Here is a 117,403-nt window from a genome sequence, read left to right on the forward strand (position 1 = left end):
ATGAAGCAAACAGTAAACAAAGGCAGCAGAGCTTGAGATGGGAGGAGAAATAGATGGAACAGAAGGCGGGGCAGAGGTGGAGTGAATTAACAGATTGGAATGTGAAAGATAACATGCAACCAAGATGAACATATGCAAAAGGGTGGATGGTAAAGAAACCTTCAGGCTCTACCCACTGACCAAAAGAAAAGGGTTTGTGGTCTTAGACATATGCTCATGGCAAAATGGCATGTAAATGAATGAAATGCATAGACAATTCCATGTTAATGAAGCAAACAATAAACAAAGGCTGTGGAGCTTGAGATGGGAGGAGAAATGGATGGAACAGAAGGCGGGACAGGTGGAGTGACTTGAGATGACAACTGTAGGTTTCACATAGATACAGGAGAATGGGGATGATGTCTGCATTGTAGAGCTGGACTTGGTGTCTTTCCAGAGATCCGGATCAATAAAAACACTGAAAGCAATTTCCTAAAGGAAGCGCTTGCACACCAGATCCTGTGGTGAATCTCTTCATCAATGTTCACTCTGAGGGAAGTGGCTACTGAGGTAAGGGAAGTACTCAGCTATCTGTGGGTCTTTCCCTCAATACTAATTTGAGAAGGGATCACATTCAAGGCTGATAGAGCACTTCACTTTTCTCAAAGTTGAGAGAGAGACCCAAAGTTTGGTAGGCTGTAGTGCAGGGGTGGGCAAAATTCAGTCCACAGGCCACATCGGGCCTGTGAGGCCATTCTATCCGGCCTGTGGGACCCCTAAAAATTTTTTGAAAATTAAAATTTATCTGTTCTTGGTTCCTATCAAAAATGACAGGAACCAGAGGCAGTTGGACCCAGGGCAAGCCCAGCGGGCTCCTGCAACAGCAGGGCCTGCCCAGCCCTGCCCCTCCAGCTGGAAGCCCTAGCAGGGGCTTCTGGCCTGGGACCAGGTGGCTGCCTCAAGCAGGACCTCAGGTAAGTAGGGGAGGAGCTGGTGCAGATCGCAGGGAAAAGCGGACCCTCCCCCACCCTGTGGGTGGCACTCCCTGCTGCAGCTGCTTGCAGCCCACACGGGGATGTCCCGAGCACACACAGGCAGCCCCACGCAAGTTGCGAGTGGCTGCAGCGTGGAGTGCTAGCCACAGGGCAGGTGAGGGGCCATTTTTCCCTGTGCTCAGCTCCAGCTTGTAATCTGGTCCTGCACTGGCTTTCGGCTTGCCCAGTGGGGCTGCACTGCAGCAGCTGCACCCCTCCCCCCACGAGCACGCACGCACACACACACACGGCAGAGTTTGCTCCAGAGCTCATGCCGTGGTAGGCTGTAGTGAGGCTGCCACCGCCACCTCTCTGCTGCCTAGTGTGTGAGCTCCGGGCAGGCAGCAGCAAACACTGCCCTGTGCGGCTAGTGGGGTGGGGGGGCCACAGCTGATGATGCCATGGCATAGCCCCGACAGATGAGCCCAGGGTGGCGCTGGGCTGAGCCTGGCAGCAGGGGCAGGTTACAAGCTGGTGCTGAGTGTGGGGAAAAGCGGCACCTTGCCCGCCCTGTGGCCGGTGCCCTGTGCTGCAGTCACTCACAGCCTGCCTGGGGCTGCCTGTGCCTGTTCAGGACAGCCTTGCACAGGCTGTGAGCGCCTGCAGCAGCAGTGTGCCAGCCATGGGGTGGGTGAGGGGCCACTTTTCGCTGCACTCAGTACTAGCCCCTTCCCTGCCGGCGAGCAGGGGCTCAGGCCTGTGCACTGCTCCCCATCTGTACTGTAGGGCTGGGGGGCACGGAGCGATGGGCGTGGGAGCACAGGGCCTGCACCAGTGTCCAAGGGCCAGCATAAGCAGGGCGACAGGGATACAGGGTCCCAGCTGGCAGAGGCTCTATGGAGCTGGGCCAGATCCCCTCCCTCTCCCTGCTGGTGCAGCCGGGCTTCACAGACCCCTGCCAGCCTGTGCCCTGCTCTGGGCCCCACCGGTGCTGACCCTGGGACATTAGTCCCAAGATGGTGACCGGGGGTGGGGCACCCATCAAGGGGTGATCTACCCACGCAGCCCTCGACAGCTTGCCAAAACCGGGTAAGCGGTCCTCTGCCCGAAATAATTGCTCACTCCCACCATAGAGAGATCCAGAAAGGTCTGGAGGATTTCCTCAGCCCATGCAAGGATGGTGCAGTTGTCAGCATATTGAAGGTCAAGTGTGCCTGTTTTGCATACTTTGATCATCAAGCAAAAATGGCTCAGATTGAAGAGTGCTCCATATGTTTGATATTTAATATCAGTTCCAGAAGGGAGGTGGTCCTTAATGACAGTAAAAAAAAAAAAGAGAGAGAGAGAGAACAGAATTGGGGTGATGATGCATCTTTGCTTGACCCCAGTTCAAAAGACAAGTGGATCTGTCTCCAACCTGCTACAAAGAATGGTCACAGTCATCTGGTCATGGAGAAGCCTCAGGACCTGATGTGTTTTTCAGGTCATCTAACTCTAGCCAATACTTTCTTCCACAAGTCTTGACAGCCAAAGGCATTTAGTAAAGTCAATGAAGGCCATATACAAGTCCTGATGTTGTTCCTAATGCTTCTTGGACCAGCTGGGCAACAAAGATCATGTCAGCTGTCCTACACGATGGTCTGAAACCATACAGTTTCCAACAGGACTTCCTCAGCAAGAGGTAGAAGATGGTTCAGGAGGATGCAAACAAGGATTTTCCCTGCTGTGGAAAGAAGGCAGTATCTCGATAGTTCCTGCACACACTTATCTCCTTTCTTGAAGATAGTAATGATATTGGCATTCCTGAGATCCATAGTTTCATAGTTGGAAGGGACCTGGGCAGATCAACAAGTACAACCCAGGAGGCGCTACTTCACTGTAAGGGTGGCTAGGCTCTGGAACCAACTTCCAAGCGAAGTGGTGCTGGCTCCTACCCTGGGGGTCTTTAAGAGGAGGCTAGATGAACGTCTTGCCGGGGTCATTTGACCCTAGTACTTTTTGCTGCCAAGGCAGGGGGTCGGACTTGATGATCTGCTCGGGTCCCTTCCAACCCTACAAACTATGACCCCCTGCAATAGCAGGAAAGAATGCTTGTAGTCAAATGACACTGGCTCGGTGATTATCTAGCCCCTGGGTTTTCCTCTTTTTTTCATATTTGAAGGATAAATTTGTGGAGACTCCAGCAGTTCCTTGCCACTAGCCTTGAAGATTTCAGTAGGTATGCCATCTGGTCCAGTAGCCTTCTTGTTGTTGGTTTCCCTGATGGTATGCCAGACTTTTGAGTTGGGATGTTTGGTGAGGGATCCCTTTTCAGGGTGTTGGAGATGGACTTGATGGTGGGATGTGAAAAGGATGGGAAGAGGAATGTGGATAACCTTGAGAAGGGTCACTCATATGGTTAAGTACCCGCATGTAAGGTCCTACAACGAGAGACTGCGATACCTGGACCTCTTCATCCTCCACAAGAAAAGGCTGAGAAGTGATCTTGTGGTCATCTATAAATTCACACTGGGAGGGCCAGTAAGGAATAGGAGATACACAAAGGGGTGCTCTGGTAAAACAGCAACTAAAAACAACGGCCACAAACTGACACAGATCAGATTTAGATTAGACATGAAGAAGAACCTCTTTACGGTAAGAGTAACCAGAATCTGGAATGGGCTTCCAAGGGAGGTGGTGCTCTCCCCTACCCTGGGGGTCTTTAAGAGGAGACTGGACATGCACCTGGCTGGGGTCATCTGACCTCAGTGCTTTTCCCTGCCTACAGCAGGGGGTCAGACTCTGTGATCTACTGAAGTCCCTTCCAACAAAATTTATGAAATCTATGAACTTGCTTACCTCCTCACACTTCAATCCAGCCTTCTAAGCATCTTGAGGTAGTCCATGGTTCCATAGGACCCTGGTTGAATTGCTCCCATATTTAGATAATGGGGGGAGTGGGGAATAGCTCCTAGAACAAGTATTTTTAAAACAATTTTTGGAAATCAGTCAACAAGTAGTTTGTCATTGGATCCTATCAGGATTCTGTAACGCTAAGGATTAATACAATAGTGAAATGTCTTGCTTCTGGATACCATGCAGGTGAGACCAATACTGTATACAGTTCTGGTAGGAATATGGTTTTTAATTTTTGTTTTGCTTTTATTCTGCAAAAATTAGAGGACTGGAGAGAAGATGCCCAAAAATTATTTGAGGTTTGGGAAAAAGATGCCTTACCCTGATACACAGTGCTTGACCTACATATGTTATTATCAAAAGACAAGTGACTTGCTTGGGTCCTAAATGCCTTCACAAAGAGGAAAATATTGTGTACTGAAGGGCTCCTTAATCTAGCAAATAAAGTAATTTTATGAATGTTGCATATGATCTTGTCAGTGAAGTAAAATTATATTTTGGATTGTGCACATCTAAGACCCTTTTCTTTGCTTTTTCTTTCTAATGTCTTTGTTCTAACTGTGATGAAGCATGACCCTTGATTCAGCCAAATGTGCCTTTGAGATGCTCCTTTGGTGTTCTCATAATTTTAGGGATGCCATTCTGTTCCAAGCCCCTCTACTACTTGGCTGCTGAAAGCGGACTGAGATGCTCTGAAGGTCATCTCTGACTGATGGCACCTCGGCTTTAACCCGTCAAATCTAGGTCTTGCCAGCTCTTAGAAGAGGGGATTTTACCAGCTAGAAGAATCAAACTCTTGTCCTGTCATGTGCTCAGAAGTTTTAGATCCCCCTTCCAATAGAAGGCCAGCCTGCATGGTCAAATGCTTTGGAATCACACACCACTGACACAAAGTTACAAAAGATAACAAGAAGATTGATTATAAGAACAAAAGCTATTGTAAGGTAGCCAGATGTTGAGATCAGAGGCAGAAACATAAGAATAAAAACATACACAAGAAAACAAAAACAATCACTTTACCTTGTCCCTGCATCTCAGTCCTAAGCTCTAAGAATGCAATATGGTGGTCTGTGGATTTCTTGTATATGGTGATTTGAATTTTACCATCCTGAATATTGATCATGGTGTCCACAAAGGAAATGCTGGAAACAGTCACCCCAAAACACACCAAGGAAGCTGTGATATACAGCCAAGCTCTCCGATACCACTGAATTTGCAAAGAGAATGCCCGTGACCTCCACCTCACAATCTCAAAAGGGCCTTCAGACAAGGACACTGAGAGAGAGAGAGATCGCACTTTCGAAAGAGTCACCTGGATACCACATGGAGATTTACTGCAGTATACACAGAAAATCCCCACAAATCGCACACTATTAGTTATGACATATCACCTTTCCCTGGAATCTACGTGGAAAATCCTCAAACTATTCAAACCATACTAGAAGATGACCCAATGCTTAAAGACATCTTTCCAGAACCACCTTCAAACAAGCACTAAACCTTGCTAACCATCACCAGAAGCAAACTTCCTATGACCCAAACCACATTGACAAGTGGATCCAGACCATGCCAGGACTAGAAATGCAAAACCTGCCAACATATATCCACCACCCCAACTCTAACAGCACTCCACAACAGAACCATCACCATCCCTGGATCTTATAGCTGCACCTCCAGAAATGTTATACATCTCATCCAGTACAACAAATGCCTTGAGGGAAAATGTATTAGAGAGACCAAACAACAACTGCACACCAGAATGAATGCTATCAATGACAAGAATACCTAACTACCGGTGGGGACATATTTCTCACAAGACGATCACTCCCTCTCCGCTCTCTCAGTTCTAATCCTCAAAGGGAACTTACAAAACACCTTTCATAGATGAGCCAACGAACTTCACTTCATGGTTTTTTGTATCCAGTAGATTTATAGACTCAATATAGACATTGGTTTTATGACACATTACAGCCTGCCTAGCATCTGATTCATCAGGTGCCTGCCCGACAGCCTCTTTTCTACCTTGTACTCTATCACTGCACTGTCTCCCTTCAGCCTTTTTTTCTCTGCTCTCTTCCCCCTCCCTTCTCTGCTTCACCCCTATGCCTGACCTTTTGTCATTGCTATCTATTTACATTTTTACTTACATCCTGCTATGCTTTTAGCCTCTTTCATTTCTTTTCTTGGAATCTCAGAACAGCAGAGACTCCCTATGCCTGAAGAAGGGTGATTGCACTTGAAAGCTTGCCAAGAACTTTTTTCCAACTACCCAGTTGGTCTAATAAAAAATATCACATCTAGTCAGAGAACCTTGCCTATCATTTAATGGCCAGCCAAAGACAAGGGGGTCTTTGGTGGCCATTAAACATACCCTTGTTGGATGTTAATGCTCAATGATTGCTTTTCTCAAGAGTAAGTAATGGAAGAACAATTAAGTTAATTATAGCCCTACTAAGCAGTCCTGACAAAAATATAAAGCATAAAAATAACATTCATATCAAATACTACAACTTATACAGATGTAATAAAGATAATGCTAAACACAGCTTAATGCCACCTATCCATAGAGACTACACATGCTATATCAGCAAAATAAATCCAGGGAAACATGCATGACATTCCACAAACACCTCAAATATTGTGGATTCATGACACTAATATGGAAGAAGCAGGGGGAGGTTTAGTGGGGGAATGGTTTTTTTATTGGATCAGCTGTGTAGTTCGGAGAGATGTTAGACAGACTTTTGGCCACAGTGCACTTCCTCAGGTTTGGGAAAGAGTACAACATAAGCTAAATACCAGATAAAACAATAGATTGTGTCCCATTCTGTATGTTGAAGAAGATAAACTCTTGGGAAGTGAAGAAAGGTAGCTACTTATGTCAGGCCAAAGTGGAACAGGGTGGCACCTTATGGAAAGAAGCTAGTTCAGAGAGGCCTGAGCTTTGACAGGCAACAACCTACTTCAGTAGACTGTCACATATGAAAGCATATGTTTTTCTGAATCAGTCTCTAAGGTGCCATCCTGCCCTGCTTTCTGCCTTAAGGGAGTGGAAGAGGATAGTAAACTTAAAGAGCAAAGAAAAGTTGGCAGAAGTCAAGGCAAGATAAGAGAAAGGCAGTTAAAACAGATAAGCTAGTTGTGTAAAACAGGGCTGTCCAATTTGTAAGCAGCTGAGGGCCTCAAGCCAGCTACAGCATTGCAACACTCCTCCCCCAGCACCATCCTATGTGGGCACTTCCCTGCTCCCCCTGCTGTGTGATGGGACTCCTGGTCCTCTCCCCAGCTCCGAGCTGCAGGCTGTGCTGCCATGGCCCAGGCTACTCAGAGGAAGGGGCAGGGAGCAGCAGCCTGTGGGCCTTGGCTGCTGCTGCTTTTGCAGCCAGAGAATGGGGAGTGGCAGCTGGGCAGGAGCTGAAGGCTGCACATTTACCCCTTGTGAGCCACATGGAGCCCATGAAATGTAAGCTAGACAGCCCTGGTATAAGAGTGCATAACCATTCAGTAGAGAAAGGAATCATTATTCTCTGTGGAGTACAAAAAGATTAGAGGCACCAGTCAGTGCATAACTAGTTACAAAATCCTTATCTGTGTTTGGCCAGTGGTCTCTACAGTCTAGTAAATTTATGAATTTTTATTCTCAAGACCAACTTCTGAAGGTGTTTTGTAGATTACCCCTGAGCATAAAAAAAAGTGAGAGAGCGGAAACAGAGGAATTAGTCTCCGAAAACCATTTTTATTATTTTGTGAGAGTTCATTTTGAAGCATAGCTGTTGTATAGCTTCATCCACGTAGTTTCTGGTGATGAGTATGGTAGGATCTATGGGTTCAGTTGCTTTCATTGTAGAGAGCGTTGATTGTGGTGGTGGTAGTGGATGCATGTTGAAAGGTTTTGCATTTATTCTTAAGGCAGGGTTGCCTACGCCCTGGTATGTGCTGCTCCAATAAAAGAAATTACCAACAATTCTGAGAAGCAAGGTTATTTCCCAGACCATCAACACTCCAGTCTTGTTCCAATACATTTTTATTTTAAACAAGCCACCTAGTTGCTGGGTACCGTCATAACTTCTGGAGAGCATGGAATTGCTGGGTTTAGACAAGAATCTGATCTATGCTGTGAGCCCAAGGAGCTGAAGCCCAAGCTTTGGTCTGTATGTGGAAGAATCAAATAAAATCTCACCCCCTCTTAGGCTTATTATCTGGAGGAGGGAGCAGAGCTGAGACTTATGTTTTAAGGACTTAGAGCAGCCCTTTACAAAAACAAAACAAAACAAAAAAAACCCAACAAAACACCCAAGAGAAGACTAGGCTAAGCCCTATTAGCTCCATGACTCTGGACCATAAATCTCTTCCATTTGAAGTAACTGGGCTATACCCTGCCCTCTGCAAATCACAATTGAGTTACATCTAGGGTGTCATGCCCTGTTGCCCCAATTCAGACGCTGTGTCTCCTATACAACAACTGGAACATCAATACAAACACTCACCTCAAGTGACAATCCTTGCTTTTGCTATTAACAATCAACACTGTGGGGTTAGGGCACTGGAAGCCACTATAAGAATTCTGGGTGTAGCCAGAGGACTATGTCCAGGGTGGATTTTGGTGCTGAGGCAGCAATGGATGAAGCAGTTATTAGGATGAGAGCAAGAACAGATCCAGGGGCATGCTTACATCCCTTTTTTAGACCGTACCACAGAAGCAGCAACTTCAGACATTTTTAAGTCCCCAAATCAGGTAAGAATCTCTCCCCTTCTTTCTAGTCTGTGCTCAGTGATGTCCCCTTCCTCCCCCAATGCTGTCCCCAGCTGACCCAGGGCAGGGGATCTCCAGCGTTGTTTCTGCCCTGCAGGTTGTAAGAGAATAAAACCTAGACATCATTCCCCTTCTTCCCACCCCTCTTCCCTCAGAAGCAAGCTCAGGGAGAAGGTATGTGCCTGTTACTACAGCCATCCCTGGCTGAACCTAGCTCCCAACTGCCCCACTGGAGCAGGGCAGAAGCAGCTTTGGAGATTCCCCCACCCTAGTGCAGCCAAGGACACTGGCAGCAGTAGGCGAGGAAGTAGGTGAATGAGAAGGGAGGACTCTGCAGAGTATTCTGGCCATCCACCTGGGCCACTGTGATGGGTTCAAGTTCTAGGTGTGACTCAGCTCTAACTATAGGGTCCCTCACCTCCTTACTCACCCACCATGTCTTTCATGCTATTATTTTATTGGGAGGGAGGCTGCCTGAGGGTCTTGGAGCAAGCCTGCCATTGTTCCCATCTCAGGCCTCTCTCCACCCCAGCCCTCTTGGGCTCCAGGCCCTTTGATCCATCTCCCCTCCCCCTCCCCCAATCTGTGCCTCCCTTGGCCGCCTCTGCCTTTTTCCACCCCCTCTTGCTGACTCCAGGTCTAGTGTACTCTCCCTCTGCCTCATCCCTCAGAGCTCTTCTCTATTCAGCTTCCATGCCAGACTGCCTGACCTGCCTCAAGGGTTGCCTTGCATCTCACTGCCCCTGCCCCTTTTTGCCTGCGAGTGTCTCCTAATTAAATTTTGTTTATTACCTAGTCTCCAGGACAACCCAGCTCCAGCTGTGCCCTGCCTCCCTTGCAGGGTTCTCTCTAGGCTCTTCCTTTCAAAGTTACAGAAAGCCCCAGGCTCTGTTAGGTCACTCATGCCCCGTCACTCTCCCCTTGAGCTACACCTTTGCTGCTCCCAGTGGGAAAGTAGTGCCACACTCCTTGCTCAGAGCTGGAGGTCTCAATTTCACCCTCCTGACAGAGTGTTAGACTTAAGGCCCTACTTCCCAATAGATCTTGTTCACCGGTGAAGCATAAAAAAGGGACTTCCACCTTTAACTACAGGTTAAGCACATGGCACAGACCATCAGTTTCCAGTTTATGAATGAAACCCACTGCCCCTTCTTTCTCACTCATACCAAGGCCACTGCAAAAATAAGCATTCAAACAGGTTTTTTTTCCCACCTCCCTGTGGGGAGCACTTTCAGGGCAGGCATCTCTGCATCAGTTTAGGTTGGAGACAGATGTTCTGAGAGCTTCTTTGGAAGCAGAGCAGCCTGCTGATGGAAACAAGTTCTAGGGAGCAACTGGAGGCCTATCCACATTTTCTCCTTCCTACTACCCTGTTGGGACTAAAGGAACATGATTTTAGTAGCTACAGATTCATACACATGCACACAAAGCAGTATTTCGCAACTAAGAAAAAGTGTGTGTGGGGGAAGGAGCAAGGTTGGAACCGGCCCACCCCCACCAGCCAATTTCAGTAGTGAACATTTGATTTTAAGGGCTACTGAAGTAGGGCTGAACTAACAACTTCATATCCAGCCACAGTGCCAGAACCACATTATTTATTTTCATCATTTCAACATACCATTTATTCATAATTGTGATTAATAATACATATATAAAAACTTACTGTACTATAAAGTATTCAGGTACAAGTAGTTGCATGCTTCTTAGCAAGGCCAGCTTCTTAAACGTGTAAGAGAACAATATTTGTAGATGGCACACCAAGAAATTGTGCTATCTAGAATTTCCACATGCACACTCGACTCTCCATGTGCTTCCCTTTATCAGGCTTCCAGTTCAAAGTTAACAAGAACTTTCATGCCAGGTAAATCTGACTCCATCACCAGGACTCAGGAGATTCCAGCATTATGTTGCCACTTGAAACATTTCATCTACCCAGTTCGCAAAAAGAGCATTATATCTTGCAGATCTGCAACAAAGCTGGAAGTTCTTCGCGCGTCAGAACTGTGTTAGATGAAGAGTCAGAGGTCAAATGTTTCAAATGACATCCAAGAATTTGTGTTTCTTTTGCTGGTGCTGGGGATTCTCATTTATGCAGCACTATCAAAGGTGGGACTCTTTGGGTAAAGATCAGCAGGGGAAAGGTTCAAGATCTCATCGAATGAAAGGCCTTCATCTTCCGAAGGTATCTCTGCTTCAAACATACGCTGAAGCAATGCATCAACTGTCCTATACCCTAAGAACATAAAGGCATATGGGTTTCTTTACTGGCAGATACAAATCACCTCCATCCCCTTGATATACATTCAGGGCCCAAATAAGTGAGGTCCTTCTGCAACATGTTCACCACTTTGGGTAATGTCACGGGGTGTTCATTCCAGCTGCCTGCGTTCTTACTCCCCAACAAGTGAGGAGTAGGACAGCTCTTCTATTTTGCTCATGTTAAGTCCTGCAAGAGCCCATGAATATAAAGAACTATTTTCCACAGGCTTTACTTCCATGGCATATTTCGTACTTCTCTCTCCCCTCCCCCACTTACTATCAAGCACCCTGAATACACATGGTAAAGATCAATCTGTTTAAATTAAGTGCTTCTGTTTCATAAGACTTCTGAAGGAAGTTTTGACAGGTTGGGGAGGAGGGGACAGGAAAGCAGGCAACATATGAAGCCTCAGAACTCAGGATTTCACTCATTTTTGTAACAGTGATATTTAATAGGAAACAGCAAAGCTACAGAAAGAACACCTTAGTGGGAGGAAAGAGATATTACATTAAGTAGTATGGGAGATTCAGAGTTACCAAAGAATCTCAGTCAGGATGAAAATGGAGTGGATATGAGAAGAGTTCAACAGAAGAGAGGCTTCCTAACATCGGGAGGAGAAGCTGAACCACTGAGAGTGTTCCTTAAATCAAGTAGCTATTTCAGGAGGTGGAGTGTGTGCTGCAAGGCCCAGGAACGAGAGAGACAAGCTGCTACAAGACACATAAACACAGACACTATTAGAACAGCATTTCTGGCTTTGCCAGCCACAACTTGCATTCTGATTGACCATTGGGCCTGACAGTGCCACAGGGCAACCTGGCCAGCCCAGCTGGCACCACGCTGAGCCCATTGTGCTTAATGGATAAGGAAGATTAACAGAAGAGAAATCCCTTGGGCCACCCACCTGCTCTGAAAGGGGTTTTCTGAAGAGTCACCAAGTGGTTCCAGCAACAGAGTGCCATGCAACCATAAGCAACTTTCCCACTCATCTCATTATGACTTGAGGCAGGAAGAGGAGCCATTTTAGGTTCAGACTTTACGTGGTGGGACTGGAGGAAATGGGGAAAGGGGGAGGCAGGGGAACTTAGGCTTTAAGCATTTCATCATCAGTTTACTGGGAGCAGCAGAGGGAACTTCCACCAAAGCCAAATTTACATGGTGAGGACACATTGCAGTAGTGACAGTTAGCAACAGCAGATCATCTTGGCTGAGTGGAGGCATGTGGTACCCAGTCAGGGTGGCCCCTGGAGGTACCTCAAGAACAAAGGAGTTACATTTAGTGCAACTGTCCCCACCACCATGAATGTCGCGATTCACAGCTAAATCAGACAGGACTCTCCATCTACAAGCCAGTGGGCCTTTGCACTACAGCTTACAGCTTTGACTCTACAAAGACATTTGATCAATGAGCAAAAAGTTGCTAGTGGGTTCATGCTCTAGAGAACAGCCTGTGGGAACAACCACTTACTTTTAGAAGCAATTTTAAAGACAAGCCCTCTAGATGTCTTTATTCCATCCCCTTCAAGGTTGTTCTCAGTAGTCTCCATGTTGTCTATTAGCTTACCATCCAGTAGGTCTTCCCTTAAAAAAAAACAAAAAGAGGGGGATATAAATTCTCTTTTCCACCCCCCCTGAAGCCACTCACCAGTCCAGTCCCACACCCTCAGCCTGCTTGCTCACTGGCCTTACTGACACTTGTAACTTAAGAGTCATGGCAGATACTTGCTCATCTGCACTGGCTCCTCCCCATGCAGAGCAGAGCTCTGGTCAGTCAGGCCCTTCCTCCAGTAGGAAAGCAGGACTCCAACCACTCTAGGAGGAAGGAAAGGGGAAATGCCATTTGGGGTAGGGAGAGCACAAGAGCCATCCCAGGTATAAGAGTGTTGATAAGCATGTCACCTGACAGCCACAGACTTCCTGTTAAAAGAAAAAAACTCCAGCCTCAGATAGCAAGCATGCACTGGTCTGCCATTCCCTCTCACAACCCAAAATGTCTGTCACTTAAGTCCTGATGCTTTCCTGCTCCCCTCCCCGACACTCTAGCCCCAAACTTGCTAGCCATCCACGAGAACAACAATCTAGCCCATCTTGTAATGCTCTGGAGAACTTCCAATTAGAGGTCATGCTTCTTCCTAGCTTGTGCCCGACCCTGTGCTGTGTTCAACACTCAAACTCTGATCACCAGCAGCAATCCCATAAGTTTCTGGATTCCAAGCCTTTCTGAACAGAATATAAAAGTGGGGTAGAGAGAGAGAGAGAGAGAATGTCAAGCCCAACAGAAGCAAATACTGGATGCCAATTCATAGAAGAGGTCCACCTGAGGACTAGAAAGCTTCATTATGCAGAGTGCCTCTATAAATTAGTCCATCTGCGACCTGCCTCAGTGCCTCTCCTCTGCAGGTGTAGCTAGAGCCATGCAATATCAGTGGAGAAGGACAGCTTATATGGCTCATCTAGGTGAGGGTAACATGCAAAAATAGGTGTAAGAATACTACTTCCTAGGTCTTGTTCTAGACTAGGGTTTAAACAATTCACACCTCACTGCCTCAGAGTCCAGACAAGGCCCCAAATGCTTGCAACAGAGCAAGAAAAAATGGCTGTGGCAGAAGAGCAATTTGGGGCACAGAGATCTGGGCTAAAGAAATTAATCCAGTTTTGTGGTAGCTATCCTATTCTTGGAAATAACTGAGCTCTCCCCTAGACATTTTCTATTGCACTTTTTTGGGTGATTGAGAAACTGTTGAATTAAACCTGCTCTCAAAGACCTAAACCCCTCTGTCAAAGACAGGTTGTGAAGAGGCAGAGAGATGGAGGAGTTTAGGGATATAAATTAGAGAGGTTCTTCAGCAAACAAGGAGAAGCAAACAGGACAGTTTGCAAGCAGTCCACTGGGAGCAAGAGGAGGAAGGGGAAGAGGCACCAGATCCTGCTTTGGGAAGGTAAGCGAGCCAAGACTCCGTGTGTTTGGCTTTCTGAGGCTTGTTTGGTGGGTTTGTGCACTCAGAGTAGCTGGATGCCAATTGATCACTGCCTGGAAAAAAGACCCCAACAAAGGGGCCTAGTCAATCCAGGCCCAGGAGAGGTATATAAAAGGAAGCAGTTCAAGCAACCAGGGGAGCAGTGAACAGGACAGTTTGCATGTCAGTTTGCTACCCCTGCTACACCAAGACTTAAGCCTGTTGTTCAACTAGAATCCAAAGCAAGGAAGAATTTGCTTGGAAACTCGCATTCTTTTAGTTTAAGCTTCCTGAGAGGAGAGAGGTTTGCAGGGACAAGGGAACCCTTCAGGATCGAGGAACAGCAAACGGGCCACCTACAGAGGAGTTTGCAAGGGAAGGTCTGCTTGCAGATTAGGAGACCCAGAGAGATGGCAGATTCTGAAGCATCCCTTGGCCAGGAAGACTTCATCAACTCCATATTGGAGAAAACCTTTGGGACTGTGGAGGAAGAAAGAGGGCATGAACTCCCAGGAAGCTGGAAGCTTGCAACCTCTGGCAGCAAGAAGTCATCATTATCCCCATCTGCAGTAGTTTGCCTGGAGAACAGATATGGAGCGCTAGCAACAGAGGGGGAGCACAATCCATTGGTGGAAGAGGCCAGGGCAGCAATCCCCAAGGTGTGGAGGATTGAAACTACTCCCGTGAAGAAGTGATGGGTGGTAATGGTTATCAACTCCCTTCTGCAGGGGACAGAGGGATCCATCTGCCAGCCCGACCTGTTGTCCTGGGATGTCTGCTGCTTGTCTGGAGCCCAGATCTAGGATGTGATGGAAGGATTACTGACACTCATCTGACCCTCTGACTACAGCCCCATGCTGCTTATCCACATGGGCACCAATGATACCATCAGGAGTAACTCTGAGAAGATCAAGTGCGACTACAGGGCTCCAGGTGCAAAGGTAAAGGGGACAGGGGCTCAGGTGGCATTCTTGTCAATCCTTCTGGTCAAAGGGAAGGGCCTGGGCAAAAGCAGATGCATCCTACAGATCAATTCATGGCTGCGCAGGTGGCATTGCCAGCAGGGATTCAGCTTCTTCAGCTATGGGATGTTATTCCAAGAAGGACTGCTAGGAAGAGATGGGATGCACCTGATGAAGAGAGAGAAGAGCATTTTTGCAGACAGGCTCACTAACCCAGTAAGGAGAGCTTTAAACTAGGTTTGCCGGGGAACAGAGAACAAACCCCGTGGTAAGTGGGGAAGTGGAAGACCTGGAGCAAGAGCAAGCAGGAAGGGGCAACAGGGGAGAGGCCTCATTCTTCCTGAGAAAGTAGGGCAAATCAGCTAGTCACCTCAGGTACCAGTACACAAATGTGCGGAGACTGGTAAACAAAACAGGAAAAACTGGAAGTCCTTGCAGAGTCACGAAATTATGATGCAATTGGAATAACAGATACTTGGTTGGATAGCTCACATAAGTGAAGCACCATCATGAATGGGTACAAACTGTTCAGGAAGGACAGGCAGGGGGAGAAAGGGAGGAGGAGTTGCACTTTATGCAAGAGAGCCATATGAGAGCCAGAGCTCCAGTATGAAGCTGGAGATAGGCCTGTTGAAATTCTCTGGGTTAGGGTCAGAGGAGAGAACAAGGGTGATGCCATGGTGAGGATCTGCTAAAGACCACCAGAATGAGGTAGACAAGACTTTCTTCAGACAACTAGCAGGAGTTTCCAGATCACAGACCCTGGTTCTCAGGGGGGACTCCAAAAAAAAAAAAAAAAAAAAGTCACCTTAACATCTGCTGGGGAGGCCAACACAGCAGTGCACAGGCAATCCACGAAGGTTTTGGAGAGTGCTGGAGACAACTTCCTGGTGCAAGAGCTGGAACAGCCAACTAAGGGCCATGCTCTTCTTGACCTACTGCTTACAAACAGGGAAGAATTGGTGGGAGATGCAGAAGTGGATGGCAAGTTGGGCACCAGTGACCACGAGATGACCAAGTTCAGGATCCTAACAAAAGGAAGATAGGAGAGCAGAGTAAGGACCCTGGACTTCAGAAAGGCAGACTCTGACTTACTCAAGTAACTGATGGGCAGGATCCCTTAGGAGGCCAGTCTGAGGGAGAAAGGAGTCCAGGAGAGCCAATTGTATTTTGAAAGAAATCTTACTGAGAGGACAGGAATAAACCATCCCAGTGTGCAGGAAGAACAGCACACATGATAGGAGAACAGCTTGGCTTAGCAGAGAACTCCATGAGTGTAACACACAAAAAGGAAGTTTACAAGAAGTTGAAGCTTGGACAAATGACTAAGGAAGAGGATAAGAGTATTGCTCAGGTATGCAGGGATGAAAACATGATGGCTAAAGTGCAACTGGAGTTGCAGCTAGCAAGGGATGTGAAGGGTAACCAGAAGGGTTTCTACAAATATGTTAGCAACAAGAGGGAGATCAGGGAAAGTGTCAGTTCCTTACTGAATGGAGGAGGCAACCTAGTGACAGATGATGTGGAAAAGGCTTAAGTACCCAATGCCTGTTTTACCTTGATCTTCACAGGCAAGATCAGTTCCCAGACTGCAGTGGACAGCACAGTTTGGGGAGAAGGTGAGCAGCCCTCATTGGTGAAAGGACAGGTTAGGAACTATTTAGAAAAGCTTGATGCATCACATCCAGTCCCATGGACTTGTACACATCTGAGTGTACTAAGGGAATTGGCCAATGTGGTTACAGAGCTGCTGGTTATCATCTCTGAAAATTCAGTGATTGGGGGAGGCCCTGGACAGTTGGAAAATGGTAAATATAGTGTCCATCTTTAAGAAAGGGAAGAAGGAGGATCTAGAGAACTACATACTAGTCAGCCTCACTTCACTTCCTGGAAAGATCAAGGAGCAGGTTCAAGGAATCCATTCCTAAGCACTTGGGAGGAAAAGAATAATCAGGAACAGTTGGCATGGATTTTCCAAGGGCAAGTCATGCCTGACCAACCCAATTGCCTTCTATGATATGACTGGCTCTGTAGATGCAGGGAAAGCAGCAGGCATGAAGCACCTTGACTTTAGCAAGGCTTCTGATGTGGACTCCCACAGCATTCTTGCAAGCAAGCTAAGGAAGTATGGGTTGGATGAACAGACTGGAAGGTGGACAAAGCTGACTAGATAGTCAGGCTCAATGGGCAGTGATCAATGACTCAAGGTCTAGTTAGCAGCTGGTATCAAGGGGAGTGCCCCAGGGGTGAGTCCTGAGGCTGGTTTTATTCAATATCTTCCTTAATGATTTGGAAAATGGGATGGATTGTACCCTATGCCAGATTGTGGATGGCACCAAGTGGGGGCGGGCAGGGGGGTAGTAGATACGCTGGAGGGTAGGGCTAGGATTCAGAGAGGCCTGGACAAATTGGATGGATTAGGTCAAAAGAAATATCATGATGTTCAACAAGGACATGTGCAAAGTCCGGCACTTGGGCTGGAATAAATTCCATGTGCTGCTACAGGCTTGGGACCAACTTCTGCAGAGCTGCTGCTTAGCTGGAAGACCTGGGGGTTACATTGGACAATAAGAGTCAGTGTGCCATTGTTGCCAGGAACAGCAGTATACTGGGCTGCATTAGAAGGAACGCTGCCAGGAGATCAAGGGAAGTGATTATTCCCCTCTATTCAGCACTGGTAAGGCCACATCTGGAGTACCACGTTCAGTTTTGGGCCCCCACTATAGAAAATATATGGACAAGCTGCAGAGAGTCCAGTAGAGGGCAACAAAAATGGTTTGGGGGGCTGGGGGCACATGATTTCTAAAGGAGCTGGGCTGCTTTAGTGCAGAGAAGACTGAGGGGGCATTTGATTGCAGCCTTTTAAGCTATCTGAAGGGTGATTCCAGAGAGAATGGAGCTAGATTGTCCTCAATGGTGGAGCAATAGTTTCAAGTTACAGCAAGGGAAGTTTAGGTTGTTATTAGGAAAGATGCTGTCACTAAGAGGATGGTGAATCACTGGAATGCATTACCTAGAGAGGTATCAGAATCTCCATCCTTGTAGGTTAAGGCCCAGATTGACAAAGCCCGGTCTGGAATGATCTAGTAGGGAATGGTTCTGCTTTGAGCAGGGGACTGGACTAGATGACCTCCTGAGGTCCCTTCCAACCCTAGGTTTCTATGAATCTTATAGAAGTACCTTACAAAAAGAAACAGGGTTGCTCCCCAAAGTGAGAGATGCAATTTAAAAACAAAAGAAAGAAAACCACCACCAACCCCCCAAATGGTTGCAGGAGTTCCTGGAATCCTGGGTCAGATGCTTGAACAATTGCATTTCTGAGTTAGGCACCATAGAAACAACAGCATCCTTATTTTTCCCACCATAAGCCATACATGTTGAGACACACTGATAAAAACTAGTTCCAGTCCTAGACTACTTACTCTTGGACTCCTACTCCCAGCTCCTGAATTTTCTTCTCAATGGCCGTTTCTACTTCACTCTTTTCAAGTGAATACTCAACGAAGAAAGCTTCAAGAATAAATGCTATGAAGATGCTGGGGGAAACAATGAGCAAAAAGACATAAGCAGCGTATTAAGTGTCCCTGTGTTTCTGCAGTGCCCATCACCACAGGTGTAATTAGTGTATGCCATGGGGCACTGAAGGATTCCTTGCCCATAAGCACCATCAGTAGAAGTCTCAGTCAGTCAGTGGCTGGTTTCCTTGCACATGCCTGGGACCAACAGATGTTGCAATGTACCAATACCACAGAGAGATGGAGGAACTGGCCAAGTCCCTTTCCAGAGCCCTGCTATAAAACTCATGGAGCAACACTTTTCTTCTTCCAGCTCCCATCCCCAGTGCAGCACATTTAGTTTTTTGCCTGACCCCCAAAGTGATATGCTCATTTATAGCCAGAGTCCCACCTGCCTCTAGAGCATCCAAGCCATCTGCAAGATGACAACTGCTACTTCCTGTCTGGTCTCATTCAAGGAAGAGACTGGTCATTCCCACCCCTAAACCCTCTGCTAGCTCAATACCATCAGTCAACAGGGGGTATTTGTAGGGTAGACCAATACAGCCTACGCTTTCAGGGCTCAACTATATCCTCTTCACAGCACAGCAGGGCTCCAGGGACTGACTGGACTTTAATCATGGCCTTGTCAGTTGTGCAGAAGCCTCCACCTCAAACTCTCCCCTTCCCCCTTCAAGCAGATGAGCACTCTGCAAAAACGTACTTAACAATCATAATAACCACCACAATGTGGAAGGCTATGAAGTACAGCTTTGCAGCCTGATGAGTTACACGTGCAAATCCACCGGCAAGAAGTATAAATAAAAGTTAAGGACTAAAACCAGGAGGAAACATATCTAGGTGACAAAGGCACCCTGCTGGAGCAGTCAAAGCAGCCAGACTCATTATACCTTGTGACAAGCGAGCTCTCCTTAGGATACCAAGATCTTTCTCCATTCTGACTACACTGAAGTCAAGTGTGTACGGCAGGAAGCCTTTCCACTGGCTTCAGTGGGCTGTACTTACAAATCCGTTTTGAGTATTGAAAGGATATCATGCCACTGATTAACGACTGTTAGCTCCATCAGAACAATGAATGAAGATGCAATATCATTGAAGTTGTTCTTGCAGTATTTCGCTCTAGCAAACGTAGAATCTTTTAAGGCCACGTTTCCACATTCCAAGGCATGAGGGTCAGTGGATCCTGCTGCAAAGAACTGGATTTTTCCTTGGAACACTTCCATACCAATGATAGCAAACATGTAGTATACCACCTGTGAGAGGAGGAAGAGTCACTGGCTTTCTCTGCAGAGGAAGACGTGGCAATTTTGCCAAGCACCGTAATAAAGGGTCTACAATTCTATCATGACCACTGCAAGCTAAACATCCTTTCCATGCATGTCCCAGCTTTGTGTTTAAATACTGAAACACTGGAGCCAACTATAGTCCAAACAGTAATGCTGTTTGAAGAAAAACTAAGGCTAGCACCAATAGAGACCTAGTCCATAGAGAAGCAAAATCCATGCGAAAAACGAGGACTAGGAGTTGAACATGCAAGGAAGAGACTTTCCAATAAAATCTTAAGTTAAGGGACCCCAGGATATTCTTCATTCTTATCAACAGTGTACTTTTTCTAGAGACATTCTTGGGAGGTGAAGGAGGGGTTTCTACTCGGCCAGACTGACGTTCTGGATTCCGTTCTGGTCTTACACACTTGCCATCACTCCCAGACCCCACACTGATCTCTACTTCTGGTGGCTAGGCAGAATCTCATCCTATCTGATATTATTTACACCTAAACTAACTCTGAAGACTTGAGTATATGTACACTGTTGTGATTCCGCCCTTCCTTTAAACAACGGCATGCTGCTACTGGATGTGCCAACCCTTTACATTTTAGAGATACAATGACAAGAAGACTCACCAAAGCCAGCCCGCCAAATGTCAGCATTGTAGGCACAATGTTTATTAGCGTGTTCATGATAACCCGGAACCTAGAGCACAAGGATTCGTGAGAACATAGGAAGACTGCACTGCATGAAGATGTTTACTTAGGAAACTATTCCAAGAATCAGCCCCTCTGAACAGAAAGGCAGCACTTTGTTTTGCAGGTGGTTGAGTACATTCTTGGCTAGATTGCTTCTGTTAGTTCCCATTTTCTGTCCTCCTCCACTACTGAGATAGGGTGGAAGCAAGCAGGTTTTGCCAAAGTCTGTTAGCAGCAGCCCCCTGAGGACACCTAGAACATGCAAGTGCCCTTATTGTGCAGGTATGCAGTGTCAGAGGGTCACGCTTATTCCTGTTGGGGCAGGAAACTCCATGCCTCAGAATGATTTTTTTTAAAAACGGTGGCTCTCAAACTTTTTTGTACCAGGACCTATTTGTAAATATTAATGGCCAGTCCCAACCCAGTGCTCCTCAATCCTGACCTGCTGCCTCCTGCTCCTTACAGGTTGTGTGGGGCATGGGGATCCCTAAGCAGCCCCTTGCAGGCTGGAAGTCTGACAGTCTGTGAGGGGAAGCCAGTTTCCCACATTTTTCTCCTTTACAAGAGAATCCACTTTTGGGTCACAACCAAATGCTGTTTTAAAAAAGGAACAGATTGGCGATGGGGTGAAATCACAAGATCAGTTTAACTGGCATGGCCTCGCCTTTGTGAGGATCAGCTTTACTCCAACATGAACCAGACTGGTAGGGATGGCTGCTCAGACCAACAGCTGGGTCTACACTTGTGTGCCACTTCTAAAACAGGCAGCTGCAGGGGAGATTTAGGCTGGAGATTAGGAGGAACTTTCTGACTATGAGGGTTGTCAAACAGTGGAACAGGCTACTTTAGAGAAGCTGTAGCATCTCTGTCCCTGGAACCTTTTGAAAGCAGTTGAACAGACACTTGCCTGGGATGGGTTAGTCACAAATGATCCTGAATTGAGCAGGATGTTGGACTAGATAACCTCATGTGGCCCTTTCCAGCCCTAGTTTCCTCCGATCCTAAATGTAACTTGTGAAACCTGTAGTGTGGTTTATCTAAAGCCTAAAACACAGACTCTGCTCGCCACAAATTGGTCAAAGCTGATAGCCAACAGGCTCAGAATCACTGTCAGGCCACCCTCCAGATCAGCTCACTCTTAAGAAAAGGCTGCAAGCCCTCTTGCTTCTATACCTTTGAATGCTATCAACAATCCTTATGAGCCTGAGGACTCGCAGTATGAAGACAATATCCAACACCTGCTGACCGTTGTATTTACTTGCTGAGTAAGAAAATAAACAGGTTTTAATATACTCTTAAATTGATAAAGCTTCTTTGTCTGCTTAAGACAGAAATGTAAAAACTCTGGCATTCGGAGCTGTGCCAGGTGGCTAAAAACATTGTTCAGACCTTCCTACTGTGAACAACCCAGCATCACAAGGAAGTTTGCTCATTTCTAGCACTCCCCCCATCCCCACCCCCCCACAGAACCTCTATTAGAAACATGTATACTTATGGGTCTGGAGGTAAAATGAAGGTTCTCTCCTCAGTGGTCCATGCAACATAAGAGGTAGGATTTACATTAAATGGATACCTTTCATTGTTGATGTGTAGCTAGCTTATATCTGTTATAGTACTTTTGGTCTAAAAATATGAACTCCATTATTTACTGTACTTAATACCCCCCCCACTTCCTTCACACATCACAAACCCACAACAAATCTTGTTACCAAAATAAGTATTGTGCGCTTACAGACATGTTGAAAGCCTCTGAATTTCAGACATCTGTCAACTAGATATAACCTACTCAAATCAGACAAATAGGAAAGCAATGCTGAGCTTACTTGATTTGAACGCAGCATTGAGTATTGTAGCTACCAGAGCAGCAATGATGATTAAGGTGTCAAACCTAGTAGAGAAAAGTATGATTCTATTAAAAATCGTCATCACAGTCCTTTTGCTACCATACATGGTAGGCTAGTGATACACACAACACTTGGAATCCTGAAAAACGTTTAGACATGGACTTATAAATGCTAATGTGCACTTGCATGTGGAGCTGGACCAAAAATGCAAGCATAGATTTTGCCAGACTAGATCCATGAAACTTTTGCAAGAGGATTCCAAATGAAAACTAGTTGTTTTCTGTTGCACATTACCTTTCAGATGTGTTAAGTGCTCTTAAGAACAGGAACATCAGCACATTAGGGTGGGAAAACAAACTAAATGCCCTCTGAGCATCTCAGAGTTCTCTTACAGCAAGAATTCTCCCTAGCTCATCTTGAACAGCTCGTTTTGCAGACAGGTCAGACTACTATACAGGGGCAAAAGGTGAGTGGGAAGTGGTCCTCCAGCATCCCAGGAGGAACTGCTCCCAGCCTTCCCCACTTGGGCACTCTATTCTGTCCCCAAGTGACAGTGCAGAGCCAGCAGCCAGAGAAACCCTAAAAAGTAAGGATCCCTACCCCTCGCCACACACACGAGTCCTTTCCCCTTCGCTTCTATTCTGGACTTCCTCCTTTCCCCTCCGCTTACCTGGCTTGTTGGCATGATACTGGGGGAGCAGTTGGGGAAGGGGAATCCACTCATCCACCAATACTCTCTGGGTTGAGCTCAGCTCAAACAGTGGCAGCAGCAGGTGGGCATATTCCCCTTCCTTGCTTGCTTGTTCCTCTGAGACAATGCCAGCAACCACAGGTGAGCAGAGTGCAGGTGGGATGGGAGAAAGGTAAGAGGGGGGAGCAACAAGTGGAGTAGAGACTTGATCCACGCTGGCAGGGGATGATGCAAACCCAGTCCAGGCTGGTGCACACTTAAGCTTGGAACATATCCTGTCCTAGACAGCAAGCAAACTGGGCAGGCATGGAGCAGACTTGGCAGCTCTTCACCACATACCTGCTCACCAGCCCGCTAGGGGCAGGTCAGAGCAGCGCATGTTAGAGAGGGTATTAAAAAAACCTCTGTAGTCTGCAACTGCTCACAACATGTGCTCTCTTTAAACACAACTTAGTATTCCTTAGACTACCATATGCTAACTGTAACATGTAACTGCACCTTAAGTCTTTTCAAAAACACCCCCCCACCCCCGAGTCATTTCCATTGCACTCCACATTCCTAATGCAGCTAAGAAAGCCACACACCACAACTAAGAACCCTACTTACCAGTTCCAAAACTGGTTCTTTGCAAAGAATGTCCTGGGTTCATAAGTATACAGCTTCAAGAGTATCTCAGTGATATACAGAGAAAGGAAAGCCCACTCTGCGTATGAAATCAGTGGGTTTTCCTCATCCAAGGCAATGAATATAGCATTTATTAAAATGATCACATCGTAAGTCCAAACAAATCTCCTGCAAGAAAAAAAAAAAGCCAACCTTTTATATGCAATGACAGAAGAAGTCATAGTTCAAAGAACACTTTTCTCCCTCACCGACAACTACTCCCCACGCACTTACTCATTAAGGCAGCTTTGCCAACCAGTCATTTTTTCAATTTCAGTATTTTCTACAACTGTGTATTTAGGAGAGTTCTTATGACCATCTTGCACTTGAGCACATATTTCAGTAGAAGATTTCAAGTCACAGTGAACAACAGTGTATTTTCCCATGGTCAGAAGTGAGCATTTCTCAGATACTAGTAATAATTCAGCTGGCATCAAATCAAAGCCAGCTGGCAGTACTGATAAGAAGGTGAGAGTAGAAAGTAGAAGAGAAAAAAGAAACCAGAAACCAGTGAAATGGTGGGTTATAAAGAATACCAAGCCCTAAATTAGCTCTTAGCACCAGCTGAATGAGTCAGTGAAATGGAAGAAACTGCCTATTGCTATAGACATTACTGAGTTACTGTAAGTTTCACATAGCACTTAAGTCCAAGGATGGAAAGGAACAGCCAGGTTTTTGCGGGTCTAAATATTCAGTTTATCTGAAAACTCATGTACCAGCCACCTCTAACAAACATCTGCTCAGTTGTCCCCCATGCAGTGAAAGAACCGAATGGTGCTTTTTGGGAAATTTCTGGTGGGCTCAGGATTGTGCAGCCTCTTCTATTCATGTTAGAGGCAACACTCCCAGCAATTTGAGGAGGAGCAAAAATCTAGGCCAAGACTTTTGAAACAGCATACGCAGCACATTCACTTGTGCAGTGTTGGACTATTCCAGTCTGTTGCCAAAAGGAACACTTGCCTGGAAAGAATTACCAGTTTGCAACATATTTAAATATTGGAGGCTGCCTGTTGAGAGAGCAGAGACACCTACTTGTGTCTAACCATGCTGCGCAGAAATCTGCTTGCTGCAGAGTTATAGACATGGGGCAACCAGTGCTCCAGGGGATGGCTTCGGATTTTCATTGTGATCACCTGGATGTTCAGAAGGTCTGCCAGACGCACAAATGACTTTTTGTCTGCAACAGTCAAGGATGCTACATGTTAGGAGTTCACATTAGCAGAAATTTGCACAAGCAGCCTGGATAACAGCAGATCCAGTTCTGCAAGGGCAAGGGACCAGCCAAGTAGATGCTTAGGATTCAATTTCCTTAGTAGTACTTCAGAAACAAAATATAGCAATGCTATTGTTTAAGTAAGAAGAGCTACCCTGTCCTGTCCCCTCACCCCCAGAACCTTCCACACACCAAGTGTGATTTCACGAAGTTTTCAGTTTGTTCCTACTCACCCACATAACCTTTCTGCTCATCATCTGAGATTCTCAGCAAGAGCTCTCGATGGGAAGTGCTGATCTCTGGGGCCACTAGCTTGACTACCTGCTTCCACTGGGATTCTTTAACAACAAATTCTGAGCCTTCCTTGACCTTCAGGATGTTGAAGGCTTCTACCATCTTGTGACGCTTCATGTAGGCAAGTTTACGAATCTCATTCTGGAGAGGACAAAGGAGTTTAAGAGGTCTCACTTCTTAATTCCCCTCTATCCATCACTTTTGTCCATCTTAAAGTTCATATCTACAATTCTTTGCCATGGAATCTAGAACAGAACCTACAGGGAAAATGCACTAAAAAAAAAATAAAACAAATGGTCAAGAAGGTCACCATGCAACCAGAGGAGCAGAGAAGGACTTGTCTAATGTGACCCACCTGCTCTGCTGCAACTGCAGATAGAAGGTCACCAGGTGCCTCCTGCCTTACTCTCCACTAATGAATTGCACCTGACCCCAATTTCTGCTCAGTCTATCCAGGCAGGATGCACTGGCAGCAATTCTATCCTACAGATCAGATCTTGCAAGACTGAAAAAAGAGGTGGCTTCCCCTGGGCCTTGGATCACAATGCATGATAAAGACAAGGCAAACTGATGCATAAAGAACTGTATGGAGGGATGAGTTGCATGGTTTTGCCACACACTAGGAGGGCTCTCATACTAGAATACTGAAGAGCAGGAATCAGTTTAAATATCACAAATGGTAACAACTTCCTCAATTTCAATGGCACAGAATGGAGTTAGCGATCCCCAAGAAGCTGAACCCTATGATCAGAAAAGGCAACCACAGCTTTCATGATAAATCTTGTGTCCTGCTTCCATTAGGAGGTTGTCTCCCAGAGCTCCAAACAGGGTCAGCTTTATGTAATAGCACTTCTAGTTTAAGTCTGCACCATCTGGCGTCATGTGGACACTTAGAATTGTAGAAAATGAGGGTTGGAAGGGACCTCAGGAGGTCATTTAGTCCAACCCCCTGCTCAAAGCAGGGCCATCCCCCACTAGGTCATCCCAGCCAAAGCTTTGTTTAGTCAGGTCTTAAAAACCTTCAAGGATGGAGACTCTACAGCCTCTCTGGGTAACTTGTGGTAGTGTTTACTACCCTCTTAGTTAGAAAGTTTTTCCTAATATCTAAACTAAACTTTGCTTGCTGTAACTTGAGACCACTGTTCCTTGTTCTGTCATTTGCTACCACTAAGAGCAGTCTAGCTCCATCTTTAGGTAATTGAAGGCTACAATTAAATCTGCACTCAGTCTTCTCTTCTCTTCTCCAGAAGAAGTAAGCCTCGTTCCCTCAGCAGCTCCTCATAAGACATGTGCCTCAGTCCCCTAACCATTTTGAACAGCAGAGAACCATTAAAAATGTGAAGAGGTCAATAAAATCCAATGTTTTCCAATCCTACATGGACAAGCCGTAGCTTGTTGTTGTTTCTGGATCAGATGATGCGCTTCCCTAGCCTTTACCTTTAAGTGTTTTCTGTAATTGTTGTACACAACAGCCAGGAAGACAGACATGAAGATGTAGGTGTTGATTATAACATAGGTGATGAAAAACAGGGAGTACCACCAACTGAAGTCAAATGCTGGCATCCTAGAGAAAAAGGGGGAGAGTGCCTTTAAATCACTTTTGCAGCAGACAACAAGCACACAGACATCATCTTAACTGCTGTAATCCTGTTTCAAACAGGCTTTGAGAAGTCACATTCCCCTCTAGACAGCTGAGAGCAGACAAATGAAACAATTATAGAGATAAGATACGCACACTTGGAAAGAGAAGCCACAGTCTGTTTGCCCTATAAACAGTCTGTAGCACTGAGAGGCAACCTCTGCTAGTCATGGACCAGAAAGACCCATCTCAGGTCGGAAGCAGATCAGTACTTCTCCCCAGAGAGAGTCCAGAGGAGAGCCACGCGCATGATCAGAGGTCAGGAAAACAGATCTTACGATGACAGGCTGAGAGCCATGGGACTCTTTAGCCTGGAAAAGCGTAGGCTCAGGGGTAATCTGATGGCCACCTATAAGTTTATTAGGGGTGACCACCAGGATCTGGGGGAACGTTTGTTCACCAGAGCGTCCCAAAGGATGACGAGGTCGAACGGTCACAAACTCCTGCAAGACCGTTTCAGGCTGGACATAAGGAAGAATTTCTTTACTGTCCAAGCCCCCAAGGTCTGGAACAGTCTGCCAGCGGAGGTGGTTCAAGCACCTACATTGAACACCTTCAAGAGTAAATTGGATGCTTATCTTGCTGGGATCCTATGACCCCAGCTGACTTCCTGCCCTTTGGGCGGGGGGGCTGGACTCAATCTCCCGAGGTCCCTTCCAGCCCTGATGTCTATGAAATCTATGAAATCCTTTTAGTTGTTTACTACAAGGTGTGCCTGAACCATTTGATATATGCAGCTCTGGCATACAAATAAGTTCAAAAGTTGACATCAGATCACCCAGCTGAGTGAATCACAGTGCAACTGAAAACCCTATCAGGATACACAACAGGCAGCACTGCGTGGCCAAGAAAGTATTCAAGTGGCATTTCCTAAGGTGTGGTGGTTTAAACTGACCAATTTAAAATGTTGCATTAAGAGATCTTTCCACAGGCTGCAACTGTACCTACAAAGCACAAGACTGAACACGGTTTTAAAGCATGCCAGCATCGTCTGTAACATCATTGCATGAGAAGCCTCAGAGAGAATACTCTTGGAGTCAAATTGCTCTTAATGTGCCACTGCCTCCTCCCTTCACTGAAAATGAAGATAAGTTATGCAACCCAGCACACACTAGTACTTTACCATGTGTACTATATGAACAGAGAGGTACTGGTTTCCTAGCTTTTACAATCTCCAAGTTAAAGAAGCCTAAAAGGAAGGCAGGGGAAAGGGGTAGAGGGAGAAGACCAATATGCTGCTTTAAGGTAATCTTTCCATCAACTGCAGAAAGGCTTTGGATCCTACACCAGGCTGCTCATACTGTTTTATGCCCATGGTGATGTCTTATTTATTTTTTTACTGCCATTAAGTGCATCAGTGCAGTGGGATATTCTAGTTCAGGCCTCAGAAGTACTGTGAAGGATGGGTCACTGCCAGAGTGCAGGGTACGTACATGACATCAGGGCTGTTAGCTGTGGTTACCAGCACATACAGGTCAAACACAATTTCTAGGTAGTTTGTGAAATACGGGGATCCTTCCACCGTCTGGAGATTCCTAAAGAGAAAGAAGCAGCAGGAAGTTACATATTGACATCAGGTGACTGATACACAGGCTGTGCAAAGGCTGGTGGGGCTGCTGTTCATTTCAGACTACAGGCACTTAGCTTTGATTTTTTTAAGAGCATCAAGCCCCCACTGACTTGAGGAATGAGCAGTCAGGCAGTAGCTGAGCACTGTTCCCCATTCTCACACATTTGATCTGCTGGATTTGGGGCTGCTGTGTTTCAAACCCATACTGAACTGCAACAAGGAGAGTACTCTCACCTGTCACCAAACAACTTCAGAGCCATGAGAGAAAACATGAGGACGCTGAACATGAAGAGCAGGAAGACATACGTGATCTCTGGCAGCGTGTTTCGGATGCTGCGGAACGCTCTCCGCATCTGCCAAGACAAAGCCACAAGAAGCATAACGCCGGGCGAGTTAGCGGGACATGAACCTTGGGCACCGCCTTACATGGCACATCAGAACGGTGGCAGGGTACAGGGACACTACTGCTGCTATAGCAGTAGAAGCAGACTGTGCTGTGGCAGCAGTAGCCAGGGACTTCAAGTCCCCAGGGCAGGTAAGACCCCTCTCCCTACCCGACGCCACCAGCAAGGTTTTGCTCAGGATGCAGATCTTGCTAGTTATGCTTCTGCAAGCCACCCTGAGGAACAAAACAATACAAGCTTCCCCTTCCCTTCCACTCCATGCCAGGGTCAGCCACCACATAGTGATAGACAGACAGCACAGAACCCAGGAGCTACCATTGCTGGTCCATGCTAACAGAAATTAACCAAGATTGCCCAACTGACTGAGCATTACTTGTCATCAGCCTGACATTTTACCCTCAAAAGGCACCACCTCACTACTAGATTCTCTGTACTCTGTATTTTCTTTGTTACCTCTTACACTGAGTTTTTCTGTGCCCGTGATGGATTTCCACAACTACAATGACCCTAGTCTGAAGACAGGCTGAGATAACTCCAAGAAGCACACACCATCTCATTCATTTCAGCAGGCTGATTACCCAGAGACAGGAATTTAGACTCAACAGCAAAAGAAACAGTGAACAAATCAAAGCATTCTAGAAAGGAGAGGCAGCCATGCTACAAAGACTTGCAGTCTGTTGTGAGGGTGTCTCTATAGCCAGAAAGATGCAAGGTCAGACAAGTTTCAGATTGTGAACTTCAGCAGCACAGAAGCCTGAGCTCATTCATCTAGTTTAAAAAGCATTCTTCCTCCCTCTCCTCCTGTTTTCTATCTTTATCCAGAAGCCAGTACTCAGGCAGAATGGAGTCCAAGCATCCTGAGTATGCTTCATCAGCGTGGAGTATTTAGCAAGCCTCCCTCCCTCAGTCCCCTCCCCCAACACATAGCAAGTGTTCTTCACCAAACACTGAATGGTAGCATTTGAATTATCATGACCTACTTAAACTCATTTGTTGCAGTCAGTCCAGAACAGGCCGACCCAGATCATGGATTCCAGTCAGCCCAAGACAAATGGGATGAAAGATTACAGGGTTAAGCAAGACACTGCTACAAATTGTCCATAGGGAAACAAGGGACCACACATAGAGGATTCCAATCTTGTTGCTTGCCACTTGCTAACAGGTACCTTGAAGCATGGAGAAGGCTCCAGGTCAAGAACACAAGCAGAAGAAAGGGAATGCCAACCCAACACTTCCAAGGGGACCATGGACTGGGCTGTGCTGCAGTGTTACCCATCCAAGTTCCAAAACCCCATAACACCACAGCAGGTAAGCACAGATGCTCTGTGGCTGAAGCAGGAGCTAACAGGTCAACAAGCCACTTGTTCTGCTTTGTGAGGAGATGACACATGTGCCCTCCCCCATTCTGTCAGAGGTCACCCCCAGTGCATCATCTTGGCAACTGCCTCCACAGCTATGTACTCCTTACTTTGCAACTTGGGAGTTGCAGTCAGGGTTAAGCCTTAGCAACCCTCCATCCCCTGGCAGGCATGGCCTGAATACCTCCCACTGATGAAACCCCCGCCAAGGGAATGCTTGGATTCCATTCTCCCCCAGTTACATATATACACAGGCTGATCATAGGGAATTTGAGAAGAGGCAAAACTGAGACGATAAACAGCTGCTCCAGAAGCTTCAATGAAGCTGAAAACCACTGGAGCCAGTTTTCTCCTCACAGTAAAGGAGGCCAATGAATTCGCACAGAGACAGGGTTGCCTTGGGCAGCAGATGCAATGATTCAGACTTCTGCTTACAGAGATAAGAGGCCAAAGTCCCGGTTGTGTCTGAGGAGAGTACAATTATAGATTGAGCTGTCCTCATCTTCCTCGAAGGAGTCTAGGACAGTTTGGCAAGCAAGTGAGGCTGCAGAACAGGTAAGAGCCACAGGATGATGCTTGCACAGGGTTTGGAGAGAATAGCTGGGGTGTGAACTTCATTAAGAATCAGGACCAACAAGAAGAATGATCCAAAAGTGTCTAGATTCTATCCTGAATCTTGTTGATCCCATTCCCAAAAGCCAGCAAGAATTCAGTATGTGACCACATGGATGGCAAAACAAGCAGAGAAGGATTTTCACTACTGATAATCCAATGAAGCAAACAAAGGCATTGACTTCAGAGACTCACTGGACTCTAGACAACATTGCACCCAGATAATTCATTGTATTGTAGAGTTTAATAAATAAATAAAAATCTCCCCATGAAATTCTATAGAAAGTTACACTGGTGTATCATTTGTCTGTAGGGTTGACTTGCATTTAATTCCAGGGTAGCCCTTTGATCAGAGCAAACAGGCTCCCCCATCCCCAGTGTGGCAAGGCTCTGTAGGAAGCCCCAACTGCATAGAGCCACCTACGGAAAGCTGGCTGTGTGTTTGGTGTGGATACACAACACCTTTTTATCCCAGGATAATATACCTCATTTTACTCTGAGTGAAATTACACTGCTGTATGGAACAGAGAGGGTATTGTGGCTCATTTTTTGTGATCTGGACACAAAGAAAGATACTAGCCGTGCCCGATGGCTTCTGTTATTCCAAAGCCTTACCATTTACTTCCTGCAGGACTGAGTCAGCTTCTCCAGACATGGCTGGCCATACATCTCCACTCACTTAGCAGGAAAGAAATCCTATTGATGAGATGCACTAGTCTGCACTGTCACAGCCCAGAACATGTAGGTTTATTCTATACTATGTGCATGCTCTGCCTAAGCCGGGCAGCGAGAGCTACATCTTATGAAAAGAATAATTTCAACATGACAGCAAAGCTCTAGGAGTACTTCAAATCTGCACCAAGGGAAAGAGTGCTACATGCTTGCACACACTGGGGAAGTCTTACTCTGAACAACCAAGAGAGCATATCTGGTTCAAAGGGAAAGGTATTGATAGCTGCAATATGAGCTCACATATCTGTACCCCATTTTGTCAAATGCTCCAATTCAGAGAGAACAATTTTCAGCTTACAAAAATCCAATACAGGTACATTTGTATGATGACAAAGTACTGCTTACCTGGCGACTCTCTGTAAAGTTTACTAAGAAGATGGGTCTCATGATCCTTGAGTACCTGACACTGGTTATGTTGCAGATTTTAAGAGCCCCATGGATAATCAGGTCAGTTAAGGACACCTGTGGAAAAAGGTACAATTAACAGAAAATTACTTAGGGCTTGTATAGCTGGGGAAACTGACTGAAACTGTTCTAAAAAGTATCCATGCAAGGAGGTATTCCAGAAAAGCTGTAGCTACTTGAAGTCTACAGCTGACCCTGATCTGAGATAGCTTTCCTGTATAGACAGCCTTAAGCACTTAAGGCTTAACACCAACTCATAAAAAGCATCTCTTGTAGGGGGTGGGGTTTCAGTAAGTTAAACTGTGTTATTACAGGAAATATTTCAAATCACTTCTAAGAGAACAATGCAAACAAGGCCACCCTATCTTGCTACATTTTCTTATCCTGAGTTTCAACAACTAGGCCCAGTTTGTCATGCTATGACCCAAAATTTAACCTTGAAAAGGAAGGGGCATGTCAGTGCCATTCAGATAATAGCTATGTACAGTCAAAGCCAGCCCCACCATTTTCATGCTGCCATGAACTCTTTGTGCCCATGAAAACAGAAATAGGAAAAGGCTCAAATTTAAAAGCTTTCCACCCAAAGCATTGTGCCTGCAACTAAGCAAAAGGGAACTCACCAGTATTGCCATCATAAGGCAGATATTCTTTGCATCCTTCCAGAATGTATTGCGTGGAGTGACTTTTGCAAAGTGCAACAGTCGACTAAAGAATACTAAAAGACATAAGACCTCAACCAGTGAAGTGGCCTGGAAACAGAAGGAAAGTTAAGAAAACTAACTGACTTTGCTGAATTGTCCTATTTTTCCCCCCCCCTAAACACTGCAGGTATCAGCAAAGCCCCTCATAAACGTATGTTGACAGAAAAGGTTTCTCTGCTTGTATAGCTATACCATATTGCCAACCACCATGTTGGAAATCAACAAAAAGCTCTCCTATTGGAAGAGCTGCATCCAAAACAGATGTTTTGTCCACAAACCTGCATCAGCAGGAGCATGGATTTTTCATATTTAGAGTTATGTGGGCACAGCTGTGTTGGCTGTCATGAAAACCTGCACTCCGGCCATAAGACCAAGGTAGGAAGGAATGCGTCAGATGGGTTCTCTGTTGGAAATCTGCTGTTGACTCATCTTATTTCAAGCCCTCCCTCACCCACCTTGTATCTATACTTGCAGCTCACAGTTAAAGGGTCATATCTCTAGGTTGTATAAAAAAAAAGCCAGAGATAATTGATATTATTTATTGTTATTCTTATAGTAATAAACAGCTCAACAGCCTTCTCCACCAAATGCAGGCAGAGAAATACTGATTATTTATTTGTGCAGCAAAGCTATCATAGGTGGCTTCCCATCTGTTCTCCACAATCTGCATAACAAAATTGCAATACTGTTTCCATTTTATCCCAATGGTTACCAAGAATGGAAGTGGGTACACAGCAGGGTCTTCAAACACAGCAAGGGAAAGGTTTACAAAAACGAAGAAGTAGGTGGCTGCTTGCATAGTCCAGTGGTTGTAGAGATAATAAAGTCTGGGAAGGCAAAACCACAGTCATTTTAAATTAGGGTATTAGTACATATATGCATTAATGTAAGTGTACAACAGAAGAGATAAAAGGTCCTTCCACACTATTCGAGGCAGATTGATTTTAAGTGCTGGTAGGCAACAAGAAACTGTCCTGAGCATTAGCTGTTTAAAGATCACCATAACACACATTATTTCTTAGAAGACCTCAGGTGGACTCAGCAGGTACCACAAGCAGCTGTTTCCTGAGGTTTTGCAAGTTACCCCTGTCTAATTGCTGTTCCCAAGGAAACCAATTCATTTACACAGGTTTTTGCTTCTGATTACGTGGATTGGATGTTTCTCAACTGTTCAAGACAGCGGACTATAACCACACTTTATCTAACCTCACAGAGCAATATAAAGGGGAATCCAAATATTGTGAACTCGTTTTAAACTTAACTCTTAGAATGAATCAATCTGGATTAAAAAAAACAAAACAAATACAAAGTTACCCACCCTTCATAATTGCCCCTTTTCTTAAAATGGGAATACCACATAAGGTTGTTAATTTAGATGTGCATCATAGAAAATTAGGATTGGAAAGGGCCTCAGGAGGTTATCTAGTACACCCCCTGCTCAAAGTGGGACCCCCAGTTAGATCATGCCAGCCAAAGGGCCATAAAAACTTCCAAGGATGGAGATTCCACCACCTCTCTGGGAAACCTGCTCTAGTGTTTTACTACCCTCTTAGTGAGAAAAATTCTTCCCAATATCTAACCTAAACTTCCCTTGCTGCTGCTTGAGCCCATTGCTCTTTATTCTGTCATCTGCCACCACTGAGACCAATCTACCTCCATCCTCTTTTGAACCCCCTGCTTCAGGTGGTTAAAGGTTGCTATTAAGTCCCCTCTTCTCTAGACTAAATAAACCTAGTTCCTTCAGCCTCTCCTTACAAAACATGTCCCCTAACCCCCTCACCATTTTTGTCACCCTCCACTGGACTGTCTCCAATTTGTCCACATCCTTTCTGTAGTGGGGGGCCCCAAAACTGAACACAGTACTCCAGATGTGGCCTCACTAGTGCTGAATAGAGGGGAATAATCACTTCCCTTGACCTGCTGGCAACGCACCTACCAATCCAACCCAGTATGTCATTAGCCTTTGAGCCAACAGTGTGCCCTTGTTGTAATTCAGCTTACTGTCCACCATAGCCCCCAGGTCCTTTTCTACAGAGCTGCTGCCCAGCCAGTCTGTCCCCAGCCCGTCTTGGTACATGGGGTTGTTCTGTCCTACACGCAGGACTTTGCACTTGTCCTTGCTGAACTTCCCGAGATTCTTTTTGGCCCAATCCTCCAATTTTAGGTCACCGAATCCTATGGCCCTACCCTCCAGCATGAAAGAAGTCTGATGAGCTTTCAGGTATTTTACTTAACCCAGGAGTGAGTAATTATTTGGGCCAGTGGGCAATGTAGGGAATTTTGGCAAGCTGGGTCAGCACCATTCCCACCTCCCCCAACAGCTCATCAAAACTCCCTAAGCAGTCTCACCCCATCCATCTGCCCATGTGGGTCCTGGCCAGTCTCCATGGAGATCCCAGGATTTCAGGGTAGTGTCATAATGGGGCTGGGGCCCATGGCAGAGCCACAATCTGTGTCCATATGCCCCTCCCTGAAGAACCAAGGCCTGTTGCAGGGGTGTGCCGGCAGCGAGTCATGGCTCTGCACTCAGCTAAGAAGAAACATCTGGGAGTGGGATGGGCAGGGCCCAGCCTGTCTGCCCTGCTCCTGGATGCCACTCCTGGCCCACCCACAGTCCCATCCTGACCAAGCGTGGAGCAGAACTGTGACCTTCTGCCCACATGCCCCTGCAATGAGCACCAGTTCTGCGGGCAGGGGCATGCGAAGAGCAGATCCCGGCTCTGCTCAGGACCTCAGCCCTGCTTTGTCACCACCAAGCCATCTTGGGCTCTCCAGAGACCAGCTGGGACCTGCATGGGCAGGGTGTGCAGCCAGCTGGACAGGAAGGGTCCCTGGGCAAAAGGGTAGCTGTGTCTGGGGCCAGGCCCAGGATCTTGGGGCAGTGATAATGAGGTGCTCAGGCCTGGGCAGAGCTGCAATCTGTTTTCCACATGCCCCTGCATGTGGGACCCATGCCTGTAGCAGGGGCATTCAGGGGGCAGATCGCAGCTCTGCCCTGGTCCCAGTCCCATACTGTCACCACTCAAGATCCTGGCCTCACCTACCTGTCCTGTTCCCCACCCACCTGGAGTTCCATAACATCCAACTGGCTGCACATGCCACAGCCAGGGCAAGACTAAAGGACCTGCCACGGGCTGGACAAAATCCAGTGGGCCGGATGTGGTCCACACACCAGATTTTGCCCAAACCTGACTTAATTTATGTGTCTGTTTCTTCCCCAAACCTGAAAAGGAGTGCTTTATGCCCCCAAGTTTATCAAATTTCTCTTCCAGCCATTCATTTAGTCCAAGATGGCACAAACGCACAACTCTCAGTGGGAAACAGTGTCAATGGATATTCAACAGGACAGGCTTTACTTACACATAATAGTAAATTAGAGAAGGGGAGGGAATTTGTTTGAAAAGCTGTTTGTGAGCAGCTCAAACACCTGACATAAGGTATTCTGGGAGAGTTTGAGTTCCATTGGTCCTGCTCCCCTCAGCCCTCCCCTGCACTGTACAAGAGTTAGGAAGCAGCTCCTTCACCCAGGGAGAGCTCAAAGCTTACTATTCGGTAGCAGAACTGCAGAAGGTGCATGTACATTTTGGTGGGCAGAGGGAAGGGATGCTAGAGCTGCTGGCAAGTGCCATGAAGCTTATGTCATGTAGCTTGATGGAAATATCTGCCAAGGATCTTAGCCCAAGGCTGGCCAACCTGCAACATGGATACCACAAGCAGTATAGGCAACCTCTGTGTGCACCACAAGGCAGGCTAGGGAGGGGACTGGCAGTACAGTAGCAGATAAGGTGGAAAGTAGAAAGCAAAGCAGAAAAAGAAATATTGGGAAGGGGGCACAGGGAAGGAAGCAGGAAGCAGAGCAAAAGATCAGGCATGGAAAGGTGATCACAGTGGAACTTGGCAAAAGTGTGGAGATAATTTGTAACATGCTTGCCATGCCAAAAAGGCTGGCCTCCAATGCTTTTGTGTATCCATGTTTAGGCAGAATGGAAGATTTGAAGGAAATGAAATGTTTATCGCTTGGGTGTCTGGTCCAAGCAATCTGATAGCAGAGAAACCACAGAGCACTAACAGATCTGAAAGCTTGGGGGGGGGGGACACACGACACATGGCTGAATTAATCACAAAAAACTTGATTCAATTCTATCTTTTACCCCACACCCTCTATGGCAGTGTTTCTCAACCCATGGGTCGCATCCAGAAGTGGGTCACAAGAGTCATGAACAAACTTCAAAGTTGATTATCCTTTAAAGTAGGAAAAGTGTGGGAAACTGAGGCTTTTCCCTTGCAGGCTGGCAGAATTCCAGCCTGCAAGGGGCTGTGTGCCCCTCCCCCCAGCTCCCGATGCATGGGGGGGCTGGGCAGCAGCAGGTCAGGAGTGAGGGGCACTGGGTCAGGACTAGCCATTGATGTTTACAAACAGGTAATGGTACAAAAAAGGTTAAGAGCTGCTGCCCTATAGGACTCTTTTACACTCCTTCCCTTTTGCACTACCTTCTCTTTTAATGCTTTATTACTAAGGAGTTCATTTGTATAGTCAAAAGTTCTGTTCAGTCTGAATAGGCCTAGTCACCAAAAGGGAATAAATCAGTCAGTCAGAATTGTTTTGGTTAAAGTCTGAGTGACTTCTGACAAAAAGCACAAGAGGATAGATTCCTAAACATTTCTACCAGAGGCAGCCAGCCAACAGCTCAGATTTCAGTTTAGTATGGTGTTGCCATACCATGCCAAGTTTCTGAAGAGTTCTCCAAAAAAGAATAGGAAAACAGCATTCAAGACTTAACATTATTGGCAAGATGACAAAGCAAGGATCCCACTTCCTGTATTCACACATCACACAACTCCCTCACCACATTCTCTTCATTTCCCCACCACACACACAAATTTATATAAAAGGAGAGTACAAACACAGGAAAAAGGCTTTATTCCGTTTGCTGCTATTCTTTTATTCCTCAACCCTGCAAAAATTTGAATATACTATATATACTCTTAACTTCAAGCATACAAATTATTTCTTTTAAGCTGCTGAGGATCTGCATACGAACAGAGCAGCGGCTGTACGTAACATTTCATAGAATCATAGAAAAGTTGCTCTGGAAGGACCTTTGGGAGGTCATCTAATCCAACTCTCAACTTGAGGCAGCAACATCCTTAACAAACCATCTTAGACAGATGTCTAAGATAGTCTAAATGTATGTCTAAACATTTAGGGCTCGTGGACAGAGGTGACGTCTTTTATTAGACCAACAAGATTTTTGCAAAAAAGTGTCTTTAATTGCAAGCTTCTGGGCACAAACACTCTTTGTCAGGCATCAGAGAAAAGATTGTAAATGTTCTCCTAGGTAGAAATGAAAGATCATATTTCACAGTATTTCACAGAGGAGTCAATAGATAGAAATTTTTTTTTGCAAAAATCTTGTTGGTCTAATAAAAGATACCACGTCTGCCCACAGGACCCGACTGCTTTTTCCTCTAGACCAATACAGCTACAACCTGGATACCTGTCTAAACATTTGTAAGACCAGAGCCTTGGTCGCCAAGTTAGTTTCCATTTCCCCTTGCATCAAGCAAGACTCCTTTAATAGTTGGGGGATGTTGAGTAAAAATATTTTCCAGTCAAGCACTTGAACACTTTGCATGGTAGACCATGGTGGATTTCAGGTCATTTTATTACCTGACTGCTTGCGGCGAGGTTTCAAATGGAATATTCCTGTTATACTGAGCATCGCAAACAAAAGCTGCCGCCAGCAGAAGATCCTGTAGGTGGGGGTGGGAGGGGTAGCGGGGGGGAGGCAGAGCAGACACAAACAAGAAAGTCTTTAGTACTTTAACAATCTAAAACTCTTACTTTATTTCATTTCACACATGCTTCCAAAGATACCTTTCAAGGAAGCATAATTTTAACTTTTGATATTTCACAAAACAAGAGATTAATCTGGAAGATCAAAATAATGCTGACCATGTTTCAACAAAGAGACTTTGTTTGTGATATGCAGCTTTGGAAATTATGCATTAATTAATTAACAGCACTTGTGTATTCTCCTGCTCGTGGCACTCTACTTCAATTTAGTTGGGGGTTAAAAAAAACAAAAACAAAACAAAAACCAAAAAACTTATTTAGCATTTAAATCCTGAGGAGTATTGCAGTTCTATTACAGGCTTGCCTGACTAAAAACATGCAGAGATAGGAATAGTTCAGCTAATCACCAGATGATATTGGCAACTGGCTAAACATCAGGAGCACTGAGTTGGGGAGACCTGGCAGGGAGGAAGAATTTTTGCAAGCTTCTTCACTGTGCCAAGACAACAATGTTCATTTGAAAAGTATTCCTGGAAGCAGTTTTCACTAAAGCTACGGGAGGGGTCACAACCATGGCCACAGCAGTGCAGGTGTGGTGCTAATTGGGCCAGGACGGGCTGCCTTCTTGCAATTCTGAGACAAACTGCAGGCAAGCCCGTGAAGTCCATTTCTTAGCAATTTACAGCTTCTCCCCTTAAGATCTCACTGAGATGGTACCAGACCAAAAACAACAGTCCCTCCAACATCTGCTAATACTGTAAGGGCATTCCTTTAACAACTTGCAACAGGAACGGATCTATTTGACCTGGAAGTTCATTAGGAATGTTACATGTATGCACACACCCCGCTGCTCGCCTCTTTTCTAGCTTAGTATCTCTATGCTGTGTTTCAGCACTTAGCATTACTTCAGTTTACGTTTTAACAAAAAGGCTGAGGTAGGCATTTCACACTTCAGCAACTGAGCCAAGAGTTTAGTTATTGGCTTTAGAAACACAGGATGGAGTAGCACAGACAGCTTCTCTGGTTCAGAGGACACAGGATACTCTGACTACGTAAGCCAGTCCATACCAGGGCAGACCTATTGCTGAACAAGTCTGCATTGAGATTAATGGATTAACTATTCAAATGCAGGCATTCACTACAGGGGCCTTCTGGCTTAACCTAGTGACCTGCAAAGCTTTTCCTCCAGCACTGCTGCAGTACCCTGCTCTCAGACACCTGAGTCCTTCTAGCTACAGGTACTCCTGCTGTCATGCCTACACCCTGTCATGGTGGGGCAGCTCCTAACTATGTCCACACACTATCTTTCAGCCTGGCCGAAGAGGGGGACTGGGGCACCATTGCCAGGTCATAGGCAGAGTCCCAGGCCATCTCAGCATGCAGACAGGATCACAGTGGCAGCGTGACAAGGATTGTCGCCACCTAGCCATTCTGCCTACGCCTGTGCTGGATGCTGATCCAAAACACCTACACACCTGATGCCTAGGGCAAACCTATGGGATACGTTTAACTGTGCTGACCAGCAGACATGCTGACCACCACAGGCGTGTCTGAAAAAGCCCTGCCACCCAGCCCTGCTCAATGGCAACAGCCCCAACCAAGACAAGGACTCAAGGTTCGAAGGGCACTTGGAAGAGCCAGGGCCTTGCAAAAAAGTGGGGCTTCCCACCCCAACGCGCCAATGAAACTACAGCCCCTCTCCCAGGTTATGGTTTTCAGGTGTTACAGGGGGCTCTCGTCTCTTTTGGGGAGGGGGGCTCAACTCCCTCGTCGTTCCAGTCCTGGTAGGAGTCGCCGTGCGAGCCAAGGCGCAGCTGCAGCCGGGAAGAAGGCCCCCCCGCCCGCTCCCAGCCGGGGCCCCGGTACCTGTTGCGCGGGCAGCGCCTCGCCGGGCGCGGCCATGGCAGCGCGAGCGGGACGGGGCGCACGGACCAAGCCGCTCCTCCCGGACTGCCCGCCGCCCGGCTTTAACTCCGCACGTGACTGCGGGCGGCGGAAGCCGCGGGCCGCCGGACAGACTGGGCCGAGCTGGGGCGGAGCGGGGCCCAGGCGGCGGCGGTAATGCGGGCTGCTCCGCCGCGCGCATGCAGGGCTTTGCGGAGGCGGCCGGGCAGCACGACACGGCGCCCGCTTGTCTTCCCTCCCAACACTGGTGCTGCGGGTAAATCCGAGATCTTTTACTAGACCCGCTCAAAAGTCTTCCTTGCCAGCTTTGAGGTAAGACAGATACCCGGCGTCAGGCTGAGAAGCGCCTGCCGTTGGTTTGGCTGGGGATCCAAACTCGGGGAAGAGGTGATGCCTTTTATGAGGGTGTTTCTCCACGTCCCAAAAGCGGGCTGCAAGGATGTATGAAATGGTCGTGAAGCAACTTTAAAAATGGATCAACAAACTTGACAAGTGGATTCTCCTTTAAAGGAGACAAAACAATGGAAACGGTGGCCTTTCCCCTGCAGGCTGGCAGAGTTTCAGCCTGCGAGGGGCTGCTTGGGGCCCTCCCCACACAGATGGGTTGGGACCTGGAGGGCAGCAGGTCCGGAGTGTGGGGCACTGCCCAGCCCAGGGCAGGGGGTTAGACTCAATGATCTACTAAGGTCCCTTCCAACACTAAACATCTATGAAATCTATCAGTGTTTACAAATGGATCGTAGTACAAAAAAAAAGTTGAGAACCACTGTTTTATTAGACCAGACAAGTTTTGCCTGTTAGCAGCTAGAGGTGCAGGGCCCCAGAAGCCCCTGCACCGATCTTCTCGACAGCTGGCAGGCTTTGTGGCTTCAGCAGGGGCTACCATCCCTGCAGCTGTCATCCTGCTGTGCCTTAACACACACAGTGTCAACCCATATCATGAGTTTTGCTTGTCTGCAGCTTGAGGTGCAGTTCCCCCCAAACCCCTGCACCTATCTCCTTGAATCTTGGCACACGTCAGCTCTCAGCCGAGGCTACTATCCCTGCAAGTTTCCTCTGAATCAGCCAAAAAACAACAAAGTTATAGATATTTCATTGATTCCCCATTATACCCTACAGCCAAATCTCTGAATCTTTTCTGAATCCATTTGGAAGCTCCGAATCAATTTGGAAAGCCTAAAGCTTCCCGCAATTCAATTCAGATTAGTAGATTTGGCCTCTGAATCATCTGAATCATCTCCGAATTCGAATCATGATCTGAAGCTTTGCACAGCCCTAAGGCTTAGGTGTCTCTTTTGTGGCTTCTCTTGTGACATCAGTTTCCAACATGCTTAAGAACAGTTGCTGAGAGCAACTCTCATGTGGCCCTCCCCTGTTTGCTTCCAGGTTAGCGCATGCCTGTGGGGATATGCTCAGGAATGATTTTGCAAAGACACACTGCCACTACAGTGTAGACCAAGAGTGCCAACCCTTGGCACATATGGCATGAGTGGCACACACAGCCACTTTGTTTGGTTTACATTTCCAGCAAGGAGCATACAGAACAGTGCAGATTAGAAAGAAAGCAGAGCAATGGATCCGGCAGGAAAGAGAGAGCAGAGCAAAAGGACCAGGCAGGGGAAGGGGAGCAGAATAGCATTTAGCAAGGGGGCAGGACTTACTTTGTGGTATGTTGGCCAAAGAGGTTAGCCCCCTGGTGCCCGCCTTCCTGTGATCAGAGACCTGACAAATAATGCCTTGCATTCAAAAGCTTGTCTAATTTTATCCCAATGACATGCTGGTCCAATCAAATTTACCGCCTTAAAAAGTCCTTGGCTTTCTCTGCCTTCTGAAACAATATTGCTACACTTTTACATTACCATAAAAGCAAAAGAAATATTTCATTCCATTTTCTTACTGAAATACAGCAGCTCTCTCTAATCAGGGAACTGCCAAACTCTAGTTAGAATTTTCCTGCAATCAGCTTCTGCCAGCTGGGGGAGTAGACCATTCTAATGCTAGGGATCTGTAGACCTCATTTGCCTCAACCAGCATTTCTTAAGTACCATCACCTTATCTACCCATCTATATTTTTCTACTGTATTCTCAGGGAGCACATGTACATTATGCAGATGAGTCCCTCCCCCCCATATTCATCTGTTTGTCATTTTAGGTGATATCCATGACTTACAATTATATCTAAGAAATATAGAAATATATACAACCTTTCAGATCTATAGTCTGCCAATTCAATTTCCTTAGCTATCACTTATTCAAGAGAGATATAGTCTCTCTCGCATTCTATTTAAGGGGTGAAAAATAATAATCTCTGTATAAAATTCCAGGTGTTTATCTCCTGATTCCCGCTATGAGTTTTCCCTTTGAAATGTACAGTTGTTTGGGATTGGTAGATCACCTTAAATACACATTAAGAGACATACCGGCATTTGGGCTGATATATATGCAAATACAGACTCTCAGGGTGGAAACAGATGTTGTCTATCATTTGTGCCACCTTAATTTTTTTTTTTAAGGTGGCACAAATGCAAACAGATGTCCTTACCCTTTGTTGCACCACATGACCTGAAAATCAGAGGCATAACAATAGGTAGTAATAGACTCTGCCGCTTTATTGAGGCAGACGTCTGTTTCCTTGTGGTGCTTTCCCTGCTCAGCTTTCCCCACTATGGGTTTGGCTGGATAGGAGAAAACCCCTCTTTTCCTGCTGCCCCAAACCTGTGCTGTGGGGTGGCACAGTGAGGGAAAAGTGCTTCCATGTTCAGCCAGCCCCAAAGGACCAGGCAAGGAAAGGAGAGTAGAATGGCATTTGGCAAGGGGACAGGGCTTACTTTGTGGTATGCTGGCCACAGGGCTGGCTGGGTGGGGGAATAGCTGGCATTTCCTGGCTGTCCCAAACCTACACTAAGCGGGGTAACCTTCAGTGTTTTTTGCTGCTCCAAACTTGTGGGTCCATCATCAAGGGCAGGACAAAGGGTGACGACGTGTTATACCCTGTGCAGTGATCAGCATTGCCACGACACAAAGCAGCACATCTGAATCACTCCATTCGGCAACATCTGTTTCTAGCCTCAGCTGTTATCTTCTGCTGCCAGGGTTTCTCTGAAGTGTGAAGAGCTATTGTCTGGTGCAAGTCGTACTTCATTTATCCATCACTCCCCTGCTTGTTATCAGTCATGTTATGAAAATACAAAAATGCATTCATACCCAAAACTAGGGTTCATACGAATAAAAAAATTGTAAAACTGAGTATAGTTTAACATTAGTTATAAATAGAGACCAAACACTACATTAGTAAATCTAATTTGGAAAAATATCTATGCATGATACATGCAGATCAACCCTGCTTTAGATGGCTTTATGACATACACACCCTGGCATGGTAAGTGACCTCCATGTGGCTCTCAGCCTCCCTTTAATCCTGCCTGTGTCTGTGAGACTGACAGCCCAAGACCTGTCACTCAAACAATGGGCATCTACAGGTGATGCCATGTTGCCATAGCAATGCACTATGGCGACATAGCAACCACATGTATCTACATGTGACCAGCAGCTACTTCACTGAAGCGACATGCTCTCTCATTATAATGCGATGCTAGGGCGAAGTAGAGGCTAAAAATAACCATGTGCCCAGCATATGGCGCTGTATGGGCTGCTACTGTACTGTGCTTTAGTATTTCCAAAAGGAAAAAGTAAAGCACAGCACAGTAGCAATGTCACCATACAGGCATGTGTAGATGCGCTGGTGTGACATACTTTCTTCCTTCATTGCATTATGGGCCCCTTGTCCTCTTAGAGAAATTCTGACAGTGCTCAGGCCAGATCAGTTGTTTGAGTAAGAACAAGTTTTATAATGGAATTTGGTTACAACCTTCATTAGTAGGAGCGTTGCCAGCAGATGGAGGGGAGTGATTGTTCCCCTCTGTTCAGCACTGATGAGGCCACATCTGGAGTACTGTGTTCAGTTTTGGGCCTCCCACTACAGAAACCATGTGGACAAAATGGAGAGTCCAGCAGAGGGCAACGAAAATGGTTAGGTGACTGGGGGACATGACTTACGGGAAGGGGTTGAGGGAACTGGACTTATTTAGTCTGGAGAAGAGAAGACTGAGAGGAGATTTAATAGCAGCTTTCAGCTACCTGAAGGGTTGTGCCAAAGAGGATGGAGCTAGACTGTTCTCAGTGGTGGCAGATGACAGAACAAGGAGCAATGGTCTCAAATTGCAGCAGGGGAAGTTTAGCTTAGATAATAGGAAAAACTTTCTCACTCAGAGGGTAGTAAGGCACTGGAACAAGTTACCCACAGAGGCTGTGGAATCTCTGTCCTTAAGAGGTTTTTACGACCCAGGTAGGCAAAGCTTTGGCTGGGATTGTATAGTTCGGGGTGGTCCTGCGCTGACAATTTCTCCACCATTATTTTCCACTCCACCAATTTCTGTCACTCTTATCATCAGCAATTTCATATTTTCTTCCAAATTATTGGTCATAATATTGAATAGCACTGAGCCAACCACAGATCCCTGCAGAAACACCCACAGTAGATAATGATTCTCCACTTAATACTATTTTTGTGGTATATGAGAGTCCATTTTAATTCATTTAATATGTGCTGCATTTATCATGGATGGTGATAATTTTTTAATTAGGTTAGCATATAGGACTGAGAAAAAAATTCTTACAGGAAGCTGAGGTATGCTACCTATTATTAATTATTCTACCATGCATTAATTCTTCACTGATTGCATTGCAATCTTTTTGTGGTTTTAGTGGGGATTTGAACCATAACTAGCCTGTAGTCATTCAGATAATCACATTTGCCCTTTAGATTACTGACATAAAATTGGGTCTTTTTCAGTCTTCTGAAACTCCTCTCAAGTTCCAAGATTTGTTAAAAATCAATGAGTGGTTGAGTCAGATTGTTGTCCAACTCTTTCAAAATTCTTAGATACAAATTACCTGGTCCTGCAGATATAAAATAGAATCTACAGATTATATGAGGGACCTTTGTTAACATCTAGTGTAATCTCCTTTATAACAGAAGGTACGAGTCTTCCCTGAATTAATCTCTTTGGAATGACCACATCTTTCAGGGAAAACATCAAATCTCGACTTGAAAATTTCAAGTGATGGAAAATCCACTACAGTTCTTCATAAATTAGTACATTGGCTAAGTATCATCACCGTTAAAAAAAACTGTGCCTTGTTTCTAGCCTGATGTTTAGCTTCAACTTCCAGCATTGAACCTGGTTATATATTTGTCTGATAAAATGAAGAACCCTCTTTTCACACTTCTGCTCCTTCTTAGATATTTGTAGGCTCTGATCACAACAGCCTTAATCTTAGTATTGATAAAATAAATAGAGCTCCAGGACTTTCTTCCTAAACAGATTTTGTGATCGTTTACTCATACTTGTGGCTCTTCTCCAAACCATTGCTGAACATCCTTCCTGAGTTGTGCAGTCCCAAACAAGGCACTTCCAGCAGCAGTTGTTCCCCTTCTGTCCAGTAAAGACTTAATAATCTCCATGCTTCTGTCCAGTATTCCCATTTATATATCCAAAAGTCCCTGCTTCCTAGGACTGAGTTACCCATCCTATATGTATGTTCTTTGTTTCCAGATGGATGGTTGCACATTGAGGTGCCAGTTTACCAAGTGACTCACAGTGCTCTCAGTAATAACCTGATGGTTATTTGCAGAGGCTATCAGGAATGATTTGTTTTCTTCCAGGTCCTTGTTAAAAACTGACCCTGCAGAATATCCTTGGAAACAATCTACTCACTGCCAATTCTCTCATTTAACTTTAGGAGCTGCTATTGAATAGTCTATCTGTTGTTCAGATAAAACTGTGTCATTATTACTTTCAGCTGTGAATATCATCCAGCTGTTTTCCAAAATACAAAACGTTTATGTTTATTGAATTTTTTTGCATTATTGAAGATTTACCATAGTAATGCCCCCACCCTTTGCTTGTATTTCTTATATTTACGTTTCCTTCTTACTGTCCTTAATTGAACTGCCCACAGGTTTCCAATACCTTTAGCCTCCCCTATCAATGCTTACAAGTCAGAACTGCAAAGTGATGACCCTGTCAAGTTCCCTTTCTTTCCATTTTAGATGTAAAATATCGATTTCAGGTTTGCCTTTCCTTTTTATTGCCTGGGAGGTTCCCTGTTATAGCCCAGGGCTGAGAAAGCTGGATTGCCCGGGGGCTGCTCTACCTCACCTCCCCGCAGGAGTCAGCCAGCGCTGCAAGAAGGGCAGAGATGAGAAGTCACAGCTCTGTCTAAACGGATCAGAGGAGGGAAAGTTTCCTAGTATTAGCAGGGGCAGATGGGCCCCCGGTTGGCCTCTGGTCCCACGGTTGAAGCCAACTGCCCGGCGATGGCAGCTCCAACTCCAGCCATGCAGCGCGGGTTGCCATCCCCTCAGCCCCCGTGACTGGGGCGGGCAGGGAAGCTCCGCCCACGCCCGGCGGGAGGCGGGCGATTATGGCGCTGGGCTCGGAGGCGCTGTCGGAGCGGCCGGTGCAGCTGGCGCTGGTGCTGGCCTTCGCTTCAGGCGTGCTGGTGGGCTGGCAGGCCAACCGCATGCGCCGCCGCTTCCTCGACTGGCGCAAACGGCGCCTGCAGGCCCAGTTGGTGGCCACGCAGAAGAAGCTGGATCTGTCCTGACCGGTGAGCGGGGCTCGGGGGGGCGGCCCCGCGCCAAGTGCTCGCCCTGCGCATGCGTGTCCCGCGGGGCGGGGCGGGGCCTTCGGCATCGGGACAAACCCCCATCTCGCTCCTATAGCTAGAGATGTGTGTGCATACATGTCATAGCTGTGTGAGTATACATGCATACATATACCTATATATGTGTGTGTATATGTCCAAGGGGACTGGACCCGATAAGATCCCTTCCAGCCTCTATCTATTATAGACACACACACACACACTTATTTATATATTTATTTATATAATATACACACATATATATGTATATATGCATGTATGTGTATATATGTGTGTGCATATGTCTATATACATCTATAGATATGGTCAGGACCCCTTTCAGGGCATGGGGAGGAGTGAATCAGGGTGACTGCCTTTGGCCCTGTGCTTTGGGGGGCCCTGCGGAGCCAGATGGAAGCTGGGTGGCGTACCTGCAGCCCTGCCTCACACAGTGTTAAAGGGGCCTCACACAGGCTGATTTGCCCCGGACCCTGCACCCCCCCCCCCATGGTCATCTCTGGATAGGGTGCATGTGTATATAGATGTAGACAGATACATTTGGTGCCGAGAGGGGAGAGTAGTATATAAAATGTGGCAAGATTGCTGCCTGGTTCAGACTGGCTTTGTGTCAGCATCCAAACTTCAAAATTTTGTACCCTCCCAGGAAAGTCCCAAAACAATATTAGCAATGATAATGTGTAAACTTCTAATAAGGGATGCATTATATGTTTGTGAGGGGGTAGTAAGGGGATCCTGAGCTAGGACTTGATATGGCAGAGCTCCAACTTACAATAGCAGGGCTCCCACTCCTAGTTTGGTTTGGCAGCAGCACAGCACAGTAATGGTATTGTCTAGAAATGCCAAGTGATTTGTTGTTAGTAAAGTTTGGTTTTTAGGGATTGATGGGCCGTTAAGTTTTGGGCTGTCTGGCTGTCTTTTCTAAATTGCTGAAAACTTCATGTCTTACATCAGGGGTGTCAAACATGGACCCAGGCTGGATCTAGCCAGGTCATCCAGCCTGCCGGTTTTGCCTCTCTTGGCTGCCAGACTCTCAAGTGAAAGCAGTGGTGCTGGAGCCCCACAGGAAGAAGCCCAGCACTGCGGCTTATTCCAGCAGCAGTAGTCAAGTGCCAGCCATGCCAGGCTTCTTCCCAGCAGGTCTTCCCATTTAGACTGGCCAAAGTGGGTGTTGTGTGTGCTGGATCCAGCATGCAGGGGTCCCTGACTGTTATCTGGCCTGCTAACTGGTTGATTACTTCCTACAAGGTTTGATTTGATGCGGACATTACACATCCTGGAACTATCACATTTGAGAGCTCTGGCATGTTTGAATGCTTGCAGGGAAGGAACATGAGCAGCAGGGGAACAGAGGGTTGCATGTGACAAGTGTTCAAAGAACAACAAAGTACACATTTTCTAGTGCCCGTATGGCATGATATGGTTATCATAAGTAGTGCTGACACTGTGGCATCTCCTGGACATGTATCACCATTATATAAGCCAGATACTATGCTGTCATTTTTTAAGTTTAATTTTAAGATTTTCCATTCCAAAGGACAAATTGTAGACAGCTGTAAACAGACTGTTACATTCTACATCATTTTATAGCCTGCTCTAAATTCCTGACATTTCAAGTTTGCTTTATTGTAGCTTATCAGTCTCAATGCTGTCTGTGCTTTGAGTATTTCCAGACCTGTTTATTTTTTTGTTTTGTGGTTTTTTTTAAATATAGTATTCTAAAACCTATATTTGAGATTATTTTTCTCTCTTGCTGGAGTATTGTAACTATGGTTTAACATGAGTGAACATTGTTTTGACTGTATTTTTTATTTACAATTTAAATTACTTCAGGTTTGCAATGTAGCATTCACATTTATATTTCACTTTCTTTAACAGCCTGACTGGGATGGAAGCCGACAATTGAATGAACATAAACAGACTCCTGCTCCCTTTTTATCTAAATATATTTGAAGAAATGAGGTTTTATACCATACAAATATCTTCACACACTTCATCACTTGAAAAAGATGGCATCTGTGGTATAATAGTCTTGCTTGCCCAAACTGACATCTCCAAAAATGATCTTCATGTGTATTAAAATAACCTCTGTATGGCTACGATGAGTTAAATTGGTACTATGACTGCATATCTGTTGCCTTGTATTTTTGAGGATTGTTCTAAGGACAGTTTGACACCCCTGTTATCAGAGACGACCCGAGCAGGGTGAGGGGCCTGGGGCAAATCAGCCTGTGCGGGACCTCACCCCAGGACATGAGGAACTTGGCGGCAGATTCAGTGGTGAGGGGCCGGGGGGGGTGCCGAGCGGCCAGACATGAAGCTGGCAGCAGCATGGAATTGCCGTGACCACTCTGCCTGGCTCCACAGGGCCCCCCAAAACACCGGGCCTGGGGCAGTTGCTCTGATTTGCCCCCCACAGACGGTCCTGTTCTATTTCTTTACTTTTCTATTTGTTTGTCCCTGTGTCTTTTGACTCTAAACCTGCTTCTGTACAGTATATGACTCTTGCCACCAAAACTGTCAATATTTAAAGCTAATAAAATGTAATTTAGGTTGCTTGTTAAGTACAAACTTTAGTTAAGTAAAAATATAGCTTATGAAACATGTTAGGAGCCTAATGTTAAAGCCCAGAGAGGAGGTGGGAACAAGCACGTGAGCAAAAGGTCAGTGAAAATTATAGAATGGCACACAGCATATATGGGTAAGATAAAATCATGAATTCATGATTTCATGTTAGGCATAAAATTCAGAGTCTCTATCAGTCCTTTAGACTTACTCTTTATATCAGGAATATGTCCAGCAAAGATGCCTGTTATTCAGTAGAAGTCCTTGGGACTGTTTGACATCTTTGGAGGGATGGGGGGGACAAGGCTTAGCCTCGTGCTTCAGCTGTCTTGTCTATTGCTATTTTTCTATCTCCCTGCACTTGTATTCACAACTGTTTTCCTCCAAAATTTTCTTTCATGAATTTCAAAGGAAGTCTGTACTCATTTTAAAACACCTTGAGCTGACGATGCAAAGTATACTCCATGGAGATTCAGAACTTGGTTGGCACTTTATTCTCAAGCTAATGTAATGCTTTCCTACTACCTCTCCTGTCATTTTGCTTTTCTAGCATTCCTTACATTTGAATAGGTAACATTAGATGCTTTGGGTTGTGTGACTGGCACCTGCCACAGTGAACAACAGGCTTATGCAACATTTTCTTCAAGAGTGCTAAAGATAGGTCAAGAAAATGCAGTTACGCTTTTACAACTAATGCTATATTAAGTTATCTGAAAGTGATTTGGCATACATTTTATGAGCAGGCTGTACCAAAAGGGGCTGAGATCAGTATTTAATAGGTACCCATATTATTTATTGGGCAACATGATTCATGTGATAGCTCAAACTGCACATGCTGTCAAATTATGCCTGTACATTTTTTTTTAATGAATAAATATCAGGTATTTTCATAAGCTCTTTTTGCCATGTATTGTCATCTTAATGTGTATCCCATATTTCTTAAAAATAAGTGATGGGAGTGACAAAGATTTCTATGCAAAACCTCAAATAATTTTTTGAACATTCTGCGTTTAAGCCCTATCTGATAGTGAATTTTACCATTTTAATATGGGAACAGTGTAGCCTTAGCCTGCCTGTCAGCTGCCTGTGTCTAAAATGGCACAATTCTTCTGGGGGGGTTGCAGTGGTGCTATTACACCACTCTGATTCCTGGCCCACCCAGTCTCTAGCTAAAAACCTTAATTCAGGTGCAGAAGTAACTGAACAGTGAAATATCAGAGGCACTGTCAAGATGCTCAAGAAAGCTAGATTTAGTTTTGTGAATATGAATTAGAAATGTACATTTCATTATAAAATCTACAAGACTAATGACAGTCTTTTTTGCCTATTTTGGTGTTTTCTTAAATTTTATGTATACAACCAAGCAAATAAGTGCACATTCCAATACTTATGTTTGTTTTTTGCTTTGGCTGTGAACTGAATAATATAGTACTAGCCCTCTAACATATTGGTAGAGCATCTAGTTGTTCTCTAACTGGAATTAAATACAAGTTGTATTTTATGGCCATGTCCAGACAAGCATGGATGTTTGGTTTCCCAGGGACAATTAGCAGTGGTACACCTTGTGTCACTGCTTCTTGTTCCCAGGGAATGCCTGTGCCAGGTGTGGTCTGTTGTGTGGCAGGTTACCCCGGGTGGGGTAGGAGAGGCTGGGGCAGCAACTGTGCTGGCTCCAGCAGCCTTACTTGGGGGCTTGGGGAGGTGTAGCCACAGCATTCCTGCAGCAGGGAGCCTAGCTGGCAACTGGAGTACGGATCTAGCCAGCCAGGCTCTGGTTTTGGTGGCACATGCTGCCACCACTTACGCTGCCCTTTTTTTTTTGGCTTGGATTTTTTTGACCAAAAACACCCTCTCATGCTGCAAGGCAGCGGCACAGGGAACACCCACATGTGCAGTGTGGCACAGCAGATGGGTCTACAGAGCCGCATACCCCACATACCACATGTCCACACCTGTCTGGACCCAGCCTGTGTGATAACTAGTGCACCGTCTGCACCCAGCTCCCCTTTTTCAAAACCCTAGATGTGCCCAGGAATTGCTCTGTCAGAGCCCGTTTATAAGATTATCTCCTTTCCCTTAAACGCCCCTTATGGTGGGTGTCTCTGCAGGCTGGGGTCCTCCCTGCAGGCTTGGGCGCTATTAACTAAGGCAGCAGCTTCATCTTCTTTTTATTCCGGCTCGAAACACGGCTTCCTGTAAGAAGTCCAGCTTGCAGAGCAGGAATCGGCCTGGTCAAGGCTCTTCCATCCCGCCCATAGCCTCATCTATCGTCACCGCTTGCACGCGGCCTGAGCTTTTTCGGGGGACTGCAGCTCCCATGATGCACTGCGGCTGCGTGGGCTGCGGCCCGCTGTTTCCTGCCCCCCTCTCGTTGCATGTTGGGTCTCTGCGTTCCCGAGCGGAGAGCCTGGCTCCGTGCCCTCGTTGCATGCCGGGAATGTTAGCACTTCTGTTGCAGCCGGGCTCCGCAGCAGCCAGGTCTCGGGGCGCCATGGGATGACGTCACCGGGGAGCGCCCGGGCGTTCGTTGCCGTGGCGACGATGGCCGGGCTGGGCCGGGGGAGTCGGGGCCGGGGCCGGGGCCCGCTGCAGCGCGTGCAGCGCCGGAGCCGCGAACTGCGGGAGCAGGTGCCGCCCCTGCGGGGTGGGAGTGAGGGGGAACCGGGGGAGGCAGGGAGGGCTCCCGCCGTTCCCCGGCCCGCTGACCGGCTCATCTGCTGCAGGTGGACGCGTTGCTGGCAGAGAGCAGGCAGCGCGGGGCTCTCGGCCCCGCGGACAGCAGGGGACTGTACCCGAGGTAAGGACCCGCTCTCCCAGCCTGCTCCGCTGCAGGGCAGCAGCCAAAGCTGCTAGGGTTCCACCCAGGTTGGGGGACAAGACGCACAGCCCACTCATGCCTGTGGCTCCTATCCAGTCTGTTGCTTAGACCGGGATGGGTTTAAACAGCATCGTGTAGTGGAGAGTGTGCTCCTGCCCAATGCACTGCCAACAGGATGCCCTACAAGTCTTGCAATTAGCTTCCCACTGGTCAGTTTCCAGTGGGAGGATCTCGGCTACACACTGATTTTGTGGAAATGGAGGAAACCTACCTAGCTTGCTCCTGCAGCCATACGGCTGAGGGCAAACAAAACCTGTGGGCATCCAAACTCCAAGTCTCTGGGCTTGGGCCTGCACATAGGATGATGGATTTGGGAGTATCTGAAGCCCTGGGCTGAAAAGTCTGGGGTGAAGGATACTTGCCAGTTGTAGCACCACATATAGTGTTTAAACTGTTGAATGTTGCCCAGTTGAGAGGATTTGGCTAAGCTGACCTTGAATACGAAAAATTTTCCAAAAAAGAAAAAAAAAGGGGGTTGCTGCTGACAGGGAGCTGTATTGCTTTTGTGGAAGTCCTGTTGAGCCATCTCTCCAGCGAAGCCACTTTCAGTACCATGTCTAAATGACTGCCTGGGTGACAGCTGACAGCGGGCTAGGAAGCCTGGATGCTGCCTTTGGTCTGGCACTCAGCCTTGCATCAGGCATCTCGCCTCCTTGCGTCACATTCCCACCATGATATGCACTTTGTGTCTCTGTGTGTTTGTTATCTGCTGGTCTGAAACTCAGGGAGACAAGCCATTATGTTACAATGTGCTGATTGCTGGTATGTGAACTACAGTATAAACATCTATGATGAAATCCTTGTGCCTGGAAATTGTCTAAGGGTTGCTCCCAAAGTTTGTAAGAATAAGTTTTTAAGAACAAGTTAGATAAACACTTGTCTAAGATGCTTTAGAATAAGAAAAGCAGGCCTAGGAGAGCCCTCAAGAGAGGACCTAGTCCAGTGATGCTCAGCCTTTTGATCTCATGGGCCAGATGAATGGCATGGGGCCAGCCTGTGGGCTGGATTAGCCCTACGCACCAGGCTTTGTCCCCGTGCCACCTCCGGCTGGTCCCACATGCCAGGCTCAGGTTCTGCACTACTATGCTTACCCAGTCTGTTGTGCAGGGCCACGCTGTCTGGCTCATTGGGCTCCCCTCAGGTCTGGAAATTAGTGACAACTACTCCCTTGCCACCATTTTTTTGGACTTGCAGGGATCTCCACGGGCTCCCCTTTTTCGAGGCAGGGCCATCCCTATCCTCTGATTTGTTGAACATATTTAACGATTACTTCTTGTCCCTGCAGTGGCAGGATACTGGCAGTTCCCTCACGCTTCTGCTTTACCTGGAGCAAATAAAGGAGACTTTTAATGTTTTGGGCCTTATTCCTAGTAACTGTGTGAGAAGATTGTTCTTGAATCTTTTAAGAATACGTTAAATAAACACTTGCCTACACCTAAATCATCTCTACTTATTCTGCCTCCTCTTGAAAACTTCAACAGAGGAGGTTCCACAACTTCTTCAAGCAGTCTCTTCACTGTTTTGCTAATCTAACATCTTGTCTTTTCTCTGCACTGAGTCAGGATCAAGTATGTCTAGACTGGTGATGCTCAGCCTCTGATTCATGGGCCAGATCTGGCCCCAGGAAGTCATGTTATCATGCCTGTGGGGCTCTGCCTGGGTCTGGAAATTTGGCAGGTGGGGAGTGGTGGTACCATTAAGTGCTGCTCCCCTGCTTCCAAATTTCTGAACCTGGGGGGAGCTCTGCAGGCCAGTAATGTACCTCTGTGTGCTAGACTTGACTGATGCACAGGGTCTACCCACAGCTAGATCAGGGCCTTCAAAATTGCTCTGTTGCCAGATCAAGGCGTGTGAGAATGTGTGGACATGCTGCCAAATCAGGGTGCAGGGGATGGTCCAGTGGACCAGCCTCATATGCTGACTCCACATGGGATCCACCCAGCAAAATTACCCTGTGCCAGTCATTTGGCCCATGGGGCTGGAAGTCTGGGTGTCCCTGATCTAAACCAATAGTTTTCAACATTTTTGGACTCGAGGCATTCTTCAGGAAATGCTAACTCTTAGCTTCCACTCATATTTTTTTGTTACTAAAGAAAAAGAATAATTTTCTTTTTGCAAAGAACTTAGACTACAATAGGTCAGAATATTTTTGACATTCGATTTCTATTTGAAATCTCTGGGTTCATGTTGTGAATCTTGTGAATAGTGTAGGCATTTGCACACCTAACAGTACTGATATGGTACATCACCCTTAAAAGGATATCACAGTACTGTGGTTGAAAATCACTGATTTAGATAATTCCCTGGCAAATTTTTGCCTAACTTATTAACCACTTGTTAAAGGAGATTTCATTTCTCTTTCTAAGTAGCCTGTTCCAGCATTAAGATTTCATTGTCGTTAATTTAAATCTAGCCTAAATTTTTGCATCAAATAAAACCAAATTCCTTTTGTCCTTCTCTCAGTAGTCATTCTGAAGAGTTGATCACCATTATTTTTTTTAAACAACTGATTAAATATTGGTAGAAAGTTATAATAATCTCAGTTCCTTTAACCTTTCCTTATAGATTGTTTTCTAAACCTCTTATTCTCGTTCTTACCCTCTGGAGTCTCTTGAGGTTGTCTATATCTTTTTCAAATTACATGTTTGAACTCCCAATAGTTGAGAAATGGGAAGTGATAAGGGGGAGGGATCAATGTTAGTTCTCTTGTATGTACCAGCAGGTAGAGTAGAACCTGGATACTACACAAAGTTAGCTTCCTTAACATCCTCCTCTTCTCATAAAGAGGAGGGTTTGCAATGTAACACAGATTGTACTGGGCTGCAGCAGACTGCTGTGTGAGACTGTTGTGGTGTTACAGCAGAGAAGGGGCACCTTTGAAGTAAAACCTCCAATAAGCAGCTGAGCACCGTATCCTTATTTTGGCAATCCACTGTGACTCATGATTTTATATATAAATATTATACACATTGAGGCCTTAATTTTATAAACACGTATGCACTTACACATTTCAGTAATTATGCTTGGTTTTGGTCATTTCTTTGTCAGAAATGAGAAAATGCAACTTTGTTTGATTTCAATATAGATGTGTGGAACTGAAGAAACTGGTGGATGAAAATATGCATACCCTTAAAAACTTGAAAAAAGTAAGTACTGGGGCTAAAGCATTTTGTGTTCCTCAGAGTAGCTTGGACCATGCCTAACTGTGGCTATATAGCAGCTATTCTGGCTGGATCAAGACCTTGATGGGAGTCTGTGGGGGTTAATTTATTATAATCACTACATGATTACATATTTCTGAGTGCTTTGGAATATGAAGTTCTGGACAAGAATTATTTATCATCAGTACTTAAGAGTATACTGGTATTTTAAAATGGGAACAAAATCACAGAGATGAGATTAAAAATATCCATGTTTACCTTTCTCTTGGCTAGATGAAAAATGAAACCCCTAAGCCAGTGGTTGCCAGACTGTGGGTTGTGACCCCAAATGGGGTCATAACATCAGTGGGTGAGGTCACAGGGGTGGGGGGCTGTGATTCAGGAGTGAGGCATCATGCTGAGGAAATAGGGCCATAAATGGGGTCATGCTGAGGAAAAGCTTGTGGAGCAGTTCTCCAACTGGGGGTCACAGATTCCAAATGGGCCCCCAGTAGTTATGAATGCTATTTTGAGCTCAACAGGCATGTGCTTATATTGACAGACATGGGGCTTATAACCAGAGGTGGGATCTGAACTGGAAATGGTTTGGGAATCTCTGAGCTAGAAAAATCTCAAGGAGACTCGACAATAACAGATTTCAAGGTGGATCTCTCACAAACAGGGCTGGCAGGGAAAAGGGCCCCTCTGAACTCAGTTACTTAAATAACATCCACACAGAATGTATATCTTAGGCAGAGAAGCAGGAATTAGCTGGGAGCATAAAGTAATTATAAAACCATATACAATGAGGGTTTAGCTTCTTTTGACTCTTTGACCAATTGTATGTGGGGGGGCGGGGGTTTCCTCAGGCTGATGAACCTGCCCCTGTAGGAAATTATAACCAGCGGAAAGAAGAGGAAGAAAAAGAATTGTTAAAACTCACTCAACAGCTGCAAAAACTTGCTGCGGTCTTCAGTCATGAAAGTATATCTAAGGATTACACTATGTAAGTAGTACAATTAAGCAAATATACCAGAAACTTTCATATTACATTTTTATTAACATGGTTAAAGAACAAGAAATGAGTGTTTTCACTGTGTACCAGACCTTCCTTACCTATTGTACTTGCTTAGGCAGCTGAAACTGACACTGTCTAATTAATGTGAGAGAAAGATAAAGTACCAAGAAATTCTATTTCAAATGTTCTGGAATCACCATTTCCTTTCCTGTCATCTTCTAACACACCCATTCAAGATGTTGATACGTAGGTGTTCCTTTAGAGCAGTAGGCAACATTTTTTGGCCAGAGTGCCAAAAACCCCCACAATGCCTACCTTGGAAGGTGCCCGCATGCCAGAAAAACAACATGAGGGCAGGGAGTACATGGCAGGATGCCCTGCTTGTGCCCCCCTGGGCTGCTCCCATGGAAGCCCTGCTGCAAGCAGCCTGGGCTCCGTGTCTGTCAGCAGCTTCCCAGAACCTGGGCCAGCTGCAAACATCTGCTGCCTCTTGCAGCCCCAGCTGCCTCCCAGCCCCAGACCTGGCCCTGGGCTCCAGGGAGGCAGCGCATACAGGCAGTGTTCCCCGCAGCGCTGCCCTCAAGGCTTCTGCAAAGCAGTGTTGGAACCCGGCGCGGCAGGGCACAGCAGGGAGGCGCAGACAGCTGCCTGCTTCCAGCTCCTCGCTGCCCTGCCACACGTCCCCTGTGTGCATGGGAGCACCGTGACCAGCAGCGCAGGGTTGTGCCCCTCGCTGTTGTCCCCACCTGCAGGGAAGTGGCATGGCAGCTTTTTGCGCTCCACGCTGTGCCCTGCCGGGCCGGGTTCCAACGAAGCAGCAAGGGCAGCACAGCAGGAAGTACTGCCAGTATGTGCTGCCTCCCCAGAGTCTGGGGCCGGGACGGAGAGGCAGCAGATGTTGGTTGGCACGTGGCCCAGGTTCTGGGAAGCTGTTGAGAGCCACAGAGCCCAGGCTGCTTGCAGCAGGGCTTCCATGGGAGCAGCCCGGGCTCCGTGACTATCAGCAGCTACCCAGAGCCAGGGCCGGCTGCAGGTGGGAGGCTACAAACAGTTGCTGCCCTCCCACCCTGGTCCCTGCCAGCTGTCTTCCGGCCCCGAGCTCCAGAAAGGCAGCAGGCACCGGCACTGCACCTTTTGGGGCTGGGGAGACAGCAGCTGTTTGTAGTCTGGTAGCTGCTGAGAGCTACTGGTCCTGGGCTGCTCCCAGCAGGGCTTACAGCATCCCAGCTGCCTGCTGGGGGCAGCCCGGGCTCCGTACCGGCGCGTGCAAGCGCACCTCGGAACCGGCAGTGGGGGAGAGGCTTGAGGCAGCGCAACCCCGGTCCCTCCCCTGCTCCCAGCACGGAGCTCATGTCTGGGCTGCAGAGCCCGGCACAGCTAGTTGTAACCAGCCTGGGCTCTGGGCAGCTGCAGCAGGCAGGCTGCAAACAGCTGGGCCGAGCTCTGCAGCTCTGGCATCAGCTCCATGCTGGTGGCAACTATGCGCGCACCTCGGGGCGGGCTGTGCTGCACTGCTGTCTGCCCCAAGGTGCACGCGCAGTTACTACCAGCATTAAGCTGGTGCCGGAGCTGTGGAGCTCGGCACAGCTGTTTGCAGCCTGCTTGCTGGAGCTGCACACAGCCTAGGCTGGCTACAAACAGCTACACGGGCGTCTGGAGCCCAATCACCAGCTCTGTGCTGGGAACGGGTTGCGCTGCCTCAGGCCTCTCGCCCACCGCTGGCAGCCTCCAGGCTGCAGCTGGCCGCGGCTATCTGTAGCTGCTGCCAATCATGGAGCCCGGGCTGCTTGCAGCCTCCCAGCCGCTTTCTGGGAGCAGCCCAGACTCCGTCGCTGGTAGCAGCTACCCAGAGTGGGCTGGCTGTGGCGTGCCAAGCAAAATGGCCTTGCGTGCACATGTGCCGGGAGTTGCCGACTCCTGCTTTAGAGAAACCCTTTCTTTTCTGTGACCCTTTTGAATTGCTGCTTCTTGCATTTGCTAGATGGTGAAACAGTGAAGGTGCTGCTACCATAAACACAAAGGCAGCAGCACAGCAGCAAAAGATGCTGAAGAAAGTTTCTAAGGTCCCTGGAAGCTGGAGCCCTTTGGGCATTCAGGTGGGAATTTAGGTCCAAGAGTTGTAAGGTAATAAAACACACAAAAGGTCAGACCTATCTGAAACATGAGGAGGGTCATAGGCATAGATATTATAAGCTGGTAGGTGTTTTGCAGGTGAATGGGCAACAATGGTTGCTGAAGAAGCACAATTCTTGTAAGGGAAATGCTTTGTTGACTGCAACTAACTGAAAGGTTAATGTGACTGAAGGTTGATGTCCAAAGTTGAATGTTACCATCTGAAGCTGGGAAAAAGTATACAGGCTGCAGTCCACAAAATGAAGGGTTCAAATGTGTTCATGGTTTGGGAATTTCTTCCTAGCCTACTTGGAGTGTTGAGACTTAGGAATGAGAATCCTGCTTTGATGTAACTTCCCTTCAGAGAAGCAAAGTTACAGAGAAGATTGTTCCCATTGCTATGCGCTGTAGACAGTTCTGGAAAGAAGCCATTAAAATAAGCAGTTAAAATAAATATGATGTATCGTTCTTGTTTAGCGATAGAGAATGTCAAAGTGGTCATCACATAGAACAGGAAAATGAGGAAGAGGAAGAGGATGATGAAGAAGAAAGTAGTGAGGAGGAAGATGAGGTGGAAGATGATGAATTCGAAAATCAGCCAACTATTGAAGAATGTATTACTGTTGGTGATTTTGATGCTCAACAGGAAGGAGATCTCTCATTTAAGGTAAACGTATGTTTGCAAGTATTACAAAACAGGTTCCAGGCTGTTTCTCACACTTGCAGCACTGCACTAAGATGATGACTAATCACCTCTCAAGCCACAAGCCATGTTCCCTGCAGGAGTCAGAAAACAATTCTTTTTTCAATAATTGGAGGGTGTTGCTTTTCTTTTTGAGTTAGGGTGGAACATCTGGGCATCTCGTATCTAATCCATTCTCTGCCATGGTAGGGCCATGGCATGTAGGATGCAAATAGGCACTAGCTTATTTTAATTAATGTTAAAGCGTCACAAAACACTGCTCTTTAGCTAATGTGCATTAAAATAAGCTAATGCTCATTTCTCTAGTACTGTACAATGGAGGTACTAGGTTTAATGCGCATTACCTAAAGGGCAATTATAAACATGTAGATGCACCCACTGCCTGTGGAAAACAACAGTTTAGTGTCTTCAAAACAAAAATACTTAAGTTAAGTCATTGGGCTCAATTAGGGGTGTCTGGATAAAGTGTGATGCTCTGTATGTTATACAGGAGGTCAGATTAATTGGTGTAATATCCCCTTTAGTGTTAATACATTTTTCAAAAAATGCCTTTATAGTGTTTAGTACTCAGAATGGTCATAAAGCACAGTTTGGCTGGATGCCCCAGACCTTTCTTTAAAGAGATCCAGGAAATCACTGCCTTCTACTAAGGGGGGAGCATGTCCTATCTTCTCAGTTTGTGTTCTTTATATGAAATATAACCTCAGAAAAATTTCTCCTCTTGAGCTGCTTTGATGTTGGGCTACCTCTAATCACTTCTTTGCACCTATAATTTTTTTACATCAGATTCAAGTTTCATGTCTTCATCTTTGCATAAATATTGACTCTTTCCACACCTCTTAATTGTTTGTCCTTGGTACTGCTTTTATTTCCATTAACAGCTCTTGTCATTGTGCCTTTCATGTTGCCATTATGCCCAGGGTCACTCATTCTTATCTTGTGATGATTCTTTCATCTTGCTTTAATTGTCAGTATTCCCCACATTCTTTCTATAGGTCTCTTTAATAAAGTTCTGTATAACCTCCCTTACCTGGATTGCCGCACTTTGTTTTATCTTACTTTGGAAGCTACTTGTGTGCTCCAGTGTTCTAAAAATGATTAATATCTCATTGCAAATGTTGTGATGGAGCTCTTTCACCCCTACCATGAGAAGAATTTGGCCAATAGCTGTTTCAGGAGTAATTGTTAAATATTTATGTATTAATGTATTCGTGTCTTTTCTCTGTCTCTTCCACCCCGCCTCCAATCTCCAATGCTGAAGAAAAGTGAAGTTTTGCTCATTCTTGACAAAAATCCTGATGGTTGGTGGATGGCAGAAAACTCCAAAGGAGAGAGAGGCCTTGTTCCTAAAACCTATCTCGCTGTTAGTATGCTGCTACCTTCTTTCATTCATTTACACAACCATTATGTAATGGGTGTGTATATGTCTGTACCTGTCTGCAGATAGTCACTAAAACATTTCTCTCTTGTTATACAAAAATGAGCTGTACTGATGTTACATTCTTTTGTAAATAAAAGCAGCATCTTGAATACTTGAAATATGTTCTTGGACATAAAGGGGCATCTGTGAACGCTTGGTAGTGCTAATGCATATTTCATATAATGAACCTAAGGAACACTTGCAAAGGCTACTTTTAAACTTATATTGTAAAATTTTGGTCCATCTGAAGTCTGACCTAGATGCATTCATGGCATACATATACATATGCTGGCCAAATTAATGATGTGCAATCATGATGCAAAAGTATGAGTGTATAGTTCAGATGATGGGGAGCTGCTGCCCTCCCTCTCTACCTACCCCCAGCCCTGCTGGGAGGCAGTGGCATGGGGTGGTGGGTGATGGTGCTCTGTCTCCACTTGCCCACCCATGTGTACCCCCTAGCCCCTTTTCAAGTACCCCTGAGGGTACATGTACTCCTGGTTGACAACCACTGCTCTACACACATCCAGCAATATAAGGCACATCCAGCGATATAAGGCACCATTACAGCTTAGGGAGTCCCAAGTGTATGTCTTATGGCTGTTCTCAGCATCTCTGGGGTGTGCTGTCAGGACCTCTGTGAGTTTTCTATCCAGTTGCTGGACTTGGGCAGTTGTAGACCAGGAGCTGGTGAGTAGGCAGGTCTTGTTTTTCACGCACACATGGCAGGAGGCACCATAGACATGGTCTGACTTTTGTACCCTGTTGCATTATACTGGTGGTTCTGTCCTGTAAAAAAAACCCTGCAGTGCATGGCAAAGAGCTAAGGTTACTTTTTGCCTGAGGAACAGGTGAATTTTCCCTTCCCAAGATGTCTATTTTGTATATGATCTCTTTTGCTCACATGATAAGTGGGAGAATTTTGCCGCTGTAAGAATTTTAATATTCCTATATGTAGCAGCTGAGATATTTTAGTATCCATATCTATGTCCCATAGATGTCTGTGTTTCTACTCACTGAGCAGAAAATATCCGCTTCTAGGTATTAGCAAACGCTGTGATGAGAGTACAGACTATTCTTAAAAAATGAACTAGGAAGTATATGAAATGCTTGACAATCTGCATGTTCATTACAGGTCTACAAGAAAGAGGGACTAGGGCAAGAGCCAAGTGAAGAGGAAACTGATGATGACATCGAGGTAGTAGATGAAACAGCAGATGGAACCAAAATTAAAGAAAGGTAATGTGGGACAGCCCTGGAGAAGATGAAACAAAACAATCTCCGTCTCCCTAAATTAGGTGATAAATTATTTAAAATTCGAATGCCCTTGGTTGATCTGAGCCAATTGCTTTTTTTCATACAGGAACCAGATAAGCTTGTTATGTGGGTTTCCATTTTGAACTTGCATGATTTTACTTTTCAGTCATTTCTTCCCTTTTTTTTCACCTCATAAAACCAAAGAGCTCATATAACATCATAATGAATACTCCATGAACTGTATTAGTTATGTGTTTCCAGGTGGATTTGTCAAAAGCATATTGTGTCAATATAGGGGTGGGCAATTATTTTGGGCGGAGGGCCGCTTACCCAGTTTGGGCAGGCTGTCAAGGGCCGTATCCCTGGGTAGCCCTGCCGTGTGATGGGTACCCCACCCCTTGAGAGGTGCCCTGCCTACTGGTCACCATCTTGGGACTGATGTCCCAGGGCCAGCACTGGTGGGGCCCAGAGTGGGGCACAGGCTGGCAAGGGTCTGTGGAGCTGGGCTGGGCTGCACCAGCAGGGAGAGGGGGGAGCTGGCCTGGTTCCATAGAGCCCCTGCCAGCCGGGACCCCGTGCTCCTGCTACCCTGTTCTGGGTCCCATCAGCACTGGCCCCAGACACTGATGCTCCCACTGGCTCCCCACCTGCTCACACCCAGCCCCATAGTACAGGTGGGGGGCAGTGCTCAGCCCCAACCCCTGCTCACCATCAGGGAAAAAGCTAGTGCTGAGCATGGGGAAAAGTGGCCCCTCGCCTGCCCCATGGCCGGTGCTCCCTGCTGTAGCCTCTCGCAGCCCACACAGGGCTGTCTGGAACAGGCATAAGCAGCCTCATGCAGGCTGCAGGTGGCTGCAGTGCAGGGTACAGGTCATGGGGTGGATGAGGGGCCACTTTTCCCCATGCTCAGCACCAGCTTGTAACCTGCCCCACTGCCAGCCTGGCAGTGGGGCAGGTTACAAGGTGGTGCTGAGTGCTCTGGGGGCAGAAACCAGCCCCTCCCCACCGCATGCCTGGCGCCCTGTGCTGCAGCCTCTCTCAGTCTGCCTGGGGCCGCGTATTCCTGCTCTGGACAGCCCTGCGTGGGCTGCAAGCGCCTGCAGCGTGGGGCGCCGTCCATGGGTTAGGCGAGGGGCTGCTTTTCTCTGCACAGGGAAGGAGCCCGGGGAAAAGCTGAGTGTGGGGGCAGGGGCATTGGGCATGGTGGGGGAGGGGCCGTTTCCCTGCTTCTTCCTTGCCTGGGGTCCCCCCGACTTACCTGAGCTTCCAGCTCCAGGGCAGCCACATGCTCCCAGCTGAGAAACCCCGGCTGGGGCTTCCGGCTGGGGGACAGCCCCACAGTTGTTGGAGCCCACTGGGCTTCCCCTGGGTCCTACTGCCCTTGGTTCCTGCATTTTTGACAGGAACCAAGGGCAGAGAAATATTAATTTTTTACATTTTTTTAGGGGCCTCATGGGCCGGAAAGAATAGCGTCGCGAACCATATTTTGCCCACCCCTGTGCTAATATGATCCTGATTTTCTGTTCCAACAGAATAATGGGTCCTGTTGGTGGGGGAAGCAGTGAATGTGGTGGGAAAACAGTGGATGTCATATTGAACTTTATTACATATTTTGACACCGTCTTCAACTGCATTTGTATAAGTAAACCAAGGAAAATACAATGGGGTGGGTGCATAATTGTTTGGATAGTTAGCCCAGAGAGGTCATCAACAGTTCAATGTCAAACTGGGAAGAGGGATCAAGTGAGGATTCCCATGGGTCTGTCATGGGTCTGATGCTGTTCAGCATCTTCACTAATTACTCGGAGGTTAGAGTTGAGAGTAATCTTACTAAATTGGTAGATGACACCAATGTGGGAGGAGTAGTTAGGGTAGGCTTAAGGTTCAAAATAACCTTGATAAATTGTAAAACAAATAAAATACAATTCAAGAAAGGAAAGTACGACCTACTGCCCTTGGAAAGAAACAAGCAAGATTCATGAAATGCAAAATGGTAAATGAGTGGCTAGGTTGCAGCACTAGAAAAGCTTCTGGGGGTCATGATGGATCACAGGCTGTATATAAGTTCACATAATATCATTGCAAAAAAAAGACAAATAAATCCAAGTGTGCTAGTAAAGGGAGTGTCGTATGCAAATCACATAAAGTGATTATTATTCATTTTATTTAGGAGAGGTGCAGTCTCATTGGGTGTGCTATAACTTGTTTTGGGTACAGTACATCTAGAACCTAGCCAAGTTGGAAAGCAGACAGCAACAAAATGATTAACAATCTAGAAAACATGACACAGAAAAATTGGAACAAGGGGGATTGTTTAATCTAGAGGTCAGAATACTGAAGGGAGACTTTCTCAATTTTCACATACAAAAAGGGTAGCAAACATTTTGTTTTACTGCCAGTAGACATAGGTAACAAGAATTAAAAGGTTTAAATTGCAATAAGGGAGAATTAAATTGGATATTAGGGAGAACTGTCTTAGGGTCATTAAACATTTGAACAGATTATTGAGAGAGGTTGTGCAATCTCTGTCCTTGGAAATTTTAAAGCACAATTTAGAGAGGCACTTGTCTGAAATGGTTTATGCCAAGATGATCATACCATGAGGTTGGACTGGATGACCTGAGATCCCCTCCAACCTTATTTTTCTGTGATTCTTTGTTAATGAACGTACCTGCTCAGTGTGCTAGAGCCCACCATTTAGAGATAAATTATTGTTTTACCTATAACAACTATTTTGACTGTTAATTCTGTATCATTTGGTATTATTTTACTTTCTGATATTCTCTGATTTTTCCATCCTACTTCCAGAACTGATTCTCACTGGAGTGCTCTTAGAAAAGCTATCAGAGAGGTAGGTATATTTTGTGTGATATTGCCTTAATGAATCATTATATTCACTAATTACTATTTGGATTTGATATTATGGTACAGTATAGTACTTTTTGTTAGCAAGGAAGGGACTTGGAAGTTCGTTGTTTTTAGTGAAGCAAAGTGAGCGAGCGCTTTGGGGATTAGCACTAGGACACATGCTAAATAAATGCATAATAAATTAGTGTATCTAGTTTTTTTCCATTAGTGCTACTCAGTCAACTCTTGTTCCAAGAATGTGGTTAATTTGCTATTGTACTGTGCTATGTTGATTTTCTCTAACATGAACTCTGTTCTGATAGTGAAGTATGAGCTTGTGTGAGGTGAGTCTTACGATGCTAAGGGGCCAAAATAGCTCCTAGGATAAATTTAGGGAGGGGAGAAGTAAGTGAAGCTCAAGATCTGTGTTCACGTTTGTGACTGATTCCTCAGACAGTTGAAAATTAGGATAGTTGGTAGTTAATGGAAATAGCAGCTGCTAAAAATTCTGTTTTGAATAGAACGATGCCATTGATGTATTGGCAACCATCGGGGCTGTTCCTTCAGGGTTCCGACCATCAACACTATCCCAGTTGTTTGAAGAAGGTAAGATTTTCTTACAGTAATTGCATTGGAAGATTCATGAAAATTAGCGATGAGTATATGATCTGTTTAGAACAGTCTAGGTTTCCTATTGTTGAATTGTTTTTGGAACAGTAGAGTGTGCTACATTTTCTTGGTTAATCTCTTCATTCAACTGGATGAATGCTGCCCCTATGAAGTCAGTGGCAAAACTTGCATTGACTTCAATGATTTCACCCCTAAAAGGGGAGAAATCTCGTAGACAGTTCCTACAGATCACAGGTATCAAACATACACTGTGCACAGGCTAGATCTGACCCATGGAGCTGCCCTTTCTGGCCTGCCAGTCTACCACTGAGCCACCAGAAGCTGGGGGCATAGCCAGGGGGAGCAGCCTGCCACAGAATCCAGGCCCCTTGGACCCCAGTGGATGTGACAGTTGGCAGGAGGAGGGTGCGTGAGAGCTCTCTAGCCACTGAGCCTGTTGCTACTGCCATGGCACCACCTGCTGCCTTGTGCTGGAGCTGGTGCTATGTGCATCATGCCCTATGCCAGAGCTAGAGCTGTTGCCACAGCAGCACAGGGCACATAGGAGCTCCAGCATGGGACACAAAACCAGAGCTGCACCAGACGTTCCTTGCCAGAGCTATCACTGCATAGGCCAGAGCTCCTTATTCCCAAGTCTAGATCTAGCTTGCAAAGAGCCTTGTGGTCTAGATCCAGCCCAGAGCACAAAATGAGTTTGACATACCTTAAAACTACATCCAGTCAATAACTTTGCACTGATGTAATGATATGCTAGTGACATGTTGTGCAGTATTTATGCTTTCTAAACAAACACTGGAGGCCGTGTGCTCTTTTTCTTCTTACTTTTCATCCCTAATTTCTCATTACCATTCCAAAAAAAAATGGATGTCCAAATATTTGTCCAAAGAGAACCAGTTGCAAAGGGAGCTTCCAGGATGTTGATAGCAATATTTTCTTAGTTTCCTTTTTAATTTATTTTGTACTAAGTAATAAATGTTCTCCACCCATAGCACCTGTATTGACTAACTGGTTGTTTCCATTGGAAAAAAATCCAATACCAAATTTATTCATGGATGGAGAGTGGAGAAAGAAGGGCAAATAATAAGTCATTGCCTTCTTTTAGGGAATGAGTTTCGAGCCAGTTACTTCCTACAGCCTGAACTTACTACTTCCCAACTGGCTTTCAAAGACTTAGTGTGGAACACTGAAAAAGGCACAGTAAGTAATTAATACTAATTGATACTATTAGCTCTATAAATAGTGTCCCCTTTTCAGGTTATAGTTTTTGGATTATAGCAGAGGTGTTACACCGTGCAGGCAGCAGCAATGATGGCAGCAGCTCTAGCTGGTACTCAAATCCAAGATGAGCATTTTTTTTTCCCCATTTCCCTATAAAATATGGTACTTTCCCCAAATCTTTGCTTACTCCTGACCAGTGGGAGAGTCTTCAGCTTCCTGCATTAAATTAGCTTGCATCTTCCTCATTATAGATATGAAGTATGATGACATGTTATGCTTGTTATATAATAATACGAACTGCACCAACCCTTCCAGCATATGCTTGACGCAGGGTATTCTCATTCCTGCCTTATGTGAGGATATGCAGGAGGCCATAGGCCCCTAGTTACATATTCAAGATGGAAAATCCATGGAAAGTCATTAAGTTTTGGCCCGAATTTTGTGTGGCTCCCTGCAGAATTCTGGAAAGGTGAGTGGGGTGGAATGGGTGCATCCAGCCCAGTACAGAATAGTGGATAAGACTTTGGGTGTTAGTAGTTATTAAAAACATGTATACATTGTATGAATAAACAGCCTATCTACACCAATAACTGTCACTTGATAGCACATTTTGTTGGGCCTGTTTAGATCACTTTTTATAACCATATTCCAACTAAATTGAGGGAGGTAAAATATAGCTGTTTTTAGGCCAGATCCTTGTAGATCCTACCCATCCTTCAAACTGTTCCCATGTTTAGTATTAATTGTCATCTTTGTTGTGGACTGCTACTTATTAAGCAGTCTGAGCAGAAAGGCCAAGAAAAAAATAGCATAGCATGAAGATTAAAATATATTCTTGTCTCCTCCTGGGGGTTCCTTAAAGTAGAGATGAGGTGTTCTGGGGGAGCTTCAGAACTGGTACTCATGCTGTATCTATAGATAGAAGAATCTGGTTTCTAAGGCTTCCACTATGGTGCTTTTCATCTTTTACTCATTAAATTATAAAATGGAAAATTATACCATTGTCAAGAACAACATGTAATTTAGCTTTTGGTTTTTTCTTTTGTTTTGTTTATGATTTAGATTCAACCAAGACCAACTCGAATATCATTGATTATAACTTTATGGAGCTGTAAAATGATTCCTCTTCCTGGAGTGAGCATACAGGTTCTCAGTAGACATGTCCGACTCTGTCTTTTTGATGGTAATAGGGTGAGTTTCTTTACTTAAAAAAAAGAAAGATACTAATTTCCCCAAAAGAGAGGTATTGAAACACGATTGCCCAAATCTTATTTTGCCTCTAAGAAATACTGCTTGGGTGCCCAAAAACTACCTAAGTCACTAAACTAATCCTGTTCCAACCTGTGCTGTAGTCTGTAACCCCCTCACCTTCTCTCCACAAGCCCTCAATGCAAATCTGAAAAAAAAAAGAAAACCCTAGAAAAGCAAGCCCACACCAGGCTCTCAAAACAGTACATGATCCTCAGGGTACCCAGCATTTTTGGACCCCTCTGGTGTCACCATGACCAGTTCTTCGTCTGTTTGGGCATACTTACCACCCCCTTTTGGGGCTTCTCCAGGGTGAGCATAAAATCACCCTCCAATTTTTGTATCCCCTTCCCAGGGCCCTCCAAGGTGCAAAAAAAAGTGACCAAGGAAAAGGAGAAAAAAAAAGAGGAGGTTCTAAGTACTTCCTTGGCACTTGCTTCCTCATTCTGGGTCGATAGAAGTCCCTCCTTTCAGGCATCAGTTTTCCTGGCTGGAGGGGCTTCTGCCCCTGCCTCCCTGCAAGACTGTGTTTCCCTCCATCACCTCAGCAAGTTTCTCCACTGTAGCCTGGGGAGAGTTCATATTTCACTCATCCATGGCTGCCTGCTCAGCTGACCTGGCTTCCCACTCCCTGATTGCTGGTCTGCTCAATCTCTTGCTCTTCTCTCCCTGCTGGATCCTGAAGCTGACTGTGCTTTGGAAGTCTAAGCCCCTGACCCAGGGCCTGGCCTCATCCCTTATCTGGGTGCCTGCTCCCCCTCTCTAGTGCCAGCTTTTTACCCCACTCCTGTCCAACTGGGGCTGCCCTCAACAGCTGGGGTCTTCTCTGCCCCCTGTGTGATGGTCGAGTCCCTCCTTACAGGTAATTACCCCCCTTTTCTGGGCTACAAGGCCTTAAAGGGACCCCCACTGCCTTTCTTTCCTTGGCCTCCCTCTTTGTAACAGGGCTAGGATCTCCTGTTACACTTTGTGATCCCTGTAACTAGTTGGGTATATGAAAGGGATTTTTAAACGTAAAGTGATCACATTTTGCAAACTGAGGCCTATCTTGATAAGTAATACTATTTCAAAAGTGTTCAAGTAGTGTTGGAAGTTAAGTTTCATTTTCAAAAGTTCCTCAAACACTTAGGAGCCCAAGTTCCACTGAAAGTCAGATACTTTTGAAATTATCTGGTATCCCTCATTTCCTAATCTGTGCAACCCATTTTATAAGTCTGAATGTACCCCAGATAGAAGTGTAATGAGAAGCATGTATCATTTTTACAGGTGCTGTTTAGAATGAAACAGTGTAAACAACTTTTAAAAAATAATATTGAAAAAAGTGTTAGGCATAAATAGGTTCTTTTCTTAAAAATGGAGCTTTCTGAAAACTTGGGCTGATGGTAGTAACAATATAATTCAGTGACATTCACCATATTTTCTCACATACAACACACCTTTCTCCCCAAAACCCCCTCCCCCCTGCCAAAATTAGTGTGTTTTAAGCAGGGAAGCAGAACAGGATATACTGTGCATACCATGCAGCTGCAGAGATGATTGCCAAGATGGCAGAGTCCTGTGTTAACCCTCTCACAGTCACAGCTATTGGCTGGGTAGTATAACTGATGTCTGAAGCAGCAAATGAACTGTTGGCAGTATCTTGATGAGGCTTGTGATGTGGAAACAACAGTTTATTTATAGAACTTATGTAAAGAACTACTTACAGTAATGAAATGCTACTGCCCTTCCGGGGGGTCTTTTCCTCTTGGACAGGTCCTTTTGGAAACATAGTGTGGCATCCCAGGAGACAGTCTGGATGAGGTAGCTAGTATCAGGAACTTCCTTGTGCCACACTTCCTAGATGCCCTGAGTTCCCAGGAGGGCCTATTCAGTGTCTCACAGTCTACCCTGACTTTGGAAAAATCTTTTTTTCTATGTTCTGCCTTCCATTAAGATTCATAGAAAATTAGTGTTGGAAGGGACCTCAGGAGGTCATCTAGGAAATCTTCAAGAGGAGACTGGACAGTCACCTCATTGGGGTTGCCTGATCCTCAGTTGTCTTTCCTGCCTAGTGTAGGGGGGGCTGGACCCAATGATCTTGCGAAGTCCCTTCCAGCCCCTTACAATCTATGAATCTAATCCGGTGGTTCTCAGCCCTTTTTCTACTGGGACCTATTTGCAAATATCCATTGCCTATCCTGACCCACACCCCTCCGGCCCTGCCCCCAGTTCCCTGCCCCCCCCAGCTGCCCCTCTCTCATTTGGGTGGGAGCATGGTGGCTGCAACAGCTCTGTCTCATACGGGGGACAGTGGAGTGAGTCCAGCACTAGCATGGGCTGGAGGGAGGAGGAGAGACCTGGGGCACCCTCTCTGCCCTGGGCTGGGGATGCTGCACCACACCAGGAAGCCTCGTCATGGCCCCTCCCAACCCCCGAGGAGTGTCTCCTGGCTGCCCCACCCCTGTAAGCACAGGCATTGGCCCTGGCCTCTTCCCCTGCCGGAAGGTGCCTTCCTGCTGCCCATCTGTCGTGCCACAGCTCACAACCCTTTGAAATATTCTAGCAGCCCACTTTTGGGTCTTGACACACAGGCTGAGAAATACTGATCTAGTCCAACCACCTGCTCAAAGCAGGACCATCCCCAGCTAGATCATCCTAGTCAAGGCTTTGTCTACCCAAGTGTTAAAAACCTCCAACGATGGAGAGTCCACAGCCTATCTGGGTAACCTGTTCTAGTGTTTTACTACCCTTCTACTGAGAAAATTCTTCCTAATATCTAACCTAAACTTCCCTTGCTGAAACTCAACACAGTTGCTCCTTGTTCTGTCATCTGCCACCAATGAGAACAGTTTAGCTCTGTTCTTGTAACCATCCTTCAGGTAGCTGAAGGCTGGTTTTAACTCGCCTCTCAAGTCTTCTCTTCTCTAGACTAAATAAGCCCAGTTCTCACAGCCTGTCCTCATAAGCCATGTGCATATAAGTTACGTGCCCCCAGCCCCCTCACCGATTTTGTTGCCCTCCGCCGGACTTTCTCCAATTTGTCCACATCCTTTCTGTAGTGGGGAGCCCAAAACTGAACACAGGACTCCAGATGTGGCCTCACCAGTGCTGGTTAGAGGGAATAATCATTTCCCTTGACATGCTGGCAACACTTCTACCAATGCAGCCCAGTATGCTGTTAGCCTTCTTGGCAACAACAGCACACTTGTTGGCTCATATTCAGCTTATTGTCCACTGTAACCTCCAGGTCCTTTTCTACAGAGCTGCTGCCCAACCAGTCAGCCGCCAGCATGTATTGGTGCATGGGATTGTTCTATCCTAAGTGCAGGACTTTGCACTTGCACTTGAACCTTATGAAATTTCTTTTGGCCCAATCCTCCAATTAGTCTAGGTCACTCTGAATCCTAGCCCTACCATCCAGCCTATCTACTACTTCCCCCAGCTTGGTGTCATCTGCAAACTTGCTGAGGGTGCAGTCTATGCTGTCTTCCAGGTCAATGAAGATATTAAACAAAGCTGGCCCCAGGACCGATGCCTGGGGCACTCCACTTGGTACTGGCTGCGGACTAGACTTCAAGCCATTGGTTAATACCCTCTGAGCCTGATGCTGCAGTCAGTTTTCTATCCACCTGAGAGTCCATTCATCCAGCCCGTGCTTCCTTAGCTTGCCTGCAAGAATGTTGTGGGAGACTGTATCAATAGCCTTGCTAAAATCATTGTACACCATGTCCTCCAGTCTTCTCATTGTAGAAGGCAATCAGGTTGGCTGGGCATGACTTGCCCTTGGTGAATCCATGCTGACTGTTCTGAATCCCCTTCTTCTCCTTAAAATGCTTAGAAATAGATTCCTTGAAGCTCTGCTCCATGATTTTTCCAGGGACTGAGGTGAGGCTCACTGGTCTATAGTTTCCTGAATCCTCCTGTTTCCCTTTTTTAAATATGGGCACTATGTTTTCCTTTTTCCAGTCATTTGGGATCTCTCCTGATCACCATGAGTTTCCAAAGATGATGGCCAGCGGCTCTGCAATCTGATCAGCTAACTCTCTCAGCACCCTTGGATGTATCCTGTCTGGCCCCGTGGACTTGTATATGTCCAGATTTTCTAAATAGTCCCTAACCTGTTCTTTCGCCACTGTTGGCTGCTCACCTTCTCCCCAATGGTGCTGCCTGGTGCACCAGTCTGGGACCTTGCCTGTGAAGATGGAGGTGAAAAAGGTATTGATGCCTTTTCTGCATCATCTCTCACTAGGTTGTCTCCCTCATTCAGTAAGGGACCCACATGTTCCCTGATTTTCCTCTTGTTACTGACATACTTGTAGAAACCCGTCTTTTAACCCTTCACGTCCCTTACTAGCTGCAACTCCAATTGTGCTTTGGCCTTCCTGACTTCATCCCTGCATGCTTGAGCTATACTCTTATACTCCTCCCTAGTTATTTTCCAGGTTTCCACTTCTTATAAGCTTCCTTTTTGTGATTCGGTTTACTGAAGCGTTCCCTGCTAGGCCAAGCTGGTCTTCTGCCATATTTGCTTGTCTTCCTGCACTTTGGGATTATTTGTTCCTATGCCCTCAGTAAGTCTTCTTTAAAGTACAGCCAGCTCTTTTGGACTCCTCTCCCTATCAGACTCCCTATCAAAGTCTGCTTTTCTGAAGTCTGGGGCCCTTACTCTGCTGTTCTCCATCCTTCCTTTCCTCAGGATCCTGAACTCAGTCAACCCGTGGTTGCTGCTGCCACAGTTGCTATCTACTACTACATTCCCCACCTGTTTGTGAGCAGCAGGTCAAGAAGAGCATGGCACCTACTTGGCCGCTCCAGCACTTGTACCAGAAAGTTGTCCCCAACACTCTCCAAAACCTTCCTGGATTGCCTGTGTACTGCTATATTGCCCTCCCAGCAGATGTCAGGGTGATTGAAGTCCCCCATGAGAACCAGGGCCTGTGATCAGGAAACTTCCACCAGCTGTTTGAAGAAAGCCTCATCCACCACTTCCTTCTGGTCTGGTAGTCTATAGCAGACTCACCACAACATCACCCTTGCTGCTTTCCCTTCTGATCCTAACCCAGAGACTTTTGACAGGCCTAGCTCCAGTTTAATACTGGAGTTCTGAGCAATCATATGGCTCTTTATGTAAAAGTACAGCTCCTCCTTTTCTCCCCTGCTTGTCCTTCCTGGTTAGTTTATGCACATCAGTGACAGTGTTCCAGTCATGTGAGCTATCCCACCAAGTCTCTGTTATTGCAGTCACATCATAATGCCGTTACTGTGCAAGGACATCCAGTTCTTCCTGCTTGTTTCCCAGGCTCTGTGCATTCATGTACAGGCACCTGAGGTAACTAGTAGATTGTCCTGGTTTCTCAGGAAGAATGAGAACACCTCTCCTGCTGCCCCTTCCTGCTTGCTCTTCCTCCAGGTCACCCGCTTCCCCATGTGTCTCAGGGCTTTGGTCTCCATCTCCCAGTGAACCTAGTTTTAATGCCCTCCTCACTAGGTTAGCCAGCATGTCTGCAAAGATGCTCTTCCTTCTCTTCATCAGGTGAATCCCATCTCTTCCTCACAGTCCTCCTTGGAATATCATCTTGTGGTCAAAGAAGCCAAAGCCCTGCTGCCAACACTACCTGCACAGCCATGGAATTGATCTTCAGGATGCACCTGCTCCTGCCCAGGCCTTTTCCCTTGACTGGAAGGATCAAAGAGAACACCACCTGAACCCCCATCCCTTTCACCCTTGCACCCAGACCCCTGTAGTCCTTTTTCATCTGCTCAGGGTCTCCCCTGGCAGTATGATCGGTGCCCACATGAGGTAGTAGTCAGGGGGCCACATGAGTCTCTGTAATCTCTCTGTGGCATCTTGGATTCAGGCTCTGGGCAAGTAGCAGACTTCCCTAGACAACAAGTGAGGCCAGCAGATGGATCCCTCTAACCCCTGCAGAAGGGAGTCTCCAACCACTACCACCCATCGCTTCTTGGTGACAATGATCTCAGTTCTTTCCAACTCGAGGAGGCCTGGCCTGTCCCCCTCCTCTAATAGAACATGCTCCTTGTCCTCTGTTGCTAGAACTTCATATCTATTCTCCAGACGAACTGTTGCAGGTGGAGATGAAGGTTTTTGCTTGCTGACAGAGGTCACAAGCTCCCAGCTTCCACCTTCCTGAGAGTCCATGTCCTCTCCCTTCTGTAGTGCTGCTTTTGGCAGTTTTTCCTCCACAGCCCTGGAGGTCTCCTCCAACATCGAATCAATTAACTCCCCATGGCAGAAGATGCTTCAGAACCTCCCCACCTCCTCCTGTAGCTCTCTTACCTGTTCCCTGAGAGACACCATCTGGAGGCACTGCTCACACCACAGGCACTCCCTCACTTGGCCATCACTGGAAATAACATGCAAGCCACAGTCTCCACAGCGCCCAACCTGGACCTGGGTGGAAGCCTCAATGGTGGGCAGTCCTTCCTGGACAGAAACCTCACAGGTACAAGCAGAGGCAACGGCAGTGGCTTTGACATTATGATGTCCTCCAGCCATTTCCCTGGGACTCCTAATCTGCCTCTTTTCTCTTACAGCCCTTCTTCCGAGCATATTCCTTAGCAAACTTGCCTGGAAGCTGGCCTGTTTACTGTTCCTTGGTCCCAAAGGGTTCCTTTTCCCTAGTTCCTCACACCAAGATAAAAGGCTATCCCCTCAAAGGGTGGGGGGCAAACTGTTCTGCAAACCAAGCAGCAAACTGCTTTCCCTGTTTGCTGCCCCTGTTTGCTGGCTGCCTGGTTGCTTGGAGAGTCTCCTTTCTATACCTTGCTGGGTCTGGACTGGGTCCAGCTCCTTGTTAGAGCTTCTGTCAGGCCCAGGCTGCAATCACTCAGCTAGCAACACTCTCAGCTTTTTAGAGCATATGCACCAAACACCCACAGCCCACAAAACAAGCACTCAGCAAGCCAAAGCCACAGGCAGCTCACTTCCCTTCCCTGTGCAGGATCTGATACCTGGTGCTTGGCTTTTCTCCCCCTTTTTCTTCTTGCTCCCAGCAAACAGCCTACAAGCTGCATGCCCTGTTTGCTGCCCCTGTTTGTTGGCCTCCCTCTGAAGGTTCGTGTTTATTGGCCTCCTCCTGAAGGTTCATGTTTTATTTGGTGGTGTGTTATATGCAAGAAAATACAGTATTTAAAGAACTGGGAAAACTTACACCATTGTATCTATAACTGTAGTAGAAGTTTCCTAAATCCAGATTAATAAAAAACATACAACCCAGAATTTAAAAAAAATTAAAGATCTGTTATAATCTGCCACCTCTGCAAAGTCTTTAGGCTTCAGAGGGCCTTTTTTCTCAGTACTCAGACTTTTAGAAAAGTTCTTTCTGAAGCTACTGCTAGATATGCCAGAGGATTGCTAGAGAATGCTGTGCTTTGTGGGCTATTCTTCCTTCGTGGTCCGTGTAGGGTATCCCAGCAGTAATCTTCAACCATGCTGTGAGGAAAGGGCAGCCATGCTGTGATCATAGTGCAGAATGTTGAGTTGACCTCACATAATGTGTTTGTAAGAGCTAAGTGATTTTCTAAGAAACCTTGTTTTTTAACATAATTTCCTATCTTGTTTTAGGTACTGAGTAACATTCATACGGTTAGAGCAATGTGGCAACCTAAAAATCCTAAATCATGGACTTTTTCCCCACGGGTAGGTATATAAATTGGAGACGGGGTATGTATATGTATCGGCTTCATTTAATATAGCATGCTTAGAAGTTGTCAGCTAATAGGGTCATCTGATGTTTAGTGTTCTAACATAAAGTAATGTGTGAAAATGGTAAAACTTGGGTGAATTTATAGAGGAGTTACCTAAGCATTTAGCCCTCAAAAGGAGAGTTCCTCAACTAAGAAGGGCTTTATCTTGCAATTGCTGGCTATTGAGTATATACCTATAGTAATCCCAGAGTGCCTGTAGTAATCCTAAAGGCTGCGTTCAGCTGTGCAGGGGTGTGCACTTGCAGCAGGAAAAATAGCAACACAAATTTGTGCCACTACTTTTTGCTGCAGCACACACCCTTTCCCATGCATTTTGGCGAGGGACAAATTGTCCCACTTCAGGCAAACTGCCCTTGCCCATGTCCTCCCAGCTTCCAGCATGCTGGAGGAGCTGGGACATATCTGCAAGAGTGGAGACACTCTGGACAGAAGCCAGAGCATCTCCCTGGACGCCTGAGCCTGTGTCTTCTGGTGCACAGTCCTGTTGTGTACACTGTACTGCTGTTTTTGTGGCACTTCTTTTGCTCCCCGGACATCCTTGTAGCATATTTTGGCCTTGCGCTGCTAACTTTGAGTGCAGGGCACATTTTAACATTCCCTGCATGTAATTTGTGATGCCAGAAAGAGGTTTGCAGCACCACAAACCATATGTGCTAGCATATCTGGACATGGCCAAAGAGTTCATTTTGACAAAACACTATGGGTGTTTATAGAGGCAGGGGGAGGGGGCTTTAATTAGCAAGCTGTGCTATTTAAAAGCACCTGATTGTCATATGTATCAGTGTTCTTGCATTGAAAAAATGACAGCAGGGCACTTTGAACTAAAGCTTGTTCGACAAGGTTTAGTTCAAAGTGCCCCACCGCTATTTTTCGGCACGGGGACACTGATACACATGATGCTGGAGGCTGTTGGAGTGCATTAATTTGCACACTTAGCAAACCTGATTAATCGAATCTGCTCTGACATGCTGGATTTACAGCATGTCGAAACAGCCTCCCTGCAGTTGTGTATGTGCCCTGTTAAGGTCGCTTTGCAGGCCTGGACTGCAGAACAATCTCTCCATTGGCTCAGTTAAATCATGATTGTGACCACACCCTTTGGTTAACAGATTTGACACAGGGAACTTTATGTTGAATTTGGGGAATTAGGGATGTGGTGATGACATGTGTAACACTCTGCCCCATAGGTTTCAAAACCTTTTCAGAGGTAGATAAACAATGTAATTCCTAGTAAAGTGGCAGGTAAAGAAATAGATCCAGAGAAGAAACAGTCCTAGGTGAGTCACAAGTTCAGTAAATTACATTCAGTAAAGGCCTGCGATTTTATCATCTCAGATTTTAATTTATTAACTGAACAGGACTGGGTTATGTCAGTATGTAGAAGGGAAAGCATCAAGAAGCTCAGGTGAGACAGCGTTGGTCATACAAGCGCTGGTGGTACTCTTAGATTTGATTCCATATTGAACTGGTAATGGAAGGAAAAAACTGCTTCTGGCTTTATTCTGTCATTGCAATTGTGAACTTTCTCTGGGGTTTCATTCTCCCTGGCTTAGGCTTTGCTTCTCCCTTAGACCAGATCTGGCCCACAAAGGGATTGGATCTGTCTCAGGAATATCTGATCTGATCTTCATTTTTACTAGGGGCATACCAGTTCCTAGCCATTTGATCCACTCTGCATTTTGCTAATGCAATAACAGTTGCCTGAAGCACCTTCAGCCAGCTGCTACAGCCCACAAGGAGGGCTGCTCTTCCTTGTTGTAGCATCTGCTCACGGTTGCTGGAGTGGACAGAGGGGAGTGGTGGCCCACGGCACTGACCAGATTGCAACCTTACAGCCCATGTTTGTAGAAGGTTGCTGACCCCTGCCTTAGATCAATATACATTGCTAAAGGGCTGTCATTTTAACCCAGGGAGGGCTATGTCTACATTATGAAAGATGTTCTGTCATTTGAAAAAATGATATAAGATTTTTATGATAGGATTTACATTTTCAAGATAGCTGCGTTTTATGGAAAGCTAGAGAATGAGGGCATATTTTTGTCTTTAAATGGATGGTTCATAGTTAAAGGAAAGTGCTGAATAATTATATTGGGTCTAGGGTTTTATTTAGAAGGCATACCCTGTTTAGACACCTTTAAAAATGAGAAGTTTGAAGAACGTTATTTGCTGCTTATTTTAATTTTAATTTTTTAGGTAACTGGCATTTTACCCGGTTTGCTTGATGGTGATTGTTTTGTCAGGTCCAACTCTTCGTCTCCAGACATCGGTATATTATTTGAACTTGGCATCACTTATATACGCAATGTAAGCATATGGTTTCAAAACTAACTGTTATATAGAAGGTCCTTTATATATGTATTTATACCATATAAATATGGCAACTACCATAAATCCTAAGTCATTATTCTCAGAATCTCGGCTTCAAGCTATAGCACCAGAACTGGAATTGCTTACTTGCTTAATTTTCTTTTACTTACCTCAAGGATGATTAGATTTTGTTTTGGGAGGAGAAGGTGATTTTTGTTGTGTGTTTGGTGACTTTAGGAATAATCAAGCATTTAGAAATCAAAACTGTTTGTTTGTTTTTATGACAGGCCATCAGAAAGGTTTACCAGTGCTGGAAGCATTTTGATTGGTTTGCCAAAGGTCTGATATATTTGGTAATTATTAAGGGCCAATTTCCCACAATTCTGGGTACCAGGTTACTTTCCTCATTGCTGGCACAACCAGTAGTCTATTAGTTGATCTATTTGAGTTTAATCTTTTATGTGGTTTGAAAGATGGAATTCCAGTCTGTTTCAGATGTTACAAAGTATTAGTTTCAAGCTCCATTTTGTCATATTTGACTGAGTAGAATAACAATTGATATGCAGAAAGCCAGTTATCAGAAGGCCTGAGAGCTCGTGAGCTGTGAAATATAGATATCATAACACTACTGGTAAGCTAAGATTTCTAGATTTCATTTATTGTGCTTTATGAAATCATGGTTTTTAACAATCACTTGTCTCTTTGTCTACCTTTAGTGTCTGACATTAGGTCAAGATTCAATATTCTGAGTTCCAAATGAATACTGTACTCCATCTGTTGAGTCACTACATTAATCTTGAATTTTTTTCTTACGAGAGGTATAACTTCATTCCCTAGGTCTAAAAGAATTGTATATCTAAATACATTAGCTCTGTTTCTTTTGGTAATTGATCAAGGAGTGTTTAGCAAAGAATGGGGAACAACAGCCTTTATGTTGTTTGTCTTGTGAGGATTCCACAAAGCGTAACTTTTTTGCGGACTGTATGTGGTTTGTTAATAACAAAGTACCTAGCTTTTCTTGTACGTTGCTTTTTTCACCTGTCAGTTTCAAGCTACCTATGAAGGTCTTTATTTGCATTATACATGTGGAGCAACTAAGGCACAAGTCAGTGAAGTGATGTCCTCAAGGTCATCCAGCATGTTTGTGCTGATCTGGAATCCTCATCCATTGCTCTATCCACTAAGAAATACTGTCCCATTACTACAAGTAAAGCATCCTAAAACTTATTGTCACTGATGACATGAAACTGCTATGCACTGATAGGAGGGTTCAGGTTGTTTTCTTTCCTCTCAGAACATAACTAAAGGTTTTTTGGAGGCATTTTATTTATGCTTTCCCTTATTTGCAAATGCCTGGGTTTTTTTACGATTAATCTTAAATTTGCATTCTTGGCTTCTAAATCTTTATTAATTTGGAACATGTTTTCTAAGGGTTTTCAATTTCAGTTCTGGGTTTTTTTTATTATTTCTTGTTTGTTTTTTTGGTTTGGTAATATTGAAAGACTGTTGGAAGTGATTTAAAGAGCAGCGTAGAGCTTTAGTTTGGGGCACAAAATTGACCAGGTTTTCATGTGCAGTTGTGATGATAGGCCCACAGACTTCTAATTCCAATTTATTTTTTGTTTTATTGGACTTACTGTATTGTTGTGATGTTAGATCGTGTGCGCACACAGCGCTTACAGGTGTGTACTCAGAATGCTCGGACAAAAAACTCTCCAAAAATATTGTTTGCAGTATCAAATCTGTTGATATTAGCAAAATGTGTTTGTGTGTTTCTAGAGAAGAGGTTGGTGACCCAAGGAGCCATTTCATTTGGATGTGGGGCTTCAAGGGCATTTGGTAGGGAAGGGGGGGAGGAGGCCTTCAACAGCTGTTGCTTTGCCATGCCCCTAGGGGAAGAAGCACTGGCTATGGATACTCCCTGTGTTGTTGTGGGGAGAAGCACCATCAGTGGCTGGGTCCTAGCACCCACCCATCTGCCTGCCTCTGACCCAAAATGGGTCACTCTGGCCTGCAGCCAAAAAAACCTGCTGACCACCATTCTAATCTTTAAAGTTTTAAGGGAAATCTTTTACTTGTGCTTCCATAAAATGCCACTCATAAGTTTTCTTGTTTTACCTGGCTTGAGTGAGTTTTTTTTATTTTTCACTTTCTAGTCAACTGGTGAAAGAGGAGAGTTAAGCTGTGGTTGGACATTTTTAAAACTATTTGACTCGAGTGGAATTCCAGTTTCTTCCAAGTAAGTTGGCTGTATTTTCTTTTTGATCCGAGTATGATTAATGTTTTGCTTTTATCTTTTTTTTTAGTCCCATACCTTCACTGACATTTTATGTAAAATTCCTGCTGCAGGGTTATTATGAACACTGAAATCTGAAATGTAGCTATTGGGATTCCAATAGTCGAGTGTCATGAAACTTCTTTTCAGAATGTTCTTATCCTCATTTCCCAGTCCCTCAAATGCCAAGGTTATGCATTCAGATATTGGAAATGTAGGTTTAGTTTGCCCATGAATAACACTGTTTTAAATGTTCATTTCCAAGATGAAGTTTCTTCCTTACATTGCTAAGAATACATTAGATTCAGTGGGAAAATATGAAAAGACAATTTATGAGACACTGATTATGCTTTTTTGATTTGTTTTTTGCATTTCTCACCTGACTCTGAACAGTGAAAATCAGTTAGTTCAATGCAGTATGTAGTTTCTTAATGCATTTGTGCTTGGACTTGAATGTGGCAGGGTAGTACTATTATTATTTTTTAAAATCTTGTTTTCATTAGCATGTTAAAGTATAGAAATTATATCTTTTATTAAACCACCTGCATGATATCACCCACACGAATATTTGCCTTTTGTGTATTTCCTGGACAATCACAGCAACAACATCACCTGAACACTACCAAAGTTTGGAAACACAAAAAGGAATGAAGTATGGGTTAGATGAACGGACTATAAGATGGATAGAAAACTGCCTGGATCGTCAGGTTCAAAGGGCAGTAATCAGTGTCTTGATGTCTAATTGGCAGCTGGTATCAAGTGGAGTGCCCCAGGGTTAGTCCTGGAGCTGGTTGTATTCAGTATCTTCACCAGTATCTGGATGGAAGGTAGATCATCTAGTCCGACCCCCTGCCTTAGCAGGAAAGAGCACCGGGGTCAGATGACCCCGGCAAGGTGCTCATCTAACTTCCTTTTAAAAATCCCCAGGCTCGGAGCCTGCACCACTTCCCCTGGAAGCTGGTTCCAGGCCCTAGCCACCCTGACTGTGAAGTAGCGCCTCCTAATATCTAATCTAAACTTACCCTCCGCCAGTTTGTGACCGTTATTCCTGGTCACTCCTGGCAGCGCACGGGGGAACAGACTCCCCCAATACCTGCTGATCCCCCCTGACCAGTTTGTAGCAGGCCACAAGGTCCCCCCTTAGCCTTCTCTTGGGGGAGTAGTAGATTCTAGTGCACCCACATCCCCCCACATCTTAGTGTCATCAGCAAACTTGAACAGGGTGCTTTCTACCCCCTCATCCAAGTCACTGATGAAGATGTTGAACAGTGCAGGCCCGAGGACCGAGCCCTGCGGAACCCCACTGCCCACATCCTTCCAGGTCGAGAAGAACCCATCCACTACCACCCTCTGGGTGCGGCCCTCCAACCAGTTGGCGACCCATTTGACCGTGTGGGCATCGACACCACAGTCTCTCAGCTTTTTGATGAGGACAGGGTGAGAGACAGTGTCGAAAGCCTTCCGGAAGTCCAAAAAGACTACATCCACAGCAACCCCTGCGTCTAATGATTTGGTGACCTGATCGTAAAAGGCCACCAGGTTGGTCTGACAAGACCTGCCACTGATAAACCCATGTTGGTTGCCCCTGAGCATGCATTCCCCCGCAAGGCCCTCCTGGATGTGTGCCAGGATAATTTTTTCAAAGAGCTTACCCGGGATTGAGGTCAGACTAACTGGCCTGTAATTTCCCGGGTCCTCTTTTTTTCCCTTTTTGAAGATAGGGACCACATTGGCCCTCTTCCAGTCCTCCGGCACCTCGCCAGAGCACCACGAGTGCTCATAGAGCCGTGCCAGGGGTCCCGCAATGACCTCAGCCAGTTCCTGTAGAACCCTAGGGTGAAGATCGTCCGGACCAGCGGACTTGAACACGTCCAGCTTCTCCAGAAGTACCCTAACTAACTCCTCGCTAACCCTTGGCCCAGGCGTGTCTCTCTCGGGGCCCGAGGGGGGCCCAGCAGGGAGGTGGCTGAACTGGTCCCTACTTAGGAAGACAGAGGCAAAGAAATCGTTAAATATGTTAGCTTTGTCATCTGGCGTGATGACTAAGTTGCCCATCGTGTCCTGCAGGGGCCCCACATTACCCGGGACCCTCTTTTTACCCCCTATGTATTTGAAGAAGGACTTCTTATTGTCCTTAATCCGGGAAGCTAGTCCTATCTCCAACTCTGCCTTGGCCCTCCTGACTGCCCCCCTACATCCTCGGGCGACTATAACATAGTCCTTCTTGGCGATGACCCCATCTCTCCATTGGGTATATGCCTCCCTTTTAGCAAGGAGACATTCCCGGATGCTCTTAGTGAGCCATGGGGGTTTATGTGCCCTCCTGCTCCCTTTGACCCTTGTTGGGATTACCTCCCTTTGGGCATGGAGGATCGTCTCCTTAAGGAGCAACCACTCACCTTCGACATCTGATTCCCTTCCCCTCTGGGTCCTCAGCGCTTCCCCAACTATCCTCCTTAGCTTGTTGAAGTCAGCCCTCCTAAAGTCTAGGGCTGTTGCCTTGCTGCAGCCCTTTGCCACCTTACGCTGGATGGTGAATTCCAGCAAGCGATGATCACTGTCTCCCAGGTGGCCCATCACCCGCAGCCCCCTCACCAGGTCATCACCCGTGGCCAGCACTAGGTCCAACAAGGCGTCTCCCCTGGTGGGGCTGTGCACCTCCTGGGTTAGATGGAGGTCCTGCAGTCTGGCTAAGAACCGACGTGAGCGATCAGACTTGGCTGACTGCTCCTCCCAGCAGATGTCTGGGAAGTTTAGGTCCCCCATGATGACCACATCCTTAGCCCTCACTGCCTCTGTAAGCTGACCTAAGAATTCCAGGTCGAGCTCTTCTCCCTGGTTGGGAGGTCTATAGTAGACTCCCACCGTTAAGTCTCTCTCCCCTGGACTGCCTTTTACTCTAACCCAGAGCACCTCAGAGTGCCCCCCCTCTACCCCCATGCTAATTAACGAGGAAGTATATTCCTCCTTGATGTAGAGTGCTACTCCTCCACCTTTCCTTCCTATCCTGTCCTTCCTGTATAGCCTATAGCCCTTGACACTCACCGCCCAGTCATGCGATGAGTCCCACCACGTTTCTGTGATCCCTACTATGTCAGGGCTGGTGACAGCTAGGAGGAGGGCGAGTTCCTCCTGCTTCTTCCCCATACTTCGAGCATTCGTGTAGAGGCATTTGAGGCCTTCAGCGGTTGTGCCCACTGACCCCCTAGTCTCAGCAATGCCCCGTCCCCTATCGCTTACCTGTTTCTCCGTTTTGACCATTGGTCTGGGCTCGCTGGCTGTTGCTGGGCCTGGTATGTCATCGTCTCCTCCGCCCTCATCTTCCCCCTCCCCCGACGAGCCTAGTTTAAAGCCCGCCGAAGGAGGTTCACCAACCTGGAAGAGAACACACGCTTACCTTTATGCTGGAGGGGATGGAAGGGTTAGAATTCAGAGAGACCCAGAGAAATTGGAGAATTGGACCAAAAGAAATCTCATGAGGTTCAATAAGGACAAGTTCAAAGTCCAGCACTTAGGCTGAAATAATCCCATGCACTGGTACAACCTGGGGACCGACTGGCTAAGCAGCACCTCTGCAGAAGAGGGCCTGGGGGTTACAGTGAACAATAAGCTGAATATGAGCCAGCAGTGTGCCTTGTTGCCAGGAAGGCTAACAGCGTACCGGGCTGCATTAATAGAAGCATTGCCAGCAGATTGAGGGAAGTGATTCTTTCCCTTTGTTTGGCACTGGTGAGGCCACATCTGGAGTATTGTGTCCGGTTTTGGGCTCCCCACTACAGAAAGGATGTGGACGAAGTGGAGAGAGCCCAATTGAGGGCAACAAAAATGGTTAGGGGTCTGGGGGACATGATTTATGAGGAGAGGCTGACAGAAGTAGAGGTTCAAACTGACTAACTCCATGAATGAAAGGGACCTGGGGGTAATAATTACCCACTGGATGAATATGAGCCGGCAGTGCAACACTGAAGCCGTCAGGGCAAATAATACTCCGGCATGTATCAATCGATGCATCTTCAGCAAAACCAAGGAAGTGATTCTTCTGCTGTACTCCGCAGCTGGAGTACTGCGTCCAGTTCTGGGCACCGTACTTCAACAAGGATGTGGTAAAGCTTGAGAAAATCCAGAGGAGGGCCACCTGTATGAACAGAGACTTGCAAGGCAAGCCATATGAAGAAAGGCTAAGGGACTTGGGACTCTTCAGCCTAAAACAGAGAAAGCTGAGAGGGGACTTGGTAGCAGCCTACTGCTACATCAGGGGACTACATCAAGGGCTTGGTGAACAAGTGTTCACCAGAGCACCCTTGGGGAAAACCAGAAGTAATGGCCACAAACTCCTGGAAGACCATTTCAAGCTCAACATTAGGAAAAACTTCTTCACAGTTAGGGTGTCCAGACTGTGAAATAAGCTTCCCTCCAGAGGTGGTGCAGTCGCCTACCCTGGAAATCTTCAAGAGGAGCCTGACCAGTCACCTCGCTGTGGTCACCTGACCCCAGTTGTCTTTCCTGCCTGGTGCAGGGGGCCAGACATGATGATCTTTCAAGGTCCCTTCCAACCCCTTAAAATCTATGAATCTATGAACTGGACTTATTTAATCTGGAGAAGAGAAGACAAAGAGGAGACTTAAGTGCAGCCTTCAACTATCTGAAGGGAGGTTTGAAAGAGGATGGAGCTAAACTATTTTCAGTGGTGGCAGATGAGAGAGCAAGGAACAATGGTCTCAAGTTATAGCATGGGAAGTTTAGGTTAGATATTAGAAAAAACTTTCTCACCAGGAGGGTAGTAAAGCCACCCAGATCGGTGGTGGAATCTTTTGGTCGCTTTACTAGCCGCAGCATCGCATTGGAGGCTCATGTTCATCTTGTGGTCAATGACGACCCCCAAGTCTTTTTCTTCTGTAGTGCTAACCAACGTAGCACTGCCGAGCCTATAAGGGTGCTGCAGGTTTTTCCTCCCAAGGTGGAGAACCTTGCATTTTTCGGTGTTAAACACCATGAGGTTCTCGTCTGCCCATTTGCTGAGCTTGTCCAGGTCAGCCTGGATCACCCGCCTATCTTCTGGCGTGGATGCTTTGCCCCAAAGTTTGGTGTCATCGGCGAACTTGGCCAGTCCACTCCTAACTCCAATGTCCACATCGTTAATGAAGATGTTGAACAGTATGGGTCCCAGGACAGAGCCTTGAGGGACCCCACTGGTCACAGGGCACTACGATGAGTGACTGCCATCAATCACAATCCTCTGGGTCCGACCACGAAGCCAATTTCCCAGCCAGCGGATCGTGGTGGAGCCAAGGCCACAACTGGTCAGTTTGGCCAAGAGGTGATCATGGGATACCAGATCAAAAGCTTTTTTGAAGTCAAGATATATGACATCAATCTCTTCTCCCTGGTCCAGGTGATAGGTCACCTGGTCATAGAAGGAAATGAGATTGGTCAAACAAGACCTACCCGCAACAAACCCGTGCTGGCTGTCCCTTAGAATGTTAGCCTGGGCCAGTCCCTCAAGGATGGCCTCCTTAATAAACTTTTCTAAGATCTTCCCCAGGATAGAAGTCAGGCTAATGGGCCTGTAGTTAGCCGGATCCACTCTCCTCCCTTTCTTGAAGATCGGCACCACATTGGCCTTCTTCCAGTCTTCGGGCACTACACCAGAGCGCCAGGAGTTTTCAACGATCCGTGCCAGGGGCTGGGCTATGACGCTCGCCAGCTCCTTGAGTACCCTGGGGTGCAGGTTGTCAGGGCTGGCTGACTTGAAGGTATCCAGCTTCTCAAGGTGTTCCTTCACGAGGTCAGCATTGACGGAGGGTAGGGGATCCCCTTCACCCAGATTTCCCTGTCCCATAGCAGGCATGGGCATCCCGTGTGACTGATGAAAGACTGACGCAAAGTACCTATTTAATAGGTTGGCTTTTTCCTGGGCGTCAGTTGCCAGTTACCCCATCTGGTTTAGCAGGGGTCCAACATTGCCCTTGCTTTTCCTCCGGCTCCCCACATATCTGAAAAAGGACTTTTTGTTGTCCTTGATGCCTGAAGCTAGTTGGAGTTCAGTTGCAGCCTTGGCTTTCCTGGTTTGCTCCCTGCAGGACCGGACCAGTGCGGAGTAATCCTCCTTGGAGGTGAATCCCGTCCTCCATCCTTTGTAGGCTTTCCTTTTTAGCCACAGTAGGTCTGCTAGGTCTCTGGAGAGCCAGGGGGGCTGCTGTGCCTTCTTGCTGCCTTTCCTCCGTGTTGGAATAGATTTAGCTTGTGCACTGAGGATCGCTTCCTTGAGAAGCAACCACTCTTCTTGAACTCCCATCTCCCTGGGGTCATGGTCCCTGAGGCCCTGACCGACTAGCCTCTTGAGCTTGTCAGACTTTTAGCTAGCAGTGTCCATTTTATTCTGCTGTCCCTCTAGCTATATGATCATAGACCAGTCCCAAGATTTCTACAGAACCCTTGTCTCATTCTATACCACATGTATTGTCAGAGGAGCTAGCTATGGTGCTACTATGCCCCTGTGTATATGCATCACTGTGGATTTTTGGGCGTGATCACCTATGGTATTTTTCCACAGGACCTTATCCTTATTCAAGATGGATGAGCTGTTCTTCAGGTTTTTATTACTAATATAGATGGGGCACTGACATTCTGACCTCACTGCTTGCTTGCTTACTCTGGCATTTTGATCTCTGTGCTTACTCTGAGCAGCGTTAGACAACATGGTGGTAAAAAGTTGGATACTCTTTTGGCACTGTGGGACATCAGAAGAGGCCAGAAGAGACTGTATCCATGTTTTTTACTCTGACCAGGTCACAATGACCATGCATTGCTGACTTCTAAGATAGATTGATTGCAACTCATTTTCTTTACTAGTTGTGAAACCAAGCTCTGTGAAAAGGTAACTAGTTAAGAACGCTGCAGTCTGTTGGTTGTGACATGTTGGTCTCTCTGAACACATCTCTCCCATGCACTGGTTTCTGCCTTATGCTTCCTGACTATAAATTCAGATCTGAGATAAGACTTAATACTCAAGAAGCCTTTGCGAGGCTGGCCCTGGATGCTGAGAGATGACGGCTCATCTCATGACTGTGTATTTGCTTATGCTGTATGTTCACTAGACCAGTAGGCTGCTGAATGGTAGGAAATTCACTGTATGCACAGCAACTGGCCAAGACTAGAACTCACTGCTGCAAGAAAAGTGTGACACGGGGCCTTACCTATTACAGAATGAAATGGAATGTTTTGTCCATCTAGTTAGCCTTCCAATGCAGCTCCTAATTTTAAAATAACAAGAAAATATTTATCAAAATGCCATGTTCTGTGCACTCAGGGTAAGTGAACTTCTTAACCACCACTTGGTGAGAGCTAATATAGCTCATTACATGAACAAATTGAATCAAGACAGAGGGTTAACTTTGGATGTAAGCCTCTATGATTCCAGGCACATGATTGCTTCAAATTGAGAATAAAATTATCATTGGTTGTCTGAGTAACCTGGCCATTTTAATGCCTAACTGCTCTGTAATCTGTTGTAATGTATTTATCTTGGTTTTAATGTATGTGTAAAGTGTTTTGGTTCCAATAACATATGCAGCTGTACTCCAGTGCTGTAAATTCACTAGTCTCTCTGAGAGAAGGTGGTATATCTACATTGCATATATCTACTGGTTCAGGGGGTATGAGCTTTTGTAGGCAACAACTTAATTTATCAGGTTGCAAATAGGTTGTTGCCTATGAAACTCATGTCTCTCTGAACCAGCTAGGGCAGCATGATACCTTAGAAATTACCATTAGTTTTTCTGAGAAGCAGAGCCATTAGCCTAGATAGGGTGCTGTGCTACCTTAGAAATTACCATTAGTTTTTCTGAGAAGCAGAGCCATTAGCCTAGATAGGGTGCTGTGCTAAAGAAAACCCTAATGCTGCTTCTGGGACCCAGCTAATGCTGCTTTTGGGATGTAGATTACCTCTAAATGATTATGTCATGTCCACTTGCTCTCAATTGCATTGATTTAAAATGCTGTTTCCAAATGAAGGAGTCACTAGAAGTTTCTAAGAGTAGAACAGTACAAACAAAACACATCTGTAGATGGCATTACCAACAGTGGCATCCTTTCACTTTCACATTAATACACGTACCTTGTCTTTCTTTTCCAAAATTGCAGGAAGCCTAAAAGGATGGGTGAGATATGAAACCATTTTGAATTAAGGCCCCATTCTAATATAAATGGTGTTGCCCAGCAGCTACTGCTATAAATATTGAATATTGCCTCTATGAAAAAAGGATGCAAGACAAAAATGACTATCAAATTTAGTGATAACTTTCTGACATTCTCTCTTCTGTTTTTATATTTAGTGGGCTCAGCCCATGGATATTGCCTGTCATTGAATTCCTTTCTCACTATATCACATCTTTTTAAGTTTGTCAGATTTTTTCAAAGGACATGCTAATGGAATAGTTAAGTGGAATGGTGTTAGAACTGAAAACTAGTAATTTATTATGTGTTCCTTCTATAGGCGGTTTGAGAAGTCACACTAACTAAAAAAGGGCTATAAAATATAGGGAGCTTTGTTGACCTGGCACAAACTAGCCAGACTACAGTTCTAATTGGTTTGAAGTATTTTTTTAGAAAAAAGTCTTTATCTTTAGATGTTCATTTTCCATCTGTGCACAAGGAATGCATCATTAATGATCAATTTCATTTCTACTTCCTCTGATAAATATTATACCCGGGCTTGATAAATGGTATAAAATAGGGTAATGATGGAGTAACTTTGGGTTTTTATTTATTTTTTACTATTGAGTCAGTGTCTGCTCCATCACTGTTCTTTATTGATAAAAAGATAGCACATTATGAAGAAAAAAGTTCTCTCTTGCCACATTGCCCATCTTTCTGTCACGGGTTACAATTCTGAGGTAGATGTCAGAATTGCTGAGTTATTGATTCAGTCTCAGAGCAAGCCACTCTTCAGAGGTCTCATGTATTGAGCAGCCCTGTCCTCTGCTGCTGCTTCTAGAGAAGTTATTCCAAAGCGATACATGTGACTGCATCCAGCGTGCATATTATTAAATAATGGTAATAAATGGCCTGATGTAGAGGAATTGGAATACAAATATACCTCCAGTAATTGTAAAATGAGGAGGGGTAGAATGTAAGTCATACTAGTTAAGAAAAAAATGAATGGTTGTGTAAGAACATTCATCAAAGGAGAGTACTAAGTTTTGAGTTCTGGACTGAGGTGTGTCCAGTTGGTCTGTTAAAATCTTGAACACATGGGGTGCTTATACACGTGGTCCAGGTGGGGGGGTGGGCAGCGGTTTAATTAGAGCAGCTCCAAGAACCACTCTAACTAAAGCACCTGGAGCATCTAGTGTATCAGCATCCCTGCGCTTAAGAATGGCAGTAAGGGCACTTTATCTAAAGCTCATTTGATGAGCAGCCCCAGTGCCATTTTTAAGTGTGGGGATGGTGATGCATGAGATGCTGAAGGCTGCTGGAGCATGGTAATTACAACACATTGCTGCTCATGTATAGGTGCCCAAGGTAATTTCTTTTGCAGTAATTTTTTTTTTATGTGCCACAGTATCGATGACCCTTCTAACAAACATGGGCTCTAATCCATCTAGTGACAGTAGCTTCTGAAACTGATATAGTATCTAGTAGAGCTGTGCAAAGCTTCGGTCCCTGATTCGATTTGGTGGAGATCCAGCCCAATTCGGTGGCCGAATCTCCGAATCTGTATTGAATCAGGAAACCCTTTAATCTCTCCGAATCAAATCAGAACCCTCTGAATTGATTTGGAAAGATTCAGCGATTTGGACATGGACGCAGCTTTAAATGTTTTTTCTACATACCTCAAGGTACCAGGCAGCTCGTGAATGCTGTGATGGTGGGGCAGATGGAGTGTCCCACAGGAGCATGAGGGTGTTCCCCAGCATGCTTGGCAGCAGACCCGTAAGTGAACCAGAAGCACTTCCAGTCCATTTCTGGCTCAGCAACTGGTGCCGCCTGTGTCTGAGATGGGCACCTGGGGTCCCCCCATGGCCAATTGCTGAGCCGGGGGGATTTGAGGGGGGCCCACATGCACACCCTGGCGGATCCTGAAGTGGACCGAAAGTACTTCTGGTCCACTTCCCAGTTTGCCACCAAGCACATGGGGGCGAGCCTGCGCTCCTGTGGGGTGCTCCATCCACCCCACCATTGCAGTACCTCGAGGTATGTAGAAAAAACATTTAAAGCTGTGTCTATGGCTGAATAGCTAATTCTTTGAATCAGTACTAAGTTTTCAGATTCGGCTGAACCGAATTGGGGGCAGTGACCTGAATCCACTAATCCAGTCACTGTCCCTGATTCGAGCCAAAGTGGAATAGGAATCAAATACAGCCCATTTCGCACACCCCTAGTATCTATACAGTTGAAGCTATGGGTCTAGCTTCAGGATGAAATATTCTTTGTAAATCGAGAAATATAAACAGTGGAATTTTCAAGTTTGAATGGGTAGAAGTTTTGGAAAGACATGATCTAATTTTAAATGAAATATGTGCTGTTTTTCATTGTAAACAGTTATTGGAATTACATTTGTGAATCACTGCTAGTAAGTATTTCAAAATGTGATTAATTGCCTGATAAAAGAGGAATTTCAGACTTGCTTCTTGAGTTTCAAAGGTTGAGTGATTAAGCAAAACAAGATCTTTAAATTTATTAGTCATAAGACCTGGAGTATCTGTCAAAAAAAAAATCTTTGCTTCTTTTTCCTTTTTTTTGAGAAAACTGCTGCTACTGTTTTTCCTTTCTCCTAGTATGATGTTAAAATGTATCCTTTTTTAACAGAACTTTAGAGCTACTTTTGAACGGTGGTACTCCCTATGAGAGAGGTGTTGAGGTGGACCCTTCCATATCAAGAAGAGGTATGAGTTCATACATGTTTTATAACATTTTATTTATCTAATACAAGTAGGTAATACATGGGACCTTGTAGGACTACAAATAGTTTTTGATTTGAACGGAACCTGGAACTCTTCTGGACTTTCAGCTCCCTTGTGGTAAACTGCAGTTGGATAAGTTGTTGTACATTCATAAACATTAAATAGATTGATATTATTACAACTTGTTATTAACCCTAATTTATGCCAATATACTATTACTGTTTCCTATAGCATCTATAGTACTGTGTTTCAGAGAGAAATGTAGTACTTTCTCTATTTCAAATAGAACAAATGTGGCAAGAGGATAATAAAAGGTAAAACTGCCACTTTATTTGATGATAATCTGCATTATCCATACATGGCTTCAGCTCTCAAAATATGATCACCTCAGTAAGTGGCATACTTTTTTATACCAAGTATCACAAATCAGCTTTCACAGACCAATCATTTTAAATAGTCTTTAGGAGTAGAAGGCACAACCCAATCTGCATCACTTTATTCCTAGAAGTAGTAACACAAACAAAGGACTGGGAAAGATTGTTTGCATGCCAGTTAAGAGTGAGTTTCTATTTCAGTTATGTGCATGTATTGGCATGAGAGAATTGGTTCTTAATTCTGACTGACACCAGACTTGCTTATCAATGTTAATCTTACTCTGATTTAAGATTTCCATCTTTTCTAATGTTTGAGGCTTAAGGATATTTTTCAAGACTCAATTGTTCATGCTCATTTCAATGTTTATGTAGTCTTTCTTGATTTTAATTTAGCAATACTGGGTACCTATACATGTGATGGAGCTCTGTGTCAGAGCAGACTCAATTAGTTTAGCAGCCTCCACATTGTGTGGTTAGCGTCCCCACGTTTTAAAATGGCAATGGGAGTGCTTTAACTAAAGCTTGTCAAAACTTTAGTTAAAGCACCCCTGTGCTGTGGGCGCTTTGATTAGAGTGGCTTTCAGAGCCACTCTAATTAAAATGTCTTTCCCCTCCTCCCTGGAGCACCTGTATAGATGCCCATTAAAAATAATTTTAGGTTACTTATCATGGATTTTACAGTGTTCATGTGTACATGCAGGTGGGTGTTTGAGCACTACAGTGTGCTATTAGGGATTTTCATCACTTGTTTCTGTAAATAAAATTTCACCCTAAATTGGTCTAAGTTATTTGCTGCCTGTATTTTAAGCAAAAGGTGCCTACTGTGATCTTCCTCAGCCTGAGAAAAACCCCATTTTTTAGGGATGTACATTTTTGTGGACTGTGGACAGGTTTTACTTCCCTTGACTCCTCCAAAATAATAGCATACTCTTCTTTGCCTCAGTTTGTTCTGTCTCGTTTTCTGTTTCCCCTCTCATCTGTTAAGGGTTATGAGTCATAGATTCATAGACATTAGGGCTGAAAGGGACCTCAGAAGATCGAGTCCAGCCCCCCACCCAAAGGGCAGGAAGTTGTTGGGGTCATAGGATCCCAGCAAGATAAGCATTTAATTTACTCTTGAAGGTGTTCAATGTAGGTGCCTGAACCACCTCCAATGGCAGGCTATTCCAGACCTTAACAGTCTTAAAAATAAATGTCCACTTCTACTGAAAAGTTTCATTGGTCAGTACAGGGTTTTACTTCTTAGATGATCACAAACCCTGCAACATCTCACTCATGAGAGATGCACATCCTAAGGAGGGCTGCACTTGTATTAAAAATGAACTGGAAGAATAATTTGGTACATGATGGCCTAATCTCAAAATTATGCAGATGCCCTTGTGAGATGGTAGATTTGGAGTGATATTGTAGTTGTGATGGTGCAGGAAAAATGAGAGAGTTTTTTATGGGTCATATCTTTTATTGAATCAACTGTAGTGTTGGGAATAATATAAACAAGTTTTGAATACAAAGTACCTTTCATCAGGTCTGATGACCTGACTTGAGAAAAGGTACTTTGTACCTGAAACCTTGTCTATATCCCTTCCAATTTGGTACAATAAAAGATGTCACCACAAAAATCCTTGCCTCTCCTATGAGATGGTAATTTAAGAGGTTCCTAACTTTAAACAAATTTTAATTGAAATAAAATAGCAGTCAGTTTTTACTCGTTTCAAAGTCTTAAAATTATTCCTAAAGAGCAAAGCTGGAAACTTTGCACATTTAAATATGCATGTGGCAAAACAAAGTTTTGTTATTGAATAATAGTCTCCCTTCAAAATGTCATATTTCATACTCTTGTATCTGTTTCTTTAGCAAGTGATAGTATATTTCATCAGATGATAACACTGAAGAAACAGCCTCAACTTTTTGTGAAACTGCGGTCACTAAGCACACAATCTAAAGATATCCTCAAGTAAGTATTTCATATGTGCTAAAATAAAGTGATAATTTTGACTGTGATAATTTGTACAGTAGCTCCATTTTAAATTTTGCTCAAATGTTGATCTTTGTTTTTATTTTTCTGTTCCTAATCACTGTTCCTAATTGCTCCTTTTCCTCCAAGTGCTTAGGAATGGATTCCTTGATGAACTGCTGCTTGATCTTTCTAGGGACTGAGGTTAGGCTGACAGGTCTGTGGTCTTCCAGATCTTCTTCCATCTTTAAGAAAGAGAAGAAGGGTACTATATTTGCCTGTTTCCAGTCATCCGGGACCTCTCCGTATTGCTACAGTTTTTCCAAGATGATGGCCAGTGGTCCTGCAGTCACATCTCCCAACTCTCTCAGCGCTCTTGGGTGCATTGAATTTGGCCCTGTGGATTTGTACACGTCCTGTTTTTCTGCATCGTCCCATACCTGTTCTTTCAGCACTGTTGGCTGCTCGCCTCCTCCCCAAACTTTTGCTTGTGAAGACTGAGGATAAAAAAGCATTGAGTACTTCAGCCTTTTCTGCATCCTCTGTCGCTATATTGCCTCCCCCATTCAGTAAGGGACCCACACATTCCCTGATCTTCCTCTTGTTGATACAGGCAGTGAGCAGACTTATGACGTAATTGGTTCCTGAATACAGTGTCTTAAGTCAAAATGTCATAACTCGGAACCAATTTTCCCATAGTAACAATGTTATAAAAGGGGGGTCGGTTCCTTTACAATGCTCAACACAGCTGACTTCAGCTGGTAAGTCTGTTGTGGTGAGGAGAGGGGGAGGGAAGGGGCGTGGGGGAGCAGATCAACACCCCCGCAGTGAGGGAGGGATTGGGGCTGGGAGGGATTGGGGCAAGTGTTGCCCAGCTGGGGTGGAGGGGTACAGGGAGGGGGTAGGATGGCTCCTGCCACTGGGCAACAACGGTCTAGGAGCGGGTCATCCAGCGGCATTCACTTCTGCTCCCACGACTCCTTTGGGAGGGCATGGGAAGGGAGGGAGGGGTGTGTGCCCTTGGATCTGTGCAGGGCAGGTGGGGCCAGGGCTGTACTGTGCTGTGTTCTGTGCAGGCAGCAGAAGGTGCTGGGAGCGGGGGCTATGCTCTCCTGCCACTCGCCCAGCTGGGGCAGGGCAGAGCCGCTGCACTGCCTCTGGACAAATGGTGAGCAGCAGCAGGAGCCGCTCCGGCCTCCCTGCACCTTCCGGACCAGCAGCAGTTTTGTCCCGTACCCCCCCTGCCCTGCCCCAGCTGGATGAGCGGTGGCGGGGCATGGGGAAGCGTGTGCCTCAGGATTGGGGTGGGTGGGGCTGGGGCTGCACTGGGTTGTGTTCCAGGTGGGTGGTGGAGGCTCTGGGGGGCCTGTGGCAAATTTTAGGGTGGCTGCAGCCCCTCCATAGCCCCCACTCTGCTGCCCACCCCATTCTGGAGGCACACCCCCCCCCTTGCCCTGCCGCTGTTCGCCCAGCTGGGGTGGGGCAGGAAGGTGTGGGACAAAACAGCTGCTTGTCTGGGAGCAGTGGGGAGGCCTGGGCAGCTCTCACTGCTGCATGCCACTTTTCCAGAGGCAGCGCAGCGGCTCTGCCCCGCCCCAGCTGGGTGAACGGGAGGAGAGCATAGCCCCCACTCCCAGCACCTTCCACTGCCTGCCCAAAGTGCAGCGCTGGGCCTGCCCCCCTCCTCCCTCAATCCAGGGACGCATACCCCACCCTTTTCCTGCGCCCCCTCACCCCGGCTGGGCAATGCTTGCCCCAACCCCAATCCTTCCCTCACTGCGGGGGCATTTATTTGCTCCCCCATGCCCCTTTCTTCCCCCCTCCCCCCCCCCCCACAAGGGACTTAACAGCTGGAGGCAGCTGTGTCAACCGTTGTAAAGTCGAAACCGGCATCAGAACTTTGAAACAGTATAAATTTATAAAGGTTGCAAGTGCCATTTGTCATAACTCAAAGTCCTAAGTCAAGGACTGCCTGTATACTTATAGAAACCCTTCTTGTTACTCTTCATGTTCCTTGGTAGCTGCAACTCTAGTTGCACTTTGGCCTTCCTGATTTCATTCCATGTTCAAGCAGTGCTCTTATACTCCTCCCTAGTCATTTGTCCAAGTTTCCATTTTTTGTAAGCTTCCATTTTCTGCGTTAGCTCACTGAAGCATTCCCTGCTAAGCCAGGCTGGTCACCTGCCATTCTTCCTAGTCTTCCTGCATATCAGGATGATTCATTCCTGAGCCCTCAGTAAGGTTTCTTTAAAATACAGCCAGCATCCCTGGACTCCTTTTCCCCTCAGATGGGCCTCCCAGGAAATCCTGCTCATCAGTACCCCAAGCGTATTGAAGTCTGCTTTTCTAAAGTCCCGGATCCTTTCTCTGCTGCTCTTCTTCCTTCATTTCGTCAGGACCCTGAAGTCAGTCATCTCATGGTTGCTGCTGCCCAAGTTGCCATCCGCGTCTACATTCCCCACAATTCTTCCCTGTTTATGAGCAGCAGGTCAAGAGCATGGCTCCTAGGTAGCCTCTCCAGCACTTGCACCAGGAAGTTGTCCCCAACACTCTCCAAAAACTTCCTGGATTGCCTGCTCACTGCTGTATTGCCCTCCCAGCACATCAGGGTGATTGAAGTTCCCCACGTGAACCAGGGCCTGTAATTGGGAAACTTCCACTAGCTGTTTGAACCAAGCCTCATCCACCTCATCCTCCTCTATAGCAGACCCCCACCACAGCATCCCCCTTATTGTTCTCCCCTGTAAACTTAACCCAGAGACTTTCAACAGGCCTGTCTCCAATTCCAAACTGGAGCTCTGAGCAATCATACAGCTCTTTTACATACAGCGCAACTCCTCCCCTTCTTCTCCCCTACCTGTCCTTCCTGAACAGTTTATACCTATCCATGACAGCGCTCCAGTCATGTGAGCTATCCCACCACATCTCTATTCCAATCGCATCATAGTTTTGGAACTGTGAGGACTTCCAATTTCTCCTGCTTATTTCACAGGTTCTGTGCATTTGTGTGCAGACACTTCAGGTAACTAGCCAATTGCCCTATTTTCTCAAGAAGAATGATAAGGCCCCCCCTGTTGCCCCCTCCTGCTTATGCTTTCTCCAGGTCGCTCACTTTCCCACTTACCCCAAGACTTGGTCTCCCTCCCCCAGCAAACTTAGATTAGACTTGTTAACTTAGGGAGAAGGCTTTATCTCCAAAGATGCTCTGCCATGGTCACTGTCACCTCTGGGCTGCCCAGTGGCTACTCTGCACTGTTACCGTTGCCCTGCTGGGCAGCCAAGAGGTGGCAGAGACACAGGGCAGCCCAGTGTGACATGGGCTCTGGGCAGCTGGAGCAAGGAGTGCTGGCAGCTATGAGGGGGAGGGGCTGCTTTTACCCACACCAGGTAACAGTTTCTGCCCCGCCACTGCCCTGCTGCTACTGCTAAGCTCAGGTGAGCGAGTCCAGAGCAGGTACGGGGCTGCGCATGTGGGTCCCCAGCTGTACTGTGGGGCTGGCGCCAGCGGCAGTGGCACCTGGAAGGAGCTGCCACTGTCTGGGCTGCCTAGAAAGGCAGTCCAGCTGCAGAGGTGCCCCAGCCCCCACTGTGTGCCCAGGGGCAGCAGGATGTGCCACGGCTACACAGTACAGAGCAGGCACAGGTAGGGCTGGGGCGGTGCCAGGGCTCATTGGCTCTGGGCTTTTGTGGGGTGGGGGTGGATGCTGGGGCTCCCAGGCAAACCCCACAATACCCACAAACCATCCCCCTGAAGCCTTACAACTGCACCCTCCCCTACACACAATCACACCCCCAACAAACAACGCATCCACCTACACACACCTGCCTCTGGGGGAAGCCCCTCTTACTGCTATGCGCACATACCCCACACCCCCAGCCACCTTCCACATAGCTCCCCACAAACCCCATACCCACCCACCTACCTCCATACATACCCCCACATCCACACACACAAACCCCATGCCCCCATCCCCCACAATACACAAGAGTAAGACTTCATTTTGAGCTTATCATGCAATCATTTATATATATATAAAAATTTCCAGTTCCAAGCTGGCAAACCACCTTCCCAAAAAGAGCATACTTCCAGGGGCAAGGGGAGGGTCTTCTGGAAGCAAATGTCGAAGGTGAGGGTGTGGGACTTCCAGTCCCAAGATGGTGGCCGTCGGGGTGCCTGTCAAGGGGCAGGGCTACCCTTGCAGCCTTCGACAGCTTATCAAAACTCATTAAGTGGCCCTCCAGCCAAAACAGTTGCCTGTCCCTGACCTATAGTATTAGATGAGTTTAGAATTCATTTCTTTAGCTAATAGTCAGTTATCACATGTGATTTCTATCTCAAGATGAGATCCCCTCTCCTAGTACAGTTTCTGTGGAGGTATATAGGGCTACATCTGCTACAATCAGAGGTATAACTGCATTTCATTTAAATATACCCGTGCTAGGTTTAATCTGACCACATTGGATACTAATAGCAGCGACAGCATGGGTCAGCTGCCTTGACCAAGGGTCCGAGGTTGGTTGAAACAACGTGTGTTGCTGCCACTCCAGTACCTGCTACTGGTACCTAGTGTAGTTACATTAAACCATATGAGGCAGTTGCACTTCCAGTTTGTAGTGTAGACCTACCCTCAAGAATAGGAATGACTTGAATGAAGAAAGAGTGGCAAAATGTAAACCATCAGATGTGGCTGCCTTAGGATGTCTGCACTGCATTCTTCATACACCTGCAACCATCACTGTTGAGCCCACCCCAACCTTCTGCTTGCCGATGCCATACCTGGGAATGAGGTAATGAAGCCACCCTGAGGAGCTCTCTGCTCTGCTGGAGACTGGGAGTGGGCAGACAGAGCGTGTTTGAAGACAACATTCCCTGGGAATGCCAGGGCATGATATAAACATACCCGTAGAGGTACCTCTGCTAATAGTATAGAGATCATTTCCCTTTGCATTGGGCACATCTACATGAGATATTTACTGCGCAGTTGACTAATTTTTTTGTGCACAGTTGGCTGGAGCACAGGTTGCTTCAGTGTGGAGCTGGCCAGAAGGCAACCCTTGTGCCTCAGCCAGCTGCTCCACAGTATACATGGTTGCTTTTAATATTTGCAAATAATTTATGCCTTATTTCACTGATTAAACATCTTTAAAAACTTTAAAGACAGGATCTGAATTTAGATGGGCAGTATTGCTGTAGTTGCTACATAAACTAACTTGGTCATGAATGTTTGATCCCATCTTGTTGTAATCATTGGGATTTTTGCCAATGACTTCCTGTCCCAGGGGGACGGGGCGGGGCTCGCCCGCGGAGGCGGCGGAGCCCGAGCGGGACATCCGCCGCTTGTTTACGCCGGAAGCCGGCGCCCGTGCCGGTGGCCGGGAGCCGGCAATAAAATCAGCCGGCCGGGACGCACCCGGGAGGAGGAGCCCGAAGGGGGGATTCCCTGCCGCGGAGACAGGGAGCCCAGAAGAGGAGACGGCAAGGGGACCTGCACCCGGCGGGAGCGCAGACGCCGACGGGGAGGGGCTACTTACCCCATTGGGGGGTAGGGCAGCGGCGGCAGCCGGACCCCGAACCCAGTGCGGGGAGTGGCGGACCGGCCCGGACGCCGAAGGTTCCAGCGACGGGGAGTACTGGGACTGCGACCCGACGGCGCCCGGAGTTTGCGGATCGGGAGTCGGCGCTGGGACCTGGGAGGACCCCGACGGGGCACCGTGAGCGCCTGGACCAACGCCGGACACCAGCGGGCCAGTACCGAAAGGGGGAACCCAGAAGGACCCAGGCCGGAAGCGGGGTGCCCGCCGGCTAGGTTTTTACCCTGGACAGGGGACCCGGTGAGAAGCATCACCGGGGCACCCCAGGCGAGGGCCGGGGACTTGCCCACGGGAAATCCCAGGAGGCGTAAGGCCGGGGTGTTAAGGGGTGGCGGAGCCCCGCAACGTGACCGTCGGGGACCCCGGGCTACGGAGAATCAGGAGCCGTCCCACTGAACCTTACAACAAGTCGTGGCGGGCGAGAACCAGGGCGGGGACCTGATTATCTTACATCTGCTCCGGACCCAGGGGGATAGCACCACCCTTCCCCCCGGGACGCTGTTCCGAAGGGGGTGCTCCCTCCCCCTCCGCTAGCCCGACGGTCACACTTCCTTTGAAGAAGTTTCATGTTCTTTAAGTGTAAATGGCACTCCAAGGGCCTTCCTAGGATTTAAATTCTGTTCCTCTCTGGAAAATATCTAACACTAAATTGATATTTTAATGACTGTTCTGCTGTTTAGTTGCTCGGATTAAGAACACCTTTGGTTAGCTTCATTTTCTGTCTTCTAAATGTCTTTTTCATCAGTAACACAGAAGTACTTCACACACTCTTTATGAAAGAGAGTATATCTACACACTTCTGGCTTATTGCATCTGTTATTACTTCCAATAGATATTTATTCATGTACATTGATGTGGTTGTAATACCTATTCAGGTTCACAGGATTGCTTTCCATGAGCTGTTTTGAATAGATACACAACCTTGTATTTCTCTTATAGTCTGCTACCAGAAACATTGATTGGCAGCATGTGCTACATTCACCTCTTGATACTTTATCGACAAATTCTTGGTGATGTGCTCCTGAAGGACAGAATAAGCGCGCAGAGTGCTGGTAAGAATTGTTATTGTGGCAAATTATGAGAAGTCAATATTGTGAGTTATTCTGGTTAATTATTTCTCAAAGGCATATTCTACTTGCTACTTGCAAAGAAAGCATACTGGGTTAGATAGACCTTTCATCTTAACCAGTGTGGCAGTTCTTATGTTTGTATGAATAATAGTGCCAGGGGAAAAATGGGAGTGTTTTTGTCCTTTGCTTCCAAGTACTTGAAAGTACTTGTGGCAGAAATAAGTGGTTAGCCATGTTGGTCTGAAGTCAGGTAGAAGATATGGGAGGGTAACACCTTAGAAGCTAGCTAACTGGTTCAGAAAGGCATGAGCTTTTGTAGAAAACAACCGACTTTGTTAGATGCTACTAAATCCATTCATAGCATCTGACAAAATACCATGTTTCCTATAGAAGCTCTGAGCCACTTAATTTCTAAGGGCATTTATGCATGTGCTCTGGGAGTTGGGTGGGGGAAGTGCTTTAATTAGACCACCTGGAGCATCTCATGTATCAGTGTGTGTCCCTGCACTTCAAAATGGTGGTGGGGCGCTTTATCTAAAGCTCATAGAAAGCACCCCCCATCACCATTCTGAAGCACAGGGATGCTGATACATAAGACTCAGTCAAGTCTGCTCTGGCACACTGTAATTACAGTGCACTGGAGCACCCTCCCTGCTTGTGTATAGGCATCCCATGGTGCCACCCTGTAGTTTATTCAGTAAGAAAATGCTTCCAGAATTTCCAGGTGTTTTGCCTTAGCAGAAAACAATACACTCTTATGTCCTGAGTTATAGCAAGTAATTTTCTCTCCTAAAAAGAGGTAATATATATTCACAACACAACATAGCCCAGCCAGCTAGGATGACATTATAAAAATTAAACCTAGCCAAGGCTCTAAATCTGACTAGCAACAATTGCTATATAAACTAACTTAGTAAGAAGGGTTTGATCAAGCCCCATTGTAATCAATGTGTGTTTTGTTGTTGCCTACATTAGGAGAAGAATCAGACCTTTAAAGCACATTTATTTCATTCTCTCCAATTTCTCCCATAAGTAGGGTTTAAATCAGGTTCTTGCCTTGGAAAAAATCTGTCCCTGATCGGCACTTTCTCCCCAGTCTAAGACAACTTTCATGAGTTCCAGTTTAAGAAAGATCTGTGTTCCATTTCTTTCTGTTTGATGTAATACTACATATGTTGTCTCATATCTATGGACTGCATACATATTATATGCATTCAGTTTGAAGAAATATTATTTGCATTTTTTCCATGGAAGTTAAATGAAACCCATTCTGCTCAAGTCACTCTGTAAGAGTCCCTAATTGTCATTCTCATCTGCTCAAGATTAGCTTTATATTCAGTTTTGTAACACTTTAACTTGTGTCAGATGAGTTTCATATTTGACTTAAATTCCCATAATGGAAGGCAAACATTACAAATCAAATTTTGTTTTCAGTGATATATGAATGAAATGTTTTCAGTGAAGCAACTTTTCAAGAAAGCACGCAAGTGAATACTGTATGAATACTGTAATGTTTGTATTCATATACCATTCACTGAGGAATTCACAATACTTGTTTCTCATAATTTAGAATCAACCTGTTGTTCCTCCATTGTTTCCAGCTCACCTCAAAATTACTACGTCATGCTTTGTTGATCCCAAATGTGTGTCTTCGTAGTATATGGCACGACAATGCATGGAATTTGCCCTCAGAGGAGGCTTTTTCTCAGTTCTTGTAAACATTTCTAAGTTCCTCTTAACTGCCAAGATCAAATGTTTTGCTTGTTAATTTTTAATGAGTACATTTTTATGCTTTCCACAAGAGATCAGGTAAGTGTTTCTATATTTAAGACTAATAATTTTCCCCATATTTTGTCAGTTGTGGAGTTAGGCGTATTTTGTCAATTGTGGAGATAGGCAGAGGAGGAGTGGAGGAACTCTTAAGGTTTACATTCAGCTGTGGAAAGAACAAAGCAAGATACAGGTTTAGATTCATCCTTTTAAAAACATAACCATCACCACACACCTTTTTTCTTAATGTGCCTATTGTTACAATCATTACAGAAATACAAAAAATTACAACTCGCAGTCATTGTGTAGTGGGTTGATAGTTTTTCATACTGCAAAATGATACTGTCTGAACATTCCTTGATCTTTCTCCTGTGTCTCTGTATTAGGCTTTTGAAATAATGCATGGTCTGCTTCTATAGTAAAAGACTTTGAATCTGCACTTACCAGAATACTTAAGCTAACAATTTCAGTCCATAGCTAGGCACTTAAATAGTAGTTTCAGTTTTCAAAGGTACCTAAAGCTATAACTACCATCACATCTTTCACCGAAGTTAATCTCCACACTTAGTACATTGGAAAATCAGGATTTTTTTCAGTTTTTGTGATGTGCATGCTCTCATTTTATTTAATAAAACCATAAACTGAAAAATGATAGATTGTTAAGGTCAGAAGAGTCCTTCTGATCATCTAGTTTTATTGCCTGACTAATATGGATCAAAGAACTTCATTCTCTAATTTTTTTAGAATGATTGTAACTTCTGTTTGAGCTATATGGTGTCTTTTTGAAAAAGAGTGAACATTAATTTTAAAGATTTCAAGTAATGGAGACTCCATCATAGCCCTTTGAAAGCTGTTCTAAGAGTTAATTTCCTTCACTAAGCATTTGCACCTTGTTTCTGTATAGATTCTGTTTTCGTCTGTTGGATTCTCATTATATACTTCTGTGTATGGGAAAACCAAAATAAAATGCATGATAATCAGGTTTATGTCAAAGGTATTTATGTATTTTGAGTTAACTAAAATTCCTCAAAAAAATCAGTTCACAGAGTTTTTAGACTCTTAGAAAAAGCAGTTTAGTTTTGTTTTACTTTCCAGGAATATTTGGATAATATTAAGCTGCTAATGTTTCCTGCACCTTGAGATCTTCACTTTTACAATATGGAAATAGCAGCACGTAGGCACCAACTTCATGCATGCCGTGGGGCTCAAACAACCACTGAAAAAAATTAGCACCCACAGACCAGTGCTTGCAGATGTTAAAAATAAAAAAATTCACTTTATGGGAAGAAGCAGTGTGTAACTTCAACACAGCTCTGCAGTGTCTGTAAAGATCAAGCGCTTCAGCAGGGCTTTGGTGCTTTTAGCTAAAGCTGATTCAATCAGCTATTAGATAAAAGTGCCAAAAAAGCCCCACTAAAGAGCCAGATGCTGCAGAGCTTTAACGCCTCTTCTGGGCATGCATGGGGCTCAGCAGGGGAACGCGCTGAGTTAAAAGTAAAGTGCTGTTTTTACGTGGGTTAGTTTCTGTGCTGCAAGCACCCACCAGCAAAAAACAAAGTTGGTGCCTGAGTAGCAGCACATTTGCAGTTGTTTCTATTCTAGGGCTGTTAGAAACTATGAGAGAATGTAGTGGTATACAAAATCATCAAATGCTTCTGTAAGCCATTTTTAATGTTCCTGTAGTCTTATCTAAAAATATTATGAATCGTAACAAAATCTGTATGCTGCTTTTCCATTTCAGATTTAATTAGTAATCCTATTTTAGCAACTTTTCCCAAGCTTATGGAGCAGCCTGATCTTATGGATGCATTTAGGGTATGTAATACATGTTATATTGAAGAATCATCTGCTGCTTCTAGACCAGTGGGTCTCAACCAGGGAGACCACAGCACCCTGGGGTGCCTTGAGATCCTTTCAAGTGTGCCACAGGCTGCCATGCTTATTAGCACTGTTTAGTATACAAACAAGATTTACAAAATAAACCCAGGAATTTCAAATAGGAATGCACAGTGTTAAATCTATTTTGACCTCTTGTGACCTTTATGAGTTCTTTGCATCAGAGAAATTGCTCTATTTTTCCATAGCTGAAAACAGAATGAAAAGTAAGAGCTGGTATTTTCCCAGGGGTGCCTGGAGTCTAAAAAGGTTGAGATCAACTCTTCTAGACTTTGAATATATTGCAGTATATTTGACCTCGTACATTACCAAAAGGAAAACATAAAATATGGAGGTTCTGTTGTTCTTGTTTTATGTACATGCATAGTGAATGCTGTGGATTCCTCTAGACTTGGTTGCATTCATAATTATGATACAAAGTCTCAAGTTAATCTGGTAGAAATAAAGCACATTGATTATATAAGATTTACTAAATTTTCCCATTTCGCTTGGAGAAAAATATTTTGGCTGGGAGCAGGTTATCTAAAACTTTTTTTTTTAAAGGGCTAACTGAAAAAGTGATTTTCTAAACTATTCTTGACAAATCTTGGACTTTTTGTTCTATATTGGGTACTTTTCTAGTCTTTCATGAGCATACGATATTTACTCGATTCTAAGACAGAGAAAAAAGGCCCTTGCTGTAGAATAGAGCGGGGGGGGGGGGGGGGGGGGGGGTTGGGCACCAGCCCCTATCCAAGGTTTGGACTGTAACCACAGTTGTTGCCGCGCCCCACCCCCCAGCAATCACTCACCTGCAGCTTCTTCCACCAATCTCTATGCCCCTGCCCTCCACAGCCTCTGCTCCCCTGCCTGCTCCTCTCCCTCTCCAACCTACCTTTGCCCCACACTGGCAGAGTCTGTCCCTGCTGCTGCCTGGGGCACTGAGCACAGCCCCAGCCCAACCCTGTAGCATACATGGCCTGCATGGCTGCTACGGGGCCTGGTCTGGGGTTGTGCTCAGTGGCCCAGGCTCAAATGGGGACAGAATAAAACAAAATTAACTGCTGGCATGGAGCAAGGGGGAGGGGAACAGAAGTTGGGGAGGGGAAGAGGGGAAGCAGGACTGTGGGGAGGGAGGAAGGGGAAACAGAGGCTGTTCAGAGGAGAGGGAAGAAGGGAGCAGAGGCTGGAGTGGGAGGGGGACAGAGGGAGCAAAGGCTGTTCAGCGGGAGAGAGGGAAAGGGGAGCAGAGGCTATGGAAAGGGGCAGGACAAGGGGCAGAGGGGGAAGGGGTGTCCCAAGGCTGCGGATGAGGGCAGGCAGATGTGGCAGGGGGCCAGACTCAAGCTTCACCTTCCCACACCACCTGCTCCCCACTGCCTGCCCCCCTGCAGCAGTGGAAGGAGATAAATTAATGATCCTCCAATAATTAGATTGTATATATGAAAATTATTTTAAAATATATGCTGCGTTTTTGGTTGTAGCTGTGTTGGTGTAAGGACATAGGCAGGCAAGGTTCTTTGAGTAGATGTGATATCTTTTATTGGACTGAGTAATTGGAAAAAAGTTCTTGGCAAGCTTTCAGGTGCAGTCACCCTTCTTCAGGCATAGGGAGTCTGCTGTTCTCTGAAGAAGAAGGGTGATTGCACCTGAAATCTTACCAATAACTTTTTTCCAACTACTCAGTTAATCTAATAACAGATATCACATCACTCAAAGAACCTTGCCATTTTAAAATATATACCTTTCCCTTCTATATAATCTAATTATTGGGGGATTGACTTAAATTTGGGGTCATCTTAGATTCAAATAAATACAGTGATATTAACACCTTGCAGTGTCTAATGCCTTGATCCTTACAACAGTTGGGTTAAATGTCTACTAAATGCTGAGTTATATCTAGCCCTGAGTGACTTGTCCAAGAGACTGGGAAGACCCTGACAGTATGGAATTAAATACTGGTCCCTCCTAACAGCATATACAGTCTTTCATATTAACATAACCATTGCTTTTATTTGTAAATTGTCTGTAATTTTGTTTAGTGGATTATTGCCAGGCTGCACAATTTCTGAGCAGCCAGAGGGTGCCTGCAGCATGAGCTCTTCTGGCTCCCCTCATCCCACAGGCACTGCCATGTCTCCTCCACCATGTCAGCAGTGTGCCTCCACCCTTGCTTAAGCTATGGGCTCCCCATACCCCTGTGGCCTGTTCTGCCCTGCCGTCAGAGGTGAGGGCAGGAAGCAGAAGCTGGAAAAGGGAGTGGAAACCTGGAGAAAGTGTTGACAACCCAATAATTTTTTTTTTTTAACTGACAATTTGCAAACGTGTTACTGACAGGCTTTTTTACTGACATGTGTTTTTACTCTGGTAAAAAATATATATTTTTGGTTTTACACTTGACATCCACCCCAGCTCCAACCCTCACTATGCTGTCCTGCCCAGTCTACCCACCCCCAGCCTTACCCCTGCCAGCCTGCTTTTCCCATTCCAACACAGACCCCAAAAGAAGCCTACTTTGAACCCAGTAGTATTGTAGGATGGGAAGCAAGAACAGCAGTGCATGGCTAGAGGGGAAAGGGTCCACAAAATACTGAAAGGAGGCTTCCTTCAGCATGCTGTGCTCCCACTTAGACATCAGGTTGTACTGTTCCGCTCTTTCTGTGCTTCAGTCAAGGTCCAGCTGTCCCCATCCTTTCCTAGAAGGAAGCTTCACAAAGCAGCAAGAACTTGACTGTTTTTACAGAGGACTTAAATTTATTTACAGACTTTATAGACAGGCATTTTTGGTCTGAATTTTTACCAAGTGCCCATAAATTTATGGACAGTTAGCAACCCTGCCTGTAGACCCCACCAACAATAGTGGTGGTAATGGTAGTAGCAGGAGCAATGGGAAGAGCACCAGTCAGGTGGGAGCTTGCAGGCCACCAGCTGGACAGCCCTGGATTATTGCATGCTGCATATTAGACTCAGGTGTCACTGCATGACATTATCAGGTAGCTGATGAGATGTAGAGCACTTTGGTTAAGCAGCACTACCTACATCATCATTGAAGCAGGTGGCGGTCAAACATTGAGAAAAGGGGCGGTTTTCAGTGTGGACTCATTGAGTATTTACCCATCTTCTATGTGGGGTTTTGCAAGTCATGATGAGCCCTGTGTTGCAGTGGCTACACTGCTAGCAGCAGCCAAGTTTGCTACTTAAAGCTGACAAAGGTATGTCTGCACAAGATGCAGTCATTGCAGTGTAAGGGGACCTTGTATCTCTCACCCTCCACCATGGATGTCATGGTACTAGGCAATAGCAAGTTATTTTTCCACAAGAGAACGATTGTCCAAGCTTCTGTTACAGTCTGGATTTGGAAGAATATAAACTATGTAAGAGTCACTCAACCCAGAGAGAAGTTTGGATGATGCCTGATCTTTGGTTTGGTGATTTGAGTTCTGTGCTGGGATGTTAGATACGTGTAGGTTCACATCTGCTCTGAGTGAGATGGGAACCTAGAAATGGGGTCCCTGGCTTACAGAACAAGTGCCCTAACCATTCAGCAATTGAGGCTGAAACAGGTCTGAAGTGATCTGGGCTCTGGTGTCAGAAGCAGACTGGCTACGTTTGCTGACAACACGAAACTTTGAGGAAGAGTATTCACACTTGAGGATAGGCTGATGATCCAGGCCAACCTTGATAGGCTTGCAAGGTGGGTGGATGAAAACTTGATAGCATTCAATACAGAGAAATGCAAGGTGCTCCACCTCGGGTGTCGGGGGGAGTTCCCATCACACTATATAGGCTCAGCAATGCTACACTTGCTAGCACTATGACCAAGAGGGACTTGGGGGTCAAGATGAACATGAGCCACCAATGTAATACCGCAGCCAGCAAAGCAAACAAAATTCTGGCTTGTATCTACCGGAGCAAGACTCAGGATGTCATCTTCCTGTTGTACTTGGCCTTGGTGAGGCCACAGCTGGAGTACTGCATCCAATTCTAGGCTCCACAATTCAGGAGGGACATGGAGAAGCTTGAAAGAGTCCAGAGAGGAGAGCTATGTTGGGGGGACTCTTTAGCTTTTTAGCCTGGAAAAGCGTAGGCTCAGGGGTGATCTGGTGGCCACCTATAAGTTTATCAGTAGTGACTACCAGTATCTGGGGGAACGTTTGTTCACCCGAGTGCCCCAAGGGATGAAAAGGTCAAACAGTCATAAACTACTGCAGGACTCTTTCAGGCTCGACATAAGGAAGAATTTCTTTACTGTCCAAGCCCCCAAGATCTGGAGCAGCCTGCCATCGGAGGTAGTTTAAGCACCTACATTGAATGCCTTCAAGAGAGAATTGGATGCTTATCTTGCTGGGATCCTATGACCCCAGCTGACTTCCTGGCCTTCAGATGGGGGCTGGACTCGATGATCTTCCAAGGTCCCTTCCAGCCCTAATGTCTATGAAATCTATGTGTATGATCAGAGGTCGAGAGAACAGGCTTTATGAAGAGAGGCTGTGAGCTATGGGACTCTTCAGCCTGGAGAAGTGCAGGCTCAAGGATGACTTGGTGGCTGTCTATAAATACATAAGGGGTGTGCATCAGGATCTGGGGAAATAAGGCCTGTTCACCAGAGCACCCCCAAGGGATGACAAGGTCCAGCAGTCACAAATTCCTGCAAGACCGTTTTAGGCTGGGCATAAGTAAAAACTTCACTGTCCAAGCCCCCAAGGTGTAGAACAGACTCCCCCTAGAGGTGGTGCAAGCACCTACTCTGGACACTTTTAAGAAACATTTGGAGGCTTATCTTGCTGGGATCCTTTGACCCTAGCTGACTTCCTGCCCCTTGGGGAGGGGGCTGGACCTGATGATCTCATGAGGTCCCTTCCAGCCCTAATGTCTATGAAAAAAAATGTAAGGGCCCTTCTTCTTCAGAGTCTAATATCTAGTAGTCATAAGTTTCTGGCTTACCTTTTCATGCTCTGGATGGCAGGATGTATCCACAGTTGGTGCACATATGTGACCGTGTGTGTTGCCACTGTGTAGCCTTCTGAGCAGGCTCAGTCTACATGTGCGTGCTTATGCACCTACACTGCAGAAGAAATAGAATTGCTACCTGCAAACAAGTTGCATTTTAGCGTTTAGCAGCTGAAAGCTGGCATTTAGATGCACAAAGGGAAATAGAATTCCACTCTTAAGTTTTACTGACAAATATCTTTAACATGTTATATTGTTAATTTCAAGAATCATTTGATTAAATTCAACCTATATTGCTGTACTTAGATTTCTTCCGTTTCAGAAACATTAGATCACTAAGAAAAATGTGGAATTTTGTGGCTTTTGTAAGTGTTTGATATTCCCAGTGGTACCTGCACAATTCAGGGTTCCAATAAAATACCAAGTATTTGGTATGTGGGATATAGAAAAAAAAGCCCTTTGATTCATAGATTGTAAGGGGCTGGAAGGGATCTTGCAAGATCATCACGCATGGGTGTCTGGTGCCTCTTGAGTCAGAGGGGTATGTCCCCCCCTGACACCAGTCAGCAACCAGGGTGGGGGGTACCTCGGCGGCCAGTCCCACTGGTGGGGGGTGCCCAGCAGCCGATCCTGCAGCCCATCTCACTGTAAAAGTGGCCGTGCTGCTTCCAGAACTCTCACAGCCACTTCCGGAAGCAGTGTGGCTGCTTTTGCTGGTGGCCCCGCTCCCTGGCCAGCGCTTGCAGGTGGGGCACTGGTGCTCCCACCTGTCCTCCTGCCCACTGGCTAAACAGGGAGCGCAGCCAGACAGGGGGTGCACCCACTATGCATTGCCCCTGTCATCAGGTCCAGCCCCCTGCACTAGGCAGGAAAGTCATCTGGAGTCAGGTCACCCCAGCAAGGTAACTGTCTAGTCTCCTCTTGAAGATTTCCAGGGTAGGTGATTGTATTAGCTCTGGAGGGAGTTTAAATCAGTACACTGCTGTCTCCCTGACAGACTGAGAAAGTAGTTCTTAGGTGTGACCTCTCCTAGTCATCTGAAGGTGCCTGACAGTATGTTAATTTTTGAGTTTTTTGGAGGGGGGTAGAATTTGGGGGGAGGCGGGAGGGGGCTGTTTATTTTAACTTTTTCAACTCCTCTCTCACTTCAGTTCAAATAAAGCTTTCCAAAGTTAAATTGATTCTACTAAAGAAGATCAAACAGTTAAGACAGATCGAGTTTTAGAAAAAACAGTCTCAGCTCTTTTTAAATGAGACTGTAACTAGCTAGTCTTGTTTGTGAAGACTTCTGTCTCATTTGATCCAGTGATCTTTATTTAAATAAAATTGGATTGCTCCATCATATCTCACATGAGCGAGTGGTAAAGCTTTGTACATGAATGGCTAAATACAGATGTAAACTAAATAAAAAAATAACCAAGAAAAAAAGGTCACGTGCAATTCCATGGTGAAACTCCACAGATCTTGGCAAAAATTCACAACTCAAATTTTTGATTTTTAAGGTAAACAGACTTGACTTTGCCAAAAATCTTGTAAATTACTAATATATCTACTAATGACCATAGTTACCCTGAGCAAGAGACCTGGAAACCATCTCTGTTTATTCCTTGAATCCTTCTGGAAATCTCTGGGACAATGGTATTTCCCAGTGAATGAGAAGAAAGCTCACTATCTGGTCTTCCAGGACGTCTTAAGGGACCTTTTTTCTCTTCCCCACCATTCAAGTACTACCATGTACTACCATCCTCTGTCCTCCATCCACTCCAAATGCTGCTCTGTTTAAACATGCTTGCTCTGAAGAATTTTTGGTGATAATTAGGGATTTAGGTGGTGGGGGAACCAATTCTGGATTTGGGCTAGAAAACTCTGCTTTCTGCTTGGTATCCTAATGTATTCTCCAATATTTAGGGAAATTTGCTCAGGTGTGAAATGGATTGAATGAGGTCAAAGAAATACCTCTTGCAGCTGAAAATTGTCTTGATGTGCATCTTCACAATTTTTAAAACTCAGTCTGATATAATGTTTTGTGTTTTATTTCAGAGCGCTTGGGCAGAAAAAGAGAGCACATTAAAGAGATCAGAGAAGGTACTGTAGTACAGGTTTTCTCAGCATCATATTAAAGCTACAAAAACAGAAGCATTTCTATCAGTGTTGTGGCTAGTTTCAGCTATTCTTGTCTTTACTATTATAGAGTCAGAAAAATATAAGTCCTTTAACTGCAGACCTTCACTTTTTTTTTTATCCATATTTATAGTAGCAAGCTACATGGGCAGGGTTATGAAATAAACTTGTCTTGTTAGCTAGCTTTTTTCATTATTAACATAGCATTGCATTATTAACGTAGCATAGCAACTATCACTCATGGCTTTGAAGCATTCATAGTTTCTGTAAAACAGCTATGTACCTTGACAGTAAAAGTAGTTCTGTGAGAGCTTGTGTACATGTGGATCCTGCTTGTAGCACCTGCTCTCATGGCACAGGAATTTGTAAAGCTTTCATAAGCAGCATCTATTCAGGGTCATGCATGTGCCCTGCATATTATTGTGCTCCCCTCTGCCACCCCTAATCGAGGGCAGGGTGACCCCAACCTTCATTCAGTTCTTTCGCTGCTCAGAGTCCTGATGAGTTCGCTCCAAGCTGTGGAGGAGGAGAGCACGTTGTGGGATCCATCTATACAGAGCTTGATAAATAGCCATTTCCTCCTCTTTCAGTGCCGGTATATGTGGGTCTTACTCAGGTTATTAAGCAAGCAGGTTTGTCCTGCAGGTGCTGGGAGCTAGGAGTTCATCTGAATAACAGCTGTTCTTCCCACATAGGCACCTGCTGTTTATGCTGCCAGTAGCACATAATTAGGGGGTTACAAACTCAAGGAGGTAGCTGGCCAGCCCATTTCAAGGGCAGATCACAGGGCTGGCTACCATAGTTGCAGGTTGAACACAGCAGGGCCCCACCCCATGCCTCTGATTGGCTGAGGGGCCCCAGGAGTCCCGCCCCTCCCCACAGATTGGCACATGACTTGAAACCACAGTTTAATTACCCTGTTTAAGCCACACCATTAAATCATATGTCATTTTACATAACCCCTCCTCCCCTTTATAGCCCTGAGCCTTCGTTTGCATAACCCTGCCTCTAGTCTCACTCTTCCACTCCTTTCCTCACCTTTCATTCCATTATTTGCATAACCCCACCCATATTCTACACCGCCCACCTTTGGGAATCACTGCCTCCTTCCTCCTCATTCCACTATTTGCATAACCCTGCCCCCTGTAGAAACAGCCCCCCCACTCCTGCCTCCCTGTCCCTTGCATACCCTTCCCACCTGCCTTCCCCCCTCCACATTCTCACCTTTGCTCCAAGACTGCAGGGCTTCCTGCCTGCTTTTCTCCTTGCCAGTAAGTTTTGTGGGGTTTTGTTTGGTTTTTTGTTTTTTTTTTAAGCAAGCCCACCAACAGTGTGGAGCCCACACTTTTTTTTTTTTCTCACAGAGCCTGCCCAAAAACATGGCTTCTGTGAAAATTATGCAGTTGTGATTTTGGTAGGTCCCTACATATAATGGTGGCCAACATGAGCCAGGGTTCTACTATCTGCTCCGCAGACCCCAACTAAGGTATGTCACTGAGACAGCCTGAGCCTTGGTTGAACCAGCTCGAATATGAATTCGGAGATTTAATTTATTGATATTTTGCTGTTTTGAGGCAGTCCACAATCTAATTCAGTAGTCTAAGAGCCAAAACTGGTCTTCCTTTGGATCTGATGTTAGAAGAAACAAGTACTATAGGGTTTCTGAAGCTTGTTTTATTTAAATGAAACAAGGGTGGCTCTCCATACAAACAAGTTAGGCACTTTGGGCTCTTTTACACATGCTCCGGGGGTGTTGGGGCAGGGGACACTTTAATTAAAATGGCTCCGAGAGCCACTCTAATTAAAGCGTCCACAGTGTCTCATATAACCAGGTTCCCTGTGATTCAGGATGGTGGCAGGGAAGCTTTAACCATTTTGAAGTATGGGGATGCTGAAGCACAAGACATGGAGGCTGCTGGAGTATGCTAATTAATCGAGCCTGCTCTGATGTGCTGTAATTAAAGTGCATCAGAGCAGCCTCCTCGCATGTCCATAGGTCCCCTCTGGAATGAACATGATCTTGGAAAAAGGTCCAGTAAGTGTATATGTTATTTCACGTGAAATTATTTTCAGAATAAATCTATGAGAGACTCCACTGTTTTCAGTTTGCTCAGCAAGCTGAAGGAGTGGCCACTGAAAATGCCACCTTTGTTGCTAAATAGTGGACCAAACAAGAAAATGACAGTTCCGGCAGTGGTTTTCTCAGTGCTGAAAGAACTAAGTTTGAGTCCCATGAAGGTTAATTTTATTGAACTGGTGGATAAACATGAGAAATATATTAACTATTTCGTGAGAATAAAGCAAGACACATTAGCATGATCAGACATCAAGTCAAGGTTGCCACTAACTCTGCATTCATTGAATTTAACAATAACAAGTGGTCCAGAATAAAAGAAATGGAAGATTGTGTCACATTGCAAATATGGATAGGAGCCCAAGAGGAAAAATGCTTTGACTCTGCTGTTTAAGTTCTTGTAGTGGAGGGCCACCTACATTGCAATAGGATGCTCAAAATGTATGCACAGCAGCCACTGTAGGTCATCCAGATACCACAAGATCCATAGGGTCTGGATGTAGAACAAGAACCCTATTGTAAGAAACCATGTTCTTTTGAAGTCATAATGTTATGTACTGGTGATTAGACAAGTGTGGAAATTTGAGAAGCAGAGAAGGGAAGGACAGCATAGGAGTTATTTGGATTGCCTGAGTTCTGTCCTGTCACACTTTCTTCTGGACCTGGGTAAGTATTGGGGGAAAGACATATCAGGTGAATCAGAAAGGCATCTCCTGCTGATCCAAAGTGTTTTTGTATGTGAGAACAAAGGGAAGAATACTTATGATGTATAGTAATAAAACACACCCAAGGGATATGCCATTTGCAAGACCTGAATCAGAAAACAAATATTTTTAGAGGCAGTTTGTGCAAGATGGAGGTTTTCCTGCTCAGTTAGTGCCTCTCAGGAAAAGCAAAGCTGTCAAATTAAACTTGATTTACAATATGCCATGCCCTTAACAAAATTGCTTCTTGGCGTAGGAAGCTTGTTCTTATACCTCACTGCGTGGTAAGGTAACTCACAGGCAATAGATTTTGTATCAAAGTTTGAACTCTTCTTCTATTAAGAAGTGGTAGCAAGGGTTTACACGTGTCACCCATGATGTCCTTAATGTCCTTACATGGGGTGCATTGCTGGCACTGCCTCACCCTAGCAACTCACTCCTCTGCTCCCCCCCACCTCTCTTCTGCCAGGGGTGGACCCCAGCACCCCCCAACCTGGACAAAGCCCAGGGTCCCCCCATGCTGCTGAGTGGGGGTAATCATACCTCCCTCCATTGGCTGCAGGCTGCTGCCAGCTGCCTGACAGATGACAGGGCAGTGTGGGGAGGCGTGTGCCTTATGGCCAGTGAGGGATGACACAGTTGCTTGGCTGGGCTTGGCTGTCCTTGGCAATGTCACAGCATGCTGGGAGGTATGCGGGAGTGTCCCAGCCTTACACCTTGGCCACTGCAGGCATCTGCCTGCTTTCTCTAACACTGTTTAGAGAAACCTGCATAGATTGGATTGATTCTACCTCAGCTTTTTGACTGTCTGTACTTAGCCTATGAATTCAGCACCTGTGGGCAGATATGGGATATCCTCTTCCTTTCTTCTTTATTACTAAAAATGAAGAAAAATAAAGCCCCTTCTCCCTAAGGTACAGAATCTATCACAGCAAGCTTTGATGGTGAACCTACCACTCGTTAGATTCATGTGGGAGTGTTTCCTGAAGAGGGACAGGGCTACATGTGAAAAAGTGTGGTCTGGAACTGTGTAGTATAATCATCCTAAATGGTGTACAAAACCCATTTGTTTATAGTAACTCCAGCACAAGCCTCCTTGAACAGAAAAAGATTGAAATCAGTAAGGTTGGTAGAGGAAGCATATAGACAGAAAGACTAGTCCAAGACCCCTAACTGTAACTAAATTAACAATTTTGATACCAGTGACTGGGTTGAGAGAAGTCTCAGTAGAAGAAAATGTTTCCTTTGTTAAAATCCAGGGCTCTGCTTCAAAGGTCTCTTGACAGTCAGATTGTGTAGCCAGCATAAAGGAAAGCTTTTGATGAATGAACAACAACAATCCAACTTGTGCCCTCTTAAAGGACTGTATACACCTTATGCTTTCAGGTAGATCTAGAATCCTTTAGAGTACAAAGGCTCACGTGTCTTTATACTCTGTAATGTCTGCCCATCACAAGGAAGATTTTAGATATTTGTCTTCGTCTCTAGTTTTCTGGAATGGACCACTATGGAGGCAAATGAGCTGATGTTGAAGGTATTGGGGATAAAGCAACTAAGACCATTTGGATAGTGGCCTGGAGTCCATGGAAAGGCTGGAATTACAGGTGCTTGACCCTTGTGGAAAGAATAAAGGAAAGAACATCTCTATCGCTTTTCATAATGCAGTTTTATCAGAGGAAGCATCTTCAAATAGAATTGGACTCCCTTGGTACCATAGTACCTCAGTGCATGAAAGTGTGGTGCAAGAAACTTTAAGGTCAGCATTTAATATACACAAGATGAGATGCAAACAAATGTCATACATGGTACATAGCAATGTGAAAATGCTGTCGTTTATATTATAGGGTTTTTTATTAAAGCATCATGGATTTATCAACTTGGATTATCTGAAAACCTGTTTTAACAGTGGGAATAGCTGTCCATAGGATTACTATTTTACTGTGATTATACAATCTTCCGTAGAAATGCCTTCAAGCATGGAGTACTGAATGCTTTTATATTCTTATTTCTAGCGAGATCAAGAATTTTTGAAGACTGTATTTACCCTGGTGTACCATGACTCTGTCTTCCCTCTTCTCCAGTCTACTTTCCTCCCAAACCATAAATGGGCAGATGAAGAGTCAGAAGCCTCTCGCTGGAAAGTGATTGCTGACTTCTTGAAGCAGACCCGAGAAAATGATGGTGCTCTCTATTCTCTGCTGTCCTCAGAAACTGTTCACAAAGCTTTTGATATTTCAGAGGTAGCATATGATTTTCTAGGAGAGGCAAGGAAAAGTAGTGTATCAACATGAATGGATATCAAGACAGTAATAGAGTGTAGCATATGCAAGATAAAGGAATGATCTATCTAATAAAAATAAAAGGGTTTTATAGTTTATACAAAGCATATTTTGTAAGTAAATTGTATTAAATTACCTGGACATGTAATGACTTTTTTTGACAAAGCACATACCAAGAGATTAGAATAAAGTGTTTTAGCTCTTTGACTACATGGTTGATTGTTTTTAAAAAGCTTCTGATCTGTATTTTTAAACATGGGTACAGTTGTCAGTGACATCTATCTACTACTTTTATTGGCTTATGAAGGTGAATACTTTGTTGTACTGACCATAGAGCTCAGCAAACTCTTAAGATGGATGTAACAGTATCTTCTTTAGTTAATTTAGAAGAGCTGTACAACTATTCCTCATTTAACATCATAGTTATGTTCTTGAAAATTGCAACTTTAAGCAAAATGATGTTAAGCAAATCTGATTACATCACAGGAGTTACCTACTAGCAGGCAGTGGCCAGAGTTGTAACTGAACATTGCACGACTTTAAACAAGTATGTTCTCTAATAGATCAGTGATGTAATAATGAAACAACCTTAACTGGGATGACATTTGTAACTGTTTTATTTTTTTTTCTGTATAACTGCCGCGCAGCACTCTCACATTTATGTAACCTTGAAGTCTTGACTGTTAATCAAAACGAACGCTTTGTACTTTTCTCCGTTGGCATTAAGCTACACATGCGCATTCTGTAAATTTCATTTCTTATCTAGAAGTGTCATTTCTGCAGAAACGAAACTTATGTAAAAAATCTGCCTAGCAATTACGGTGTAAAAGAAACTATCCTATCCCTGTATGCTTAACTTATATCATAGTTAGTGTCACAGAGGCAGTCCAACCAACATTTATAAAAGAGGCAAAGAGGCAGGAAGTAGCAGAGACGACAACTGGACGATCGATCCTGTAGGCCTGATCACCCTGCAGCCAGTTCTCAGCCTCCCCACCTGGGCGTATCCCAGTGAAAACCAAGGCCTCGAAAATCCAACAATCGACAATGATTCACTGTGTTACAGTTTTGTATTCACCATCCCATTTATGAGCTGTTGACCAGTTCTAGGACTTAAGGAGCAGGCAGCCGCACCTAGCATTGGACTGGTTCCAGTGTTGGAAAGCAAGGGCTTGCTCCGGAACCCCGTGAACCAACAGACCCCCTTTCTATCCAGCATACTGTAACTGAAGAACCATTGGAGACTCCACTTCTCAGCTGCCTCTCTTTGTAGCTTAGACAGCATATCTACATTCTCTATACTTATATTTACTGCAACTTCGTTCCAGCCGGCCTCCCCTCTTCTTCGTAAGAGGGTGAGGCCAGATGAGTTAATAAAACAAGTTTTTACTTCACCTTATATCTGCTCTGTAATAACTTCTACTACTAACATCCCATCTCAATGAGCCATTGACCAGCTCTGGGACTTAAGGAGCCGGCAGCCGCACCTAGCATTGGACTAGTTCCAGTGTTGGAAAGCAAGGGCTAGGTCCGGAACCCCGTGAACCAACGGACATCCTATTACAAAGAAAACTAACAACTTACTCTAAGTCGTCT

General features: G+C 45.6%; 3 protein-coding genes across 9 annotated transcripts; 2 read left to right on the forward strand and 1 right to left on the reverse strand.

Annotated features, from left to right (window-relative positions):
- Positions 1-10,148: 10,148 nt before the first annotated feature.
- Positions 10,149-40,400, reverse strand: LOC149873930 (two pore channel protein 2-like). 3 transcript variants are annotated; one of them, XM_090053307.1, is made up of 19 exons: positions 40,051-40,400; positions 38,059-38,141; positions 33,100-33,214; positions 32,307-32,435; positions 31,627-31,743; positions 28,410-28,528; positions 28,039-28,140; positions 26,404-26,530; positions 24,906-25,107; positions 24,492-24,636; positions 23,403-23,588; positions 22,085-22,149; positions 21,435-21,522; positions 20,199-20,268; positions 19,329-19,548; positions 18,999-19,089; positions 18,203-18,316; positions 12,330-12,442; positions 10,150-10,834 (listed from the first exon to the last, which is right to left on the reverse strand). In XM_090053307.1, exons 1-19 carry the CDS (start codon positions 40,084-40,086, stop codon positions 10,689-10,691), a joined length of 2,268 nt encoding a protein of 755 aa, XP_089909433.1. In that variant the 5' UTR covers positions 40,087-40,400; the 3' UTR covers positions 10,150-10,688. The 3 variants fall into 3 exon arrangements, with proteins under 3 accessions (XP_089909443.1, XP_089909433.1, XP_089909452.1); XM_090053326.1 differs by lacking the exon at positions 10,150-10,834 and adding an exon at positions 10,841-11,571; XM_090053317.1 differs by lacking the exon at positions 18,999-19,089 and having other exon boundaries at positions 10,149-10,834; positions 19,301-19,548.
- Positions 40,401-43,447: 3,047 nt separating this feature from the next.
- MTLN (mitoregulin) lies at positions 43,448-50,693 on the forward strand. The gene is made up of 2 exons (XM_090053341.1): positions 43,448-46,761; positions 48,694-50,693. Exon 1 carries the CDS (start codon positions 46,576-46,578, stop codon positions 46,756-46,758), a length of 183 nt encoding a protein of 60 aa, XP_089909467.1. The 5' UTR covers positions 43,448-46,575; the 3' UTR covers positions 46,759-46,761; positions 48,694-50,693.
- Positions 50,694-51,533: 840 nt separating this feature from the next.
- On the forward strand, positions 51,534-117,201 carry NPHP1 (nephrocystin 1). Of its 5 annotated transcripts, none has more exons than XM_090053363.1 (20): positions 51,534-52,008; positions 52,104-52,177; positions 55,344-55,404; positions 56,268-56,404; positions 59,006-59,195; positions 60,493-60,594; positions 61,787-61,890; positions 64,717-64,759; positions 65,277-65,361; positions 66,488-66,582; positions 67,666-67,794; positions 75,416-75,490; positions 77,752-77,862; positions 80,022-80,104; positions 90,950-91,026; positions 93,273-93,372; positions 99,904-100,016; positions 103,546-103,619; positions 110,670-110,714; positions 115,610-117,201. In XM_090053363.1, exons 1-20 carry the CDS (start codon positions 51,877-51,879, stop codon positions 115,817-115,819), a joined length of 2,040 nt encoding a protein of 679 aa, XP_089909489.1. In that variant the 5' UTR covers positions 51,534-51,876; the 3' UTR covers positions 115,820-117,201. The 5 variants fall into 5 exon arrangements, with proteins under 5 accessions (XP_089909489.1, XP_089909515.1, XP_089909506.1 ...); XM_090053354.1 differs by having other exon boundaries at positions 51,540-52,008; positions 115,541-117,201; XM_090053389.1 differs by lacking the exon at positions 103,546-103,619 and having other exon boundaries at positions 115,610-115,777.
- Positions 117,202-117,403: the final 202 nt, after the last annotated feature.

The sequence above is a fragment of the Crocodylus siamensis genome, chromosome 1, assembly GCF_052110815.1.
Source record: "Crocodylus siamensis isolate JL-2025a chromosome 1, ASM5211081v1, whole genome shotgun sequence".
In the NCBI taxonomy this organism is placed as follows: Eukaryota; Metazoa; Chordata; order Crocodylia; family Crocodylidae; genus Crocodylus; species Crocodylus siamensis.

What these genes read in the sequence shown, in the direction of transcription:
- LOC149873930 (XM_090053307.1), bottom strand. Translation starts at nt 40,086, where the DNA reads ATGGCCGCGCCCGGCGAGGCGCTGCCCGCGCAACAG. An exon ending in TGTACCCACTTCCATTCTTG is followed by an intron (nt 32,436 to 33,099) that starts GTAACCATTGGG and finishes TTCTGTTTCCAG; the next exon opens with GCCACTTCACTGGTTGAGGT. An exon ending in CTGAAGTTGTTTGGTGACAG is followed by an intron (nt 28,141 to 28,409) that starts GTGAGAGTACTC and finishes CTTTCTCTTTAG; the next exon opens with GAATCTCCAGACGGTGGAAG.
- MTLN (XM_090053341.1), top strand. Translation starts at nt 46,576, where the DNA reads ATGGCGCTGGGCTCGGAGGCGCTGTCGGAGCGGCCGGTGCAGCTGGCG.
- NPHP1 (XM_090053354.1), top strand. Translation starts at nt 51,877, where the DNA reads ATGACGTCACCGGGGAGCGCCCGGGCGTTCGTTGCCGTGGCGACGATG. An exon ending in AGCAGGGGACTGTACCCGAG is followed by an intron (nt 52,178 to 55,343) that starts GTAAGGACCCGC and finishes ATTTCAATATAG; the next exon opens with ATGTGTGGAACTGAAGAAAC. An exon ending in AATAAGCGCGCAGAGTGCTG is followed by an intron (nt 100,017 to 103,545) that starts GTAAGAATTGTT and finishes TTTCCATTTCAG; the next exon opens with ATTTAATTAGTAATCCTATT.